The following is a 144,179-nucleotide window of genomic DNA, read 5'->3' as shown; positions in this document are numbered from 1 at the left end:
ATACAATCATTATAAAAGGTTGGTTTAAAAATTCTATAAGTGTCATTGTCAAATCTTCTTGCAAATCACTTCTTTCTTCTGTATAGTAAATCAACAGTGCAACTAATATTTTTATGTATGTGTATATATTTGCATACATACACAGCAGTTTAGAACATCTCACAATTATATATTCACAATTTAAAATATCTTTCTGAATTCTGATAACAGCAGCAATTAAAATAAACTTATCTCCTTTTATCTCCAACTAAGAGATAGGAAAATCTGCTACTTTATGCTGTTTTGGAAGATTCTGAGATTTGAGGAAAAATTGTATTTGCGGTGAAGTATGAAAAATCATAAAGCTTTAAAAATACCTAATAATAAAATATTATTTCAAATACCTCTCCTAGAACAAATGAACAAATTTGTGCTAAAAATTTAAACTCATTGAAAGTACACTGGTTATATATTTTTTAATCTGAAGGAAAAGTTTCATATATTTAAGTTTCTAGATTGTGTGAAAAGTCAGGTATAGATTTCTAAGGCCAGACTTCATAAAATGGCTTTGTAATGATGGTGCATTTTCCCATAAGTACCCTGTTTAAAAAAACCGACACTGAAACTTGTGATTGTTACTGCAAGTCATGACAGAACCCCTTGGTACTGACATTCTAAAAGATTAGGAAGACTATACATATCTTCTAAACGTCCATTTCTGGGAACAGAAAAAAAACTATTTTATTCTCTCCTCATTTGTTACCTCCTCTTCCCATTCATTTTGCACCAAAGTTAAGCTTTCTTAAAGTGCAGTGACTGCAAGGAAACAGAAACTGCAGAGTGCTTAATATACACAGCAATTTAAAAAAGGTCTCCTGTAATTTTTGCCATCTGCAAATGATTAACAACTTAAATGTTTATGAAAATCTCATAAATTTAATTCAGTTTTGTTATACAATCAATGGGTGGAGGTAGTCCAAAACCCCATATTAACAGTTCCCAAACTACCTTGGTTCACTTAACACATTGTGAAAAATTTGTTTTATTAAACTAATGTACTTGCCTTGTGTCTATCACCCCTTAATTGAAACATGCCTGCACAAGTGCCATAAACATAAAACACTTCATTATGAATGAGACTGGCACTGTCTGGATTATGAGGCTGCCTTATGCTATGCAGAGGAGAGTTCTGACCTTAGGTCTCCTACATTCAGGTTGCAGGTTTATTCACTGGGCTTTACATAAATATGAGTGGCTTGCTATGAATTTTTAAAGACTTGAGTCCTCCCAAGATTTCCTGAAACACAAAATGAAGGTGCTTAGACTCTGGAGACTTCCAGTTACACTCAGTGGCAGCAAAAATGAGGCATTTGATTTTTACTATACACTTGGCTATTTTGTCATATCTACAGACAAGAATGGAAAACAGCTGCAGCAGTCATTGTAACAGAAACCATTTCAGTTGTGTTTCTACTCTTCTGCTATATTATTATAGATGCAAAACCCCTCATTTCTGGAGATGTACTTGAGAACTGAGGACACTAAATTTTCAGTGAAATAAAACCTTTTCTTTTCATATTGTATTATCCATTATTCTTTGTTGCCCTCCTTTCTTTTTTAATCCTCAAGCTTTTCCATGCAATAATTAGTAACGAACAACCAGATTCTAAAAGGCTGAAAGTCCCCCGGACATTTCTAGTTTCATTCACTTTTTAAATGTCAGAAGCCACATAATGATATTTTCATGCAGGTGGGTGGAATCTTGTGAATAATGGAGTTTTTTCAAGTTATAGATTAATGCATATTGACATTACAATGTACATTACATATATAATTAGAGGGAAAAAAAAGTAGTTATAACAGTAGGCAGTAATGTCTACTTCTGTAAAAAGGATTCTTTTGGAACAATTCCAAAGAGAACTGAATTAATATCGAAACCATGCATTATACACTTATGTTCAAAACTTTAATTCTGGAAGCCTTAGAGATGTCTGAATTAACAGTTCCTCAGCTTTTTGACATGCCAGTCATTTAATGTTCTCCTGTACTCTACTGAGGCTGTCCAGCATCTAGCTCATGTTTAAGCATGGCAGGTATCCAATCCCTGAAACTGGAGGGAGTCACCCAAATAGATATACTTTGGGAAGACAAAATGGATCTACTTTCTAAAGAAATCAATGAAGTTTGCTTTTAAACTGTATCTGGGCAAGAACAGTAGTGCCTCTTTCCCTTGGCATGCTAATAAATGAAACACTCTTGAACTGGAAGTCTATACATCTCTCGTATTGCCTGTAACTGCCTCAGTAAGCAGTTGGAGCAGGCACAGGACTTAACTAAACATAGCAGTTAACACAAGCTGGATGGTGGTTATGTTCAGCTCTAGTCAGTACAGCCTTCCCTAATCACCAGGTTATGGTTTATTTTAAACTGAGAGACATGACCCATGTTTCTGGCTGTTCCTCTATACACACACATTTCTTTGGAATAGACATACTAATTTAACATAACCATTATCCTTCTTACCGGGAGGAGGGTGAAGTTCTGTTATAGGATCTCCAACAGTTTACTTGAGGCCAAGATTTCTGAGTGTCCCTACTGTCTAACAGTAGCAGGTCCTGGGTTGATCTACTCTAAGGGAACCCGGAGCCTTTCTAGCATTTGGCAAAGGAAGCCCACAAGCTAGACAGTCCACTCTGTGGAGGACTCTGCCTTAAGTCTCCTAAATCCACCAACTTATATTCCACAGTCATATGTGACAACTTAACCCACCACACCACCTGGCAACCCTCATTGTCCTGTGCCCTACATATGACATGCCTCTGCAGGGCCTTCACTGCATAGGCACACAGCATTTCATTTAGAACAATGCAATCACAATGATGAGAGATGACAATTAATGTGAACACATCAGCCAGCCAGCAGACAACACTGAATAACTAATAAACTTTCACTTTTCCCTCCACGTGGATGTGGTTTTCTCAGCAGAAGTCTGAGATCAGTACCAGCATGCATCTACAGAATACAAGTGTACTGATGACCTGGGAGAGAAGAAGATGAAAAAGACAAGCGCTGTCTGCCCATGTAGGTCCTTTATGTTTGTAACCTACACTGTAAATAAAATAATTGTTCTTTCCCAATAGTTTGCTCTTGTATACAATCACAGAATCTCAGAACAGCTGAGGCTGCAAGGGATCTCTGAGGTAACCTTGTCCAAATCCCTACTCAAGCAGCACGACCTAGAGCTGGTTGCCCAGGACCATGTCCAGATGGCTTTTGAATATCTTCAAGACTCCACAACCTCCCTGGGCAACCTGCACCAGAGCTCAGTCACCCTCAGAGTAAAAAAGTGTTTCCTGATGTTCAGGTGGAACCTCCTGCATTTCATTTGGTGTCCATTGTCTCTTGTCCTGCTACTGGTCACCACTGAGAAGAGCTTGGCTCTGTCCTCTTTGCACCCTCCCTTCAGTTACTTATATACTTAATAAGATTCCCCCCAGAGCAGATTCTTCTCTGGGCTAAATAGTCCTAGCTTTCTCAGCCTTTCCTCATAGCAGAGATAGAATCATATAATCATTAAGGCTGGAAAAGACCTCCAAGATCATCAAGTCCAACCGTCACGCTCCAGTCCATTAATCATCTTCATGGACATTCACTGGACTCACTCCAGTGTCTCTTGTACTGGGGAGCTCAGCACTGGCCACCGCACTCCAGGTGTGGCCTTGCCAGTGCTGAACAGAGAAGAAAGTTCACCTCCCTCAACTTGCTGACAATACTCCTAACGCAGCCCAGGATACCATTAAACCTTCTTTGCTGCAAGGGCACATTCCTGGCTCCTGTTCAAATGGTGTCCACCGGGACCCCCAGCTCCTTTGCTGCAAAGCTGCTTTCCATCTCAGTGGTCCCCAACATATACTGGTGCATGATGTTGTTCCTTCTCGAGTGCAGGAATTTGAACTTCCCCTTGATGAACTTCACAACTTTCCTGTTGGCCCATTTCTATAGCCTGTTGAGGTCCCTTTGGATGGCAGCATGGCCCTCTGGCATACCAGTGCTCCTCCAAGGCTGGCATCATCTGCAGACTTGCTGAGGATACACTCTGTCACATCATTCAGATCACTAACGAAAATGTTGAACAGGACCGGAGCCAGTATTGACCAGTGGAGTACTCTGCTAGTTACTGGCCTGCCACTAGACTTTGTGATACTGATCACCACCCTCTGGTCCTGGTCGTTCAGGCAGCTTTCAACCCAACTCACTGTCTGCTTATCCAGTCCATACACCAACAGCTTCTCTATGAGGATATTATTGGAGACAGTGTTGGAAGCCTTACTGAAGTTTAGGTAGACAACATCCACTGCTCCCCCCATCTACCAAGCCCTCACAATCCTTAACATGTATTTTAAAAACTACCTCTTTTCAACTTATATTTAATTATTTCTTTCTTTATTCAATGGAAAGCAACCGAATTTGCTGTGTGCTTTGGAATCTAGCTGCACATGCAAGCAACTCCTGTCTTCCAACTGCAGGAGTAAAACCACAGATCAGTAAGCAGCAGACACTACCAACCTGAAGGAAGAAATCATGTATTTCTTCTTTAGATTAGTCTCTCAGTGTACCCAGTGTTTCAGATCTGTTTTAAAGCACCTGACTTCTCCGGGTACCATTTCTGGAACCTTTGTGCCTATCTCAGAAGCCCAGACTTCACATTAGGAATCACGTAAAGATAAAGAACACCACGAGGCTTAAGAAGTTTGCAGAGATTTGAAAATTGGTAGTAGAGTTTTCTATTAATAGCCTTCCTCCCAGTTTTACTTCTGTTTCTATATTTTATTGACCTTTCTGCTCTTTTATTCTTTCCCAAAGCAGCAATTTCATCTGCCCAACACAAAACATGGGGTTTTCTGATGAGAATTTAGTGGTTTTCCATCTTTCTTATATTCCTATAGGGCAGTACAGGTTTTTCATGTATCCTGTCACAAACATCAGTCATTTATGTTTCCAACACTGGCTAAATACATCCATGTTGCATTTACCTTTAAATATGTGAGAAATTCTACTGATTTTGATGGGAGTTAAACAATTCATTGAACTGGATCTTAATTTTAAATTTTGAGTTGTGAACTGTCACATTCTACTGAACTAAACAACAGATTTTCAAAAAATATTTTTGCATTATTTTCTGACAGACTTGAGTTAATTAATAAAGCCTAAGTCCTAGCAGGGCTTACTTTCATGCACATTTTCATACAAATAGGGTGAGTTCAGTGTAAGTTTCAAGAAAACCTGCAAGGTTAGACATGGCCATAACTTTCAAAATAACTGATAATTTTTGATATTTTAATTATTAAAAGTATCATCTTCAGAGACTAAGTGATCAGCACTTCCAGGAAGCCAAGCCTTCTTATAGTGCCTCAGTACGGATGCCAAAATAACAATGACTAAAATGCTTCGTATTACAATATTGATAAAGAGATTATATAAACCACAAACTTCTTCCAAACATGGACTCAGGAATATCTGGCACATAGAGCTGGGTCATTGTATGAAAAATTGTACACAGAAAGAAATGAGTGAGAATTCTACAACAGACGCATAATCTTCAGGAATAGAAAGCAGTGAGTATTAAAAGCTATGGAAGGAAATGATACCAAAAGTAGTAAGGATTAACAATTCTCAAATGAGGTTCAGGCACAACCAGAATGATTAACTAATCCGACAATTTGTACAATTATTTTAATTAGAGGGTGACATCATTCTGAGAACATCTGAAGAAGAGGCAGTTTTTATTTTACTGACATTTTCTGGCTTTCGGATCACAAGTTAATCTAGCTGAGTTAAATAAAACATTCAGAATGATGTTTACTCTAGCCCACATATTAAAAAAAAAATGAAGAAACTTCTAAAATCACCAAATCCAGCCTCCAGCTCTGGCACACATTGGATTACATTATAATTTTCATCAACTTATAAAGCCTGTATGTCAATACAAAATATACTTTATCACTACTCTAATTAGAAAATTTGTCCAGAACCCGAGAGCTCCAGAGGTTGGAACATTCAGAATGACAGTTAAATATTGGTATGTTTAAAATGGTTCCTCTGCAGTGGAGATTCTCTCAAAACAGCTGTGCTAAGTACACTGAAAGACCTGGCCCTAATGCAATCAGGAAGCCATCAGTCCTCTGCACTATTTCTCTAAATACAGGAAGGTTCCTTCAGCTTCCTACAAATATGAAGGCACCTGACTTGAGATCTGAGGACTGATGTCTTCAGGCCATGTCCATAACTGTCACTCTCCATAACCTACCCTGCCACCTAGTGATGCCACATACACACAGCTTCAGTATTCAAACAATACCTTGCTTTCAAAATAAATAAAACGCTGGCATGCAATCCAAATTTAATCATATTTGCCTTTTCTTCTATACTAAAATGTAGCATGCTGAATCAAGACAATACTGATGACCAAATAAAACAGAATTAAAACCCCATCATCTTAATGGCACATTATTGAATCCCCATTGGTCTTCTCCATTCACCCTCTGCATTCTTATATATTTAATGTACTAATAGTCACAAAAATATTATAACCTGTTACAAAATTTCATTTAAGTTAGAGTGAGACAATTTAATAGGGTTTTTTTAAGCAAACTGAATTTATTTCCCATGAAACATCAGGTACCTATAGCTGTCATAAAATACTATTACTCTCTCACCTTCCTGGTAAATATTTTAGTTTTAGAATTTGTCATTCTAAGCTATGACAAATTTGTAGGACAACTACCTTGTGGAAACTGAAAAGAAAAACCCATACTGTGTAAATACGTGTGCGGTTTACATCATGCTGCAGGTGTCTCCACTAAGAATGGTATGCGTGGTTCAAGTATGACAGGAAAGAGTCCACGCATGTTCACATGGCTGTGCCTCCAGAGAGCTTGCTGTTCACGGCTACGCTACTAATACAAGCTCTCGCCTAGTTTTTTTTGCTTTATTCTCTAACAATATTCAGGCAGCCTTCTGCAGACAGCCAAGCCTTCTGCTAAACTCCTCCAAATCAACACAACCCTAACTTTTCCTATGGACGCTCTTCTAGAGATAAGAATAATTAAAGCACTAAAGAAAAAAGTGGTTGCACAACGGTCACCAAAATAAAAAGTCTGGATGTCCAGATCTTCCAAGTTCCATTTTGGTAACTTAAAGATGATTTATAACCTGTATTTATACCAGGCCTAAAAAGGGTTAATCATTTCCTCACTATCCACCTTGAACTAGTGAAACTAAGTTTTTTTGAGAGCTTTGATGATATCATTTCCTTTATAGGACTCTAGTCTTAAATTCTAAGCGGTGAGGTTAGATCCAAACTTTTTGGATTACTTTTCCTGAGCAGCAGGAAATGACTTTCTTTCAGGTGTAGCTTTCACTTTCTGCAGACACGCTTTATACAGTAAGGTGTGCCTTTTAAAAAAATCTAGTTCACACCCACAGTAAAAAAAAAAAAAGGGTCAGGGTGGAGCAGAAACACCTCTCCCACACACATCAATCCCAAACAGAACGGGATCTTCTGGAACAAGGAATTTTTACAGTTACACAGCGATCCTGCCAGTATTCAGTTACCTCACTTTGAGAACACTAGCTCTGTTTCCTCTGGCAAACCAGCAGAAAGGGGCCAAAATACAACTGAAACTGTGGTTCTCATGTTCAATAAATATTAATTCTTTTAAATGCCTTTTTGTTTGTTTGATTGTTTGTAAATGTTTTCACTAGAAACAGAGCAGAGCAAAAGCTTTACAGCATCTTGTAAAAGGAAAACCACAAGAGAGGGAGAAAATGTTAAAGTAAAAAAACAAAAGCATTTCAGATGCCTAGCTCGGGTCAGTCACAGAGTTCCAGTGTGCAAAAGGAAATGACAACTTTATCCTGAAGTGTGAAGCCTAATGTTGAAAGCTAAGCAGGGTGGAAAAAATGAAGGGGCATATTTTCAAATACAGACATCTGTCAGTCATCTTTCAGACCAAGAAAAGTCTATCACACTAACAACAAAAAAGTAGTATTTTGCTTTTCTCACTAAGATAGTCTAAATTTACAGAGAAATACATTTAAAAAAAAAATCTGTCATTGAAAGACTTTTAGGTTCAAATAAGATTATTTACACAGCTAGAAAAAATGTGACCTTTCATTTTCTCATTTTCTTGTGGTTTTTTTTTCTTCATAAGAACATATTTGAATTCCTATGCCAGATAAATGATTACAAACATTCACAGAGGTGAACAGCAGGCTCACAATACGGTTATTTCATCGGACTTCTGAGAAAGAACCTCAATTAGCCAACATAACATAAAGAAACATCTTTTGAAAGCTGACTGGTTTTAGCTGCAGCCCCACTGAACTCCTTGCTTGAATACACCCTTCAAAGTAGTCCAACTGAATTTTATTGTAGGTACAGTAAAATAACAGAAACAATAGTTATTATTTAGTCACAAGATACTACACATCAATCATTGTGCATCTTCTATCCCGTAGACTTCATCTCTCAAGAAGCCACAATGGGTAAAGGAATAAATGAGAAGAGAAAGACAAGGAGTGCAGGCAATTTTCATGCAACTGTTCTCCTCCTCCAAAATGCCTATGGGAAGTCCATTGAAGATGTACTATATAACCTATATTTTCCAATTTTTACTGCTGTTGAATGAAAAGCAAACCTGAGACTAAATATCACATGAAAAATCTAGGGTACCACTGTTTAAAGATATTTGCATTAACATACATAACATGCACATTAGAACCCGAAACAGCATGGTTCCCTATACACAGAGCAATTTATATTTAGCACCATGCAGTCTATTTAAAGCATTTTACAAAGTTACTCAGTTCAAAGGGAAACAAATATTTTCAATCTCACAAACAGGATCCACCATTTTAGAATCTCAGAACTGCTTCTTTATACGGTTGTTCATTGAAACTGAGTATCCAACGAGTAAGAAACTTTCTGCACTGAATGCTAAGAAAGGAACAGTGAAGTTTGCACACAACTTCAGTGGTCTAAAATTCCATTCTTGAAATTTAATCACTAAATTATCACCTTTCTTATTTTTTGTTAGGCACTGAAAAGTCAACACATCTGAATATAATTAATCCCTTAGATTCAGGTCCACATCTGTAGCATCAAGTTAGGCAGCCAGGTAGCTCACACTGAAAGGTGTGATCACACTAAAATGGGAAATCAAGTCAAAAAACGTTCCAGCTTCCAACACTATACTGTTCCTGATGTCCTCTTTGTCCCATTACCACTGCTCTCTATTCAGCCCTGACATAGCATTATGCTGACAGCAGTACCCTGGATTTTACCTTCCCTAGCGGCTGCATGTATCTTGTGGTAGATATTTAAGTCCTGTATCCAGAAGCTACTGCTGAAAAGATGTTCATGAAACATCTCCAAAACAAGATAAAATGAGGCCTGTCCTATCACACCCATCTAGCTACTTATTCTTAGAAAAGTGGCAAAAATTGCCCTTAATTCCAGATGTTAAGTTTCTTATTACAATTCCTGTAGAGTTATGATTAGCATATAGAGAACAGACATCTACTAGCATTACTAAAGTAAAATTATTAAAGATGGGGAGGTATTTTGTCAAGGGACAAACTGAAAAAATCCTACAGATGAAAGATACAAATATCTTAATGAGCTTTTCAGAAATTTGATGTTAGATATCTAAGGACTTTTAAAACTATAAGCCAATACATCTTAAAAAAAAAAAATCTTTAAAAATCTGGTGCGAAATTCCTTCTCTCTGCAAGTAATGCAGTGCTTAACAGACAAACTGTCACAGAGAAACTTTAGGCAGTTAGATGAAGGGGCTCAGAGAGATACAAAATAGCAAGAACAGTACATGTGGATTCTAGAGCTGCTTTGAGTTTTAATGGGATTTAACAGCCCCCAGGAGAAAATTTAATGAAAATATAATATTATTATTAAGACATTTTCTAATTTAGTAGGGATTAGCTCTCTTGGCAATTAATTCTCTTCAGCACCTTTGAATACTCCAACCTACAGTCTATGAAAAACTTCTGCTGATTACTTCATAGAACTTGGTGTAACTAGGGGAGGTAACGTGTGTATATTAAGTACATACAGACATACATATGTGTATATATACATACACGTAAACATACACATACACACATTTACATATGTATGTACATGTGTGTGATGCACATATATGTACGCACATATGTATCTGTATTTTGCATTTGAAAGTAAATATAATACCTATAGAATGATAAAGTTAGATGTTCACACAGAATGAGTACAGTTGAACTTTTTTACTGTTCTGTTCAATATTACTTATGCAAGCATAAATCACATGGAGCAAGCACTATGAAATTGTACATTCATAATGTAAATACAGAAGACAATATTTGTTTATATTGAAGAACAGAGACTTTATTGCCTGTATGTGAAAATTTACAAACTGTTAACTATAATGGTGATGTAAAATCAAGTAAAATAAACATTAACATTTTGTTCTACAGACTTCAGCCATCTAGTTCCTGTCTGTTTAAATTAAAACTTTAAAATGTGGCCTCCCTGCCACCCACATATAACCTCTCCATTGCCTGGAAATCAGCATACCTGAAGAGACGGAATACTGAAAGAAGGAAGTTTCACTCTGCATCAGCTGCTGAGAGGAGGTGGTCAGGGATTTGTAATAGTGGGAGAAAAGCATTTAAAAGGGACTGAGATAGCTGACAGTATGGTGCCCCAGGAGCCCTACCGAAGCGCACAATCAGGAGCTGAATATAATCCACAAGGTAGGTTTCTTTGATTTTATTGCTGATTTTTCTAGATGAGATTAACTTACTCATTTATTTTTTCCTTTTTCCTTTACTAGTGTAATAACAAATGACTTTCATGAAAATCAAATCTGACTAAAGTATAACCTCACATTTAGAAGCAATTGCTTTAAATCATGTTATGAGTTACAGGTAACAAAGTTACAGGTGTTATCACAGAACAAACTGCTGGAGAAATAAAAATAAATCTATTTTTTAATTCATTATTTAGTAGGCAATAGTTTACATTTAGTCAAATTTACTATAGCAAATAATGCCAGTTTTCTAGATACTATATGTGTTTATCTATGTAGAAAGAGTGGGAAAATAAGTATTCCAGAACATCAGAATTGGATTTTTAAAAAACACATACAACCATTTACTTATTATATGAATAATACAAAAAAGATTTTCTTGCACTTTTTTTTTCTTTCTCTTTATATTTTGGATAAACATATTTAACTTTCAAATGTTCCACCATAAAATCTCAACTCATTAGGTCTATTAATCACAGCACATCAGTAAATACAGAGTAAAAGTGAACAAGCAGCAGCAAACGATCAACGGTGCTTGTGTGACTTTACAAAAATGTAAAACAGTCCTGATTCTATTAAGCCTTCTGTCTTCTTCTTATTGTTCCAGAACTACACAATGTATTGCCCCGGGGGCTGCTTTTTCCTCTTAACTGTCTGCCTTATTGCTACATCCCTTGGTAATCACCAAAGCAACAGTGATCACTGCTTTCAAGGCGTGCAGTGGAGTGAGCTTTTAAAGCAGATTGAGAAACTGGTAAGTCAACGTGAAAAATATTGTCACAATCTATAGACGTTGTTTTCAATCTTTCTTCAGTTTAGATGTCAAAAATTCTCAAATGCCTAGTAATTGCCTGCTTACATTTTCTTTTACGTTATAAAAACATGATGAGCCAGACGTCCATTCTCTACAAAGCCAAGAATCTTAGATTTTTTAATTCAAACTCATCCTGTTGAATATATGACATTTGTGTGTCTTCCCAAGAAGAGCTCCATGTCCTCCACACAGAAGTCACATTTTAGAGTACACAGTCATCTGTGATTCCTGCTAATTGGCATCAACTGAAACCGTAACACCACAAATTACTTTACCATGCCATAATGCTACTCAAAGAAAAGGGCACCCACAGTCACAAAGTTTTTGGTACAAATACTCTCTGAAGGTGTTTTTGGAAATCAGCCATATGGAAAGCATGCCTGCTTCCCCAATTTGGTTTTGTTGAGGCCTGCCCTTTCCTCAACACCATACAGACTGAGCTCCCTGGAACATTTATGAAAAGGTGAAACAGGTAAACAAGCAGCTGTTTCTTCCATTTTAAATAGGCTTGGGAACATATAAGCAAATGAAACTTCTTCACACAACCTCATGAGATATGTAGTGTTCTCTATTGATGTAGTCATTCACAGACTCCACTGTTAAGAGACCAACTGAATAGTGAACTCTTCTATTAATTGTTTCCATAATAAATCTGGTTTTTACAAATGCTTAAAATTTCTACTTCAATGTTTTCTTTAAGAACAAAAGAGGCTTTTCTCTGGAGTGTGAGGAAGTGAGCAACGAAGATTTATGTTTCCCTGAGCAGATGCTAAAAGCAGTAAGTAGAAAAAGATACATACTTGACATTACCTCGTTGTTACAGCTCTACCTCACACAGCATATGCACCTTGTCATGAGACTTTTATATTAGAATTACGACTTACTAAATTACTGGCTTAAATAATAAATCTGACTTTTCAGTCCAAATTCTTTTCTCTGAGAGGCTCCTCACAGAAATTGCCTTTTTTTTTGCTTTTCCTATTATTTAAGTTGTGATATCAGTTTTATAAGAAAAGGGTTATATTCGCTTTTGTTAGTCCTGTTGTTTAAAGTGGAAAATTAGCTAGAATCAGCCTGGTAGCCTGGAAACTACCAGAACCACATGCCAACTTCAGGTTCAGTCAGAAGCAGTCCCCATAAAAGTAGAGCAGGGGTAATTTTCTGTACTATTCAGTACATGCATGCACTTTACGTGCACAGTTCACTTTCAGTCTAGGTCTGCAGTGCCACAAAATAAGAAAGTACTGGGTTGAGAGTGTGCTGCTGCACGGAAGCAATTAATTCAGCCCACGTCCAGCTCATCTCTTCAATGGAGCTTCTCAAATGCAACCAGGGAACAAAAGGGAGAGACACCATTATCAACCTCTCTTGTATTTCCATCTTCTCTGAGACAGGGGGAGCTCCCCTTCGTCAGATATGTACTGTGCTGGTGAGGAAAGAGTTGCACTTTCTTAGTCTGTTGTCTTGGGTCTGAATACAAAAGATCTGCTTTTGACTCTTGCCCTCTTATTGACTATTCCTTGTACATCGTATATATCCAAGAATATCAATGCAGTCCAAAAATGCAAGATATATTTACATTACAAAATAGGGGTCCACCTTATGAAAGCAAAAATTGCAACTGGAAAATGCACATACAATTCCTGATTTTCAAATAAATACCACCCTTGCAATGAATATTACTCTATAATTTTTATACTAAAAAACTCAGAAGAGCACAAGAAAGTGGTGAAAATTGTTTAAGAACATACGATAACTGGACTCAGGCAGTTGAAAAATGTACCATTAACTGAAACCTACGTGTAAACTTCAGAAACCAAATTTGTCTGTATTTGTTTTTTTTCATCACAGGTTAAATATGATAATGCAGCTATTGTTCACATAGTGCATGAAATTGCTGAGTTTTTCAAAAGAGCAGATACACCTTTTCAAAATAAGAATACTTTTCTAAGAGGAATGTATGAAGCTCATGCTCAGCTCAATGCTTGTGTAAGTTTGTTTTTTTTTTTACACTTTATGATATTCAAGTCAGGTATTCATGGTGAATAAAACTGATAATATGTATTCATGGTGAATAAAACTGGTAATATGTATGCTGAAAGTACAACAGAAAAATTTAAAGATCATATTTTCAAATAATGGCACCTAAAACATCTGTATGCAAATGACAGGCATTTGTCAGGACTTTCACTGACCTGTATGACACAGGCAGTTTTAAATTCACACATATATATTTGTGGGCCTGTTTTGAGATGTGATGCCTAAAAATGTGGCTAACCCAGTATTCAACTTGCTTCTCCTTAAAGAGTGCACTAGTTCTGCACAGAAGTACTTACTATTCTCACTAAATATTAATTTCATGTGCTTTTCTTCAACCACTTCTGACTTCTGTCAAGACAAGCTAACATAAAGAATTACATGCAAATTGTATGCAAAACACTTCAGGAAAATATTTAGATCTGCATTCAGCCTATTACAGTTGAATAAACCACTTCAACGTGTGCACAAATAGTTCATTCAGTTGGGGTCAGCTTAAGAACTATTTACAGAGGACAAAGCCTCATCTTTACTACAGTTTGCCTTGCAACTAATGCATATGCCAGGCACCAGATTTGTTAACAAACTTGCAGGAGAACAAACCTCAGCATACAAATGTAGACCCTAATACACCCTTCTGCGCTGTTGCAGAGGGAACCCACTGCACTTTTCTGCACGAGAGGGTCCCAGTCCTAGACATGTGCCTGAGCACAGAAACACTGAACTCCAAAACCACACTGCTGCTTCTGATCAGGCAGACCCCAGGACAAGATGTGCACAGCCAAGGATAATAACTAGTCCTTTTTTAAGCACATTATTATTTTTTTTAATGAACACAATAGGTACGTCCATAACATTGTACATCAAATGACCACCAGTTACTCTGAAATCAGTTTCCTTCAAAGATGGTATACATAAACAAAACCAGTATTGTCACAGAATAAAAAAATCCATATACCCCTTACCTTGCTTTGAACACTGATATATTCATTTCCTGATCTCTGTAGACACAGCACGTGTGTGCTACACTACCTTTAACATTAACACAGTCAGCAGGCTTGCATATGACAGAGGCATTACAGTGCTCTCAGTCATGACCGTGACTATCAGAGGGTACTGTTTTACTGAGTCATGTTGAACTTCTTTACTTCTCACTGTTCAAACTAACAGTTTCTTTTCCATTAAAATAACAGCTCAAGTCCAGACTTAGCATTATCCATGAATCCACAGTGAAAGGCTGCTTCAAGAAAATGGATCAATTTGTGGCCAGAGTAAGTAGACTGTTTCTTTACTTCCAGCTCACTTTCAGAAATTTTAAAGATGTAGAAGAGCTTCTTATACAAGCAGTCCCAGTGCTGCTCAAAATTGTACGCATCTGTGGGATTGTGCCACATTACCAGGCATTATAGCTTTCCACTCACACAAAATCTTTTGCCCACATCCATTTCAAGGTCGATGTGTCATCACAGGCTTTTAAAAAACATTTCATTTTAATTCAGCACCAAAATCCAGAGCAGTCTGTGCCTTTTTAAAAACACTTTACATCACATGGGTCAAGATTAGCCATACATTTGACAACACCTATTTCACCTGGAAAAGCAATGATCATTTTACATACCAAAGAACATTTGAATCTTAACTAGACTTCCTAAAATTATTTTTTCTTTATCTTTTTGAATAAATTATTACATGTTTGTTCTCATTTCACATTTTGCTTGACATAATATTGGATGACATTTTTAACAAAACAGCTAATAAACACTTCTTAATAATCTTTTCTTCACAGCCAAATGATCACTGCACTTGGCAAGAGATCCATGCACAATCCAGAGAGATACTTCAAAGAATTGAAAACTACTCTTTCAAGAGAAGAGCAAAGCATTAGCAAAGTCAGTTTCCATCAAATACTTTTAGGATCTACTATCATGTCAGGATAAACGATCCTATTTTTCTAAAAATTAGAGGAAGTAGTATACACATAGTTCCTATTTAAAACTATAAATTGTTTAACTTATTTTTGCCAAGATATTTTTTCTAAATGACTATATTAACTTCAGCCTTACTAAAAAGGATGCAAAAGAACATGTAAATATGTGTTTGTTTTACTACAAAAAAAAAAAGGACCATTTTTCATAAAAGAGATATCATAGATACAGCTCTCCAAATATCGTGTTTAGGCTAAAAAGTGAGCCTATCAGTTACATGACATAGCAGTACACTCATCAAGTTGTGGGAATATGAGTCTATGAGTGCCTAATGCTTTTCCAACACACATCTCATACCACACATTGCCACTGCTGCACTTTTACCACTGCAGTTACAAGGCTATCTAGCCATTCATGTGTGAAAAGATATGCCTTTTTCCACAATGCCATGCTGCCAGGCTTCCACAACCATTCATGAAGAATTCTGAGATTTCAGTTTGATCATCCAGATGTAAACTATATATATATATGTGTGTGTGTGTATATATATATGTATATATGTAAGCAACAATAAAGCAGCCAACCAAAACCCTCTGCATTCTGTTATGCAGACAAGACCCTAAACAGCAAAACCCCTTTAAATGCTCACATGGTATCTAATAGGCACTGGCAGCACTGCATATGGGCACATTTTTCCAAAGAGCTCACTGTTTATTTGAAAGCCTGTAAAACAAGATAACATCTATGAAGCTGACAGTTTTGGCGAAGAGAAATGAGGGGTAGTGTGAATGAACAGTGTTTTGTAACATCTTTCAGCAGTGAGATAAGCCTTATTACTGTGGTTCCAGATTTCCAGGCACTGATTTTCAACTGGCCTCTTCAGAGCAATACAGATGTTAAAACAAATCAGGAGACTTTGCAAAAGAGTCTAATATTCATACTTAATTCAGATTGCATGAGGATAAAAAGAGTAAAAATATTTGTAATATCTATCTATCTCATTTCCTTACCATTTTTTAATTATTTTTTTTTTTTATAAATCTGGTTCAAGACTTCACAAGCAGCCTAGCACCTCACTTCAGTATGACTTTCCCACAGCTCTCCTTTCAAAAATGGTTTGGGAAAAAAAACTTTATCTTTACAAAGGAAAATGAGAGTAACCAGGTAATCAATATTAACCCTTCTAGATCTACTGCTTCATCACCCAAGTTTAAGAACAAACACTGTTTTGATGTTTTGATCACCTTTGATGACATATTCCTTACGCTGCCTTATTCATGCATGATCTGAATCGGAAGCCGTTCACTCAGCTGGGACCTGTGTCACAGATCGGTGTGCAAAAAAAGTGCAGACAGTGTTCCAGCAGAAAAAACAACCCTTTGAACTCACACAGCAATCAATACAAGAATCACACTTCTTCAATGACTAAATTTAACTAAGACAAATAAAAAAAATAAAATAATGAACAAAATTCCCACATCTTTGAACTGAGGAAGTGCTTTTGCATCTACTGCATTCTAAGGGAGATGTTGATATACATTACAGTAGTTTAGATGTGGATCCAGTCTTTCCATCATAAAAGGCACATTGACAGTGTAAGCACATTATATACACTGGTGGCATTAAATATCTAAAAATAAAAATTAAAATTGTCTTACTCTTACCTTTCCAATGTATTCCCTTGAATATATTCAACAATATGAACATTGATTCATTCCTTAACACATAGATATTTGTAAACTGAGTCAGGGGAGGATTATTATGCTAATACATCTGTCTGAATATTTATTTTAACAACAGTCATAACCTATTTTAATCAGATTAGTAAGGACACCAATTATTTTAAATATTCAATTAAGAAAATATAAGCACTCAAAAACAACTTTGCAAAAATAAAGGAGCAAAGAGATGCACTGCGCTTTAAAGTCTCAGCTAATGAATCATTTGATTAAAGTATCATTTTTACAATATCTATCTCAATCTCCTACCACACAGGAAGATATACTAGGATTAGGAAATCTTTAGGCATCTAGCAGTGCATTTCAAGCAGGAGCCAAAGACAGACACTTTAATTCCTGCTGGAAAAGTTGGCAATTTCTAAGCTTCTTAGATGCCCAATGAATAAAACAACCTGTGTTCTCTTCATAGGAACATATTTTTCTGTGTATTTGCAGACATGCGGACAAGTTAAAGCAATAGATGAAACTAAGAAGTCTCTATCTTCTCTCAGGGGCAAAACAATCACAAACAGTGGCCACAATACACTGAGTATGCCAGATACGAACAGCTTGGACTAGTAGGTATAAGGCTTCCATTAAGGACCATTCTGAGGACATCTCTCTACAGCACAGGGTAGTACAAAAACAGCTGAGCTAGCTTTAAAACATTTGGCCATAACATGATAAAAACTCAGGCTAGAGATAATAGTATCAGTTCTTCACCTAGGCAGCGAAGACCAGATTAACCGCTATCCTGATTTTATACAGCAAAAATGCATCTTGAGTCAAAAAATACCAATGCAGAACTCACTATCATGAGTGGTTTAATTTTTTTTCTGAAAAACAGCATTAGAATGGCTAAAGATTTTTATGTTTTGGTAAAAGACAAAAGTTATTCAGCATCTTCTAAAACACTAACTGTATACTGAGAAGAAAAGGGGGAGGTAGGAGGAGAAAGATTTTTAAAAGGAAGAGAAATAAAAATATGAAAGAATGATCATGTTAAACAGCCTATGATTTGTCTCAGAAAGCTGTAGATACAGGATAAAATATATGTTGTCCTATTTAACATATTTTTTACAAAGTATTTCAGGATATAAATAAAGCAAACAGACCATATACACTATGAAACAGTGCTTTTGGAACAGATTAGATTTATTTTTTCCTCCATTTGAAGTCACAAGTATGCACAGGCTTAAAAATACTGTTTTCTATCACAACAATTTGCTTGAAGAACACATTTCAAGGGACAACACTGAGTCAGAGGTGGTATTAAATAGCATTTTTAATTCTCTATGGAACAGACAAGAGAGCTGTCAACTCTTTCCAATACACATGTAGCTCCATGATGACTTTGAAGATTTGTATTCCTGCATTCTTATTTTTGCAGGCTTTTTCCACTGTCATGCCATGTAATTTGATCTTAAATTCATCCTCATTCTATATCAGATATCCAAAACCACAGTAAAAGTGCAACCTTCTTATAGCCTGAACTAATTAATTTAATGAAGCACATTACATCATAGGGTTTGTCATTGAGATTCAGTGTGTATATTTTAATGTATCTAATAGGCTAACAGCTTGCAGCTGTCCTTGACCCAGCTATTACTCAGGAGAAAGGGACCTGGTGGCACACAGGAACGGCAAGAATAGCAGGGACAAGTGAAAATTGAGACATTTATGTTATTAGCATATGACAAACAAAATATACACTAGGCACTTAAACTTTGAAGTTTTCAAACATTCCTTTTGCACAGAGGCATCTCAAGAGGGACGTGGAAGAACAGCATGAGCCAAAGTCAGGAACAGGAGACTTTTTCCTACTGGAGATATTATCCAGCTATAGCACTGAGCTGTTTAGGTGACATTAGGAAAATAGCAGTGTATCAGCTTTTTAACATGAGCTTAGAGCTGAAAACAAGCAGAAATGAGCAGCATACAGAGTTTCTATAGTTTAAGCACCTATGTGGTGCTACAAACATTCTGAGTTAACCACAGCATCAGAAGAAAGAAGCCTTGCATTGCCATTTTATGTGATCTTCACACTGAGACATACTCACAAGAGAAAAAAAAATTTGGCATAGCAAGGACTGTCACAAACCAGGGAAGCTATTTGCAGCTAATAAGAAAAAAAATAGGTGCTCTGAATTATACTTCAGAGAATCCTCCTTCTCCCCTGATCATAACAGCTTGCTATTTAGCTTAAGGAGCTTAAGCTTGTATGTGTCAGATTCCACACTGTGCTTTCAAAACTCTAATACTCTATGGTGCTTTGATGAAGGGATAATTTTGTATTGTTTTATTGGACTTTGTTAACCATACACTCTTCATGTGAGACAACCTTACTGCTGTAATCATCCTAAACCAAAGTGTTTAGTTTAATTTAGATAATTCTAAAAGATATTAAGGATTTTGTAACACACATTTTGCTCCTTCCAATGTACCTTTACTACTTCACTCACTGTGATACTACAACATTACTAAATTTCCACTTCTTTAAACACCACTCAAGTTCAGTGCAAGTTAATAGCCCCATTGTCTGTAGCTAATTTGGAATATCAAAGCGTTTCTTTCCAATGGAAACTGTTCACAGACAGTGCTGTTTCTGGCAAACTGAACAGCAGTTCTGCAATAAAGAGGCTGTGCTTTATAGTGAATGCTCTTTCCTGTCTGGTTGTGTTTTTATGTTCCTATCCCATCTTTCTTCCTGCTTCACATGCATTTTCCCTGCATATACCAGAACTGCATATCCAAAAACACCCAGAAAAGTCTAGCTCAGATACCCAATCCTCTTCCAAGTAAGGCTTTTCTTGCAGCATAGAGTCTTGAAAAAAATTCTATCATGAGTGCTCTGTAAGACAGTCTCATCAGAAATACTGAGTTTACCTGGAACCCCAGCTTTCCCCTCTGAAATGTGGGGGGGTCTAATACAGAAGACCACTTTCGGCATTTGTCCAGCACAGCAGATTCCAGATTCTTTCTGGACTCAGCCTTGACACTATCATGGAAATAGAATACAGGGCTCTCCATGTCCACACTGCTAAAATTACAAAGATAAGACTTTCCTCTCTTTTGTCATGGAGTTGTTAACGTTGTTGGATATTTAACCAGTGTCCATGTTTTTGTTTTGTGGATCATTGCTGCCTCTTAAGAATCAGTACAGATAATCCAGGTACAATTGCTAGTGAATATTATACACTGCAGATAAATAATAGAAATGCTAATTATTTACACTCCTATAAGCAACAGCCTGTCCTTTAATTTCTAGTAGGTCCTATGAAAGTGAAGAAAAGTTTAACTGTTCAATGTGTTTGTTTTATGCATAAGCAAACTTAGTATCAAAATGCGAATTATTCATAAAAACAAAACACTGTACCACTTTAATTTTTACTGAACTGTCAAATAAATTTTCTTCTAAACTCTTAAGTCCTTGAAAGAGGGACTTTCTTCTCAGGGACTGGCTGCGGATCAGCCATCAGGTGGTGAGAAAAATTGTCTTGTATATAGTTTGTTTTGCTTATTCATTATTATAATTACTATTATTAGTAGTATTATTATTATTTCCTTTGTTGCCTTGTTAAACTGTCTTTACATCAGCCCACGAATTTTCCCTTTTGTCCATTTCTCCACCCCATCCCACTGCGTGGAAGGGGAGTGGTGAGTGAGCAGCTGTCTAGTGCTTAGCTGCCAGCTGCTGAGTTAAACTACGACAAAGAGAAAACCAAAAGCAACTTTTATTTTTAAGTACAATACCTGCATGGAAATATTATTTCAAGTTAAGTTGGAAACTATTTCAAGCCCATCTGCTACACCATAAAGCTGTAACATACAGAAATTTTAGAACATGTTTGTGCATGTCATGGATTATTACTGGAAAGAGCAATCACAACCAGAACAGAGAAGGCAAAGCAAATAAAACTTGACAATGTGATACTATTATCCTAATTCCATGTTTACATTTATAACTTATAAAGGAAGTAGTGTACTTTTTGTAACATTTCATGTACAATCAGCACTACCAATGAACAAGGTGAGTTGAAAACGAACCTATCTTGGAATGATTTCACAGGGTTAAGAACACAGATGGTGGTCCAAAATTCTGACACAAAAATTCTACAACAGTGGTGGCCAAATATACTAGAAATAGTGCTTAAAATGTTTAAGTAGTCTTCAGTGAAAGAGGAATGAAGACTGAAGCCAGCTGTATCTTTTATATGAATAGAAATGATTTCATAGCCTTAGATTCAAGAAGAAATAAGCATCAGTAACACAGAACCTAAATTTACATATTGAAGTCACTTTCAAAAAAAAAAAAAAAAAAGAGACCAGCATCCCTAACTTAGTACTGGTACCAACGCTGTTACTATTCACACACATCTCAAAGTAACAGTAACCGTGGGGATGAAAGATTACTATCAGTCAGTTTTAACAGTTATGCTTGTTAATGAAATACTAAGTTACTAGAAAATAAAGTATCAAAAATAATTTTGTACTGTGGCATCTGATAGGTGACCTAGCCAACCGTTTCCTCCTGAGCCTTCTATGATCTTATTAAACTGCACTTCCATTGTACATGGCATAGAGAAAAACGAAATAAGAAATATTTTACAACTTCCAAGTAACTGCCTGTTATCTCATGCAAATGAAGTTTAACTTGAAGCCCTAACTCACACTGGAGTGGAGCTTGCACTGCAAACATGACTATGCCAACTCATTACAAGGCTGGAACGGTTGTAAAACTGAATTAGCTTGATTACAAATGACCAGAGTACAAATCTCCCCCCATATGCCCTCTTGCTGTGATCCTTGTTCTGGGCACGTGCTGAGCTGCCTCGCCTTCCAACACCCATGTTATGTCTTTCCTATTAAAATTATGCTGTGTCCAAATGTTTGCCGACTGACGGCTGCTCGAGGGTACCGTGAAGGCACTACTGCTCACACCTACCCTACAAGTTATCTTCAGTTTCATTTTCACTTCTGCCCTGACTCTTTAGCAATATCCTATCACTTGATCACATCATCTACAGCAGCATGGACTGTGGCCTTTTGCAGCACGCACGGCTTTCAGGGGAGTTCTGGCCCTAACAATTACAAAGACAATGATGGCAATTTCAGTTATTTTGGCCTCTCCATGCTTCTAACGATTCTTTACCCTGGACATCTAGGTACCCCCCTGGGTTTGATTCTCTTTGAACTATCAGCTGCTCTGTGTTTCCTCATTAATCACAATCTGGCACTGACTCACACTATTCGCCCTGTCAGATGCACAGTAAGAGTTTCCTCTCAGCACACATAGTTTCTAAAACTGCACTGGATCTTTCTTACAACAAAAAGATTTTTAGAGCAGCTGCAACTCAGCTGGCAGTCCAACAACGCGTGTAACCTCCTTCACATGTTTTTAGGCTGTAACTGTGTCCTGGGTTCAGCTGGTATAGGGTTAATAGTCAAAAGAAGCCAGCTGGGCTGACCCAAACCAGCCAAACGGGATGCTCGATACCATGTGACATCATGCTCAGGATTTAAGTGGGGACCTGGCTGAAGGAATGGGATTTTGCTAGTCAGGAGCAAGCTGAGCATCAGGCAGTGAGAACACTGCATGCTGTATATTCTTTTTATCAGTATTATTGTGGTTATTTTCTTCTGCCTTTGCTGTTCTGTTAAACTGTTTTTATCACAACACACGAGTTTTGCCTTTTCCTTCTGCTTCTCCTCCCCTTTCCATCGGGGATGGGGGGAGGAGTGAGAGAGTGACTACGTGGTTTTTTTGTTGCCCACTGAAGTTAGACCACACCAAACTGACACTCTTCCTTTCATGCAATACACTATTCCATGCCTCAAAGTATTGTCACATCCTATACCGGGACACAAGGGAAGAGGTCAGTCAGATGGACCTTCCAATTCCCTGGGAAAAAAAGTTGAAGGTAGCTGCACCATAACATTTGTAAAAGCAATGTTGTGAGACCTGTGCCAACCTTCCCTCATCAGAAAAAAATTAAAAAAGAAATCAGAGGTTCACTACCCCAAATCTGTGACACTAGTAGGGGAGCAATCTCCTTCTGTGTTGTCCTAGAGGAGACTTCTCTATGCTACGGGGTTGCAGCACAGGACATGTTCCATGGCACTAGACACTACTGTTAAGTAAAGCTATTAGAACTGTGTTTCCAACTTTTACAGGCACAAAGTAGTACTTAATGACCTTATGTATAGGACTGGGGACTTTACGTATTTGCTTCTGACAGTAAATTTCTATTTAAGTTTTTCTATGAAAGCATTGAGTCCAGTAACAGCTACAGACTGAAGTCCAGTGAAACAATAATAAAAGAAAACTATTTTCAGAAGGAAAGTACAAAATTGAGTAAAATTTACAATTATAGAATCACAGAATCATAGAACGGTCTAGGTTGGAAGGGACCTTAAAGATCATCTAGTTCCAACCCCCCTGCCATAGGCAGGGACAATTTCCACTAGACCAGGTTGCTCGAAGCCCCATCCAACCCGGCCTGAAACACTGCCAGGGCAGAGGCATCCACAACTTCTCCGGGCAACCTATTCCAGTGCCTCACCACCCTCATAGCGAACAAGGTTGAAAGGTACCTCAGAGGACCTAAATTCAACCTCCCGCTCAAAGCAGGGTCAACACTGAATTAGGGGCTTTGTCCAGTCAGGTCTTGAAAACTTCAAAGGTAGAAGCTGTAAGAAAAGTGAATATTCCTCACAGCAGTTCACATTCTTCTGTGATTCTTGATAAATTATTTTTATTGGTGGCAATATGAATGTTAAGAAGGCATTAAAATGTTTTCCCTAGCAGACATTATCTCTGCTCTCTGTTCCTGTCTTACTTACCCTTCTGTGATTAATTTTGTCCTCTGCTTATTGAACTTTCAGTAGTCCACCCTAGTCTGGCCCTACACACTAGAAACTATCAGCATTTCATAAGGCTGTCACTTGCTTTATTTATGTGGTACATGCGTGATCCTCAAGCACTTGTGGATCCCAAGACAAGGACAATGGCATTGTAGCAGAATTCTTTTGGGGATGGTATGGGAATTCCTCTCCCTCTCAGTCACCTAACAAAAAGGAAGCACTTTGCCACAAATGTCCGGTTTGGGCTTGGTGAGCATCACCTTGGGCCACTAAAATGAAATGAAGCTTCACAGCACCAATCTTGACCTCATGGAGAAATCAGACTGGCTATGGACAAGTGTATCAGGGAGCAAGACTAGAAGATCTAGACCACAGATTCCCAGAAGTAGCTAAAATACTATTAACTCTTCGCAGGGCTCATCCTGCCCTGGAATTCAGCTGATCCCCTTCTAGCCCACCACACATTATTTCCCAAATGCTCAATGACCTCTTCTACTCCTGTCTACTGCTTTAGAATTCATTCCAGCATGTCGCAAAACTGAGCTAGCTGCTGCTGTGAGCAAACTTGTCTTTTTGGTTTTGATAGTAAAATCTAATTTGATGAAGTTCTGAACTCACAAAAGCAATAACGAAGAGTAAATACCACGACAGAAAACCTCTTACATCATGTTAATCAATTAGTTAATTTTTCATCTATATAAAATACTTGTTTTCTTTTGTGGTGAGAATGATTTTCTTTTTAATGCCTCCAGTGAGCTGTTCTTGTTGCACCTGTTCTTTCAGCAGTTGTTTACTTTTTTTTTTTTAAAAAGAAACTATTTAATACACAATATTCATATTTTAAAGACAAGATATTGCAACAGGCATTCAGTCTCAGCAACAAATAGAGGCATTCAACATCAAAGAAACATGGCCTTTTGGGAAGGGAAATGCTGAGCCTGAGATAATTGACTGTAAACATTAAACATGCCGCACCTACCTCTGATCACAACAATCACCATTCAATGTATTCACAACATACTGCTTATTTTCACATAATGATCCCAATGCTATTACTCAAACATATCATATAAGAACTTTGGTCACTTGCATAAAAAATGAACGAAATAAACTTTTTCTCTACTAGAATTCTAAGGAATTCCAAGGAATTATAATGTAAGTACAGAAAAAAAAAATCGGTATGTAAGAAGCCAGATATTTAATACGCTCTTAGTACTAGCACATACTCTTAAATACTACACTCCATATAAGTTAATAATATTATCAACTCTGTAAATAAAAGCAAAAACAATGTGGTTTTTTTCTCAGCCCTGTTCCATAGTTTAAATATGTTACTTAAATTGTCTGCTATGCCTTTCAAAGTATTTCTAAACTGTAGGTTCTCATATATGCAATATGGATTTTGTTTGAGTTTGCGGGTTTTTTTTGTGCTACAGAATAAGACTTTTTCTGCTGTCATTTTGAGCAAATGATGCATAGAAATGCATTTTTACATGAAATCAACATCAAATACATCTGTGCTAACTCTTTAAATTTTGCAGACCAGGAGAAATGAGAAGATGTTATTACTTCCCTTCAAAGGACGAAAACAGACCACACTGCATAAAGCATCCAGACTGGCTTCTTGCAAATGAAAATGACTCCGCTAGTCATTTAAGGCTTTTTTTTTTTTTACTCCACAAATGGAAACATTCCATATTTTTCATCATCAGTTATGACCTCAATGTCATAAAAAAACACTTGGAATCAAGAATACGAAATTTATACAAGTTAACTACTACACTAAAACTATCAACAGGAGTGAAAAAACTCCTGACATTCTTCTCTTCATTGTTAAGAAGGAAGGAAGAAAAAGATGGGAAGGAAGTTGCAAGTAGTGAAAGCAAGGTGAAGCAAAGGAAAATACAAAATAAAAATACAAAAAATACAAAAATAAAGAAAAGGAAGGCTGGCGTGGGGAAGAGAGAGAGTGAGAGAGCAAGCGCATGCTAGGAAATAACAGCCATCTACCGACCAGCAAACAATGTAAGTAAAAATACTAATGTCCATTTGAAGAAACAATCCTTGCTGTTATATATAATCCATGGCACTGTAACAGAATAAAACAACAACAGAAAAATCAAAGTTAAAGACTGCGTCTTGAAGTGCAAATTATTTGGACCAAATACCTAACTTTATTACTTTCTCCAAGTACTCGTAATCTCTCTCAGAAACTGCTGGCTGCTAACACACAAGCTCTAATGACAGCCCCACTATCTGCTTTACTGCCAAAATTGCTTTTCTAGTCTCCTCAGTCCTGCAGAAAGACAGCTTTGTGGCACTGCACTGCCCAGATAGTTTGTGGAGGAGACAAAGGCGGCCTGCACCTTCTGGAATACATTCCATTTTGGCCAGTTTTGCTCTCCCTCCATCTCACAATCCCCCAAATTAATGTTTCCTTTAGGTTCAGGCATTTTGAATACCAAATTCTCTTTCAATCCAATAGTAAGACACCACAATGAATAACAAGAGCCTTTGTAGTGATGTAGAAGGAAAAGGGTTAAAAGTCACTCGAGATTCCGCATTAAGCAACTACGTAGGCTTGTGTAACTGATTGAGGAGTACCTGACCTTGGCTGAGTTGAAGCTCTGAAGAACACCACAGAAAGCACCAAGATAAGAAAGGCTGTAAATTTCTGCCTTGCTGCTTAGATATGTGTACATGAATTCAGAATAAAGTTGGGATACGACTGTATCCTATAGTTACCTTAGGTTAATTATAATACTAAAAATCACACCCCTAGGAGGACACTTTACAGGTAAATGTAAGACCACCCTAGTATAATGACCTGGACCATCTGCCTCTGGGCAGAGAGGAACCTGATGAGGTTTAACAAGGGCAAGTGCAGGGTCCTGCACCTGGGGAGGAACAATCTCATGCACCAGTACAGGCTTGGGGTGGACCTGCTGGAGAGCAGCTCTGCGGAGAGGGACCTGGGTATCCTGGTGGACGACAGGTTAACCATGAGCCAGCAGTGTGCCCTGGCTGCCAAGAAAGCCAATGGGATCCTGGGGTGCATCAAGAAGAGTGTGGCCAGCAGGACAAGGGAGGTTCTCCTTCCCCTCTACACTGCCCTGGTGAGGCCTCATCTGGAGTACTCTGTCCAGTTCTGGGCTCCCCACTTCAAGAAAGATGAAGAGCTACTGGAGAGAGTCCAGCGGAGGGCTACAAGGATGGTGAGGGGACTGGAGCATCTCCCCTACGAGGAGAGGTTGAGGTAACTGGGCTTGTTCAGCCTGAAGAAGAGAAGGCTGCGAGGGGACCTTATAAATGCCTACAAATATCTGAAGGGTGGGTGTCAGGAGGATGGGGCCAAGCTCTTTTCAGCGGTGCCCAGTGACAGGACAAGGGGCAATGGGCACAAACTGAGGCACAGGAAGTTCCGTCTGAACATGAGGAAGAACTTCTTCCCTCTGAGGGTGACGGAGCACTGGAACAGGCTGCCCAGGGAGGTTGTGGAGTCTCCTTCTCTGGAGATATTCAAGACCCGCCTGGACAAGATCCTGTGCTGCCTACTGTAGGTGACCCTGCTTCGGCAGGGGGGTTGGACTAGATGACCCACAGAGGTCCCTTCCAACCCCTACTATTCTGTGATTCTGTGACCAAAACTGGGACATGTGTGAACAAGTCTTTGTACAAGTGGCCAACCATCTGCTTTAGTGTGATTTCTTCATTACTGTTTTGTATAAAAGACCCTTTAAGTTTCTGAGAGGTGTGCTGGCTGTCATTAAATGCCAGGCACCCTACTTTGCAGACTAGCAATAAAGACAAATATCTCATCTCAGTGTGTTGATTGGCGTCCTGCACACTGGTTGAAGCATCCTGATTTAGGGACAACAGAAGGACAAGGGTCATAGCAGCTACAATAAAAAATCCAGTCATGTATCATCCCATCTATCTGAGCAATCTATTGCTAATGGCTGCCTGAAGTCTTCACAACCACCTAGAGTGTTTTAAGCATTGCTGGAGCTTCCATTTTCAGGCAAGCCACAAAACTGCAAAGAAAATATGCATAGCCTCTATTGTAAAGAGTGAAATTTATTCTCAAAGGGAAGAGAATCCCATGAGAAATATGTATCAAATCTATTGTTTATCAGTACTAATAAAATTAAATACTATAACATGCAAAAACATACAGTAAGTAGGAAGTTGAGTATTTACAATGTAACAGACAACAAGTTCACTTGTTTAATGTATTATAAGATATGTAAAGATTGCAAATCATAAACCACAGTTTCAACTAGTTTCACTTCAGATAAACTAAAATTCTGTGGTATCATGGGAACTGCTGCATATTTGAGGTAACTTCTGCTTATACAAATCATGTCAGTAACTGTGTAATTACATTTATATTACCTTAATTATACTGTCCTGTTAATTCCGGGTCATAAAATCCAAGTCTTTGCGGAAGGGAACAACCATTGTGATGTCTGTAGAACATCAGAACTTACATTTAAAACTGAAGTTACACTTACCAAATCAATTGGATTAGATTAGTTCATTACTAATGGTATCATTTCTTAGAGTACAATTATGGGCACATGATTTGAAGCAGCAAAACATTTCTGTGTTCTTTTGGTTGTTTTTCTTTTCCACATCAAAATGATTTCCAAGGTCATAAAATAGGTGAAGAGGTTACTCTTTCCTTCAGCAACCCTAACTTACACAAGTCATATAAATTCTTCTTTATCCCTCCTAGTTCTTCCTGAATTTTTTCTCTTGCAGTTATTTCCATCAATTCTGCTTAGGGAAGAAGTCAGAGACAGCTTCAGGCCAAATCGTCCATTTGGCCCCAATCCACATAAGCACTTAGCTGATGCGTCCTGTATTCACCCCTTTTCAGAAACAAAAGCCTAAGCATTACTCCAGCCAAAGTCTGCTGAGGAATCTGATATAACAAATCTTTAGAGAACTCCTTAAAATCATCCACTGTTCAACAGAAGTTACCTCCACGTAAAATTCCAGAGTGCTCACCTTTTATATAATGTAGCCTAACAACTACAGCATATGACCAGAAAGTGACGCTCCTGAAATCAGTTTTGCTGAAGTACACTGAAGTCTTCCTCTGCAATCTGCCTTATCAGCCAGGAGGGCACCTTTCTGGATAAGGACCCTTCCAACTCTCCTGCTGAAACTGTTACAAGGATTCACTAATCCAGAAGTACTGTATAAAGGATAACACCATCTAATGAACAAGTAATTAGGGCACTCATCTATAAGAAAGAAGTTCTGCATTCTAGCCAATGTTCTAAGGTTATTGTTCATATCTTTATCTTGAGCATTAAACAAACGCGTAATTCACATCACATAAATAGTAAGAATTCTCAATATCTTCAGATCATTTGCACTCCTCAAGAGAAAGTTGCAGAAGTAACACAGTCTGAGAATACCACAGTTAGTCTGTATCCTTTCAATGCAGACTGTGAAGCTGTATACATGACCCTACCCATTTCCCAAACAGGCATACACACCTTTTGTGGCTCACAGTACAGCAAGCTTACAAACCACCCTGTGGCGCCAAATGATGGCTCACTGTTGAAGTTTTCTAGGTGAGAATGAAAGGCTTACGTATTCTTCTTCCCCAAACAAGGAGAAATAACTTAGTCAATTGTCTGATTCATTAACTGTTTAATTAGCACAATGTTTCCTTTTAATGAAGTGTCTCAGGCAGTTTTTTCCTGTTCCTGAGTTTTTTAAACATCTGAGCAATTATGATACATGTATGACTAGCATGGCTCAATTAATCAAAACCTAGTGTATCTGACAACATACATTTCACAATAACACAAATCCTCTTTGATCTGCAATATTTTTGGGTGGTGCTTAGCTCAGTCAAGAATTTTCCTACCCAATAAAACAAGAAAAGCATACTTTTAACTTAAGAAGTGGACTCCAGGCCATGTAAAACCACAGAAAGACACATTTTTAGGGGCTTAGAACTTGTTTTATTCAAGAATCAAAGTCTGAAAGTTAGATAACCTAGAAATGCATAACACATTAATAATATTTGCTTGATGGTGGGACTGAACGGTGAATTTAGCAACTGGCAGCAGGAGGAAGAACACCACAGTGCTACATCCTGAGCATAAATTAGAAATTTTACTACACATCATTTAAGAAAAGACACATGAATTTACCATGGGAGAAATAACTATTAAGCCTAAAGACCACACTGACACATTTTCCATACAACTATTTATAGAACATTTTCCACAGAAACCTGGAAGGTTCAAAGCTAGTAAGAGCTGAACAATATTTCTTGGTTTTGAAGTTATATGACAACATTCACAGACAAAATATTTTTGCTAAGAATTCATGTGCTACTGCTTAATCATGATTTACACTCAGATTCTGAGATAAACAAAAACACTGTGGAGGAAATAACTTCTAGAAAAGTACTGCTCAATCATTGCCCTTTTTTTTTAATAAAGAACAGTTATAGTTAAGTAAATTTAGGGATTAGATTTGTGCCTTTTTTTTTATATACATGGCCTGAGTCAAGTACCATTAAAAAGTCTTGCCATTTGATTTTAGTGGGAATTTCATTAATGTCTTAGATTAGTATGTAAACTCTCAACTAAACGGTCAGGTACAGCAAATGCAAAGCAACAGTCACCTGACATTCAAGAAAAAGTTGTAGCTGATGTTCAGTAAATTATTTTCTTTCATGATGAGCACGGTGATGTTTTACATTACCATCCCTTGCTGAAAATAATAAAACATCCAGTATAGTTGACATTTTTTTCCCCCTCTCCCACTTCTTACGCTGGCTTGGGCAGTGTGAATGGCTTACACTTGCTATAGTACATTAGTAACTATTTTTGTCCCTGTGTAAAATGGGCATATTCAGAGACCAGTGATGCAACTCCCTTTCTTTTAAAAGCGGATATTACAGTGACTCAGGATACTATCTATCTTTACAGTGAAAATTATTTTGATGCATTTTATATGACTTCTGGGAAGTAACAGATAAATATTTTGATTACCCTTTCCATAATGTCGGTATTGGTCAGAGTTTTAAGCAAATACCTCTCCAAGGCTGCGTTAATTGCTGCTCTCTCCCTAACAAAATCAGAATCAACTAGAGATAAACCCAAGAAAAATACATTAGAAAATATTGCTTGAATATTTATTAAAAAACTTACCTATTCTGGATATGAACATGTCCCCTTCTCAAATCTGTATTAGCTTTCCACTGCCCTCATCTCCCTTCCTTCCTCATCCAACCCTAATAGCAAGTCCCTCTTCAAATCCCTTGGAGATTTTCCTGTATCTGTTGTCTCATATTAGTTCTAGATATCCTCTCATTTACCCCCTATTTCTACCACAAAAAAAGTGCTTTGTGTACGTTAGTGTCACTAATACGGTCATTACGCAAGAGAGAAATGAAAAAAACCCCACAGAATCGAGCCCCTGTACTGCAGAGTTTATACTGTTAGAATGACACAATTGAAGGGTGAAAACCAACAGGAAAGAGACTAAGGAGTACAAGTGCTTATATGCAACATGTAGCGCCAGGGAATACTGTAGTATTAATGGAAGAAAGCAGTCAGTCCTCTAAAAGAAATCACTGTCACTATCTTCCCAGAAATGATATCTCCATGGCTGCTTCTTTCCTTCTCTTCATGCTGATCTGTGCTTTCCATGACTAGCTTGTTTCAGTTCAAAATGCTGGTGTTTCTGTAAATTCTGTAAATCCTTCTTTGTTCTCTGTTCTCTATTTTTTTAATAATATTAAAAAGTTGGATACACAAAAGTTAATTATCTTTATGATTCATAAGTCTCAAAAAAATGACAGCTGGGCAGAAGAGACAGCTCCTATAAGCGCCTCAGACTAACCTGAAGCACGGGCTCACGTACCACTAGACACCAGAGAATCCACATATGAAAGAACGGTCCAGCTGTAGAAAATAGTTTCAGTTTTCTGGAAATCCATTCATTCATCTCTGTTACTCATGCAATCATCTTGCTTTTTTGGGACATGACTTGTTCTTCCTAGTTTAACTTAATTACAAGGGAAGATATTGTGCCGAATGAAGTACTGGATGCATCTGTGACATTACATCCATAATATGACCCATTTTATAGTTCAAAGGCAGCATGTGTAATGATACTGGCACAGTAGCAATCCAAAGTATTTTTAAAGGGTCAGGATTTCTTAGGCAGTGATAAGATTTAAAGACAGGCAGATAGGCTTGATCTACATGGCACAGGGAATAAACAGGCAAAGGGAAAAGGATGCAGCAGAGCATCTGCAATGGTCAATATCAGGGAATAGTCAAAACCCACCTGTCCTCTCCCTGCCCCCTGTAAACTGATTCTATTTAGTATTACAGTAAGAGGGCCATTAGAGTGCCTAATGTAGTGTGCAAATTACCTGCTTTTATTCAGATATGCAGTTTCTATATTATCAGCTTGCATACCTCAAAAGAGCCTATTCTCTTAATGTCAGTATGATTTATACACAAGTACCTAGCTGAATTGCAACTATATCCCACAAGGTTAAGTAAGACTGTTTCCCCCAACAATCTTCAATACCTAAGCCAAGAAGTCACTCCTTTTAAAATTACAGGCAATTGTATTGCTGGAAGATATTTAAGTACATCAAGACAGCCTCAGGAACAAACAGTTCCACATCCTTTCCTCTCCTCCCACCTCTGCTTTAATGACTTGACACAGACAAAATACAATCCTTTCCTGAGAGCAATTCTGAAGAACAATGAGTAGCTATAATAAATGAAGAGAACAGTGAAATCATTGGCAGCTTCCTAATTATACAAGGGTGAAAAAAATGCCTAAGTTCATTATGTACCATAAGGCAACTGGAGAAAAAAACAGTTTCAGAAAAAAGGCCCTTAGCATCAAGGCTGTGTTTGGAAGCAAGAGGGACAAGTCTCTACTTCCAGACAAAGTGTGAATGCTTCGGCTACAGTGAATAAAACAGACTAGGCCAATTCTAAAGAACAGCTAAGTATCTGCACCAAACCAAACAGAACCAATGCGAAGCTTCCTCAAAGCACTACTCAGAGTAGTTGTAACTGTTTATACTATCCAAAGACCCTCCTATTGATGTTACAGGCTTCATATTAAACCCCGAATCACTCAAAGACCTTAATTTGGCTTTTGCAGGGCTACTTTCAAGAAACTAATGTGATTCCAATTCAAACAAGAACCCTTTGAACAAAGTGGGACTTTATGGGGGTTTATATATTTCTATAACAAAAGTTCACCTTTATTATAATCTATGACTCAGAGCTCTCTTCAGATTCAGGACAGAATACAGTAAATTCCCTGTAGAATCACTATTGTTCATGGTATGCAAACAATTTGGCAATGTGTCTTTTTCGTTGTCAAATCATACACTCATTTTAACCTCTGAGTAGATTTGCAGACATGAGCTACCCACATACTAGGTACAGATATCTTTTTGCAGGTATGGTTTCTTCAAACATTTGTCGATGAGTAATTTTGAATGAACTACTCAAATGACTGTACTTCTGCATGTGTCTAAGTTGACAGGATGCGCACATGTATTTTTTACAACGCGAGTTAAGTCCAAGACACGATGAAGATATTGAATAAAAACAGTAATTATTACAGCAATTAAAATATAAAACTTGAGTCAGCGTTTTGCTGCTGTTCCTGACTCTTCCTACTTGCTTTATAATTTTGGGCAAGTAACTTAGCCCCTGAGTCTGCAAACCCTTTTACTTATGCTAAGTACAACAAAGAACTGTATACCGGATAACGCAGCTTTATTTACCTGACTTAACAAAATCAGGGTCTAAGCTGTTTCTGTGACTACACATATTGTTAGTATCAACAGAATTGTTCTGTTGTACTCCAATGCGGCATTATAATACAGCAAGTTTAAGAGAGTGCTTCTCTACCAGTACTAAGCACTCCTCAAAAGAAAGCATCAGTGCACATTGGAAGAACAAAAGGGAAGGCAGAAAGACTGGGATTGCTCCCTAGCGTAATTTCTGTCAGCAACTTTACCTCTGTTGCACCCTTAAACTCGACCTTTGTCTCCACGTTGCAAAACTTACAGGAAGCACCGTCCCTTTTCCTGCGCCTGAACACCTGCCGCGGTTTCCGGATGCCATGCCACAGCGGCAAGGCACACCTGAGAAGGGACGAGAGAGGCAAAACGGGAATGAACGGAGCTCTAGGTGTTTGGGCTTCCCTGCCTGACAAAGCAGCCGCGGACCAGACCTCGCGCCGCAAACCCCGCCAGACGACGGCGGAAGCGGCTCCCCCGCTCACTCCGCGTTCCCCGCTCCCTGGGGCGAGCCGTCCGAGCAACGGCGGACCGCGAGGGCAGGCCGAGCCGCCCCACCGGCGCCGAGCGCCGAGGAGCCGACGCGCTGGCGGCCCATCTCCCACTCGAGCCGCCGGCAGAGACGGGTGGGCGCTCCCACCCGCGCAGCCCCCGCCGCCCGCCGGGCCTGCGGCAGGGCTCACACGGGCCGGGCGCTCCCCACCGCCGCAAGGCACACCGAGTCACCCCGGAAAGCCCAGCCTCGCAGCGCGGCGCCCTGACGGCCGCCCCGGCGGGGCTCCGGCCGCTGGAGAGCTCCCGTGGAAGGGGCTGCCAGGGGAACCCGGTCCTGCGGCCCCACAGACGCGGCGGGGACTCAGCCGCTACTGAGGAGGGGATGAGCTAGCCCCGGCCGGCGGCGGCCTCGCCCGCTCCCGCCGCCTCGCGCCACCTGCCAGCTCGCTCCGAGCGCAACCGCCCCGCCCCACCCGCAACGGCCGCCGCTCGAGGCGGCAGCTCGCCCTCTCATTGGTCCCCTGGCCCGCCCGTCAGCCGCCGCTCCCGAAGGGGCGTTGGAGGGCGGTGCGGCGCCGCGCAGGGCTGTCAGCGGGAGCGGGAGAGGAAGAGGCGGGCGGGCGGCCGCGATGTGAGCGCTGCATCTCTCCTCACCTTTTTTTTTTATTTTTTTTTCCTTTCCCAGGCTTTCCCCCACAGCCGCCTCCTCCCCTCTCTTTTTTCTACAGAAGTACACCCGTCTGCAAACACACACCTACACCGGGTTTTTTCGGGTTGTTTTTCCGCAGAGGCCACGTACTCGCTCCGGCGGAGCGCGCACCTCGGGTAGCAGGGCAGAGCCCCGCGGCCAGGGGCTTCCTCAGCGACCGCGCCCCGTCTCGACAGCCGGAGCCGCCCCCGCCGCGCCATGGATCACCAGCCGAAGTTCTTCGAGAACCTGTCGGGCACCGGGAAGGCCATCGGCGTGCTGACCAGCGGCGGCGATGCCCAAGGTAGCTGCTCACGCCGCTCTCTCCGGGAGCGAGGGGAGGAGGAGGGGAAGGAGATGGGGGGGGGGGGGGGGGGGGGGACGGAGGGTGAAGTTGGGGAGCCCCTCGGGGGACGGCGTGAGGGAGGCGGGAGGGCGAAGGGCCCCCCCAGGCAGGCAGGGCGCCCATGCGGGAGGCCGGGGAAGGAGGCGGTGGGTGTAGCAGCGCCTGCGAGAAGGGCGTGGAGAGCGTGGGCTGCCTGCGGGAAGCCGCGCCTGCAGGGGCACCCGGCGGCGGCGGGGAGAGAGGGCGCTGGAGGAACGGGGCGCTCCGGATGGCCGTCGTTCTCGGGCTCCTCTTCCCGTGTTGGCCTGCGAGCTCTCTGACTAAGACCATTTAAAACATGAAGATCGTTTTTTCGCGACCTGGACGCCTGCGATGCAAACATCCCCTCATCCTTCCTCCTCCCTCCCTTTCTCATTTCCTCAGAGCCTGCCTTGGCGGGGAGGAGGCTGATAAACGCTCCGACAACTCTTGCTGCCGAAACGCCCTCACCCCTGGGGAGCTGGTGGGGAGAGGGGCGTGAGGCGGGGGAGCGGGGAGGCCGTGCTGCCCTGCAGGGCGGGCGGGAGGCCGGCTGCGCTGCTGGGGCTCTGCCCGCCCTCGCCCCGTCTGCTCCCACTTCGTGCTGGCACCGGGAGTTGTGTTCTGTGCTCCTGCCCGGGAGTTGGAGCGCTCGGATGGTAGTTGGCTCTCTAGCCCCGTAGGAGTGCGTTGGAAACGTGTTTCACCTCCTAAAATCTCTGAAGTGTAGAGGGAGTCCTCGCTACAGGAGAGGGCGAACAAAAGACCTGTAGACATGAAGAAGGGAGGGAAAGAAGAGAGACTTGATCGCAGTACCCTTAGTCATGAAGGCTTGATTTCCTACGCTTTCGTTTCCCCTTTTCTAACAGAAAATCTCCTTTACATTAGCAGTTGGAAGTTTCAGTTAATTAAGTTTTCAACTGTGCAATGCTCGGTGCTATTTGAGAGGACTGTTGCTCTGCCTTTGCCAGAGGAGTTCAGTGATCCTCGCTGTTAGCTCCCTCCCTTCAATTACGTTTTTTCTTCCCCCCCCCGGGGAGTGTCTCTCGGGGGGAGCCTCTCTCTCCTCGGTGCGCGGGCCCGGCAGTTTGAGGGCCGTTTCCCCCGGTTCTAGGCCGGCGGCCGCGGCCGGGGCGGTCTCCCCGCTTCCCCGGGACGCGAGGGGCCGCCGGCCCTCCCGGCGCGCGCCCACGAGGCGGCTGCTCGCGCGGAGCCGCGTCCCGGCGCTCCCCCCCAGCCGCCGGTGCGTACGTGATCTGCGGCGAGTCGCTGCGGATGCCGCCTCCTTGCGTCACCGCGGCCGGGAGAAGCATCCTCCCTCCCTGCCTCCCTCCGTCTGCCCGCAGCAATAACGGGCACCCCCCGCCCGGGCTTGCCTGGGACCGTCCGAAACCCCTTCTGGTCAGGGGCGGAAGGGATGTGCCGCCGATCGCAGAGGAGGATGTTGCAGTTCCGGAGAAAATGCAAGCTGATGCCCGCAAATGGCTTCTCCCTCGCCCCTCGGTGGGGTTATGCTTGTTAAAGTTTTACCCGCAGTTTGCTCTCAATGTCATGAATTCCACTGCTAAATGGTTCTAGGAGGGACTGTGAATCGAGGCATCGCTGTTTTAATAGTCTGGTTGAATCGCCATTTTAATTTTAAAGTGTGACAGGGCATGGCCTGAAGCAGCAGCATGTTCGTCAAGAGGCTGAGTCCTGCTGCTTGCTTCCGCGTGGCTGGAGATTATATAATGCCGCAGCAGATGTATCGCTTTATAAAAAGTATTAATCTGCACTGGCCACTGTGTGAATTAAAGCATTTAATTGACTTGCAGAATCCATGGGTAACATCTAGACTTTATTATCTGGCAGATTGCAACTGGAGCATATTTACATGGAGGGATAAAAAGTAACTGTCTGTGAAAGTTGCTGTCTGAAGAGCAAGCTTGTCACAAAGACCAAACAAATTGAACTGGATGCTTTCCAAGTTGTTTTGTAGGCAGCATTGTCCTAACTTAGAAGAACAGGAAAAAAACAAAGAAAAATTAACATTTCAGAACTTGATCATTTCAACTGAATCACACAACACGGCTGAAGTTCGTAACCCTTACTGTCTTGGTAACAGTATAGACTTGTAAAATATGCAAACTCAAGTCTGTTTGCATGCTAGGTTAGGAGTTAGAGAACAGACAGAATGAGTCATGCCCTGTCAAGGTCATTTGCCCTCTGTAGGAGAGGCAAATTCGCCCTCTGTGTGAGAGAAATGAAGTTGTGAAGTATAAGCAGAAGGAAATATGCTGCTGTTAATGCAGAGTTGATTGAAAATAGATGTTCAAGCAAACTGTAGATGAGGCAAAACTGCTAACTCTGAAGTAGGCAACAAAAAGTACTAAGGTAAAAAAAAGAACAGTTCCAGTCTCCTGTTTTGGTTGTTTTTTAGATTTGTTAGACACTAGAAATCTATGTGTAATGCAGACTACACTCAAAGGAAATTGAGTGGAAAGAACATCCATTAGTGTTGCAGTAAACATGTAATCTTCATATCAGTAGGTGCCTTGATTTACATTGGGCTATAAATCTTAGCCTAGAACAAAATATATTTGAAATTATTTTAAAATAGAAGTTACTGCCTTTGCCATTATTGTACTTTTTAAAAATTTAGAAGTAGCATTACATAAATTATACAAGCCTTTCCATTGATAGGGCACATCAAATTTTAAATTACTTCTCCACATTTGTGGTATTTCCTTGCAAGGTTTTTTTGTTTGTCCTTTTTACTACCTGGTATATGACATTGTGGAACCATTAGTTTAGTTTAGTCACCATATTTTAAACACAGGTATATTCTTTTGTTTGGTGCAGTTAGAGAATTCATCGATGATTTATTACACAGGAAAAAGATTTGTATTTTGTACACTTAACATATGTAAGTACTAAACTTGACAGTCCGTCACTTTAGCTAGCCAGCTGTTAAATTGTGAACTAAAACAAGTACTTTCTATCATAAATACAAGTACCTTGAGAGGCAAAATAAGTTTTGACAACTGATTCTCAAAATTTAATTGTTAATTCAATTTCTGAACTATTTCTAAATTGTAGTGGTTGCAGCTCAGAAAGGTGGACTAATAAATAGATTTCAAGGCATGCTTCTGTCTTCACTTTGTGGGACTCTTTGGCTGTGGTCTGCTTCAGGTCATGAAGTACACTGGTTGTATTTTTATGTGGGTTACCAGTGGCTGCCACAGACAATTTTGAACACTGTAGGTCACGTATGTTCGTTCAACCTCCAATCAGACTTCTTATTCTAGGACCGTGATAGGTTGGGCACAGCAGCAGGAGCAATGTCATGTGAAAGCTTCTGGAAGGAGACGATTGTGTACTGTTGGGAAATTATGTGTTTGTGGCTACTTCAAGCTGTTGCCCGATTTACTGGCTCAGGATTATTGTCTTTGAATGTGACCGCGTTATTTTTGAGACAAACTCAAAGATTTACTGTTGTTGAAGACAGCAGAAGTAAGGGACTTATGGATTACATGGAAACGGTCTGGAATGTCATAGACCATGACTGCTGAAGTAAAGATCTACATATCTCTATGTTAGAAGCATTACAGGCTTCACAACATTTCAAGGCATATTTAGTATAGTAATGTAGATGTACTGCTCTTGTCCTGGTAAGTTACATTGGAAGAAGAAATGTTGCCACTGAACAAATAAAAAAAACAAGTCCACTCGTTCAGCAAATATTTGGCTTAGAAACAGCTAAAAGAACCCTATAGCCTCTTGGATTTCAGAGCTTTGGAATACCACAGTGCTTGACTGTGAAAGCAAAGTTCTACGTTCTACAGGGGTTGGAAGGGACCTCTATGAGTCATCTAGTCCAACCCCCCTGCTGAAGCAGGGTCACCTACAGCAGGCTGCACAGGGCCTTGTCCAGGTGGGTCTTGAATATCTCCAGAGAAGGAGACTCCACAGCCTCCCTGGGCAGCCTGTTTCACGGCTCCGTCACCCTCAGAGTGAAGAAGTTCTTCCTCATGTTCAGGTGGAACTTCCTATGCTTCAGTTTGTGCCCGTTGCCCCTTGTCCTATTGCTGGGCACCACTGAAAAGAGTTTGACCCCATCCTCCTGACACCCACCCGTGAGATATTTATGGGCATTTATCAGGTCCCCTCTCAGCCTTCTCTTCTTCAGGCTTAACAAGCCCAGCTCCCTCAGCCTTTCCTCATAGGAGAGATGCTCCAGTCCCCTCACTATCCTCGTAGCTCTCCGCTGGACTCTCTCCAAGAGAGACATATTTAATATGTCTCAAGACATATTTAATATTGTAGTGCAGATGTACTGATTTTGTCCTGGTAACATATGATGGAAAAAGAAATTTAGCCACTGAACAAACAAGACAAAAAATAAAACCAAACCCACCAAAAGACAGCAAACCAGAACAACCCACACTCCTTTTATATCATCCAAATTACAGTGTTTATTTCTTAGCACCTATGTAAATTGAAGATAGTCACAAGGAATTTTTGAATGCTAGCCCTCCAGAAAGGAACCTTCTCCAGCAAATAATAATCATAGAATCATAGAATGGTTTGGGTTGGAAGGGACCTTAAAGATCATCTAGTTCCAGCCCCCCTGCCGTGGGCAGAGACACCTTTCACTAGAGCAGGTTGCTCAAAGCCCCATCCAACCTGGCCTGGGGGCCAACACTGCCAGCGCAGGGGCATCCACAGCTTCTCCGGACAACCTGACAACCTGTGCCAGTGCCTCACCACCCTCAGAGTAAAGAATTTCTTCCTTAATGTCTAACCTAAATGTACCCTCTTTCAGTTTAAAGGCATTACGCCTTGTCCTATCACTACATGCCCTTGTCAAAAGCCCCTCTCCAGCTTTCTTGTAGTCCCCTTTCAGGTACTGGAATGCTGCTGTAATCTGTGTGTATATAGACATATATATAAATTGTGTATATATGCCCATATTTATAATATTATAAATATAATTTGTATGTAAAATTAAGGAATGTACTCATTAATGGATGAGTGCAACTGTTTAAAGGCATTTAATATTTTGGAGGAACTGCTTCTATAATTAGTGGATTGTATGATTGAAACTAGTTTTTTTAAATTTTGATGGAGGACGTGTATGTAGTCTAGATGGTATTCTACTGTGTACATTTGTGCAGTAAAATGTTCTGATATAATACAGTGTTACTGTTTAGAAAAATTGTATAGTGTTTTTTTTCAGGTATCTAGAATAATTATTGTGATTATATGCAATAAAATCTGTTGTGCAATTAGAAGTAAATGGAACACACAAGTTGTTTTCTCAATGATTTGTTCGGTTCTTGTATTTGATGGTTTCTTCTCATCTTTCCTTTTGATGATTGTAGGCTCTTACACCATTACCGATAAATGCATTTGCATACTTGAATGAACTCTTTCTGTTTGGTAACGTTTAGACATTGTCCTTAGCGTCTGTGTTTTGCTCTGTAGTCTTTTAAGTCTGAATCTTTATTCAGGGTAGCACTTAGGCATATGCGCTAAATTATTAAGCATTCGTTAAAGCCAATGTTTATCTGTAAAACTGGTAGTATTTAAGTGTTTCTTGATGCTTGTCCAGGATGTATAGTTTTGATTTTTCTTTCATATGGTTAGTATTACAGTTCTTTATTTAAAGGGCTTTCTACCCGACAGAAGTTAGGAAAACTTGGCTTAAACACCAAATAGTGTTTTCATTTTACTCAAACTCCTCTGTTGTAGTGGTGCATATGTACATGGAACAGGATGTAGGCACAGAAGAGGAATATTATTTGTGGGAAGGGAGCGTCTTTAAAATAATTCAAAGATTTCTGTAGTACTGTTTGTAATCCTGCTATTAATTATTGCTTTCAAAGACAATGGAATAGACAATATCAAGACGGATAGTAAATTATCAACTCAAATTAATTTCAGACATTATGTAAGGCCATGTAAGTAGTTGCGAATTACTTCACTGAATCCAAAAGAGCAAAAGAAATCTTTTCCTCTGTCAAAGGCTTTAATGCAAATGCAAGTGATAATTCAGAAAGATTTTAAATAATTCTTATGTTATAAAAAAATACTGGTTTTACCCACGGCTTTCTTTTGAAGCTGCTATTCTAATCCTATATGTTATCAGGCTATATTTGTTATTCAGAACTAAATCCCTGGTTAACTGAGTAAATCTCTTTTTCAGCAATAAGCATATAATTACATTTCATAGTCATGGTAATTCACAAATGCTGTTCTAAGACTCCACAAATAATCAAATACAGCAACATTTTGTTAGACAAGTTCTACAGAGACTTCGTGAAATTCTCTGTATTTACATACTTGAATCACTGCAAGCAATGTATTCAGGTTTAGACAGCCAACAGGTAAAAGTCTAAAGCTTCAGTGTTTGAACTGTATTTTGTACGTATCAAATTGTAACATTCTTCGGTCATCAGCTCTTCTGAAATGGAAGCCCCTTCTTTAGGAGCTTGCCAACAGACATTGAAGTCCTTTTCCTGTATAGAGACATAAAATACGCATTGCCAAATAATAGTAAAATGTATGTTGCATAAACTTGTAATGTTACAGTGGTGGTACTGAGGAGATGCTTTCTCTCTGTAATATGTAGGGTGTTTTTCCTGGGCTTTTGCCCTTTCTTGCAGCAGGTAAATTAGGAATTTTAGCAGTTTTTCCTGTAAGATGTGGAAACTGGAAAGTAGTTGCTAGGAAAGTATGTGGCTGTTTTATTAATATATTCAAATGGAAAGAATTAATGGATTTGTCATTTTGAGAAATAAATGCTTAGTTTTACTCAGTTTTAGAAGAAGTATGAACATTAAGCCAAAGCAACGTTTGTAGGCTAATTTACACATGACAAAGATGTGGCAGATCTAGAGATTTTTTAAGGAGAACAGAGTAACTACGCTTCTTTAAAATACACGGATTAAGAGACGTGCATGCTAAAGATAAAAGCTAGGATACATGACCAGTAAAGCAGAAACATGAGTAAGAAGCATATAAAAGACAAGTAGGTATCTTTGGTGATGTGAATGTTTATGTTTAATGTCTTCCTATTTTATTAAATATTTACCTTTGCTGACAAAACTATTCTGCTTTAGCCCGTCTGGATCACAGATGCTTTTTCTTTATTACAATTGTATTGATGCCGTCAAAAGCCGGAATTGAAGACTCAATAGTCGGCAGACTATTAAGCAGGTATTCTTTATTGTGGCGCCGGGCACATGGGGGATCTCTCCTCCAAATGTGTGCACCGAAGAGACACAGTTACTAGGTATTTATGCTATGTTAACATACATATTAATTACATTTCCAAGAAATGTTTATCATAGTAATGGCTTTTCTGAGAATTCATTAATATATGGTAATGTCCGTCGCACATGTTTCTTTGGCGTCTCTCGGCGGGCATTTGCTATCATCTGAATTGCATTGTAATATAAGTTCTCTCTCCAAGCGTTTACTAAAAAGCCTAGGTTTAACAAAGTTACCGCCGCAATCATAGTTTCAAACTGCCAGCCTTTTGGACCATCCATCCTAGTTTTAGGAGCCTTCTTCACTCAGGAATAATGGATCCAGGCCGGTTGTTCTCCAATCTTGATTGCAGTGAAGGTGGTCAGCAATACCTGGTAAGGTCCATTCCACCTCTCTCTCAGTGGATCACCTGAAAAATTCTCTTTAACATAAACCCAATCTCCAGGGCTAAACGGATGGATCGAGTGATCTACCCCTTTAGCCCTGATACCCAAAACATTTTTACTAATTTTTTCTAATTGTTTTCCCAAGGATATAGGATAATTCTGTAGATACTGATTTCCCAACTGGTTCAAATCTTCCGCCTGATATTTAGCCTGATATGGTCTCCCATATACTATCTCAAAAGGGCTCAAATTTTCTTTGGCCCTAGGTTTTACACGTATCCGAAGTAGTGCAATAGGCAATGCTTGGTACTAATATAGATTCACTTCTTGGCATATTTTTGCTATCTGTTGTTTTATCATGTGGTTCATCTTTTCTACTTGCCCACTGGCTTGTGGTCTGTAGGGTGTATGTAACTGCCAATTGATTCCTAACAGTTTGCTGACCTGTTGCACTACTTCTGCACAAAAATGCGTCCCCCTATCTGAGGAGATAATTGTCGGTACCCCAAATCGATGTATTATTTCATTTAATAATACCTTAGTTACTTCCCTTGCTTTATTTGTTCTACAAGGGAATGCTTCTGGCCAACCTGAAAAGGTATCCGTGAGTATTAATAAGTACCTTTACCCTCCTTTTCTTGGAAGTTCAGAGAAATCAGTTTGCCAATGTTCTCCCGGTATACTTCCCTTCCCAATACTTCCTAATTGTATCTGGTTACCTGTATTTGGGTTATTTTTAAACATGTTTCACATTGTTGGGTTACTTGTCGGACTGTAGTATACAAATTGTTCCCTATTAATTTCTGATTTAAAAATTTATACAGGGAGTCTGCTCCCCAGTGTGTCCTATTGTGTTCTTCTTTAACCACCCCCCATATCTGTTTAGCAGGGATTATAATTCTGCCATCACTTAAGTAGGCCCACCCCTGGGATGGAATTTGTCCTCCTAATCCCTCTAGTAATTCTTCATCATCTTTAGAATACTCAACATTTTCTTGGTCACTCAGGTTTCTATTTCTGTTATCTGGAATTAAGACTAAAATCTCTTGCATTCTTTCTGCTGCCTGTTTAGCTTCATAGCCAGCCAACCTGTTACCTCTTTCCTGGTCAGTGTTACCCTTCAGGTGTCCTCGGCAGTGCACGATGGCAACTCTTGTTGGTAGCTGAATGGCTTCTAATAGTCGAAGGATTTCATCAGCATATTTAATCTGCTTCCCTTGAGCAGTTAGTAGTCCTCGCCCCTTCCAAATTGTCGCATGAGTGTGGACAACTCCAAAGGCATATTTGGAATCTGTCCATATATTTATCTTTTTCCTTTTGTTAACTCCAGAGCCCTAGTTAGGGCAATAATTTCAGCCTTTTGAGCTGATGTTCCAGCAGGTAGTGATTGAGACTAAACTGCTTCGTCTGCTGTTGTCACCGCATACCTGGCCTTTCGAATACCTTGTCCGACAATGCTGCTTCCATCTGTGAACCAGGAGTCCTGTGCATCTTCCAGGGGTTCCTCTTTCAAATCTGGTCTGCTGGAGTACACAGCCTCTATGGTTTCTAAGCAATCATGTACCAATGGTTCAGAGATTGATCCGCTGAGAAAAGAAGCTGGGTTCGTAATATTAGTTACTACAATATTAATATTCTCTGATTCAATTAGAATGGCCTGATATCTTGGAAATTGGGATGGGGAAAGCCAGTAGTTCCCTTTTTGTTGCAGTAGAGCTGATACACTGTGTGAGATCGGTACTGTGATCTTTTGGTCCAAGGTGAATTTTCAGGCTTCCTGAATAGTCAAGACCACGGCCGCCACAGCTTGCAGACATCCTGGCCATCCTTTGCTTACTCCATCCAGCTGTTTAGAAGAAAACAGCCAGAAGCATTTAGTAACATCAGGCAGGCCCAGAGCCGGGGCCTTCATTAGATCTTGCTTAAGTGTCTGAAATGCGTTTTGAGCTTCTTTGGACCAGATCAGTCAGGTGGGGTTGTTTTTCAAAAGTTCACATAAGGGTCTCACTATTATTCCGTAATTATAAATTCATAACCAGCACCAACCTGTCAGTCCCAGTAAGGTCCTGAGCTCTTTTACCGTCTGACGGAGGGGAGTCCTGCAGATGGCTTCATTCTGTTCTGTTCCTAGTTCTCTTTGTCCAGACAGCTTGCATCCAAGGTAGGTTACCCGTTGCCGCACCATCTGAGTTTTCTGTTGAGAGACTTGATACCCATTTAATCTCAAAAACTTTAACAAACTGATAGTCTACTGTATACAGTCAGGTTTTGTTTCAGTTGCTACTAATGTCATCTACATGCTGTAAAAGGGTTCCATGTCTGGAGGGAGGGTTCCATGCTTCAAGTTCTCGTGCTAGTTGATTTCCAAAGATCTTTGGGCTGTTCTTAAAACCTTGGGGTAACACTGTCCAGGCAAGCTGGGTTTTTTCTACCCGTGGTAGGATTTTCCCACTCAAATGTAAATAAATTCAGACTTTCTTTGGCTAAAGGCAGACAGAAGAATGCATCATTTAAATCCAATACCGTAAACCATACTTGCTTCCACATGGTGTACGTCCCTAACAATCTTATTCACTTCTCTTAAATCCTGTACTATCCATACTATCCAATAAGTTCCATCTGATTTTTGCTTTTTTTTTTTTGTTTTGTTTTTACTGGTAACACAGGAGTATTGTATTCTGATTCACACTCCACTAGTAGTCCATACTGTAAAAAGTTACCTTGTTTCCCCTCTTTTTCATTTCGTTTTTCTGTTGCTTAAGAGCTTTGCTTTTTTTTTTTCCTTCATTTAGAGCAGCAGCTAGCAAAGCAGCTTGTAACTTGATACCTCTCTGTTCTAATCACTTTACACAAGCCTTTGTAAAATCCAGAGGGGTTTTCCTTTGTTTTTTTTTTTCTTTTCAATACCTCGTTAAACTTTTCATGTCCTGTACTTTTTAATTGTCCACAAAACCGCATCAATTCTAACAACATATCATAATTCAATTAATTGTTTCCTTGTGAGGGGATCACCTCCCTCCGAAGCTCATGTTACAATAAAATAACTTCTCAACTTCTCCACCAATCGGTTAACACAACACACACACACACACAGACACACACACACACACACACAAAATCTAGAAGCTATCTTTTAAAATCCTTCTATTTACAAACTGTATCACCTAAGTACAACGATATATACAGGCAAACCACTTCAGTTAACATGTTTATATACATAGAGCTCTTGCAAAACAATATATACAGTATATTGAGTACATACACCAAAACCAGAATCCCTAAATGATCAATCAATGCCAAATAACTAGAGAACTTGTAACCCCACAATATATACCAACTTGTAAGTATTTTAAAACCAATCCCCAAATTCCCAACTCAATTCCTAAATCATGCCGATTTTCTTTAAGCAAACCAAACCCCATACATTATTAAGATGTTGTCAAGTGAGGAGTCTCCCCCTACTTTTCCCAATGTTGCCGTCTAGATCCTGGGAGAGACTCTCAAAATCCCCCCCACGGGAAGACCCTGCACTGATACTTAAGAAATCATAAACCATGGCCCCGATGAATCAGAGTTTAAATACAACAGTCCCAAGTCAAAAACCGGAAATCGGCAGAACATACTAAACGTACGTGGTGGTTTTTTTTCTTTTTTTTTTCCTTCACCATTTTTTTCCCTTTTTTTTCTTTTTCTTTTTTTTTTTTTTTTTTTTTTTGACTTATTTGTCTTTCACACAGAGGCTTCATACACAGTCACACAAGCTTTCCAATGTGCTAGAGTACATCCTAAGGGGCTTTTCTTTAAAATACCACTGCTTTGCTGTCCCCCATTTTACTTTGTTGATTCTGTACTTCTGTTAGTCTTTATCTTAACAATTTTAATCTGTCGTCCCCTTCTGTCCCGCTCTGACCACGTTCCAAAAATGTCACAATTAATATTCTGGTCAGGAGAAAAGAGGTTCACCGTGCAAGGTTTTTTTTTTGGTTTGGTTTTTTTTTTTTTTTTTTGGTTTTTACGATGCCTGATGGGTATGTTAACAAGCCAGTATCCGAGATATCCGATATCTGAGTTCAATACCAACAAATCCGTATCGCCACGAGTACAACTTAAGCGGGTTTCCTAAGCGTACCGTACCGAATGTACGTTATTACAGAAGTACAAAAATTAACCCGTGCCTGCACCAACGCACGACTACCAAAAGCACGTTACTACAGAAGTGCAAAGCTTAAACCGTGCCTGCACCAACGCACAACTACCAAAAGTACGTTATTACAGAAGTACAAAGCTTAACCCATGCTTGTACCAACGCACAATTACCAAAAGCACATTATTACAGAAGTGCAAAGCTTAACCCGTGCCTGCACCAACGCACAACTAACTACCAAAAGCACGTTATTACAGAAGTGCAGAGCTTAATCCATGCATGTACCAACGCACAACTGACTACCAAAAGCACGTTATTACAGAAGTACAAACTTAACCCGTGCCTGCACCAACGTACCAAGACGTACACCCTCAGGCACTAGTAGCCTGGTGTACAGCGCTCAGTGTAGGACGTCTCCTACGACTTACGAGAACTCTCCAAATGACCGGTCTCACATACCAAAACAGAGAAAGAAAGGAAAAAAAAAAAGAATACCTTTACTCGTTTAGATGGTCCTTGTCTGCTCCCGCAGTGATCCCAGTGAGGCGAGGAGTCCCTCTGGGAAATCCCGGGGGTACCCTAGGGAGTCCTGTTCTCAACGGGTCCTGCAGCCGAGCAGAGTGGGTCCCATCTGGGGTGCCAGAAATGATGCCGTCAAAAGCCGGAATTGAAGACTCAATAGTCGGCAGACTATTAAGCAGGTATTCTTTATTGCGGCGCCGGGCACACGGGGGAACTCTCCTCCAAAGGTGTGCACCGAAGAGACACAGTTACTAGGTATTTATGCTATGTTAACATACATATTAATTACATTTCCAAGAAAAGTTTATCATAGTAATGGCTTTTCCGAGAATTCATTAATATATGGTAATGTCCGTCGCACATGTTTGTTTGGTGTCTCTCGGCAGGGGTCTTCAGATTATTCTGCAGCCTCCTTGTCTCTGTAGTTTGCATACCTGTTCTCCCAAGGCCCAGGCGCCTAAAGGGATTATTCAGGAGTCCCTTGTCTTGCAACCGTCCGAATTATTCACAAAGAACCAAGACTTGTTTCTGACCACCTGAAGTGATAACATCCCCTACATGTTACATTTGTTACATTTACAGTTATCAGTATACTTTGCATAGAGAGACTACTGCTGAGTGAGACACCAGAGTCTTTATAACTGAATATATATATTAGATACCTGGAACAGTGTTTCTTCTCAGGTGCCGAACGGGAGAGGTGACAGAGTGGAACCTCAAGAACAGAAGGTTCTTAAAGGGCAGTTCTAAGTAGTCCTCACCCAGTGAGGATGAACTTTTTCCCTTCAGAAAATGAACCATTTACCTGCTCTTCTAGAATTCTGCAGCTAAATGGATAATATAAAAAGTTGTTCTTATGTCTAAAAAGAAACTCTCCGCAAACAAACCCAAATGAACAACGACAACACCCGCCTCCCCTTCCGCCCAAAAAAACCCCAATCCCAGACTACCAAAAACCTCCCTACCAACCAAGAACAACAAAATAAAACCTCCCATGTAACATGTTGTGGGTTAATAGAAGCAAGCTGTGGACTTTGATGAAAGGAGTAGCTTGAGTTGTATCTTCCTCGTTTGGGGAAAATGGCAGTGCTGTGAAGAACTGTCAGGTTTATAAACTTAAGGGCCTTTGTCTCTGCTTTCCAGGGGACATTGTGTGTAGGTGGGGTGTTCGTTTTGTTACGAGAACTGTTTCACTGAGGAGATAACTTTGCTCTGTGTAGTAGATGTGTTTTAATCTGAGATTTAGTATGCTAGCTTTCTTTTCAGTACAGCCTGTCAGATGAGATTCTCTGCTTTTCTTAGGCATCATCCAGTTCATCGTGCGGAGCTGTGCTTTTAGCTCTCTTGGCATTTGAGAACTTTTTCCAGCTCTGCCACAAGGCTGACTCTGGCTGAGAGAATTCTTGCTGTTATTTCTTAATGTAGACTTGATGTGAAAAAACTGTTACTCGTGATTTTAATCTTAAGGCTAAGTGACATCTATACAAACAACAAAGCAACTTTTGGTTTTGGCAAACTTAATTTTTTGTTTCGCATTGGGCAACTACAGGGACTTTCTGGTATGTTCCTAAGTAACAGATGCTGTAGAAAACCTCAGTCTCATTCTTTATTCGGACAGGTAAGATTTTCTAGCTCGGTATTTTTTCCGGTAATGGTGGATGGTGTAGGAACAGATCTTTATGGTTTACTGTGTTATGAGTTTATATATTCTAGTTACCAACTTTTTGTATCTCCAGATAGATGAACACTTAACATCTGTGTCGAACAGCAAAGCTGAGCTACTACTTTGCTATTTTGGTATTAAGTGCAACAGATTTGGAGAAGTGGTGCCCAGTCTTTTAGATTGTCATGTTTTGTGCATCCCTTTTCAACTGATGTGCTAAGGCTATTTCTTTCAGCGTAGCCTAACTACTTCTGTCCTCGTGGTTTGCATAATCTCTTGTGTCTATTTACATGGTATGGAAGCAATTAATTTATTACTTTTGGGAACCTCCTGAATAATGAGTAAGGTAACACAATATCTGAAGGGACTGGTTATAACAGAAGTTTCTTTGACCCATGTAGGGGGGCCAGTGGAACTTTCACTATTGCTCAGGAGGTTAAGTGGCTGACTTGGACTTCAATTGAAGATTTTACAGCAGTATAATTTGTCAGATATCTGTGAGCAGGGAATTCTAATGTGAGCTTGCAATTACAGAATCACAGAATCACAGAATGGTAGGGGTTGGAAGGGACCTCTGTGGGTCATCTAGTCCAACCCCCCTGCCGAAGCAGGGTCACCTACAGCAGGCTGCACAGGACCTTGTCCAGGCGGGTCTTGAATATCTCCAGAGAAGGAGACTCCACAGCCTCCCTGGGCAGCCTGTTACAGTGCTCTGTCACCCTCAGAGGGAAGAAGTTCTTCCTCATGTTCAGACGGAACTTCCTATGCTTCAAGTTTGTGCCCATTGTCCCTTGTCCTGTCACTGGGCACCACTGAACAGAGTTTGGCCCCATCCTCCTGACACCCACCCTTGAAATATTTATAAGCATTTATTAGGTCCCCTCTCAGCCTTCTCTTCTTCAGGCTAAACAAGCCCACCTCCCTCAGCCTTTCCTTGTAGGACAGATGCTCCAGTCCCCTCACCATCCTCGTAGCCCTCCGCTGGACTCTCTCCAGTAGTTCCTCATCTTTCTTGAAGTGGGGAGCCCAGAACTGGACAGAGTACTCCAGATGGGGCCTCACTAGGGCAGTGTAGAGAGGAACGAGAACCTCCCTCGACCTACTGGCCACACTCCTCTTGATGCACCCCAGGATCCCATTAGCTTTCTTGGCAGCCAGGGCACACTGCTGGCTCACGGTTAACCTGTCGTCCACTAGCACTGCCAGGTCCCTCTCCACAGAGCTGCTCCCCAGCAGGTCCGCCCCAAGCCTGTATTGGTGCATGGGGTTGTTCCTCCCCAAATGCAGGACCCTGCACTTGCCCTTCTTGAATTTCATCAGGTTCCTCCTCTCTGCCCAACTCTCCAGCCTGTCCAGGTCTTGCTGAACGGCAGCACAGCCTGCTGGTGTTTCCACTACTCCTCCCAGTTAATTCTGGGAAGCTGAGTGGCATTTAGGCATTTTTCTGTCAAATGAGTCCATGCAGCATTTCTTGTGTTAATTTACTGCTACTTCTTTCTTTTAAAGTGGCACCTGTTAATGTCAGGAGCTTTGGCTGTGCTCCCCACAAAATATGTGTATACACCTGTGTTACTTTGGAAAGCTCAGGAAAAAGAACTGTTACAATATAATTTATACTTTGAAGAAGATAAGTTTTAACTGGCTGAATGTTTTACATTTCAGATAGAAAACTAATCATTATTGTGAAATGAATTTACTTTCTGTTTCTGGTTTATTAGCTTACTTTTACAATGCTGTTTTACAATCAGCAGGAATTTAATCTCAGATTAACACACATACTGATATCCACATAATTATTGTAACAAAGCAAATAGTTCTGCGCCCTTCATATCCATGGACTGATTGCACTGTCATTAAGCAAATTTCTTTATATGTTGAATGGGGTCTTTCTTTAGCAATGAATTAATGTTTCCTTTTTTTTTAAAGACAGTGAAAATGTATAGTATACAAAAAATATCGGATAACCTATAACAATGTAATTTTGCTTTTTCTTCTCAGGTATGAATGCTGCTGTGCGTGCAGTGGTACGCATGGGAATCTATGTAAAAGCCAAGGTGTATTTTGTTTATGAGGTTAGTTTTTATTTTATTCATTCTGTATTTGTCTTCTGATTATACTTGAGTTTTTGTGGAAAGCATGTGGAGAGTGAATAGTATGAACTAAAAAATGTTGTAGATGTCATTCCCTTGTATTATATCAATACTTTATTTCATATTTTTTATTTTTGCAGAAAGTACTTTTTACAAGGTATATGCTCAAACTATTTAATTTAAAAGTAATTTTTTTTAATATGGGGAATTCTTCATGTGCCACCAGAAGCTTGAAAATACTGAGAAAACCAGAGGTGGTTGTCACCCAGCAGCGAGCTATGTATTTGTGTTCCTGTTAGATGTTTGGCCCCAAATATTGTACTTTATACTTTCCTAAGCCTAGTTAAACTATTAATTCTTACCCTTTGACTCCCCCTCAGTCCATTTTCCTAGAGTATGATAAGGATGTGCCATAACCCTCATTTCACAGATTACACAACTTGTTTTTAAGTACTGTCAGGCTGGTGCCATCTTTCCTGACTTATAGGTAGAAATTTGTAACTGCAAAAACTCCAACCAGCAAAAAAAAGGACCCCATGAAAAAAAACTGTGCCATCAGTATCGTGTCCAGACATCAGAATTTTGTGGTTGAAGTTTATGACTGCATGTGTATGAAGATTGTTAAGTTCAACAATTATTTGATATGAAAAAATGACGAGACAAGTTTAATGTAAATGCCAAAATAATACTATCTGTGTATGTCTTACTGGAAGACTAAGTTAGTTAGACTTCCACCTGAAGGACACATTCAGTTTTTATAAAATTTCTGAGTTAAACAGCACAGTAAATATATTTAGCAAGAAGTCATTCTGTTAGCAGTGGAATTCCTGTACAACTCTTTAGAATTTGGAGGTGGTTATGAATCATAATCTGATGTGGGGCAAAACTTGGTAGGTAATATTCCTGGCAAAATGTAATTTTAATGTTTAATACAAAAATATGGAGTACCAGAATTAATGGAAGTGCTAGGAAAGTACTTTGAGTTTAGTTTTGCTCATGCAAAATATGCAATTTAGCTTTGAAGGGTAGCTATTTATCCATTTTCTTTCTGTGTCTGCTTATTCTTATAGTTCATTTACTGAAGAGATGCGAAGTATATTGAAATGCAAATAAGCAGAGCACTGTGCTTCTAAATTCTTTTGTACTACAGTTCTACAGCAAGTAGCTCTGAATACTTAGTGTGTGCTAATTACGTGGCCAATTCTAGAATTCCTTCAATGTTCAGTTGTTTTGTAGGCTTGCTGAAATGGGTCAGATACTTTGTGCAAATAAGGAGGTTTTTTGGCTGTCTTTAAAGGCCAGAACTTGGATTTTTTTTTTTTAATTATGTTTGACTTAATTACCATCTTTGTAGTTCATCTTATCGTATGTTTACTTTTATCTCTTTAAAAAACTGTTTTGTATCACGAGTGTATTCAATGAGAAATTTCCAAAATTTGGAAAATTTGGAAATTTCTGTTGTTTTTCTGACCTCAGAAAAATTGCACTATTCAAGTTATTATGTTCCTCTGTTAATTGCTAGAGTTTGCCAGTGTGAAGTCACAGATATTTCTGAATGAAAATTAATTGTGAAAATCAAGTCAGTGTTGGAGTTTTGAGTTTCCATTATATGTTGTCATTCTATCTTCATTGTAGCAGTGTAGGCTGGGAGAAGAATGCACATTTCAGTGTAAGTATGGGAAATAGCTCTGAGAGAGATCTTTGCTTCTAGATTAGTCCATTCAGTTCGATGTTTCAGGAAGTACTGAATACTAAGCTTTTTTCCTCTCTGACTGTGTGTTAATTAAAATATGAAGTCAGTTTTCTTTCACAATGCATAGGAGTATTTCAGAGAAATATTCTGTTGCAAGCTTTGAAATGAAACAGCTGTTTAATTTCAGCACTTTGAAAAAGGAAACAGATGCAGGTGACAAGAGTAGTGGAAGAAAGCTTTCATCCCAGGATCCTGTTAGCTTTCTGCCAAGAAAGCTAACGGGATCCTGCGATGCAACAAGAGGAGTGTGGCCAGTAGGTCGAGGGAAGTTCTCCTTCCCCTCTACGCTGCCCTAGTGAGGCCCCATCTGGAGTACTCTGTCCAGTTCTGGGCTCTCCAGTTCAAGAAAGATGAGGAGCTACTGGAGAGAGTCCAGCGGAGGGCTACGAGGATGGTGAGGGCCTGGAGCATCTCTCCTACGAGGAGAGGCTGAGGGAGCTGGGCTTGTTTAGCCTGGAGAAGGCTGAGAGGGGACCTAATAAATGCTTATAAATATTTCAAGGGTGGGTGTCAAGAGGATGGGGCCAGACTCTTTTCAGTGGTGCCCAGTGACAGGACAAGGGGCAACGGGCACGAAATAAGCATAGGAAGTTCCGTCTGAACATGAGGAAGAACTTCTTCCCTCTGAGGCTGATGGAGCCCTGGAACAGGCTGCCCAGGGAGGCTGTGGAGTCTCCTTCTCTGGAGATATTCAAGACCCGCCTGGACGAGGTCCTATGCAGCCTGCTGTAGGTGACCCTGCTTTGGCAGGGGGGTTGGACTATATGTCCCACAGAGGTCCCTTCCAACCCTGAACATTCAGTGTGATTCTGTGTGTGAAGGTAAAAATCTCAGGGTAAGACTTGTCACTAATGATTTCTATTTTAAGCCTTTGCATGATATATACAGAGGAGACGTATTTTTTGTATATACTTGGTGTTATTTTATGTAATACTTTCAATAAGGTCCTTCTATATTGCAGTTTATCAAATGTAGACTTCAGTGTGTTAACCAGTATGAATTGTATATTTGAAGCTGCTCTGAAAAAGTGAAGAAAAAAGCTGAAGTGGCAATATTCAAAAGATGAAGAAGGTTTCCTTAATTGGAGCCAAAAATGGAGTTAAAGGTCTCAGCCTTTTCAAGCCTACTTTGCTCTAACTGTCGTATGCTCTTTTTCTCCTGTAAATCTCTCTGGCATAAGAACTTTTTTTGCACTGCAAGATCACCTGTCTGCTACAGCTGTGGCCAAAACTAGCTCCATATTCTAAGTAAAACAATAACTCTGTTTTCCTTTTGTTTCCTAACTCCATTTTGCTTCATTTTGTGATCAGAGAGATATTGCCAAGATACATACATAAAAATCGGCAATGAACTAGATATAAATAATTTTGTAACCTTTTTTTAAGTTGTGTTTACCAAAGCCCAAAGAAAGAAACTGTTAGATGTTGGAATTCATGGGCTATTTGGACATACTTTGGTTCCCCAAAGCAAAAAAACAACCACTCGTGAAAAGTAAAACTATGGAATAGTTTATATAAAAACTATTATTTGTTATATTTATATATAATTTATATAGTTTACATAAACACTATCATTTTATAGCTATAAAATAATAAATAATCCTTTGTCTCTTAATTTACTGAAAATAGCACATTTGAAAATTTTGCTATTAATCTGTGGAAACAATGCTTACTCTATACACTTGCCCTAGTTTCATATTTTATTCATGTTAACATCTTTTGGTATTTAATTTTAGTATATTAACAGTCTGTAGTCACCCTCACTGACTAGCATCACATTGTTCTTCAAATCTACCCCAATCAGAATTATAATTTGAACACCCATGACTTACTTCACTTATACGGTGAAAATCTAGGAGACAGAAGTACATAGAGAAGTATCAGGCTGCTCTAGGAGGCTAGTTCAGATTTTTTCACTGGTCAGAATGATTTCAGTTGGTGAGGTTTTGTTTTGTTTTTTTAATTGAGAATGAGAAGAAAGAGTGATGCCTCTCATTAATGGCAACTCATTTTAGAAACTGAGGTCTTAAATTTTTATACAAATAACCTGCCCTTTTTCCAGCATTGAAGCACATAGTTCCCAGTGGATGCGTGCTCTTACTACTAAGCTGTGGAACTTTTAGATTCTTCATCTTGATTAAGAGTCTTTCTCAAGAGGCCAGCATTGGAAATGCAATGGTACGGCAGTCACGGATTTTTGTGAGGAAAACTTCGTGTCTTTTATGTGGTGGTTTGTGCACTCAGCGGTGCTAGTATTTTACGTTGTTGAGCAATAGCTGAAAAAGCTCAGTAAGTAAACTTCAATAACTGTTAAAGCCCAAAGTCTCACATGTAACATATCAGAAGATGAGTTGTCTTTTTAGTGTTAAGACTGGAAGCAAGGTTTGCTGTCTCTGCTGCTCTCTCCAGGAGTTACAATGTATATATGTGTATATGTACCCTGTGAACATATGACTCACAGAGGTTTCCTGTTGTTCATCATTGAATATTCAGATTTTGGGTAGAGGAAGGAGTAAGCATAAAATAGGGTTGATTTTTAAGTATAGTGCTTGTTGTATTTTTGGCAGTTTATTTTCTTCCATTCTTGCCCCATAGTTTTAGTATTTTAGTAGCCAAGTTGCTATTTTTAAAATTCAGATAAATTTTTTATTTTTTTAAATGTAAATTGGCAGGTTCCTACTGGCTTTTTATTATGGTCTGTGTTCACATCTTTCAGTAATTTTCAGTAATCAGACAACTGTGACAGCGTTGAACTATTTGATAAAATATTTCAAGTTAAATTCTGCCTTTGAAGTGGATTGCCCAGTCCCCAAGTTAGCATCAGTGTTTAAATAACTAAAATGCTAATTGGAAATAATTATAATTATTCATACTTCAATTATAATTAATCATCTTTTTTTTCACATGCAGTTTTTCTAGAAAGCTGTTTTAATACTATGGCTTTAGTGTCTCTTAGTGGTATGGAAGAACAGGGTGGAAATTCTAGTACACTGTTCAGAGCTAGCTTACATACACTACTTGGCAAGCAGAACTGAGTTAAGAAAAGCTGATGTGGCAGTTAAAACGGATCAAGCCTGCTCCAAAAGCTCCCTGTCCTTATGTTGTAGTGGGAGGCATTGCTAACACAGCCCCTGTTCTCGCTTATCTACACAGAGAAAGTAGAACTGATGCGGACTCCTGACCAGAATGCAGGAGTTCTTTCTACTTTAAAGATGCGTGGTGCACGAGTCAGTCATAGCTCATCCATAGCCTAGATATAAGGTGTTTCAAATCTTACAGACAATTTCAAATGGCAGTTTATCCTTTTGCTTTTCCCTGTGTTTTAGATTTGTTAATAAAGTATGATTTGGGAATTTTTATCCATGAGTCTCATGATATGTGTATAATTATGTACATATTTACTGTATATAATACTTCATTGGGTGCACTTTCTTTATTTTGCCTCTCAAGTAAAAATGGAAAGTGAATGATTGGAGCAAATTTGTGAACTGTATATATTTTTGTCAGCTTGTAGTGCAGCTTACTGTAGTCAGTGTTATAAAGTGAGTTAGGATGCAACATCACACTATTTTTTCAGGATTTGTTGCCTATGAATCTTTGTATTATTGTAGTTGCCAATAGGAACACTGATAGGAAAAATTTTCAGTCCATTACTGAGTGATATAAGGAACATCGGATTCTTCGCTTTAAAAAAAACAGATCTGCAAACCTATGATAAGTACACTTGCTAATGTATTATCCTTCATTAAGCTCATTTGGATCTGCTGGAATGTTTCTGTCTGAAGATCTTTGCACTATATCTGAGCAATAATTTTTTTTTTTTTTAAGTTGATATATAGATGAAGCATTATTTCTTTCCCAACTTGCTCTAATTTCAAAGGAATTCTGCAAATAAAGTCTTAGCTTGAAGTCATTATATGTATACATTAGTATACAAGACATTATGTGTATACATTAGATACATATCAAAGTTATCTGGAGGGTGTACAAAATATTGAAAAGATCTGTTGAGTGACAGAAATTAGAGACATAGGTCATTCTCCTTCTAGCTGTTTCTTTATGATGACTTGATCATCTTATATGTAAATTTATTAGTCAGGTCTCACTGGGCAATAACTTTTACGCTTTCCCCTTGGAATCTGTACTAGAATCTTAGAAAGCTTATTTTAAGTAACTCGTGCTTTTGCTGAGTCCAGGTTATCTTTATATTCTTATCGTATCATGCTGGTGAGGGACTCCAAGTAAGATACAGTATTCATATAAAATGTATGACTTTTTAAGTCAGTGAAGGCTTAGTGCATTTCCAAGTTACTGCTTACTGCATAAAATCTTCATATACTCTGGATCATACCAAAGTAAGTGTCTCAGGTTTATACTGTCAGTTTTACTGTCTTCTAAACTCCCTTCTATTTCTAGTTCCAGCTTATTTATTACTGAGAACCCTGGAATTTAATACGTACAGTCTTGCAAGAACTGCATACAAAAGAAAGGTTAACTGATTATCCCTCAGCATCATTATCCATATGTACACATAATTTAAAAATGGAGACATAAACATTGTCATGTTTTTTTTTGTTTAGTGTTTTTTGTTTGTTAGTTTTCTTTAACCTAGTGTGGTTTTTTTCTCTTTGGATTTAAATAAGTGTTGAAAAGTTGAATGGTAGCTCCAGTTTTATTCTGGTATTTGTATCAGTTAGGTTTTTCCAGGTTAGAAGTTTGCTGTGTTTTCTTTTTTTTTTTTTTTCTTAACCAGCATTCACAATATCACCTAATGGAAAAGAATCAGTAATTGTCACTATCTTTCTGCTCGTATTTATGCAGAGAGTTAATAAAGCCAGGCATAACAAAACCCATCAGCTGCTCACTGGATAGTTTTCCTTCTTTCAGCTAAGTGTAGCTCTTTCTGTATTACAGCATGCATTGGTTTCTGAAGACCATTTGAATTAAGATACTAAGGACTTCTTAGATTCATCACTAAAAATTGTACTTTTCTACTAAATTTCTTTCATCTATTTATTGTGTAATTGCCTCCAAAAAAGAATAAAGGTTACATGATCTGATTTCTTCTTCAATTATGAAAACTTTTGCATTGTTAATCTTTAGATTGTTTTGCTTATAACTACCTTGGGGTAAAAAGTGTACAAAGTGTTATAGAGGTAGGCCTTTTTTCTAAGATCATGACCTCAGGCTGAGCTTGTGTTTTTAGGAAGCACATTTTATAAGGCTTTTCAACGTTCTTCCATCTTTGTAGTTTTTTTAAAATAAATGAATATTTATTAATAAGAAAGGAGAAATACATCACCGTTCTAGTTTATAAGCTGTGTAATCTGTGTGAAGTATTACTTTATCTTGAAGTTGTCTTTGGAACTGGTCTTTTAAAAAAAGGGTTTGTTTGGCATTTTTTACCTCTAATATGATACATGTTTGAATGTTGTTTCATTTAAATTGAGTACTTTTTTAATTCAGTGGTTTTAGTTGCATTAAAATATACAAGGTGAGCGTTACTGCAGAGGAAATGTTACACAGTTTTTCACATCAGACTTTTGAAATACTTTTTCTCTTTCAGGGTTACCAGGGAATGGTTGATGGAGGTGATAATATTGTAGAGGTGTCATGGGAAAGTGTTTCAAGTATCCTGCAAGTGGTAAGTGTTAGGGCATGGGGGTGGGACCGAAACCCTCTTTAAACAGAGAACCAAAATTCTAGATTCAGGCAGACGACTGTAACCATGACTTTGAATTCTGTGATGACTGAGTGACATCACATAGAACTTTTAGCAGAGCTTGATTTCTGCAGTATCGATGTTTTACACTTCCTAAAGATCTCTCTGTCGTTTTGTATTTGGTGCACAGAAATAAGCTTGAAAACCTTTGTCCTAGATTTTCAACATTACATGTCATTAGCCTCCTCAAGCCATATTGCCAAGCCTACATTTAATAAAAAGGGCATTATAGGACAAAAATATCAAACAACTGTGTTTTACAAGTCAAGTGTTTTCTTACGAAACGCTATTGGCTTCCTATGTAAGTGGATTTAGAATTATAGTAATGGGTGTAATTACAGTACAGCTCTCCAGAGCTCAGATAATACCAGTGACTTTGTCTGTACTTTTTTTATTACATTGTTCTGCAAGGTGGCCATTTGGGTCTCCTTACACTTTTCCTCAGCATGGCAATGTTGTTACCTCTTCCAGAGCAGATGCTATATTTGGCGAAGAGGCCTTACTGCTTGACAAGCTTTCTGAAAACTACTTGCGGGTGAAGTGTGGTTTTCTTTGGAGCTTTGTAAAGCTTTCTGTAATAAACATAGAGCAGTTAGCAGAGCAAAAAATAGATGATTTTTTTTTTCAAACAAATACCCTGGAATACTGTGAAGTAATTTGTCCACGTATGTTTGGTTTTTTGGTTGTTATTTTTAGTCCCCTGTCTATCTTATAAAATCTGTAATCATAGATTCGTAGAATATCTCATGTTGGAAGAGACTCAAATCCCTGCTCCTCGCAGGGCTACCTGAAACTAAACTATATGACTAAGGGCGTCATCCAGATGCATCTTATTTTATTAAGAGAAAATGGAGATGTCATGGCCAAGCCACACAAGAGCGTAGGCAGGAACAGGATGTAGCATCCTGTACCTGTGTATAGCATACATACTATAAGAAAAATGCCTTTCTGAGCTTGATTGCTAGGAATTCAACAGACCAACAGTGAAGCTGAGGATGCATCTTAAAGAACGTGTTTAGATGTTTTGATAAAAGATTTTAAAGTGCAACCTAGATTTTCTGTTTAATCAGAAGAAGTTGTAGTACATTGTTTAAAACACATACTCTTTTTTCCACTTAGAACTATGAGGTTTTTTAAGTATGAAAATACCTAGTTTAGATGTGGTTTTTAGTCCTGATTTTTATTTTTAGAACATCTCCATGTGTATACTTTAACTTTTTTGACTGAACTGCCTTTATTCCACTTTTTTTTTTTTGCTTCCACTAGCAGCTGTTGTGCATTATAACATACATGGTAAAAGAGTGCTTAGGACTGTCTTGAGAGCTGAAACAACTTTTGATAAGACGAATCGTATCAGTACAGCCTCTGCAGATTTGAAGCTCAAATTTGGATTGGCATGACTGATTTATTATAAGTTAAAGTGAAGGAAATGTTTGGGCAAAAGTGAAGTAATCATCTCCAGATTTGTTTGCAGGAAAAAAAAGTTTTTGCATTCTTAATTGATTTTACTTTTTACTGTGAGAATAAACAAGGCAAAATTTAGACTTTTCTTTCAACAAAATGCCCAGCAATTTTCAGTGACAAGGTGCTTCAGTCTTTGTTGAAAATAATTACTTCTATTTTTGGATGAAGCTCTTTAAATCTTATTAATAAATACAGCAGATAAATTAATAAAAAAGAAAATTTATCATTAGTCTGATCTATAAGGTACTAAATGTGGATGCAGTTCTCTAATTCTGTGGAATGACAACAAATGCTAATTTTGAGCTTTAGGGATATATCTTTTCTATTATTGGTTATATATGTCATGATATTAGGGGGAAAAATCTCATGCTTTGAAGGAAATCCATTTAAATTCTTTATTACTTATTCTCATATCACTTTTACTATTGTCATCACATATAAGTAACAATTAGATAATTAATTGGAATGCTACTGAAATTAATGCCAAATAATTTAACATTTTCCTTCAAGAGTAGCTCTTTATCAGTAATTTTTGAGTGTTTTTTCCCCTTTTCCCTTTTGTGTCTAATCTTTAGAGCATAATTTCCTGCAGGTTTGATAATTCTTTGATTTTAATTACTTTTTCCTCACTGTAAAATTAAAGATGGATGCTACAAAATAACTGTTCGTCTTTAATCCATTTTAAAAAATTACAGTAAAATATTGGATTATCAATTAAAACTGTTATACTTCCTTTTTCTAGGGTGGTACAGTTATTGGTAGCGCACGCTGCAAGTCCTTTCGTACTCGGGAGGGCCGCCTGCAGGCAGCCTACAACTTGGTTCAGAGAGGAATCACTAATCTTTGTGTGATTGGCGGAGATGGTAGCTTAACTGGTGCCAATCTGTTCCGTGAAGAATGGAGCGGACTTCTAGAAGAGCTGGCACAAAAAGGTAAGTTTGCTTTTAGACCCTCTAGACTTCTAGTCCAATCTCCAGGGAAGTTTTGTACCCTAACTATACATACATAAACTACATCCAGAGGATATTTCTTAAGTTCAAAAATTAAATGTCTACATTCCAGGAAATTAGATGATTCTTCATAAAGTAATAATTTTTTATTTCTGTACATCATCTCTTATATACCATAAAGGTTCAAAAAGGCCAAATAAGTTACTGAGCAACTGTCTGTGTGACATTGTGAGTCATTTTCAGGACCTGAACTTTGAACCTTCTGCTTGAAAAGCCCTTTGCCCTCAAATCCAGACTGAGATGGTAATTCCTTTCCTACAACAAGATACACACTTGGTTGTTATTAAATTATGATGCTTTCCTGCCTGTATGTCACTATTTGTTTGAGATCAGAACATTAAGTGACTGTTGCTAAAAGTGCATCCAGCCCAGTAGTTGTCTTTGATATTATCCAAGAGAATCTATAGGAAAGAGTAAAATAACAAAGCAAGCCTAAATAATGGTGTGTTGATGCAATATGATGTTCGTAATATATAAATACTCTGATAGGTTCCATCCATTTGTTCCTTCAGGACTTCCTGAACCAGATGCTCTCAGCAGTCCTTAATGAATTTCTTACAATCTCCTTGAACACATACAGATTTTTGCTGAAAACATTGTGTAGCAAGGAGTTCTACAGCTTCACTGAATGATGAAGACTGTGAAGAATCTGCTTCTGTTTGTTTTGATCCTTCTGGCTTCTAGTCTCATTTGCGTCCTATAATTTTTGTGTTAGAACAAACTGTGAATGATCAGTCCTGCTTCCTTGCTGCACGGCACCTGAGATTTTACAGCTGTCTTATTTTCCCTTCATCATCTCTTTTTCTAGATGGAAGAATCCTAGTTTGCTTAGTTGTTCCTTATATGTAAGTTCTATACCTTTGATCATCTTTGTTGCCCTTCTCTGAACCTTTTCCAGTTCTACCATGTCCTTTTTGAGGTGGGGAGGACCACAACTGCACCCTGTATTCCAGATGAGGGCAAACCGTGGATCTACACAGTAGTATAATGATCTTTGTTTTGTTCTCTATTATTTTCCTAATATTTTCTAATATTTTGATTTTTTTTTGACTGCTGTTGAGCATTGAATCTGATTTATTAATGAAAACAGCATTATAATATTATTATGCTGAAAATAGCATTATTTTGTTTGTGATGTTAGGGTACATTTTTCATGTGTATTAGTTTACAGTTATCTACAATGAATTCCATCTGATTCTTTACTGCTCACTGTGTCTGGCTAGTCTTCTTCATTTCTTCTCAGACACCCCGCACCTGTAGAACCCAAATAATTCAGTTTTGATCAGTAAACTTTTGCACCTTACCACTCATTCCTTTTTCTAGGTTATTGCTAAGTATGTTGAACAGCACAGATCTCTGTAGAACTCCATTTATCACTTTCCTCGGATACAAGAACTTGCATTTACTACTGCCCTCTGTTTTGTATTTTTTACCCTCTGTTTCACAACACGGCAAAAGTCTTCTGTCTTACGCTGTGGGTGCTTAGTTTCCTCAAAATCTTTTGGGGACAGACCTTGTCAATGACTTTTTGGAAATCCAGGTAGAATATGTCAACCAGCTGTCCCTTATTCATGTGATTATTAAATCACCTTTGAAACTCTAGAAAGGTTTGTAATGCATGGTATATATTCATAGAAAACATTTTGACTCTTCTTCAGAATACTGTACTTATCTTTATGGACATTAGTTACATTTTTCATTATGGTTTCTACTATTTTCCTTAGTATAGTCATTAAACACACCGATAGTTAGCATGTTAAAAATTTGGAATTACAATTACTACCATCACATGTACAGATACTAAGGTAGTTTTAGGCACTTAAGCAATTAAGGTATTTTGTCCTTGAGATTATTCAGAACTCTTGGATGATTCAGCATTTTCACTGATGTCTTGGGACACACTTAGGACTTAGAATAGGGGCTTTTCTATTCTATTTGTTTATTAATCATGAAATCAGAGCCTTTCAGTGTTGCAGAAGAGAAGTCTTCAAACATTTAATGCTGGTTTTTTAATGTTTATATATCCCCATAATCACATCCCATTCACATCCTTTTACTTCTTCATTGCATGTCGTACACTGAGACTATAATTTGACTGCTATTGTTTAAGTCCAAACCATCAATTTTAAGGTTGGTTGTACAACTTGATAATCTGTTGACACTTTGAAATAAACTGAAAAGCTCTTGTTTCCTTCCCTGCTGTAAGGAGTTCTATACGGGATTCTTTTGTTTTGTTATTTGATTGGCTTTTGTTTGTAGTTTTGACTAACCTTGTTACCTAAAGTATCTAAACGTAATTTAATGTTTGGATATGTTTAATTAACAAAATAAAGCACCCAAGCAATATGTCTAAATTTTGTTTTTTAAAAAAATCTTACAGCTCTTTTTCTGGATACTTCTTTACAGGAAAGATTGATGAAGAGGCTGTTAAGAGATATGCTTACCTTAACATTGTGGGAATGGTTGGATCCATAGACAATGACTTCTGTGGCACTGATATGACCATAGGTACTGACTCAGCCTTGCACAGAATCATTGAAGTCGTGGATGCCATCATGACCACTGCTCAAAGGTAAATTGTGCATGTTATATAAAACTATAACAAATACGCAGTTGTTCATGCTTCAAAACGTAAGTTTCCTATCGCCATACAATAGTGGGGGATAAAAGTTAATTTTAAATAGAAGTTAGGCAACTGGTATTTCTAATATTTCTAGAGTGGGAATAAAAACTCTTATTGGCTGCATCTTTCAAGTATCGCAGTTTCTTTTTTTCTTAGTAGCGGCTTTTCCATCATTCCTGTCATGGCAGCACTTCAAGCATGTGGTTGTAGAGGCTGCATCAGCTTTAGGGGCAGGCTTTGTTTTTTTAATATGTTTTTAGTCTTTCCCAGACATACTCTTCTACAGAAGATCCAAACATACCTTGAGTGGTACATAGTAGCAGCTGTTTGTATGTAAGCTTTCTCTAGGTAAAATTTAAGCAATTTTTTTTTTTTTTTATGCAGCTATATCATTTCAATTCTTAACTATGGGACGGCATCATTTACATTTCTAGTGAATGTTCACCTTTTCTGTCCTAACTGCCTTTTACTGTTTTAGGAGAAAGTAGTAGTGAAAATGAATTAGGGGTTGGAAGATATGTAATTTTAAATACATTGTTTAATATGGCCTTCTGTTTTGCTAATGAATTCGGTGTTTGTTAAGCAATGTAACTACAGACTATTTCCTGATATCAGGTTCTGTTTTCAAGAATTTGGACTGGATTTTTGAGTTGAGGTATTACAGTTAATTTGTTTTCTTATTTTTACAGCCATCAGAGGACATTTGTTCTGGAGGTTATGGGGAGACACTGTGGGTATGTATTGTCTTCAGCAGTTTGTGTCTAATACAGATATAATTATGTTAATTAATTATGTTAATAATTATATACAGATATAATAATTGTTTGTTATGTTTATTAGGTATCTAGCTCTTGTTAGTGCCTTAGCCTGTGGTGCAGATTGGGTATTTATTCCGGAATACCCCCCAGAAGAAGGATGGGAAGATTCAATGTGTGTTAAGCTTTCAGAGGTAATCTATTACTATGTTTGGGATTTCCTGACGTCTTTGCAGATGTTTGTTTGAAAACGGTGGTTTAAAAATGTGATTCAGGACTTTCAGCAAGTCTTTGCTTCGTGTGTCACAGATAGTGCTATTTGATCTTAAACAGTTCTTTTCCTGCATTCTGCAAATGTTTTGAAGAATTATATGATCTACTCTAGTGATTACATAAAACTGTTCCTATATAAGCAGTGTGGGTACCTTTCCTCATTACTTGGACATTTCACTTCATCAAAGAAAACACCTATATAAAGATAAAATGTTTGAGAACACTGAAGGGATCAAGTGTAAGAAATATTTCCTCAAATCCTAGCAGCTTAATGTAAAGCAATTGATTATAAAATGATGTTGTAAATTTATTTCATTTTTTATTATATAGATGTGTTTTTATTATAGAATCGTGCACGAAAGAAAAGGCTGAATATTATTATTGTAGCTGAAGGAGCTATTGATTGCCACAACAAACCTATAACGTCAGAGAAGGTTAAGGATGTAAGTGTCAACATCTTTATGATGCACTTTCTGTTTTGTTTGTAAGATAGAGCTTGTTATTAACGATAATATTTCTGTAGAATAAATAGGTGTAGCTTATCACAGTTAGCTGGTTGTGTTTTATATTTGTGCTTTATTATCTGAATCCATAGCCTGCTTAAGGAGGAATTATTTCGGTGGCTGTTAATTAGAACCTTTTCTCCATGTAAAATAAGACAACATCCAAAACACGTACTTCATGGGTGCCTTAATAGATAGTCTGAAATCAGCTTAAATTGGTAATTATATTTTGTATATTTCTTGTAAAATTTTAGTAGTGGTCTGTCTCACAGTGAAATAACACTGTCTAATTTGAACATACTTGTGACTTTTCTCGAAATGGTTGCTTTGCCAAGAATTTCATTGGTGTCTAAGATAAAGAAAAACCTTTAAGCTGAAATTGTTCTTTTCTTGGAAAGGATCCCTTAAGAAAAGAAGCTGAAAAATAGTCATTGGCAGGAAGGAGCTATGACACTTTCATTTTACCTGGGGTTATCTGTCCTGTGACTATGAAGTTTTGTTTTCTATGGCTGTCAGTTTGAGAGTAATCTTTGACTCTTAATTCAGGATTGCAGCTTTACGAAATAAAATTGAGCACCAAGTGGTGTTAAATATGCATACAGCAGAGAGCTATTATGCATATATGGAAGAAACATTACTTGCTTGCTACAAATTTCAGCCAGTTAAAACACTCAAAAACTATAAATACCAGAGATAGATAATTTTGTATGTAACTTCTAAATTTATTTTCTGCTTCATGGTATCCATTACTTATTCCTAACCTTACGTACTGACTGAAGATGTATTAATAAAACATGTCTTTCTGTGACTTTAGATTTGATATGTAATAGAGGAAATGGAAAGAAAGTCTGACTGAATAAGTTAGTTTTATTATTATAATTTTTACTAGAATTTTTAAAAGCCTTGTCAATTAATGTTGAAAGTCATCTTCACAAAAGTTTTACTCAGAATCTTTTGGGATGTGTAATCTCGCACATAGATGAAACATGGAGTGAATAAAACACTGTAACTGAACTTCTTTCAAGTATTCTAATTATAATGTTTAGACCTGTTTTTATAATGCTGAGGACTGTGCATAATGAAGCCATTATAACTGCAGTTTAAGCATTGCAATCTAAACCACTGGTTTGCCATTGTTACATAAATGTTCCTTTAGATTTGAAACCTGGAGTTTAGTTCTAGGTTAGGAATAAAGACTGGCTTAACTTTTGTAGTATTTTCATCATTGTTGACATACTAATGTATAGTAGATGTTGAATTTTATTATTCCAATAGCACAGAAAGCAGAGTAATGCTAACATATGCATATATAAAATAATGATTATAATAAACCACTATATTTTGAAATTCTGTGCAGCTTGTGGTTCAGCGGCTCGGTTTTGACACTCGAGTAACTATCTTGGGTCATGTGCAAAGAGGTGGAACCCCTTCAGCTTTTGACAGAATTTTGGTGAGTCAACCTAAAATGATTACTCATGGCACCACATGGTACAACTACATTTTGATTATTTATTTGGGAGTGGGGTAGTTCTTTAGCCAATTAACCTGACAGATCCAATTATCATCCCAAATTAGCTGTCTGAATAGCTCAAATTCAGAATAGTGAAGCATGTCGTGTAAAGGAATCTGTATTACGATTAAAAAGCGAAGCTGCAAGAACGATCTTCCATACTTAAGGGTATCAAACAGCCTGCAACATTTTCACCTACCAAGGTTTCAGCTTGATTTACAGAGAAATTATGACCATTTCTGTGACTGGAAGCCTTTTACTTTTAAATGCTTGCTTGAGCACTCAAACATTATCTATTTTCAGGCAAGTCGTATGGGTGTGGAAGCTGTACTTGCCCTTTTAGAAGCTACTCCAGCTACCCCTGCCTGTGTTGTGTCACTGTCTGGAAACCAGGCTGTCCGTCTGCCTTTGATGGAGTGTGTGCAGATGGTGAGTTTCTGGCAAAAAGCCCATTTATAGTTACTCATTAACTACAACAGACTGCTGTGTACAATAATTGTCTGTGGTCATTGAAACACTGATGGGAATCTGTGCAGCAGTTTTCCACATTTGGGAATAATGTGTTCTCTATGTGTTATCACTTATTTGCAAACTACCAACAAACAAGAAATGTATATACTTTTAATTTGCTTTAAAATTTCATCTCAGATCTTCTCTTCTTATTGCTACAACAAATTCTTCAGATGCTTGCATCCATTTACACATCATGCACAGCAGTTGAGTTTCTGCACTAAAACTCTTCAGCTTAAACTGGAAAAAGAAAACGTAAAATTCATTTCTTTCCCAGGAAGTCTTTAGGTGTCTGCTTCTACTTTGTTTTTCTGTCCACTGTAAGTTATACTATGAGGAGAGGTAGCTCATAAGTGAATGAAATGTCAGAATTTCTTTTTTCACTCTGGAGAGCTATTACAGAATTATCTATTTATTGGAATATATCAAATAATCATCTTTCTGTGTTTTTTAAACATACTGAGTAATTAAATTGTTTTTTCAAGACTCAAGAAGTCCAGAAAGCCATGGATGAGGGAAGATTTGTTGAGGCTGTGAGGCTTCGTGGAACGTATGTCCAGTAACTTGTATCAATTTAGTTGCTCTATAAAAGCTGAATTGCTTTGCTGTTCTGCTGGCACTTGACATTTTATTTTAAATGATTTAATATCCATATGGTTTTATGTACTTGAGAATAGAGCAGACAGAAGAAGAGTTGCTTAAATAGGATAATTGAAATTCTTATCTGTATGAAAACATGCAAAACAAGGAAAACTGTAGCTCAGTACTGTGTCAGGCTAGTGACTGATACTGGGATAACTAGTGAGGAAGAAAAGAGCTTCTGTGTTGTATGAGCTGACTGGTAGCAACCCTGTGTTTCTTTATTCAAGATTTTGAGGCCAATCCTATGAGCTTGTTTGTAAGTAGCTGGTAGTTTTCCAACAGTGATGTTGTGGGGAGGCATTCTGCACTCTTACATGTCAACACAGCATTTTCTGTTTCAAATCACTTGATAACAAAATGCTTTATCACCAATCTATAGAACTTCCTTGCCAGCTATATAGTTATTTTATGTTTTCTCACTGTTGTCTTACAGGATTGAATATTTTCCAGTTTTTATCGTGTTTTGCATTTGTAATAACTTTGGTGTTGATATTACATACCTGTTTTTAAAAGTTTGTGAAAAATGTGTTTCTTTAAAATAACTATGAGTTGAAAATTTTATTACTTTATTTATCCTACTTCATTTATCTTACTTTATTTATCTCACTGCATTTGTCTTACTTTATTTAGGAGCTTTGAAAACAACCTTAACACCTACAAATTACTGTCACACAAAAAACCAGATGCCGAGCTTCCAAAGGTAAAAGTTTTTTCTGAGTGTGCAATGCATGTCTACTTTTGAGGTATCTTTGCAAATAGTGTTGTTCTTCTCTCCCACTCATCTCGCCTTAAGACTCTCTTCAAACCTATGCCATAACATACTTTCTAAAACTAGTTAAATATTAATGGCAGAAAGATGCTTACAACACACAACTTTATTCTAATAATAACTAAGATTTTTAAAAAATTAAATACTATTCAAACTAGAAAACTTCCTGTAGACAGCTTCTTTCTATCTTGAATATATGTCTGGTCTCAGTTTGTATAGGGTCTGGTCCTAACAGCTACTGTTAAAGCTCTCTGTTCCTTAACATGGAGAGAAGAAAAGATGATGTAATAGTGATTAAGAGTGAAAAAAACTCAGGATGACGAAGGAGGATTCAATATAGAAGAATTCTGGCCCTTCCTTTTGAAGGGCAAAACCACTCAAGAACGGGGCAAGTCCAGGAATGCAAGGAATGGAATAATGAAGACAGATGCATCACATTCGCGTGGTCTAATAAGTCACCATGCGTTGTACAGCAGTGGACATTTAGTTTTTCTTTTCTTTCTAGTTTATAAGTTGTGCATAAGAAGATACTTGGGTTTATTAGGAAGCAGACATTAAACATTGTGTACAAACAAATTTCAGACAGGGTTTTTTTGTTTTTATTAATTGTTTACTGAATAATTTTGGTTTTGACCATAGTTGGTGACTATGGCACCTCACTGATTAATTCCTTTATTAATTGTGGTTTGTGGTGATTTGTTACCGTATTTGCATGATTATGTCACTGTTATGTTTGTTGGGTTTTTTTTATTCCAATTAAATATTTGAGTAATGATTAATAGTATATTCCCAATATTATTAAGGAGAAAAATTGCATTGAAATTCATTTGAATAGCTGATATCTGTTCAGAAATTCTACAGATAGCAAGTAACATCGTCACACCTAGCCATTTTAGTTGACAAAGATTAGTGTGTAATATGTCATGGAAAACTTCACACAGTAAAGGAAACTTGGTTACAAATGAAAAATCATAGCAGAGTCTTTCAAGGAAATTACAATAAAATAACTCTAGTTTAAATTACACTTTTGCCTAAACATATGTAAAAGTAAGTATGTAGACCAAAGTTATTTCAAATATATCTGCCAAAACAGTAACTTTTTAAAAAAGTAAGGACCTAAGTTTGACCTTCAAGAGATCAAAGAATTCAGGATTTTTTTGCTGGATATTCAATATTTGCTTTGCCAGATCAGGTGTGTGTGTGCTTGTTAGTGTTTATATACCGGTGCAAATTTAGGACTGTTCACACTGGACTTCCATATTTTGTTTTAAAGTAGTTTTTCCATATCTTTTTGTGATGGATGATGTTAGAAGGAAATGTAGGCCACTTGTAATTAGTAACTGCTTGGATCTGATGGCACTAACCAAATCTGTGTGCTTCAGTAAAAGGGGTTGTATGGGAATTAAAAAGCAGATGAAGTGTGCGTGTCAGAGGAATTGAGGAAAAGGCTAAGCTGATCAGATCTCCAGAGCCTACTGAATGCTCTGCTTCAGCGGTGTTGCTGCACACAGACATTTTGCTGCTTGTTTCCTTTGTGTATTTCTACAGTCCTTTGATTGTGCCAGAGCTAAAAAAGAAACCACATACATTCTGGTTTAGGTCTTTTTTTTTTGTTTTTTTTTTTTTTTTTAATTGGAAGAGATTCCATGATCACTAGCTGACAACTGTTTTGCTTTTTCTTTTGTATTCCCATCTTCCAGTATAAAGCTAGTAACTTCTAGCACTTCTGCAGTACCAGATTGTTACAATGTTGTCAAGTTGGTAGTTATAAACAATTTAAGGCCATCCAGCTGACCTAAAGCATGACGAATTTTGGGGTATAAGTTTTATTGCACTTGATTACATAGTTTGCTTTCATTTGAATTTTGTTTGCTAAATTCATTCAGAGTGATTAAACTTTCCCAAAGGTCTGGCATGTAAATTTTTGATTCTTTACTTAAATTTTACTCTTGGTATTAATTTCAAAGCTGTAAAACAAAGTTGATAAATTGCAGTGCCTTCTTCATTTTTTGGTAATGGTTTATATTTGTCTGTTTTAAATCAACACTTAGTGAAACCGTACTGATTTATACTAGCTGACCATTTCTTAATCACAGTAGCCTGTGATTTATCTGGAAATAAGCCATCCATTTCAAGGAAAACTTCATGCACAGAACATCTGCATTTCATGCTTTGCAGTTAAAATTTCATCCAAAGATAGTTACCAACATATTACACAAAGTGACACTCATGATTTGTTTACCCTTACAGTGTGCATCTATGAGTAATTTTTCTGTTCTTCCTGCATACCAATATTTAGCAACTGTGTGTGATGGAGAAATTAACCGTGGTGTAGAAATTAAAGTGCTTATCAGATTTTGTTTTTCTCTTGCAGACTAATTTTAATGTAGCAGTTTTAAATGTTGGTGCCCCTGCAGCTGGAATGAATGCTGCAGTGAGGGCTGCAGTGAGAGTTGGCATAACTGAAGGACATAAAATGTTTGCTGTCATTGATGGATTTGAAGGTTTTGCTAGAGGGAAGGTCAGTATTACATGCGTGGATTACATAGTAGTATGTACCCCATCCCACACCACCACCTTTGTTTATGTTCTTAGAAGGTATGTTCTGTCATAACTGTTGTGGGAGCTGATTCTGTAAGTTCTTTTATTTCAAAAAGATGTATAAAACCCAAATTGTAACTGTATTTCTCAACTAAGTCTATAGATTTGTTTATCTTAAGTATTGCTAATCACATGCTGCAGAGCTGCAAAATTGGTTCAGATGAATTCTACCTTCAAATTTTGTCAGTGTTTAGCATGTGGTAGGTTTGCCACAGAATAACAGAAAATTCGCTGATTCTGTGTGATGAGTTGTTGCATCTGTGTTCCTTTGCTGTAAGAAACTTTGCAGTGGTACTTGTTGAGGGAAGAAGCCTCCTCCTCCAAGGTGACTTAGAGTCTTCTGTTCATCTGTTTTAAATGTTGAGCATCAGTTGGTATGCTGAGGAGAAACTGGATACAGGGCTTATGATTTCTATGCCTAGCTGGAGCCATGGGTCCCAAAACTAATTTCAAAGACCTAGTTTTAGATTTTTATTTTGCATTCAGTAGGAGAGGATGTGAAAGTAGAATGATGATGTGAAACAAGGAGGCAGGTTTCATCATGATCTGGAGGAAGAAAGAAGAAATAGACAGAATGGAAAGGGACTGGTAAGAATTCAAGAGAAGTTAAGTTAACCTCCTGATGCTGTTTTCTTTCTTTGCCAAGTTCATTTTTGGTGCTGTCTGTGCCAAACAACTTGTTCCAACAGCTTTATATTAAGTAGTACCTGGTGTGTGCTGCATGTCAAGAGAAGTAATTGGATAATCGCTTAAAAGAATCTCCTTTTTAACTTTTATTTAAAGATAAAGGAAATCAGCTGGGGAGATGTTGGAGGCTGGACAGGTCAAGGAGGATCGATCCTTGGTACAAAACGGTAACAACAATATTTTGCCAATTGATATAATGAATTCTAGTATTTTGTGTAATCAGTGTATGATTCCATGCTCTTTTCCTTCCACAGAATGTTTTAAGTCCTCATTTTTATTTTTTTTTTTTAAATAATCGTTATGTTCCAACATGGGTGTCTTTATTGTATTGTACCAGCTCTGAAGAGGGAACGAAAATGGAGTCAAGACCTCAACTTAAAAATTTCCTGGCATCCTTACACTTAAAAGGATTGCAAACCAGTAGCTTCTTAATAGTTGACATGATTCCTTACTGGTTGTCAGGAAGAATTATTCATATGGATAAATATTAAAAATGAAAAATATTGCATTGCCTGCTTAGTTCACTGTTTCAGCTTAGTAATTAGTTCATTTTGCTGCAGAGTCTATAAATTTTTTTTATTTTTCTTTTGATTTAATAATTTTTAGTACTCTTCCTGCAAAATATTTGGAGAAGATTGCTGACCAGATGCGTACTAACAACATTAACGCCCTTATGGTTATTGGTGGATTTGAGGTACACTGAAACGTCTAATTATGTCTAAGTAGAGTAGAATTCCTAACAAAAGGAATAGACTATTTTAATTTTTACCCAATCTTCATGTAAAGTGCATTTGGTTATAACTGTATTCAATACACAACACAAATAATGTTTTAGGATCAGAAGTATTGTCAGTCATTGATTCTGTGGAAAGTTGATATTCAAGACAGTGACTAGTAACTGCAAAACAGGATGTGCTAACTGGATAAATAAGGTGAGATAGCATGATAGTATTTTTGTATTAAAAAAAAAAATTAATGACTTCAATAGTGCAAGTTCCAGTCTATACTGTATCAATACTTGGAACATACTTCCAGAAGTTCTTAACCTTTAGTAGTAATTGCACTGTGATCCCTTACTTAAGCCAGTCTTTCTCACACAGTGCATGTCAAAATCTGTAATTGATCTAGAGAAATATATTTCTTTTTCCATTTTTCATGTTTGTTTCATTTTGCCAAAATGATAAATTTTTGAGCTCTAGATTCAGGAAAGTATTTTGCCAGGTCTTCCCAGAGAACAACGTGCTTATTGGTAGAGAATGAATCATCCATTTTTTCCAATCTGTTAAATATGGCCCTAGTACAGGAATATTAAGATTTTAAATGAGGGGTAACAGAACCTGAAGATCGGGGAACTAGTTTGCAGTATGTTTGTGCTGTACAAGGCACTTAGTATGTGTAAATTATATATTCCCTTGAAAATGACTGTTCTATTTATTTTTTGTTTTCAAATGTATACCTGTTTTTACTGCTTTCTTGTTTTTGTGTGTGTTAGCTTTTAGCGATTCCTTAATGCTGTGACTTGCTGAAGTGTGCTGTGGTAGAAATGGCTCCCCCTGTGGCCCTTTCCATTTTATCATTCCAATTTTGCCCTTACTTTATTCATCCTAATTTTTCACCTAATGCCTGTGCCCAACAGGCATACCTCGGACTTCTGGAATTGTCAGCTGCCCGAGAGAAATATGATGAATTCTGTGTTCCAATGGTTATGGTTCCTGCAACTGTATCCAACAATGTACCGGGTTCAGATTTCAGCATTGGTGCAGATACTGCTCTGAACACTATCACTGATGTAAGTCTATTCTGGTGTGTGCGCTTACTAACAAAACAGTTCTGGTTAAAACTGACTAAATTGGCTAGAACTGGATATTTTTATAGACCAGAACTTTGGAAATGTAATTTGTAAAATGACAGTTACTTGATACAGCCACATTCAACATACCCATTTAAAAGCCAGAGGTTTAGGATCCTAAATGCTTCTATTAGGTTTCCTCTGAAACTACATTGAGCTGTAAATTTGTAAACTGCAAAATAAGAAAGTATATATCTATCATATATGGAAGAAACAAACCTAAAACTAAGACTTGATGATCATTTGATGCACTGTTAGAGGAAAAAAATCCCCGTTATAGGCAGGGTATCAGCATACCTGGCTATAACAAGCACTGAGTGAGTATTGTTCTGTTCAGAAAGAGGTCCTTATTTATGCAACATCTTTATTCCTCTAATAGAGAATGTAAGAAAGATCCATATTTCTCTAATAATAGGAGTTATGTGTATTCTACTAATAACATATTTAACAAAAAGAGTCGAGACATATTATTTTTTTCTTAAATCAAGTCCAGTAATACCACATAAATTAAAATTTGTTTGATTAATACTAAACTCATTTGGACAAAAAGCATTGTCAAACAGCATACAAATTAAACTGTCAGACATGTACATTTACAGTTCATCTGAATCTCCTAAGAAGCATTAATCCATCACACCTCTGCGAAGAAGAGCAATTCTGTTTCTGTATATTCTGACCTAATTTTGTCTCTGAAACAATAGCAGTAACATTATACTTTCTTCCATTTTTTTTTCTTTTCAGCATAATCTGCAGACACATACGTATTGCAAATATGGTTGCAGAGTGTCCGTAGTTTGTTTAAACCACAGCAAAGACCTGATAAAGCATTTGTCATCAAAACTGAACTTACATTTTCACTTATAAAGAAGAAGCAGAATTATTTCATAACTTAGTGAATGACAATGAGTTACCACAGTATGTTCCAAGTTCCACTTTCTGATTTTTGTCTTCAGCCATGTTGGAGCCAGAATATAGAATTTTTCACTTGAGCATTATTGAGCTACATTTTTAAAAGTGAAGAATAACAAGCATAGTGCTCATGTAAAGCGGGAAAGGAATTTCAATTGCTTTTGAAAATTAAATGTCGGTTTTTCTATCACTTACATGTATTTGAAGATTTTAATCATGATATTATTATTTTCAGATATTTGAAGGATTCCTCAAATGCTATCAACTTCAAAAGCACTAACATAATTTTCACCTGTTTTGTTTTTTGGTTTTGATTTGGTTTTTTGTTGTTTTTTTTTTTACCATGCCAACATTACTATTTTTATCTTCAGCAAAATAAACCCTTCAGTTAGGAAATTTCAGTTTCCTTAACTATTTACTTGAACAAGACTGTAAGCAAGCTAAAATATATCTTGAAAGTATTCTTTATAGACAACTTAGGATACAAATGTTGATGTTGTTTCCAGTTCTGGTAAATAAAAATATCTCTCCAAAATGATTGATCACAAATTAAGGTGAGTAAAATGATTGTGCATAACACCTACTTTTCTGCTTTTCTTTCCTTCATAAGCTTTGTTTACCTAACTGACTTCTTTTTATAGGTTATTTCACGTAGAGGGGATATATCATAGTCAGTCAGTCTCTCTCCCCTTGTTGCTGTGTTTTGCTTTGTATTTAGGTTTCTAGATATCATCCACCTTCATCAGATAATAAAACATCAGTATCTCCATATTTTCGATGCAGTAGTTGAAAACTTCTCAAAGTGATATTTTTTTTACTCACAGTTTTGGTCTTGGTTTTGTATTTTATTTTGCCTAGATTTTTCTGTGAAATAAATACGAAATGTAATGGCTTTGCAAGATTTAGATTCAATCCAATGGAAAATTAAATTATGTTCTTTTGAGAAGGAGCAGACTTTTGTGTTGGGGAAACATTTCTGCTTGGTATCTTTTCAGTTTTCTGCTCTGATTGTTTGAACAGGATTCACTGAAACTGATAATGAAAAATGTATCCTTTCATTCCTGTGTCAAATGTTCAGATCAGCTTCAACAGTGATGATGTCCCCCATTAAATGTGACTGATAGGCTCAGTACAAGTCATACAACTGACCGTGGTAAACGAATGTAGCAGATGGGCATGAATGTCCATTCTGTCTAGTTTATAGCATTTTTATTCCTATTGCCACTATTAGGTCAATAAATGCATAATAGTTTTCAGTACTCTTAGATTCGTACCTCTCATGAACACCAAAATGTAATCACTCTTAGTTGTTCTGTGGTACTGTTCTTACTTGTATGTTCTTGACAACTTTTAGTAAGGTAAGTACATTTCTGCTGGGTAATGAGGCCTCGTTTAGTGTTTGGCATTACTAGACACTTGTCAGTGTTAGGTTGTTTGAAACTTGTCGAGGCATGTAAATGGTACCTTGAGACATGTGCAGATAAAATATATTAAGATGCTGCATTTAAAAAGAAAAACAATAAAAACCAGACCAACAGATACATAATTTCTGAACAAGAGATTAGGCAAGAGTATGTTTTTCCCTAAGTCATAGATGGTGGATGGTACGTTTCTCAATAATTAGAATTTAGATTCTGTAACAGATTCTGTGACCCTCTTGAAATGTTCCATTTTTTCCATTTTTGTTTTAAAATACAGGCTTGTAATCAGTTGAATAGTAGAATTTGGTTTCTTTCAATATGCTGTATTTTTCACTTCAATTTTCAGAATATTAGTGAGAATAATTGTCAATAAGAACTCCAATATAAAATTCCTTGGGGAAAACTGGATGTTGCTGTACCTGAAAAGGATATGCTTAAGGCTTGTATATGTAGATATACAAAATAATTGTTTAGGATTGCAGGGTAAGGACATGAACTTTGAGTTTTCTGTGAATCAGTAAAATAACTACCATAATATAAATACCTATAATCTCAGCTTAATGTTGCTAATCCAGTGAAATTAATAGAATATTATTTCAGATAGCAGACATCTGGAATGTGATGACAAAGAAGTGTTGGTTTTTTTCCTACATAACCATGAAGGATAGAAATTTCTTTTTAAATGAAAGTTGAATTATTTAATATTGATCAAAAACAGGCGTTAGCAATGTATTTTGCAGATGGAAATAAAAAAAGTAGAAACCTACTCTGTAATTAAGCAGAATGAATAAAATTTAGACTGTTTCAGCTACAGAGCATGGAAAGACAGTGGAAATGATGAAAATTTTATTTGAAAACTAAACCTACTAATGGGCTAGAGGATACTGATAAAAAGAGGAATAAACCAGAACAAGGTATGGAAGAATATTTATTTGATTTAGGAGTTGTAGAGGTAAATGGGGAAATGAAAAGAAAAAGGCATCAGCTAGAGATTGAGAAAAACAGAACCTGAAAAAGGAGGAGGCTAAAACTCGCGAATGTTCCTTTGACAGTCTGCCTTTTCCTTTCATCAAAGTGGAGGTACAGATTGATCAGTTGGTTTTGTGAGAAAAAGAATAGCAAACAGCCACTGAGGAGCGAAGAAAGCTACAGTTATATTGCCTTATTGCATTCTCCATGCATTTCCCTTGAAAAACAGACTTCTGTACCCTCCCAGTGCTGGTATTAGCATATGTGGCTCCATATTAATGTGAACTAGGAAGCTGAAAATCAGCCTGGCCAAGCTGGCTAACCAATTTTCATCCACTTCAGTCCTAGCAACAGCTGGATGTGGAGCTAGGACAGTAAATCCATCCCTTTCAATGGCTATTTGCATTTAGGTCAACATAAAGTCAACAAAACACAGTCTTTGCTTGACTGCATGTATTTTTATAAAGCATCCTTGGTTATGGCAATAACCTTTCTAGCAACACAAATATAGTAAAAATGTGTGAAATTATTAAATCATTTTATTGACATAGTACAGTATCCCTCTATGATCTTACTGTAGTACTTATTTAAAAAAAATAGTTATAAAGCAGTTATGAAAACCACCGATCACTTGCTTGCCCTTTATAATTAAGTGACTCTTTAGTGAAAGCATTTTCATATTTTGCTGCAGTGATGCGAAGATGTTGCATATAATCGTCTAATGCTCATGCTTGGTGAAGGTACAGTCTTTGGATATGTTTGCTGAAATCACTTGCATCAAATAAAATGGCAGTATTTAATGCAAGTAAAACATATCTTAACTGCATCTTAACAGATCATAAATGCAGACTAACCAATTGTGTTAGTTATTGCTCTAAATCTCCCTTCAACTTGGTTTCCCAAAAGTCTCAATATAAAATTTTTTTAGAGAAACTTATGTTTTGCCGATCTCCAGGAAGCAAAGTTGTTTTGTGAAACCACTGTGACTAAGTGTATGTCTTTATTTTTCAGTAGAAATAAAAATTAAGAGCAGCCTGACTGAGCTGAGTTGGGCTAGGCAACTACTGAAATTTTGTCAGTGAAGTCTTATTCACTCAATTAAAAAAAAAAAAAAAATCCGTTTGTTGCTCTTCTGGCAATAATGCTTCTCAGAGCTACAGGTCTGAAAGTGCAGTCTTTTAGACTGTGTTTCACACTTAAACTGGAAATGCATCCTAGCACTGAGATTAACTGAATGTTACTTTTATGAAATACGTAAGCAGAGACAGACTTTAGAAAGTCAGTTTGCACTTATGCACCTACTGCCATGTGTCCTGTCCACTCGCTGAACAGGATCTGCTCTATCTAGGACAAAAACCTAGAGAGCAGAACTCTCACAGGTGAACTTTTTACCTCATCATTTTCTCCTAAGTTATTGCTTAACTGAGTCACTGTAGAGATATTTGTGGAGATAACTTGGTGGCTGTCTAATTTTGATCTGCAATAGTTTGCTTCTCTGAACTGATTTGAGAAATTGAAAACCTGAGACTTCTGTGAACATCAGTCCTTTCTGGGAAAAAGAGATAAAGAAAAACATAATGTGCTATGTAATCAGGCTTTCTTGTGGAGAGTCATTACATAGGCAGTTTGAAAAATTGCCACACATCATGAGAGAGGATGATTAGTTCAGAAATAATTGGAATAATGTAACTAAAAAATACATTTACTGACTTAAAACAGCTGCAAAATCTTAACCTTTAAGTATTATTTTGACATCTATTAGGAGCACCTAATCCTTTTCATATGATGAATTATTTTGTAGTGTTTGGAATCTTCCCAAGGACCTACAGCTGCTTTTCAAAGAATCCTTGAACTATACTTGCAAAGGTTATTAACTCATCCATGTGCACATGTTCCTGGATTTTTCTGGGCCTGTGTCCAGTCTGTGTGCATAGAGGAAGATGTGTGATATTGATAGAATCTTGAAAGGCATAGGCAAAACTTTTTGTCTTTTTTTCTTGGTGGAAATAGGTGTGTGTCTTGACTTTATAGAATAACATAGTTTTTTAAAAAGCATCTTTCTTTAAGCATTTCCTTCAAGTTGTAGGTGTTCTACTAGTTAACTTTCTGAACTCCTTAACATGTATCAGACTTTGTTCTTGAAGTGGTTTCTTGTGGAACGATTTCTAGTCTACCTTTATGCTGTCTTTTTCTGCTCAACTGCTTCAGATCCCTATGCTGTGCGCACTACACGTTCACTCTATATTAACTTCCACTAATCTTCATTTCCTCAAAGAGCATTGTGCCAATGCAACCCCAGTGCACTGTTGTGGTATGTACAGGATATCCCTCCCAAAATAATCTCACCAATTGTATTTACTTGAGCCAATTGACAGCCAAATTTACCATCACATGCAAGGAGTCATTAGCCGAGCAGTCCAAAGACAAGGAATGTATCACTCATACTTGTACCACTGCTTCAGGCCTATGAAAGTTGTCTGCAGCTACATGAGGCACGTTCCCGCTTTGAGGAGTTTTGCGTACCTGTCTGTGTGTTGCCTGCTACTATTAGCAACAATGTGCCAGGCACAGACCTTAGCATTGGTGCTGACACTGCCTTGAATGCTATTGTGGAGGTAAGACTGCCTATCTTTTAGAAGTTAAGACGATAAAATGCATAAGATGAGGATACCTAAAGACCTTGAAATGTCTAGTTTTGTAAAATAATTCAGTTACTGTATTTTTTTATTGTTTATAATTAAGAAGTTTTCCAAGATTGATGAAAGATTAACCTAATACAAATTAATTGTGTTGTGTGTTTAAATTTTGAGGACTCTGTCATCCAAGACTGCTGCATTAGTGCTGAGAGCATTTGTTTTTACTAAGAGTAAAATATTTTGCTTGCTTTGATTTGTTTTTTTTTTTTATCTTACATAGCTCCTCAGCTTTACTTAGGTGAAAGAAGAAAGCACATGTTTTATAAATAAATGCCACGTTTATTGCATGGGGTAACGACTGAGCTCAGTGCAGTAGAGCATTTTAAGTACATGACACACTAAACACGTGAATAATCCCATAGACTGCATTAGGCTTAACATATATTAAGTGCATATAAATACATGCATAATATAAGCAGTTAAACCTGTCACTGATGCTAACTAAGCAGTTTGAGGCCAGAACTTGCTATGAATGAGTTTTCCATTTCAGTCAGAAAAATCAGTTTTCTAGTTTTAGTCTGCCATAGCTTTTTCCCTTGAGGGCAGCTGCTATATGAACTCTTTACCTTCTGTATTACCCTGTTGAGTCTGCTGGAGCAGCAGAAAAGGGAACTGAGTTGAGGTCTAACGCAAGCAAATGAGTAAACCTCTGAACAGCTCTGGGCTTTAACAAACCCCTTATTATTGATTCGTATCACTGATTATGAAGTAATTGGCCAAGAAGGTCAGAATAGAGATCCAGGGGATGGAGAAATGCAGGTTTATTGTCCTGCTCTGATACAAAGTTATTTATAGAGAGTGAAAAAGCTCCAGTAGATAATTGAAGGACCTGTGTCAGAATACACTATGGACAGGTCTTTGGGAGATGCAATACAGGAACCCTGAGGTGAAGACAACCTAAGGTGTAGTGTGGGTAAATTGTAGCTATACATTCATAGACAGGACACAGCTAGTTTTACCACTCCATTAGCTGCTTCCACCTTATCTACTTCTATAAAAGTTAGTCTAAGTCTGCTAATTATGACTGATAATCACTTCTAACAGTGATGCACCAGTAAAAGTGAAAGCACAATGGGAAAACAATGATCGTATATATTGCTGCTTCCTCTTATTTCACTGTTTTTATTATTGATTTTAATTGCAATTTGTACAGCTTTCAGTAATGGTCTCAGTAAAAAAATAAAAACGGTTGTATCTTTTGAATTTCGTTGTGGTTAGAATGTTTAGGCTAAAAATAGAACACTTGATTTGGTGAAGTTTTGAATATCAGATTTTTCACAAAGCTGGCTCAGTTCATATGAAAGCTCAACTAGCAATGGAATTCCAAAGAGTACTCCAAAATGAGTCGCCATGCCTCCATGTTTAAAACTTCTGAAACCTGCATTGGACATTTGAGCCCTTTCCTTTCTAGCCTATGGAGTACTACATGAAGTAATGATTCTTTAAAATCCATCTGCGCCATTTTTTTATTTGGGTATTTCTGTCACAGTCATTCTGAGAGAGCAAGAAGAGTAGAAAGTTTCTACTGTGTCTTTTGTATAGTCAAGGATAGGAATCCTTCTAAATAAGTCTGAAGTGGATAATCCCAAAAGCAACTAACAATTTACATCTTTGCTTAGCAGAAAATTGCATTCTACTACCAGCAGCTGGAAAACTTTAGAAAGCTTGGCATTTACAGATGTTTTAAGTGTCTCAAAATGATGGAAGTCTTCACATGTGTATTTATTTTTTCAGTGTCTAAAACCAAGATTTTTTGTATCCTAAGCACATAGTATCCATCCAGTTCCCAGCAGCTTCCTTCAAATCAGTTAAAATTGTTTCAGTGCTGCATCTGCCGCTGTTAAAAGTAATGATGATTTTTATAAATTTGTTACTGTTTAGCATATGCCAGTATTGTGCAACAATTCTTATGAAACCACATCTGGAAGGAGAAAGTAAAGTGCTTGCGGACATTGTAAAATCCAAGACAGGTAGAAGACAGTGTCAGTTTGAAAAAACAATGAAGTTCAATGTAGTCTTTTGTGATGTAGTTTGGTAGGAGGATACTTTCCGCTTAGGATAACGGAATGTCAAGCCATATTCTGAATAAATTCATATGAATTCTGCACTTCTGTGTGTACATATGTGTATGTATGTATACACATACCATGCACATATGCAAATATATTAATAAATATAGATTAAATGTATATTTTGGTAGCTGGACCTAAATAAATGCATACACTGTGTTCAGTCCTTCAGTGTGTTAAACCTTATGATGTTAGAAGTTCTAGTCTTCATTTTAAGTTTTCTCACATATTAATTTGTTATTTTTTCTGTGGTCTTTTTGGTACATTTTTAAAGACTGTATTGCTCACAGTCTTAATTTCAATTTGAAGTATTATTTTCAGTTAGCTGAATGAAGGTTCTGGTTGTAAATGTATGTGAAGCAGAAATACCTCAAATATTAGAGTATCTGCAGTTACTTATTCAGAAAATCAGTAAGGCATAGGATTTTTTAACATTATCGTAATTCAGGTTTCAAGATGATGAACTTCCCAAGTACTTCTATTTCTCATCTTTACTAAACAGAACTGGTGTAGGGACAGTACATCAGCTGTGCAAAATTATTGTCACCCAGCCTCATATAAACTGTTTATTTATTTTTAAAACAAAAAAGGAAATAGTACCTTTTTCTTTCTCTTACTTGCTTTCTGAAAGGAAGATACATTACCTGATGACTTTAAAATTACTCTGAAGGGTAGAAAAACTCGTTCTAGGAAGTGAGAGTTTCTCAAATAGCTTTTTGAGTATTATTAAAACCTGGAGATGCATAGTAACCTAGTTTGTTCGTTTTCCAAAGTTTCCTAGGTCTTACCACAGTGGCAGTTTTCTGTGCTATTTTCTAAGTTTCTTAGGCAGCTCTAATAAATGTTGGTGTTAATTGGTGGCATGTAAGCAACAGATCTCTTTATAGAGAACATTTCTTATGCTGGTCAGAGTAAGATACAAGTGGAGATTGCAGTCTTTTTATAGTAAGTGTGTGTACTTCTTAATAAACCAAAAGCATTAAAAAAGCGCACTCGAGTAGTGCTTGAAAGAATTATGTTTACGTGGATATTATTACTGGAAAGGCAATACACGCTCAGGACTTAAATATAAGAAACTGCAACGCTTAAGTGTGGCTGGGAATACAGTGAATTTTAAAATAAATTCTAAGAAGAAATAAACTTTCAGTAACGAATAGCGATAAAGCAAAGAAAAGAAACTTATTCATACCAGAGTTGATTAGAAAGATACTTTATATCTATTTGTATCTCTGTTAGAAAACTACCACAACTTTTAATTCCGTGCACAAACCAAAATTAATTCTTGTTTTAGTAATTGCAAGAAGCAAATAAATAAGAGTTGATAGTAACAAGATATTTTAACTGTGGTGTTCAATGTATGATTTGTAAGACTTGGTAAATATTATAGTTGAATGGGTTATGATATGTTGGAATTTTTAAGGGTGTATTTTTTATAAATTCCTTAAACTCTTTTACCAATAAGTGACATAAAATTGCATAACATGTAAAAACATAGAAAAAGATACTTTTTTTTATTTAAACTTACAATATCTTGTATTTGATTAGACGTGTGATCGCATCAAACAGTCGGCCAGTGGTACCAAGCGTCGTGTATTCATCATTGAGACCATGGGTGGTTACTGTGGTTATCTGGCTAATATGGGGGCCCTTGCGGCAGGAGCTGATGCTGCTTATATCTTTGAAGAACAGTTTGATATTCGAGAGCTCCAGGTATACATCATCAGAAATGTTATCCTCACTAAGTATATCCTAAAACTGCTGTACATATATAGTATAATGTATATATTTGAAGTAGATGGCTCATGTTACAAAAACTCAGATGTTTAGATTGTATCTAAAAGCTACATTTGTCAGTAGCACTTTAATATAAATCCAGTTCTTATGCCATATTATGTAAAGGAACATATAACCAGTTATTCTTGCCATCAGATTCAGTTAGCTGACATAATTATTGTACTACTCATTAAACACTACTAGGTGAGTTGTTTCACTTTTGCTCTTCTAACTGAAATGCAAATTACATGTAAATGAACAGACCTGGGCAGTTTCAAAAGAAAAACAAAAATAGGGAAAACAAAGAAATACCTTTTCCACTGTGTTAGATGACTGTTCATGTCAGGAGTTGAACAGTATGCAAGGTGTATTAGATACTGACTTGGATACCAAAACTATTCAGAGCATGTTTGGAGGTGTTACTAAACCAAAGATCTCGAGCTTTAAGGATTTCAGGTTAGGGTGTAAGCTGATACGGAACTTATCTACTATGAGGATTTTAAACTTCTGATGTAGCTGGTGCTGCCTGCAGTTGTAGACCAATACGAAGCTAAACACAGGAATTTCTTGAAAGGAAGAGAGGTGTGAAATGAATTTGAATTCCTCCTCACTTATTTCTCAGGGACATGTACTCTTCATGTCATGTATGGGAGTACCAGCACAGCAGTATATCACTGAATCCATAACGGGACTTTTGCAAGGACCGGGAGTAAGGGCAAGATACAATCTTTTGTGGCAATTTCTGTACTTTTATGTATATTGAAGTTATCCAGCTTGGTGCTGTACCAGTATAGCATACCAAAACCCAACTTTGTGTTGCTATTAAAATCAGTTATTTGTGATGTGGAGGAGTTAGTTTTAACCCAGGATGAATAGCCATACACAGTATGTCATCCTGGATCTTGAAAAAACTGCTGATTATTTGAATTTGCACATAACACTTGATGAGGAATACTTTACAGAAGTACTCATGAAGTTGTTTCAGAGTTCTGTATGGCTTGTTAAAAACACTTCTGTTGCTTCTAGGCTAATGTGGAACACTTGACTGAAAAAATGAAAACCAGTATCCAGCGTGGTCTAGTGCTGAGGTAAGCAAAAGTAGTTTTAATAGACTGCATCAATGATGCTGAGTGCTTCCAGCCAAGCAGGCTGTTTGGCCACTGGCAAAGACACTCTATGTTCCTTGATTATTCCTTTAGCATGAGATTTCTATTAAAGCTGCAGCTCCAAAAGGCAAGTCTGGGAGCTCTCTGGATGTTTAAGTCCAAAGCTTTCTTTCTATGTAAATACATTTACTCTACAACCTAATATTTTATCCTGTTTTCAGCCTATTGTCTCATTGGCTTTGTCTTTTATCATAGATTCTTTCTTAGTAAAGGTATTGTGAAAACTAGCATACATGTAATATGGCCTTTACTATAAAAATCCTACTTACATTTTAGGAGATAACATAGAATAAAATATTTTTCAAAAATCAAAACATTTATTTTGATTAGCATGTTTTAAAATTATACCTTCTTAGGCAGCATGACTCGGGCTGTAGCTTCTTTCTTTCCTGAGCATTTATTTTCAGTATGCCGAATAGCAAAGGGCTGAAAAATGAAGACTACAAAAATTTGTATGAGGATATCATAGTTGTTCAGGTTCTACTAGTTATATGACTAGGGTGAAAAAATATCCTGTGTTTACAGTATTGGTAAGGAACACCCTAAGGTGCTATTCATTAGCCGTGCTTTTATAAAAGGCAAAATGATGACATTGGATGTCGATGACTTTTTGGTTCAATGCAGTTTTTCCTCTCTATAAAGAAACTGTCAAACCTAAAATGATATTTTTCACTACCTTATTCAACAATGGATTCCAAGTGACCTGCCAGTGATGCTAGTGTAGTAAAAATAACACAGACTTCAAAATCGTGAGCATGCTACATGAAAATGAACGTATGTGATTAGATGACAATATCTAAGCCCTTATTACTGGTATCAAGAAAAAGGGAAAACATTTGTCATTCAGTATCTGTAAAGACATCCACTACTTAACAGTAAATTTGCTAACTATATCTGGCCTTACAGAAATGAGAACTGCAATGAGAACTACACAACTGACTTTATTTATCAGCTGTATTCTGAAGAAGGAAAAGGAGTGTTTGACTGTCGAAAAAATGTATTGGGCCACATGCAGCAGGTAAAAATGACCTTAAAATTACAGAGAAGCTTAACATTGTATGAACAAAGACTATACACTATTCAAGCCTCTCAAGCAAGTCTGACTCAGGATTAAAGAAAAAAAAGTGTATGGATTTTTATTTGTAGGTAGCACAGAAGTTTTTGTTAGCATTATATTTTATTGCAATTCCTTCTTAAAAATATAGGACAAAAACACGTTAGATTCTTAATCATTTTCATTTCTATTAATCTCTGGTCTATATTAATAAACAATTATACCTTATTAAAATGGATAATATAGCTGTCTTATTATTATTGTAATACATCCTTAGAACACATTTATCTTCCCATCTATAGTGTATCTGGCTTCTGAACCCTGGAAAAGTGAAGATTTTGTTGTCTGAAAAGCAGATTCTTTATCTGCTGTGCAATAAGCCAATCCTCACACACTCAGGAGAGATACAGTTTTATTCAGGCCTGGGTGCTCGGTGGATTTTCTACAAGCACCCCCAATGCTGGCTTCTTCGTTATGTTTATAGATTGAATTCATGAATATTCTGTGTAATACATATTTGTTCTAATCTGCGTGAGTTGCATAATGATGTGGCATCATTCTTCGTGGCTCCTTTTCAGACCCTTCCGTGCATGTCTTCCTTCTTTTGAGGGTCTCTGATGTTCCTTGGTGGTCTTGCTGGATGAAGTATCCTAACTCCTTTTATCCACATATAGTCACATGTCACCTAAGGACAACTTAAAGCTACTTACTTCTGCCAATTTTCCTTTGTTTCCTCCAGGAGGAGGATTTGTCTTTGATTAAACAAATAGTGTAGATGGCCAAGGTATTCTGTCTTTAAGCTTAGGTTAAACGTTAACATAATTCTTGTCATGCACTACAAAAAAAATACTTGATCAAAGGGACACTAATTAAACACAAACAATACCCCTTCTTTCCAAGAGAAGAGCTGTTCTATTACAATTTCACTAAGAACATTTGTATATATGGATTGTTCCTGTAGAAGAGATGGTAGTGAGCTACTCCTTGTGGTCTTTGTACCTTGCATCTCTCTGTCTCACTGTACTGTCTGTTAGTGGGCAAAGAGTAAGTTTCTGATGTGGCTGCACTAATCGCAAAGACTGAGGTAGAGTAAAAAATGTACGTAGAGCCAAATTTCTCAAGTAGTAGTAGTGAAATGACTGTCTCTCCTTTCAAGTCAATTCAATTTGTATGTATATTCCCCTTACTGTTATGTTTCCAGATTATTCAGTGCTGAGGTTGGCACTTCCTGTGTAAAATTTGGCAAAATTTATTTTGAAGGTCAAGACCACCATTAGTCAGGCAATCTTTTTGGAACTATGTGACATGATTTCAGTCCCATCTGCTGCATTGAAAATGGACAGAAAAGTAATTCTTTATGTAGTATAGACAGAGGGTTTAAAAACCAAAACAGAACTATATGAAGGCTGCTGTAATATTTGGAATGAATGCAGCTAACAAAAAAAAAAAAAAAAAGCAATTACTAGTGTAGGAAGTCCTAATGCAGTTGTTTCATCCTAGTATTGTATAGATGGCATTACGGCCGTCCTCATTCTAGCTGCAGCAGAGCTCTGCTTCCTGGACTACCTCAATTAGGGTCAGCGCTTCGGTTTTGGAGGCTCCTTCTGACACCTCTCCTTCACCAGTTTCCTGGTTTATATCATGCTGAAACCAGGTTGCCAGTGGCAGTGCGATACCTAGGTAGTGCTCAATGGTTGGCATTAAGGGGAAGTGGAAAACGATGCCCTCCACTTATCTAAGTGAAAAGTATTATTGATTCTGTGCGAATTCTATGGATGCTTAACACAAATTTTAAATGTTTTAGCTTAACTGGTGCGGAGGGGTTTTGTTTTGTCTGTTTGTTTTTCTAATTGGAGGAAATGGAAATAAGAGGTAGATCAGGCCATTAACAGAGATGATAGGTAAAATAAAAAGACACAAATACTGGCTGGGTAACTAAACTAACCCACTTAAATTTTCACACAGGGTGGTGCACCTTCGCCATTTGATAGAAACTTTGGGACAAAAATTTCTGCAAAAGCTATGCAGTGGATCTCCAGAAAACTGAAAGAAACGTACAGAAAAGGTGCAGAAATATTTGGTGCTGTCTCTTGTTACTGTCTTTGATTAGCTATCAGTATATAAAACTACTCTACCATGCAAACATATGAATGTATATTAGTTTGTTAGTCAACATACTACTTTCCTTCTTGATTATGTTTTTATTACTCAGTAGTGCCTTGCTGTGCTTCCTGCTGTCAGATTTCCCCTCAAGTGAGGTCAATAACTCAGATAGCTGTTTTCTTATCTTTTTAAAAAAATGCTAGTGTGATTGCAGTTTTTCATGCATGAAGGAATTGATGGTTATATAGTTATATCTGTTCTTCCTTTTTGTTTCATGGTTGCTACATGGGAGACAGAAGAAGGTAATACGTCTTCTTTGGGAATTTTTGTAAAGCATCATTTACTAAAATCTAATTTAAAATTGTATGTTAAAATTCAGTCTTATTGTCATTTAATTACGCTATATTTTCACTGCTAATCACCAAAGCTAAATTTGAAAACTGATGATCTCCTAACCCTATTAAAGTACTAATTGATGTTTTATTATTACATTAAATATTCAGTAACTGGAATTAAGCTACTGTAAGCTTCCTGCTCAGTTTAATTACAGAAAAAGCGTATTTGTCCGTACAAGTGTGAGTAAGAAAGATCCTGAATTATTTCATTCTTTTTAGGAAAAGTATTTGCCAATACCGATGACTCAGTTTGTTTGCTGGGAATGCGTAGACGCAACCTTGTTTTCCAACCAGTGGCTGAGCTTAAAACTGAAACAGACTTTGTGTACGTATATGCTGCTTGCATTTTAAACACCTCAACACAGGCTTCCTTTCACCACATCAAACGAGTGACTTCTCCACCGTGCTGACGCATAGCATTTGCCAACTGTTTTACTCCACTTCTGTCTTTGGCCTGCATTCAGCCAGTAATTCACTTTGACTGTTCACTCTTTTTTTCTAACAACTCCTTTCCCACTTTCTCTTTACTCTCCTTATACTTGGAAGTACCTCGTTATAAATTCGGGGAGTCCACTTCAATGTCCTTTTAAATAAATTTCTCATAATTGTCTTTTCTCTAATGCCTAGAATTACTTTACTTTTTGGTACAGTTTAGTAGGGCAGCATTTTTGTGCCAAATTTGGCATTATGCTTACCTGTAAAGAACATCTTCCTGTAAAATCTATTAATTCCTTCAATATTCTGTTCTTATTTCTCTCCATTTTGGGTTAGTGTCTACATCCCACCATAAATGTCAATATCTGATCCTACTTGTAAGGAAGGCCATTACTATCAGTATTGTAAAATGCCTTTATAATGCGCTGAGTAAATTGCCTTCTCTCTTTTTCCCCACCACACCTCTCGCACAGACACAGAATTCCCAAGGAGCAATGGTGGCTGAAGCTGCGACCACTGATGAAAATCCTGGCCAAGTACAAGACTAGTTACGATGTTTCAGATTCAGGCCAGCTGGAGCACGTTGCTATGCGCAGCCCAAAGGAAGCAGAAACCGGGGCCATCTAAAGAGATCACTTTTAGATTGTTGTAATAGATGCACATTGTAACAATGCTTTAGAATCGTTACAGCTTTGTTTTGTAACACTTAAATTATTGTACCAGCACTTTATGTGAACCAAGACATTCAGATCTCGCACAGGTCTTGTCCTGTATTTGTGTTACATTTGAAACAAACCCTAGCATCTAATGGATAAGCACCGTTTACTGATACTACCCTTTAACAGGAAGTGCAACACGGTTCTATGCACTCTGTAAGTTACTCGTCTACTGCACTTTGTTTCAGAGTACTTACACCCCAAAAATAAAGTGTAGATGGCTAGCTTTGTGTTGAGTTACAGGATGTGCTTAATGTATCTGAAGTAAAATAAAGTACTGTTGCAACTATCACGAGTGACTTGCCAGAAATTGTACTCACCTGCTTTTAAACAGCTGCGGGAATAATGCTTCATGAAGGATTCTCTATGCACTCCAGTACAGGAAAAAAGCAACTGCCCTTTTCCTTCCCTAGCCATGCAGGAAGTAGTCACAGCAGGGCAAGCTCCTTTTTGTTGCTTCTTCAGGATTAGTCTAGAGCTTGGAATCCTTTCTCCTTGTACAGGGATGATAAAACTTTTTTTTTTGGGGGGGGGGGGTCAGGGTAGGGAAACCTTAATAACTTTAGGTTCAGAAGGGTAGAATCTGGTCCTTGCTTCATGTTTCTTTTCTCTCAGCTTCTTCACAACTAGTAAACAAAACCCCGTAATGATGAAAAAACTGTAAAATTGATTTTTGAAATTACACTGACCCTGTACTCGGCCTTGGTGAGGCTGCACCTCGAGCACTGTGTTCAGTTTTGGGCCCCTCACTACAAGGAGGACATTGAGGTTCTGGAGTGTGTCCAGAGCAGGGCAATGAGGCTGGTGAGGGGTCTAGAGAACAAGTCTTATGAGGAGTGGCTGAGGGAATTAGGGCTGTTCAGTCTGCAGAAGAGGAGGCTGAGGGGGACTTTATGGCTCTGTACTACTACCTGAAAGGAGGTTGTAGTGAGGCAGGTGTTGGTCTCTTCTCCCAGGTAACTAGCGATAGGATGAGAGGCAATGGCCTCAAATTGCGTCAAGGGAGATTTAGAGTAGATGTTAGGAAAAATTTCTTTCCTGAAAGAGTGGTCAGACATTGGAACAGGCTGCCCAGGGAGGTGGTTGAGTCCCCATCCCTGAGGGCGTTTAAAAAACGTGTAGATGTGGCATTTGGGGATATGGTTTAGTAGGCAGGGTGGTGTTGGGTTGACAGTTGGACTCAATGATCTTAGAGGTCTTTTCCAACCCATAATTCTATGACACAGCCAAAAATGTTTCCTCAGGCCAGCTTATCTGTTAACTGGAACTTGACAAAAAGTTAAATACTAGACAATGTCATATCGAAGTATGACTGAATGTTGCCCAAACTGGCAAGACAAGTTAAACTTAAAATACACCGTCCACTGACTGCACAGTGATTTGCCCACTACACTGCACTTCACTACAAACTCAGCTTGATGTGAAGTGCAATGTACTGTCACCACGCTCCTATACCTGCAGGTGGCTTATGCAAAGGAAGCCAGAATTATCACACCAAAGGATGAAATCTGTCAGTATAAGAAACATAGTTCTTTATATATCCAATGGCAGATATGATTTCAAACAAACACCACCTAAAACTCTAGAGTTTTACATATACAAAAATATTTAATTCATATAGTATTCATATGCAATTGGAGGAGTGAGTCTTCAGTAAAATACACAGGTCTGTCTTTGCCATCCAAAGCATATAATTCTTGCTCTCAAATACTGTATGGTTCAGAAATTTTTCACAGTTATTTGAAGGAGAACTGTTAACTGGTTTGTTGTGCACTGTTAAAATTTACTAAAAAACCTAATTATACAGTTACACAGATTAGCTTTTTTTGTATTAGCTTGGATGTTCAGCAACAATTCATCGTTTGACCCATGAGGGATCCTTGGCGATATCTGCATTTTCTGGGCCAAGTACAGCTTGACCACGTGTGCTCTTCCCAACTGCAAGATACCTGCAAGAAAAAAACAAACAAATGAGAAACTGCTGCGTTCAGTTATCTGCAGCTCTGCTATACAAGTTGAAAATACTCTCATCTTAGGAAAAAGTGCTGTTTGGTACACACCCACTGTTTGCTGTCACAGCATCTTTGGGATTTTGTGTTTTTTCCTCAGTCATCACAATGCAGCAGTCTCCCAAGGCACAGTCCTAACTACCCTCTCTCCTTAACCTCGTTATTGTTCAGTAGTGGAATTCTGAAGTCTAAAGCAGCACAAAATGTTTTGAGTCTAGAACCAGCTCCTATAGCCAGGAGCTGGGTGTCCGAGCGTACTCTTTCTCCAGACAGTTTCTGGACCCTTCACAAGTAAAACAGTCTCCCACAAAATCAGAACATAGCAGGAAGTTATGTCTGCTAAAATGCAATAAGCAGGATATAATTAACATCTCTTTCTAGGTTACAAAAGCAACGAGTGAAAGTAGTACGAAAGTCCAAGGGAAGAAATCCACAAACTTTATTAGGACAACTTTCACACACGGTTTTCTTCTTCAAATTATGTTTTTGTTCTATTTTTCAAATAAACATTTTCCTAAATTGAACACAGACTTACTTGTTTGATACATCAACCAGGTTATCACTGTTGACGGCAAAAAGCTGCTCTCTGTGTGACTGCTTCATTTCATCTGAAATCCCATGTAAGAAATGAGCCATTCCTGGGAAAAACACAAAACCACGCACAGCGTTGGTGTACTGGAACCTCAGGTACAACTAAGTGCATGAACGAGTGCAAACTAAGACAGCTACATGTGCTGGAAGGGAAGAGTAGAGACTACCATTAGGCCATTGTTCTGAGTATCTAACTGTAAATCAGGTATCAAATGTTGGAACTGGGTAAACTAATTTTTTGAGTTAGTAAGAGTTCCCCATTTAGGGAAAAAAATAATTCATATTTTATTCCAGCAAGTGATTTAGTTTGTCAAAAATCTAAACGTAATGGTGGCCCAGAAAACCTAAAACACCCTGACATGATTCATTCTAAAGAGTCTCCGTACTTGCCAACAACGTTTTAGCCAAACTGGATTTCAGGATGCCTCTACTTTTATTGTGGTTTATAACAACACACTCTTAAAATTTGCAATCAGTTGTAATAAATGTGCAATACAAAGGTTTCGTCACCTCGTTGTACTACACACAGAAATCTGCATACAAATGCTTTAATGCTTTTCACAGAATCACAGAATGGTAGGGGTTGGAAGGGACCTCTGTGGGTCATCTAGTCGAACCCCCCTGCCGAAGCAGGGTCACCTAGAGCAGGCTGCACAGGACCTTGTCCAGTCAGGTCTTGAGTATCTCCAGAGAAGACGACTCCACAACCTCCCTGGGCAGCCTGTTCCAGTGCTCCGTCACCCTCAGAGGGAAGAAGTTCTTCCTCATGTTCAGACGGAACTTCCTGTGCTTCAGTTTGTGCCCATTGCCCCTTGTTCTGTCGCTGGGCACCACTGAACAGAGTTTGGCCCCATCCTCCTGACACCCACCCTTGAAATATTTATAAGCATTTATTAGGTCCCCTCTCAGCCTTCTCCAGGCTGAACAAGACCAGGTCCCTCAGCCTTTCTTCGTAGGAAAGATGCTCCAGTCCCCTCACCATCCTCGTAGCCCTCCGCTGGACTCTCTCCAGTAGTTCCTCATCTTTCTTAAGGTGGGGAGCCCAGAACTGGACACAGTACTCCAGATGGGGCCTCACTAGGCAGAGCAGAGGGGGAGGAGAACCTCCCTCAACCTGCTGGCCACACTCTTCTTAATGCACCCCAGGATCCCATTGGCCTTCTTGGCAACCAGGGCCCACAATTGTTGGAATACTTGCCTATAGTATTTTAATACTAATATTAAAATTCATATTATAGGCCCGTGAACAACCAGAGAACTCCCAAATTATAATAGAAAAGCTTTTTGTCATGCATATGATCATTGGGAGGAGATCTGTCACGTAGTCCAAGCTCCTGCCCAAAGCAGGGCTGATTTCAAAGTCAAATAAGGTTGCTCCAGTCCTCATGCAGGGCCTAATGACCAAAGCAATAGCAGTAGAAAGGAGACGTGTCTCTCTCTGCAGCAGCTTCTGGGCCTGCTGAACAATGCTGTTCCATTTAGATGTGTCTTCAAATATCAAAGAAGGTGAATCATTAATCTCACAAATACCGCCATTCAATATGCACGCATTTCACTCACGTGCACCTAAAATTGATTACTACATTTTTTAATTGCCCAGACCAAAACCAAGTTCAGTCTGCTGAAAGCCCCATGTATTTTAAGTTTTCTTGTTTAGTAAGTTCATGTTAATACAAGTACATACTAAAATAACACTAATTTTAACCTTATTATTCCTTTATGTATAGGAAAGGAACGTATTCCAACTTAGCAAGTTTTGGACTGAAATTAACCTGAGAATGGGGGAGGGAGGGAAAAGCGAGCAAAGCAGAGCAACATGTGAGCAAACAGACAAGATGTGAAGATACTGCCACGCCATCATAAGTACGCAGATATGTAAAGAAGATAACACGCTCCACTGTAGCAGACAGACTTTTATGCTTTAACTTCTTCAAAAGAAGTATGTACAAAAGGTTACAGACATTCATAGCCAATATGTATACTTGTGTCAGTAATCCTTCAACTTTATTTGAAGCAGAAGACCAATATTTCTTTTTATGTGCCTGCATTTAATGCCCTATCCAAGCCTAAAGTTGTTTCTTTAATCTACCTCCATCTCCTAGCTGCATTCTCCTGACAGCAAGGGGCAGTATGAATACGAAAACTTCAGCAGAGACTGAATGCCTGTGGTCTTGCTGAAAGGGAGCAACAGGACTTGACTGCTTCGTTGAAACTGCAATTGTCTTACATCTCCAAGTACAAATCCTAGCATATGACACAGTTTAGCAAATTGTTTTCTTCCCTTTAAACTTAAATAAAAAAAAAATATTGGCAGCACTGGCTGGTAAGAATGTACCTTTATCTGAAGGAGCTATTGGTGCATCTACAGCAGCAAATACTGCTAGCTTAGCTTCATCAATATCTTGTTGTGTGAACTCTCCAGATTTGGCCCATTCGACTGCTTTCTCAAATGTTTTCAAGGTGGCTAATGAATTTGGGTCTCTTAGAAGAAAAAAAAAAGTAAAATTAATTACTGTAGTCTTACAAGATCATGTACTGGAATTGCTTTGTTCACTCTTCATTCATAGTTTACTATGCATCAGAAAACATACACATATGGGGATTAAACCAAATGATAAAATTTCTTTTTTGTTTACAAAAAAGAGGTTTTGGATTTTGTTTTTCTTTTTTAAGAAGACAGAAGCGTTACAAACCAGGGATATTTGAATTTTAGATACACAAATGCAGCAAGGTCATTTGCCTAAAAGTAGTTCCAAGGCAGTGTGTAGAGAACTGGTATTTTACAAGATGGTAAACCAGCACTGTTAACAATGTGCTATCAGGTTGGTGCAATAGCTTAGTAAGCACAACTGCCATTAACATCAACAATAGTAATATTTATGATGTGCCGTATCTTCTCTAAGTTGTGCTTCCTGCTACACCTGTTCCTGCTCTCTGTAAAACAGGTGCAACAGGTTAACAACTACTGAAATACTAACGAGGACAAGTCCTACCATGTTGCAGCTTCAGAGAAACGCAAAGCTGCTCAAATTTTAGCTAGGAATCCCGACCAAGTAGTGTGCTAGGCTGCCTTTGGACTATAAAGATGATTTAAGCCAGGACTCTAGCCACATGACATTTTTAGCGGGGATTATAACTAGTCTTTAATATCTCCAGTTCAAATTTCATCCAGAAGTGCTTTCGTAAGACCAATGCAAGGTAACTGTTATGGACTGGCAAAAAAGAGGGAAAGAAAAAAAAAAAAAAGCAATTCTAGCTCATCATAAGCAATGCTTTCTGCTGAATCTCTGAAATTCCAGCCAGTCACCAAAGGAAGCTGCGTATTTTCAAAACCAGAAGCTTTGGGAACACCATCATTCTGCTTTCTGATCTCAAATTCTGAATAGTTTTGAATTCCCTGTTTTAGGGTCTCCTCAACCCAGGAAGAAACAAGTGAAAGCCAGTTTTACATAAATCTGGTACCGCAACAGTAAACATCTAAGTACAGAGATGCAACAATGGTTGCTACCAGCAGAGATAAGTCAGGCTTTCCCAAGGACAGAAACCAGAGTAAGCAAGGAGGGGTTTATCCACAAAACTGATAGACCTTAAGCAACTAATCTGAACATCATCATCACTTTCTTGTGATTCAACATTCTTTTCATTTCACCTCATCCTGAGGAAGAGCTACAACTAAGTCAAAAAAGATACACGTAAGTGCAGTCAGCATTCTCCTCAGACATGAACAGGAAAGAATGAACCTACTGTTACCTGTAGGAGTAGAAAGTGAATACGCCATTGTGACTAAGTTTAGCACCTCCACCATATGCCCCTCCTTTCTCTCTGATTTCTCTATGTAGGAATTTAGCTGTCATCAGCTGCGCAAGAATTCGCAGGCTGTAATGAGAGAAATACCAACAGCAAAGATATTAAACAAACTGGACAGCAGTAATATTTGCCACCTCCTCTGAAGTTCTCTAAGAGCCTTATTTGCAATGCATTGCTTCTTGTAAGCTACAACAGTAACAGTAACAATACTCAATATGTAATAATACCTGCATAATATTACATCATCATAAAAGTAGCACTGCTTTGGAACATTCCTTAACTATTTCTATTTATTTCATTTCACTGAAATATGAAAGCAGCCTCCTAAACTTTGTTACATCCAATAGGATTGTCAAGTCAGACACATCCAAGTAGGCAGACCTGTTTATTTTGAAGTTAGGGAACAGTATTCCCTTACTACTTAATCTCAGCATTTACTAAAACAGGGCATTTCTGGACCTAGCCATGCAAAGATTGCTCCATAAAGAATTTGTGACAAATGCACTGCGAGGGATTTTCTATCGACACTCCATTTCCCATGATCACCCCAACACTTCCCATCTCGTTCTGTGCTACGCAAGATATCTAGAAGCTCCATGCTGATTCTGTTTCCCACCTCGCATAGTCTGCGGCTGTGTAGGGAACTGTTCGAATGCATTCCCCAACATAGTTCACTGGGAAGGGAAGCACAAAATGGGTCTTCATCTGGCATGGTTTAAAAGTAGGATCCTAAGAGAAAAATGCATTAGTGTCACAGTTAGCAGAGATGAGACAATTTATCCATTTGAGAACTCCAGCTTTCTTGAGAACTATGAAATTCTGCCAAACACACAGATGCACAAATGCTAAAGCTTCCACTTGACCCACACTGCAATCACTGACATTTCACTTGCCCCCGTATTAGCAGTCCAGTACACAGGACTGCCTTGGAAAACTAAAGCACATAGACACAGTACATCAGCTACCCATCCTTGCACACCAGCTTCTCAGTTGTGCAGGCCTTGTATTGTCACCAAAGAGTTTTGATGGCACGCTTCCCCTGCCGTGTCTTTACTTTGATTGAACCAGGTGTTCATAACTCTCCACTTCTACATCCACGTAAGCACTGGGTCACCACATTAAATTTTAGTCCATCTTCTCCATTTTAGATATTGAAATCAGATTCAGAAACTGAAACCCACAAAAAAACGCAAACTTATGAACAGCAGCAGCTATACGAATTTCTGCTCAAACATCCCCTGCAATAAACTCTATTCTTCCTTACACCCCCACTTTAAAACTTCCAGTCGTCTTCGTGTCTCCAGGCCTGTGCAGCGCTCGCTGCTTTGCCTCTCACACATACACCTGCTTGTGCTTACTTAAGCAAGAGCAGAGCCTTACACACCTTCAGTGGCTTTAATAGCCTCATTTCAATACTCCTGAGCCTTTCTTAACATCACAGACCTGTTCCCCAGTCCCTCGCACATCTCTGGCTGGTTGGGCCAAGCATAGCAGCGTACACATCGCTGGTCAGCAAGCAAAATCGTGGGCTGAGCCCTCCCTGCCTTCTTCTCAAAGGACAGCTCAGGGTATGCTAAGCTGTTTTTCTCTCCTGTAGCCAAATACAGTTTTTCATTTTTACTTGTCACTGAAGCTCTTCTGTCAGATGTCATTCGCATTCAAAATCATTTAGGGAGAAGAGGAAGGAAAGGAAGGGACTAACTGGGAGTGACACCACACCAGCCTTCGGTTCTAAAAGGAACTAGGTTAAAAATAAAATAAGCAGGACTTACAAGATATGGCGCAAGCAGGTATTTGCCTGCATGCACAGATGTGGAGTTAGCTAAACGATCTTCATACCAGAACCAAAGGGAAGAGAACAAAGGGAGTGATTAAGAAGTTTGAAGGCTAAACAAACAATCCAGTCAGCAGAACTGAAGGGCACGTTATGTGTGAATGGTGTTCTGCTAAACAGCAAGAGAATCTGTAACAGCTGCAGATGGACCGTTAGTATCAGTAACAGCCCTGTAATGACAATAAACCCAACCAATAACATACTTACATTAACTAGTTTCCTTGTGATCTGCAAACCAGTAAGCATTTTGCTTCCCACAGGTTTGACTTCTGAACATTTCTACAAGAGACCCAGCCCTTATATTAAAAGATGATTCAACAATTTAGACTAATAATACTATATATGCAACCCCTACCCTTCAAGCCTCTTTGAAACCACCATCAGTCTGTGTCTTCACAAACATAAGCAAGCTACTCAATTACTTCTTTATATATGAATTTCTAAGCAAATACCAAAGAAATTTCCTTTCAAGAGTAATTTTGCATTGAAAGACAGAGATTAAATGAGGCCCAGAAAGTTTCAGATCATCATTTCCCTCATGGGGAGGGAACTGGGAACTTATTCCAGCCTCGTCAGAAGTTAAGACAGATCTGCATACTGACAGAGCAGATCCTTTGTCAATGCTATTAAGCCAAGCACATTTTGTGCCAAACCTTCTGCACATCCAAATAACGAAACACATTCCTGTGCAACTGAGGAACTGCACATCACGCCCTATTCCCTTTTGGTCCATATTTCAAGTAAACCTCAGCTAAAATAGAAGTGACAGTTTTACGTGACAGAGGAAGGAATAATCTCTTTTTCCACATCCCACGCAAAAGCAGTAACCTCAGGGTAAAGCTTGACAGCTGATCTACAGGATTACTACTGTCTATTTTATTGAGGTGAAAACAGCCTCTGTGGCAAAACACAGAGCAGCTTATCACAGAGCTGACTCTTGCAAATTTCTTCAGACATCTTTGTATGAATGGACGTGGTGTTCAAGCTCAGACGATCTTCTTCTGATTGCAAAGTGCTCTTTACACAACACCAAATCCAACTGTGTTGCTCTAGTCACATATGAAGTATTTTCTTACCTCAATCACATGGGGACGAACAGGTTTTCTCTCTTTTTTACTTCTAGCTATGCCCTTTATAAATTTCTCTACTTCTTTAGATGCTTCTGATATCTGTTGAGGTGCTGCATTCACTGAACATCTGTTAAAAATATACATAAAGTTTTAAAATATGTTTTTCTGTTTCAGACAGTCCTTTCTAATTTGCACTACTTTGACTTCCTAAACATTTTCTATTAAATCATCAGAATGACAGATCTGTGGTCACTGATAATCACCATCACAGAAAAAAGCAAAATACTCATAACCCAGCATTTGATATGAAAAAAAAGTCCAATTGCTTTTTTTTGCTTGCTCAGACCTAAACTTCAGCAGCAGCTGTCAAATCACTTCTGTGCACAGGACAGGACTACATCAGTTTTGCAAAATATAAAAGTTTCACAAAAACTAATGTCCTCTGTATTCTCTCTTTACAGGCAGACCTATGCTGTTTTGAACAGTGTAGATATTTCCATAATTTTATTCATCATTTCAGGCTTTGCAAAACAAAACTTTGCAACTTATGTCACTTCAAATGGGCTTATTATTGGAAGTAACGCGTCTGACACTAAACACCCTAAAATGCCCTCCTACTTTTTCCAGTATATGCATAAAACAGGTTTCATAATGTTGCTATTTTCCTTTTAGGAGAAAAAAATCCAAAATAAACTGCACTCTGCTGTTACAATAGAATATAACAGGATTTGTCTCCTGGGCACCTTCGAGGAAAGGTGTGTCATTCACATACTTTTGGTACACCAGTTACATATTAAATTTGCCGTAAGTTTCTCATATCTGTTAAAAAATGAACAAAATAAGCCATAGCTGCCACTTTATAAGCAAGTAGAATTTAAACTTACAACTTTTTTGTAGTTTTTCCACAGACCTCCCGTTTCACAAAACCCCAGTACTCCACGGAGCACACTGAGAAATGCGCTTTCACAGCCCGCAGCCCCTCTTTAACCAAAATGCCCATTGGCTTTTTTATCTGGAACTCACCTGATGTTGTCACTACTTAATAAATACTTCTTCATGCGCGGCAGTTTGCGTAATATCGGTTTAACGTCAGACATTTCTGCTATTCTCTTCATCAACTTCACCTGTGTGGAAGGGAAGGCAGAAGGGTTACAGATTAAGCCAACTGAAAGAATTACCACAAATGAACACTGCAATTCCAAAGTCAAGGATTTGGGCTTTGCTGAAGGACGCCATTAGCTTTTCACCTGATCCATCCCACCAAACATTTCCTGCAGTTCTCCAGAAGGCGTGAGGTTTTTGCTGGCTCTGATAGAGGCATACAAATGCCCACAATCTGGAATCCCATTTGACAGCTCCTGGGCAGTCTTTTTAACCAGCACTCTGAAATGTTCTTCCTCCTCAAACCGGGGACTGAAAAATAAAAACAAAGTCTCTCGGTCTCACGCAAAAACATGCCAATGGAATTTATAATACTGAATCATTCCTCATCCCAGGTTCCACCAAGAGCTCTTAGACTGTTAGCTCTCCGTTTAATCCATTATGTAGTCATGCAAATGACGGACTACTTAGATTCAGATACTGGGACCTGTTCAGAGATAGAGTTGTAAGAAGAAATCATGAAGTATTATCTCCAAGAAGAAGGGAATGGTTGGGGGAAGAGACAAAACTCCAAAACACATGCAAAAACACAAACAAACGAAACCCAGTGTACCATACTTGTTAAATATTTCACTCCATAAGTGCATCATGTCTGGCAGATTTCTCTCCAAGCACAGAGATGAAAAGAGCACACCCTGAAGGAAAAAAGAAAAACAAAACACAAAAAACCCCTTCACACAAGACAACGACAGCAATGGCCTGACACACACGCAGTAACTTTTTATGCAAGTGATGCAACGATGCCAACCCAATGCTACACATCACAAAACCCCTTCAACGCAGGCTGAGATACTAAAATCAGAGCAGACATGAAGTGTGATTGTTCTGCACACAAAGCAAGCCTGTCAACTCCTTCTCAACAGTAAGCAACAGTTCAGAAAGAGTTCCTTATTTTTCCACAGAAGTACAAATAAAACTCTTCTGAGGATGCACATTTCTGCAAAGCAGTCTCCCTAATTCAGCTCCAGGATCCAAGGGGAGCAGACCCCAGCAAGTCTGAAATAGTCTTAAGAGATATTTCCAGGACTGTTACGCTCAATACTAAGATCTAATGATGTTGCAAACATTCCATGTTTCTGAACCACATTAACGGTGACATACACACGTTAACAGCAATCTGTATGTGTGACACTGTACCACTCTGTCCTCTACCCTCTGCTTCCAAATTTTTTGCAGCACTCAAAAATACGACAGATGCTAGTTTAAGCACTGCCTTAAAATGGATAGCCTCATCAAACACTCCCCTTAAAACAAAATACGAAGCTACTGTAATTGTCAAATTTATATCTCATGCAAAAAGGCACAAGTCCTTTTATACACTAAGTTTTCAATGTGCATTAGCTGACCCTGTACCCGGAAGCCTTGCCTGACCCTTAAATACAGAGCTGTTATTGCAAGAGTAAAGTCTTGAAATTTATGATTAATTTACCTGTTCATACACATCCAGGTGTGAATCATCTGGAATGATATGTGGGCTGACAGACATCCCACCTGTTTTCAGCTCTATTTGCTGGGCTTGTTCTCTGTAATCAAGGGCTCCACATCCCATCCTGCAAAAAACAATAGAGATTTATTTCCATCTTCAGCATCTGCCAAAACAAAGATCCATACCCCATTTGCAAAGGGGATAGTTTAGGCCAATACTCACTTAGCAGCTAAACAATTTTGAGCGTTATCAAGCAAACATAATACTTCACACCTTATAAAACAAAAAATAATACACCAAGCTTTTCAATTTAAGCATCCTGTTATTTTAAAGTGGTGTATTAACAAGTATGTTTTATGTACAGGCTTGCCACCAACATCCCTGTGGAACCACAGTAATAGTACATAAGCTGTTATCACCAATACAAAAACCAGATTTCTCCCAGCCCAGGCGACTTGTTCTGCCCTGTGCCACTCTTTCCTCTATGGTGGGCTCAGTGTTTCTGTAACCACACAGTGAAATTAGACAAAAAATACATCCACATAAAAACTTAACTTTCTGCTAGGCTATTTTTCATTTATATCAATTTTCCAATATGTTCATGGAATGCTTGTGCTGATGCTGGGGAACAAGGCAATGCACAGACTGATGGAGAAGGGGAAAAGAGTTGGCAACTCAGTGAGGATGAGGGAAGCCCACTGTTGCTGCAGGACACCAACTTACCAACAGTTCCCTTCTATAGTAAGAACAGTTGCTGAAGTTACTAAAAGCAGTATTACTTCAGTAAGCTCCATTACATCTTATTGCTTTAGCTTGTAAGAAAGTAAACCACTCACTTTGTGATGACATTGCAGAAGAGGGGCACGTATGGTTTGAGCTCCTCGGGAAGCGTGTTCAGGCTGGAAACAGCTCTGAAATAAACCACCCCATTGGTGGGCTGAGCACAGTACTGGACAGGAATTTCATCAGCTAGGGATGAGAAAACAAAAGCAACAAATAACCAACAGCTTCCTACTATAAACACATAAAAGCAAAACAATTTCTTACAAGAGTTTCATGTTAAGGGTTATTTTTTGTTGGCACTTCAGAACAACTTCTCGTTTAAACTTTACACGTTGCACGGAATGCTGGACTGAAGGATTTTTATTGTTTCTGTCCATGGTAAGGTAATGGATACCTGGACAACGTGACAAGAGAATTCTGTTGACAGAGGCCACATTTCAGAGGTAACATTCAAATAAAGGAACAGTAATTTGTTCTCCAACAACTGAAGAAGTTTTTCTCCCTTATCTTTTACCTTCATCACTTCAAAAGTTGAGGAAAGCAAGTTCCTGCACTGTATGTTCTCTTCTAAGCTAGGGCAACAGAATATACACATTAGAATTTTCACCAAACCAGGTCATTTTAGTATCAAAACTATACAGTACTTGACACTTGTTGGAAATTTTGGAAGGGAAGTGTCTGTTAGACACATACTACAGAGCACTATTACCTGCAAGGTTTTGACAGAACTGTAGTTTCCTATCAATCCATGCGGCAGCCACTGGCAAAGCAGGGAGAAACTTGCACTGAAGTTATGAAGAACGCTAATTTCCCCGCCCCCCCCCCCCCCCCCATGGCTCCTGTACATCATATTCTGCAAAAACTGGGTAGGGAGGGAGAGCAGTAAGGCAGGCTCGCCACACAAGCTGCCAGGAGCGCTGCACCCTGGATAAGCCTTTGGAAAGCTGGGGGATTGTTCAAGAGCAGCAGAGCATTGCACCCAGAGACTCTGACGGCGGAGCAGGGCAGGCGGCAGGGAGCTCCGTCACGAGCCAGAGCCCTGGGGAGCGCTGAGCACAGCCCTGCGTTGCCCCACAGGGGCGATGGCAAGAAGTGTCCCTGCAGAAGATCCACTGCAAACTGACTGCCACCCAGGTTGTGGGCTAGAGGAAACACACTGCAGCTATGGACAACAAACAGTGAGGACACGGGCTTGGTAAAGAGCAAAAAGGAGCAACGACTGGGCAAGCAGCTAGGTAACAATGCAATAGCAGTGCTCTTTTGAGGACAAAATGGTGGTTACACCAACCTGTGAGTGTTGTTTCCAGCACGGTGAATGGGATTTTGGGCTCAATGTCGTACACTTTTAGAGCTGGGAGACAAGAGGTGTCCTGAGGTTTGCTTTGAAGAGCAATTAATTCCAAACCTGGTAAGGAGAGCAGAATACCAGTTTGTCATTTTCAGCTTTTAGCGGAAGTGCTGCCAAAACCTACTGAGGTGTTGCAGATCAGAAAACCACAAGAGTCTGCAGTTTAGAATTTTCTGTCAACAGTTCTTTTAAATATTTCACTAAAACTAATGCTGCAGATTATCACATCGCAACAGCAAACAGAACACTACGACTGTGAATTCTCTTTCCAGTCCCCCCCTCACATCCTGTTTACAGTACCAAGCAATTTAAACCCTGAAGCAGTGACATGTACCAGCCTGTCCTGCCACCCCCAGCTCTGCGAAAACTAACCCAGGCAGCCCAGACCTTGCAGTTCAGAAGCTCCTTTCTGACCCATTTCCCCCAGTTCTTATTCTAAGTGCTCTGTCACTACACTGATGCAGCTAAGTTGCTGTGATTAATTTTACATTTCAGCCTCTTTCAGATTCTAGCTGGTCACCTCTAAGCACTCTCCAATTTATCTTTGTAAGTAAAAAGCCTCACCTGATTTTTTGCTCCCCTACACCCCAAAATTACCCCTACTACCAAAGCTTCAGAAGATGAACGCCACTTATTTGGAGGATTTCTGTGACTTGATCGCTGTTTTCACAAAACTAGATGACTGCCCAGGGTTTCCAAATTTTAGTTATTGCCCAGAATAAGTTAAACACAGCATTATTTTTATAGCTGCTTTTTTGTAAGTAGAAAAGATAAGAAATAAAATTACAAAACACAAGTTATATAGGAGCACGGAGCAGACCTCATATGCTCAAAAATAAACAGTTTCAAGGTAAATGGTAGAATTCATCTTGTATTTCATGCAAGTTAACATGGGAAAAAATAAGCAGATCAGTATTTTAAAACAGTTTCCTTTCTTCTGCCTTACTGGAGACATCAATCATTCTACCTTTGAGTGCTAAAACTAATGGGACAGACCAATCATACCTTTTAGTGTAAATACTACACTGCATAGCCTCATAACACATACACAAACTTCCAACCAAAAAAAAAAAATCACCCCTTTCAGAGCAAATGCTAGAGAATGCCTGTGAATTTAAGATATTCTACAGAACACCAGCTAAAAAACTGGCTGTGTTTTTAAGCAGTTACCCAAATAAAAACATGAAAAAGTGTGTTCACCTTTTTCGAAGATTTGGGTTTTTTCTTCTTCAGAAAGAGCATGGACCTTGTTTTCCAGCTTTTCTGCTTCCATTTTTGCTTGTTTATTATGATAGTCTTCCTCTGGACTCATTGACAGAGTCAACCTATGCGGATTATCCTGCAGAAATATATCGCAAAATAAGTGTTATTAATTTTGAGGGCAACTGCCCCCTGTTTTGCCTGAGATTACCGATTCATCAACAGTAGATAAAAGCAGTCAGCGCATCATTTGGCTTGTATATTATCAAAAGTATCACGCACAGGCAGTTTAAACTCTTCAATTCATAAAGAACAGTCTGCTGCAAGGGTGGGGAAGAGAGGCAGCTTAACGCAAGAACAAGCACGAACAACCATCTGTGAAATTTTAGTATAGAGTCAGAATCCTTTAACAGCACACAGTACTCATTAGTTTAATTAAATCAAGGTTAAACAACTGTACATAACGCTATACAGCAGTATGCCTCAAGTTTTATCTGGAGAATGTTCTAAGATGGGGAATCTGGTTAAATGCAGTAGGGTTTCATTAAACACCACTTTCAACCTGCCCACGCTTGAGTGCGTAAAGATCCCATATGATGTAAAATGTGCATGCCTTATCCTGCTCAGAAATGCTCTACATCAGTCTTGTTGTCAGAGAAATCCATGCATTATGCAAGTGATACAACCACTGTTGAATTTCTTTTTGTTTATACCGGACTGTGGAATTTTAATAACAAAATTACTCAATCAGTTTCTACTTTATATAATACTGGGAAGCTATTCAAAAAATAGTGACCTCAAAAATTGCCCATTTCAAAGTAGGAGTCAAACAGCAACATCTGTCACTGACATACACTGCCAATAATTTGGGAGAATGTAACCAGATTTTGTTTTATGAATTTATCTCTCACGTGCTTATGTGAAAAGACTATGGAAACTTGATTGACTACAGAGTTGAAGAATGACATACAAAATCAACCAGGCATAGCAAAATGGGCAAGATGAACAGCATTCCCTCCCTTGCTTGTAGCCTTCCTGCTTTATTAATCTCCAGGCACAACGCACAACAGTGCATAAAATTCTAGTATAAGAACATCCAGCTATTCTCAGGACTTCCTGCTGAGTCATGTTTTTGCCTTAGCCTCCTCAGCAAAACTCCACAGTAAAGGACATGTTCAAAAATATTTCTTCCCTACAAAAACCAAAACCTTAACAGCTCCCTGCTACTTCCAGGCACTAACAATCCCTTTAGGAAAACAGACTTCAGCTGATGCCACTGTCTCTTGTTGCCTTTGAGTATACAAGAACCACCATTTACTCACCATTAAAACAGGTTGGCAATTTTATAACAGATCTACCCTTCAAAACAGCGTGAACAATTTGATGAGAAAAAAACCCAAACAAAACCAAAAACCCACCAACAAAACAAATACCAAAAAAAAAAGGAACACAGAGCGAGGTTTGTAATTCTCTGTTGACATCTGACCTTCTCATTAGGAAACACCATGTGCCCTCCTACGGTATCAGGCATCACAGTTCAGTAAACTTCAGCATTTTATCAATGTTCTAATATGTGTGTTTCCAAATGTCCAACCAGACAATTCTTCCCATTTTGAAAATATTTCACTTCAGCCATTTAAAATTAACATGCTTCATTCAAAAGTGCTGCTGTTCAGCTACACCTAAAAATAGGCAGTACAGTTCTAAAAAATTAACCTTCCATTTAATCTTGAAGACAAAATTGTCCTTTAAAACTTATACTGCAGATATTCTTCCATAGGTTTTCCCACCTTAAAATATGTTTTAACTTTTTCCTGAAGAAATCTGGGATTTTCTTTAAGGCACTGCCTGAACCGAGAGACTTTATCTGCAATTTTCAGAAGTTCCACTGGATCCCCGTCTTGATTCCAGCAGGAGGCTATATACTGAATGGAAAAGAATAATTAGGTAAGCAGGACAGTCCATCTGCACTTCTATAACCAACAGCATCTGTGTTCCAAAACCACCTGATCATTTATATTTGAATAGCGGACATATAATGAGCAGTTCTAATATATTTGGAGGGGAAAAAAACAATGAAATCTTTGTTCATATCAAAGGCCTATTCCATCATCATCTGTCCCCCTGTACTCTCCATTCTCTCCTCTAATTTTATCCTACCAAACCATCTTTTTTTTTTCCTTTCTTTTTTTTTTTGCATAGGTGTGTATATCTGTATTGTAATATTCTTTCCTCCCCCCCATTCAGAATAAATTCATTTTTCAGCCCAAGAAAGAAGGAAAAAAGGAACAGGCGGTAGAGACAAAGTACTACATAAATACAACAATCTACCCAATCACTGTATCAGTCAGATGAAATGATTTATAATAAGATAACTCCAACATCTAACATAGATGGGACTTTGAAGAAAGAAGATATTAAATAACCAGAAATTTCCCCAGGATATTTCTTTTGGAAGGATTTTTATTCTAGTTTTATTCTCTAGTTTGAGACTACTGTTTGCTCAAGTCACTACTGAAAGTTCTTCAAATACATCACAGGGCAAAATATAAAAGTCTTCTCTTTTTCTATTCTGTGTGAATGGGAAAAAAACGAAACAAAGCAAAATAAAAAAATCCTAAGACATTTGAAAGAAAAAGCCCTTAAAAGCGTATAGGAAACAAATGCAGCAGAACTGTCAAAACTGCCTTCTCTTTTCTTCCCTCTAATTACAAGCAGGTATCACAGGCCTTCCACACTTTTTCAGTAATATCTATTGTTATCTATTCTGTGAAAATTCCCTAATGTGTTCTGAAGAACAGTATTCTTTTACAATATGCTCAAGCTAAACCTCTTGACATAAACGTAGTCACTTCTTATTTGAGGCTTCCATTGGGTCAGTACAACAACTCAGTGCTGGTTCTCAGTAAGCAATCTAGAAGTTTTAACCATATATTTAAGAGAGTTGCCCAAATGCCTCTTGAACACTGACAGGCTTCAGGCCACGACCACTTCCTTGGCATCACGATTTAACCCAGGCTGGCAGCTCAGCCCCACTGAGCCGCTCGCTCACTCCCCTCACAGTGGGATGGGGGGGAAAACTGGAAGGGTAAAAATGAGAAAACTCACAGGCTGAGATAAAGACAGTTTAGTAGGTAAAGCACAAGCTGTGCGCAAGCAGAGCAAAACAAGGAATTCATTCACTGCTTCCCACTGGCAGGCAGGTCCTCGGCCATCTCCAGGAAAGCTGGGCTCCACCATGCGTAAAGGTGACTTAGAAAGACAAACGCGGTAACTCTGAATGTCCCCACTTTCTCTTTCTTCCTCCAGCTGTTATTGCTGAGCGTGGCATCATACGGTATGAGGCGTCCCTTTGGTCAGCTGGAATCAGCTGTCCCGGCTGTGTCCCCTCCCAGCTTCTCATCCAACCCCAGCCTCCTCGCTGGCAGGGTGGTGTAAGAAGCACAAAAGGCCTTGACGCTGTGTAAGCACTGCTCACCAACAGCTAAAACATTTCTGCATTGTCAACACGATTTTCAGCACAAACTTAAAACATAGCCCCATACTAGCTACTATGAAGAAATTTAACTTTCTCCCAGCCAAAAGCAATAAACTTGTTCCAGCGCTTGACCACCCTCTCCATGAAGAGCTTCTTCCCAATATCCAATCTGCACTTCCCCAATGCAGCTTGAAGCCATTTGCTCATGTACTATTTATTACTGGACATGAGAAGAGAACAAACCCTCCTTCTCCACTCCCCATCATGAGAAGGTTGTAGACAGCAATGAAGTCACCCCTCATTCTCCTCTTTTCTAAGCTGAACAAACCTAGTATCCTCAGGAGCTCCTCGTGAGTCATGCCCTCTAGTCCCTTCAGCATCTTTGTTGCCCTCCTTTGGACATGTTGTAATATTTTTATGTCCATCTTCTGTTGTGGAGCCCAAAACTGCATACAGTAGTCGAAGTGAGGCTGCACCAATGCCGAGTGTAGTGGGGCAACTACTTCTTTCGACCTGTTAGCTATACTGTCCTTAATGCACACCAGGATATGGTTGGCCCTTTTTGGCTGTATGTGACTCATATTGAGTTTACCATCTACCAAAACCCCCAGACCGCTTCTGCAGGGCTGCATTCCAGCCTTGTCCCCCAAGCTATACATACATCCAGGATTATACCTTCCCAGATGCAGAATTCACATTTGTCCACGTTAAATTTCATACAGTTTGTGATTGCCCACTGCTCCAATCCATTAAGATCTCTCTGTAAGGCCTCTTTACCCTTGAGGGAATCAACAACTCCTCCTAATTTAGTATCATCAGCAAACGTACTTAGTGTGCACTCAGCTCCTGTGTCCGGGTCATTGACAAAAACATTGAAGAGAACTGGCCCTGGGGAACACAAGTGACTGGCCATCAGCCAGAAGTTACCCCATTTACTAAAACTCTGAGCCCCATCCTTCAGCCAATGGTTCACCCATCATATTGTGTTCTAAACAAATACATCACACCCTTCTAACTGTAAAGCTAGCGCAGCACTGGAATACAGTATGGAAGTTAGAGAATCCTTACCACGACACTTACAATTACACAGACTGTCATCTGTGACAACCAACACAGCTTCACAAAAGGCAAATCGTGCCTGACTAAGCTGGTGGCATTCTACAATGGAGCGACTGCACTGGTGGATAAGGGAAGAGAAACTGATGTCATCTATCTTAACTTCTGTAAGACCTTTGATGCAGTCCCACACAACATCGTTCTCTCCACACTGGAGAGGTACAGGTTTGATGCATGGACTATTTGATGGATGAGGAACTGGCTGCATGGTCACAAGCAAACACCTGCAATCAATGGCTCAACATCCAAACAAGGATCAGTAACAGGTAGTGTCTGTCCATCAGGGGTCCGTACTGGGACTGACACTGTTCAATACCTTTATTAATGACACAGACAGTGGGACTGAGTGCACCCTCAGCAAGTTTGCAAACGATACAAAGTTGAGCAGTGCAGCTGATACGCTTGAGGGAAGCGATGCCAACCAGAGGGACCTGGACAAGATTGACAACATGAACCTCAAGAAGTTCAACAAGGCCAAGTGCAAGGTGCACCTGTGCTGAGGCAACAACCAGTCATCAGTACAACTTGAGTGATGAATGGTTTGAAAGCAGCCCTGCAGAGAAGTCCTTGGAGATATTGGTAGACAAAAAGTTGGATATGAGGCTACAACGTGCACTTGCAACCCAGAAAGCAAATCATACCCCTGGCTGCATAAAAAGCAGCATGGCTAGCATGTTGAGGGAGGCGATTCTCCCTCTCCACTCCAGTCTTGTGAGAGTCCACCTGAAGTATGGTGGACCCCACTTCTTGTATGAAGAAAGGCTGTGACAGTGGGGGTTGTTCAGCCTGGAGAAGAGAAGGCTGTGGGGATATCTTATTTCAGCCTTCCAGTACTTAAAGGGGTCTTATAAGAAAGATGGGGACAAACTTTTTAGCAGGGCCTGTTGTGATAGGACAAGGGGTAATGGTTTTAAACTAAAAGATTTAGATTTAGAGCAGATTTAGGAAGGATTTTTTTTTTTTTTTTTTTTTTTTTTTAAACAGTGAGGGTGGTGAGACACTGGCACAGGTTGCCCAGAGAAGCTGTCGATGTCCCCTCCCTGGAAGTGTTCACAGCCAGGCTGGATGGGGCTTTGAGCAACCTGGTCTAGTAAAAGATGACCCTGCCCAAAGCAGGGAGGTTGGAACTAGACGAACTTTAAAGACCCCTTCCAATCAAAACCAAACCATTCTATGATTACTTTAGTCATATCTAGGGTCCCTTGCAGGCCCTTCTCAAGGCCAGCTTCTAAAAGATGACCTCAGGTGAATGAACTGAAACATAATCCCCCTCTATGGGTGAATTAACACCAAATGCTGCATGACTGGTCTTTAAAAGCAAGAATTGTTTCTGAACTTTCTATTCTCGAATTAAGTCCTAAGAGCTGAATTGACTTCAACACTTAAAAATATCGAAAAATAAAGTACAAGCATAAATATTTCATCAGACAGAATTACTCGCACAATCTGAAGACATGCTAGAAAGCATGGGCTATCAAAACCAGGCACATTTGCCAGATCCTACTAGGCAACATGACAGGCAATTAAATATCAATAATTTGTCTGTTGCACTGTATGACAATCTGATTTGAAACAACTCTTGGTTGTGCTCTCCTATTTACAAGTCTTGTGTTAATCCAGGCCTCTGCTTCTTTACCTAACTTTGTACACCAAAGGAATGAACTCTTGTTCATACTGATGAAGACACAACACTTGAGAAACAGAAAGCAAAAGAGCCACTAAGCAACTTAAGTTGCTGCAGAGCAGAAAAAAAAATGAGAATACTGGAGAACTAGTGGCAGCAGGAGGCCCTGATTTCCAAACTGACTGCAAATACTGCAGCTAATTCATTCCCAAATTTACGACTTGTAGACTTCTCAAAGACAGAACATTCTGCTGTGGAAAATGTCTTCCATAACAGCTTTGGTATCAAAATTTTATGTCAAGAATTGAAATAGTGTAAATTTTCACTTGTGAATCTTGAAATTAAATTACAGCAGTACAACGTCAAATTACATAGAAAAACATAGTCCTTCTATTTGACTTTTGAAAATACATAGGCATCTGTCCAAAACATAGTTCCAAGAGCCAGTATGGCATATGTCTCTTAACAGAAGCAATCAGTGCTACTGCAATCAAAGTTACTATTCAGGCAAAGACAACAGGCTCTCTGCCTGATTAAGTCATACAGTGTGGAGTCCAGTGATAGTTGGAATGCTACTGAAAAGAAGGAAGAAAGATGCACACGAGATGACAAAGGAAAATCCTTAAGTGAAAAATTGTACGTATCAAGAGCCTACAAAATGTATTTCATAGATATGTAGACAGTAGGTTTCTTATCCGCTCCGAAACAAATGCCACACATGGGCACACATACAGACTTACAGATATCAGGGCAAGTCCAAAACTTGTAGACTGATGCTTCAGCTGGATTTCAATTTTGTGAAGTAAAGCTTCAATCCTATCTTCCTCAAATCCTTTCCTTTGGGAAGGGGTGACAAAAGAAGGAAATCACACCATTAAGACTAATTACTTTAAGTGAAGTTACAAAAACAAATTGTAACATTGATAAAGGAAGCATTACAATATAACATCTTCCACACTGAATTAAAATTTATATGAAATAATCTTATCATGCCATGTCATTTATTGAAACTGCACTAATATCATTAAACTCCTGAAGATTATGCTGATGAATATGCTACAATAGAGGAAGTAGCAGATACAAGTTTTCAGAGTACTGAAGACTATTGATGCTTCTTTGTTGTATTTATTTTGTGTAACTAAATTTTTGAGGCATGTTATTATACGTATGCCTGTATCATTATAATAATACATAGGCGTATCTTGTTAATACCTAATTGTAAAAGACTGCATGAAACAACTAAGTCTTCTCAAAAATTTAGCAGTACTTACACAATAACTTCATCAACTGTTCTAGCAATTATCTGTTTCACAGTATCAATGTCTCTTTCAGCAATACCCTGTAGTCCCACACTGAAATAAGCTTCTCTTGTTGAGCCATTAAACCTAGGATGAAACATATTCAACTCAGTTACAAGTATTAGAACTTAAGCATTAAACCTGCCAGCAAAGGCAGAAGAAAGGGAAAACCACCCGTCATTTCCACATACATGGGATTTTAAAAGCCAGATAGAATGAAAAATATTTACCAACGAGGCAAGAACTGAACTTAAAAGCATTTTTTTGTTCAATATCAGTAGTAGTAGCACACTTAAGAAAACATATGACATATAATATTAGAGTAAGAAAAACAGTTACAGAAAAGCTGGTTTTCTCTGTTCATCTTCCCATTCACTTGTAAGTACTTTCAGGTAAAGAAGTCTCTTTTGTTAAAGGTGAAAGTTTTAGCTGCCTGTAACACCAAACACACACATCCACAGGTGAGTGGAATGGTACTTTTAAATGTGTACTTTTAAGGCAGTATTTGTAAAGTAACTGGTGAAGGTTAAGTGCTCCATGTTTGTTGCAATTATTTTCATTGGTACTTTAAAAAAAAAAATTAAAGATAATTTTGTCCAAGCTGTCAGGTAGAGTTAACCATAAAAATGCATCATTAGAGAGAAAAATTGAGACTTGCAGAAATACTGAACACCTAGCAGTTCAAAGCAAAGCCAACAAACAAAAAGCAATAGGTGCTCATCAACTCTAGACATCCACTATTCCATGTCTAAAAACCACACAAGGGACTGAATGGCAGACTCAGGTGTTGAACTCTGGAATCCTGATCTCTAGACGCAAACTTATTATTCTAGATTGATTCATCAGCACAGTCACTAAGGCAAATTAAAAGCCAACTCACTGTATGGTTCACCACCTTATTAACACAGTCAATAGGCAGATGGTAAAACATACAACTCGATCACTGCATCAGTGTCTAAAGAAGGATTTCTACTGCCATGCCCTGTGATACTAAGATGTCTGCATGGCACTGGCATGCATGACACAGGACTTGCAGGAAGCCCGTGACTTCACATAGAGACAGTTCAAGACAGGCAGAGTACCCCAAGGCATTAAAATCACAGATGAGTATATTAAGGTTTCTGACTCAAAGATCTGAGACAGTCAGTGGAGACAAAGGCATGATTTTTGTCATCCTGAAGTCTAAAATCAGTCAGATGAATCATGGCCTGAAAGTGCTTCTTTCTCTCTTATAACAAAGGCAAACTACGATGAGCAGCTCAGCCTATAGTTAGGTGCAGAGAATCCACCCAACCCTCAGTGTGCAGTGCAGAGCGAGCTCAGAAGACTGGCTGCAAAAGCTCCAGTTTGAATAATCAACTGAGCAGACATACCCTTTTGTACAAAGACAACGGCAAGTTAATGGCACCTAACTGCATAAAAGCACGTTTGTGCCAAACCTACCTACTACTAAATCACAGAATTAAATCAAAAAAGCAGAGGTAACACAGTACAGAAAAGAGCTAGCAAACTCTTCTGAGTAATACTAACAATAAATGGCCAATACAAAAACCCCAGGTAAATTGGGGCACGGAAGGTATGCCATGTCTTTATCTACCCATTTCTCTTGTTGATAAGCCTTAAACAGCACAACTTTGTTTAAACTAACATAGCTTCTATGAAGTTATTTTGACAAGCCAAAAATCACACTTGAGAATGCTGTATACTGTTCGTCAGTAGAAATTCAAGATATTTTAATGTTAACATAAGATTTTTCTGGTATAAATTACCTGTATGAGAGATGACTTCTCCCATCTTAATATTGGTTTGTAACTTTACTACTATTGCTTACAGGGAAGAAATGTAAATTGCAACACTTACCCAACATCAGGAGAAAAATCTGTACCAACACCAGACTCAATTAAGGCTTTGTAAAAAGGAGAATTTGGCCCATCAACCAACAGTGAAGACAACAGGCTTAGTGTGAACGTTTCAAAAGTGTCTGTAATACTGAAAAGAATTTAACAGTTCTTAAAAACCACCCAGCTACAAATATGTGACACTCAACATCACTGAGTTCATTTCAGAAGAATTACTGCTACAAAACAAAGCAGAGGGCAAAGGAAAAATAATTGCCAGTTATGAACACTGCACCAACCCTCAGGAAACCAATGGGAGTTCTGAGTCTTTCACTTATAATTAGCAGTAAAGCAAGTGAAATTAAGCTGCAAGTGTAAAGTCCGTAGTAGGGTCATACAGAAAAGCTTGCACATGGCAGAGAAATGAAAGACAGGAAGCCAGCATTCCCAAAAGTCTAACCCACTGAACAGCTCTTATGTACTTATGTATGACTTCTGTCTACCTGATAAAGACAAGAAATATTCTGCTTGTCACTTAAGCTTTCATTTACCAAAGCAGGCTTTGTCTAGCTTTCCCATAGCACTATTTAACTTAAAGATGACATTTACAGAGAGGGATTGGGGGGCATGAAATACACCTGTGTCTTGCTTGAAGTTCTAAAATGCACCTTTGATACAGAATTTAATTTTGATACTTACTCTGTCAATAAGTAGCTGATGCTGACAGTTGTCTGCTTGGAAGGATCGGCAGCAAATGAGTCTAAGCCACATGTTACACTGTGTTCTCTCTGTAAAGTATAATAGATACGATTGATGCAGACTAATATCAGAGCAGAAGTTACAAATAAAAAAATGACTGGGTGCATGTTCACAGTGTCTTCCTTCCAAGATCTCAAATAATGTTACAGATATTCACAAGTTCAATACTCATAAGTAAATACACAAACACAGGGTATAGTGAAAAATATGAGTCATATCTCAATTTTTACAAGTGGAGAAACAGAACAGCTGAAAAAGAAAGACAATCTGATCATAATTCACTTTCTGAGTTAGGTTTCAAAGAAATGCTTAAGCTTCTGAACAAGCCAAGGAGCAAAAGCGGCGGGGAGCCGCTTGGGGTAGAAAATGGAAAAGTGTATTTTTGACACCAGTGTTTGGAAGTTTAGGTATCATTACAGAGCATATTTCATGACACTTAAATGTCAGCATTTGTGTAAGTAGCTTGCATAAATAGCTCTAAAAGCTTTGTATTAATAAACGTCTCAATGCTCCAAACGCTGAGGGACTTGGAAACAAGAAAACAAACAACTGCACGCAATCATCACATTACTGAAGCTCAAAAGTAAATGAAGTTTTTCCCTCATTTTAACAAAAATAGGAATATTTCAGCTCATTTACACACAAACACACTTCTAAACAAACAAAATAACTCCAGCAAGCTGGGCTAAAACATTCACCTGTTGTGTTCAGTTTCTGCAACTCCAAGACTGGATGTGCACTGTTTCTCTTTGGTTTTTTTGATTTTTTTAAAATTTTTTTTTTACTTACAGGCTTTTCCCAGAGTTTCTGTTTGGGGATGTCCGTATTTGATTCAATTCTTTCAAATTTTATCAATGCTTCCTCGTGTATTTGTTTCAAATGTTGTTCCAGTGGAAAATTACCATAAGTGAAAAATCTGCATTTCAAATGAAAGACAGGGATTAAGCATCAGAATTTGCAAGAAATTTACAGGTAACAGCTTTTATTATGTTCTGAATTTCATGTGATTTCCAGTGATTCAGTTACATCTAGAAAGGAACATGCTTTGTAACACCCCTAGGTTAAAGGCCTACTGGTTTACCACACACAAACTCCCTGGATCTACTGGTAAAATCACACATTTTTCAGCTTCTGTTTTGTGCTTTGGAGTCCACAAAAAAACAGAATTTGTTTCGTTGCAGCAATAGTTTCAAGAAAAAAAATTATTAGCAATTGAAGCTCGAATTCCAGTGCTCTAAAGTTTCAGAAGATAAAAATCTTACGGTCCTCACACACAACATGTAAAATACGATGATCTCAACTGATCTGTAAAACACGGCTGGGTTCTGAGGGTCAGTCTACCAAAGCACACTCCCACACCTACAAAAAAGTCATTGCTGACTTCCACTGGATTAAACATGAGGATGAAAAATGTTTCAGGTAAATGTTATTCCCCGATGAAAATCTAAACACAGGTACAACAGCATACTTGGGATGACAAGACAAAGGATGGTAAATTCACTACCGTGACATGAGTTCATGTTCCGTAAGTAAATTAACCAGATTAACAGATTGACCACAAAATCAGTTTAGAAGAAACAATGATACTATAGATTTCCCTCCACATCACCTTCAAATTGTCAAGCCAGCTTTTAGCTTAAAGATCTTACCAGTACCAACAGAATTAGTAACCAACTCAAATCCATTATGTAGAACCTGATACAGTAGTGTGTGATGCAGGAGCAAATAAACAGCCGTTCATGTGTAACTTTTTATAACTTTTAATGTGTATTGACTTCAAGGAGGATAGGAACCTCTACACTCATCTGCATTATTTGTATCGTAACTCCCTAACATTACTGCCAAATACTAGTATGTTCCACTTTCCCCCAACCCATGAGAGTTCAAGATTAATCATCTGTAAACAAAAATCCACAAAACAAATCCCCATAATTAAGGAGGCAGATGTACTCTAGAAACTCTCTTTCAGTAGCTCCTGCTTCCAATTCACCCTTTACTTCTCTCTTCAGAGCAAATTCCTTCCTTCAACGCTGTCCTAACTGCTGGAGGGCACAGGTTATCTAAGTTGCTGGCCATATGCATGGAAACACTGTGTCGCTGGTTTTCCCTCACAGAAATATGAACAGAGTGCCAACGCACTACATAAACTAGTAAGGTAGCCACAAATTTCAGATACCTGGAATTGCTTGGATGATAATGTGTGGCATGGAACTGTTTAAGCTGCTCCCATGTGAGATCAGGAATACATAATGGATCTCCACCAGATACTACACCATAAGTGTGATCAGGAAGGATTTTATTCTGCAGGTGCTGTGCAAATATCCTCTCATTGTCTGTCTTAAGAAGAAAACATCACATTTCAGTAAATGTCATCAAAACACATTTTAAAAACAAAAGGTGCTCAATAGTAAGATCTCAGAGCTCTAAGTTACACAAGAGCTGCTCCTCACATAAGCGATTTGTTATGTAGTCCCATGTACTTCGATAAAACTAGCTACGATATCATGTCAATTTAAAAGAAAATTCTACAATAAAATCCATTAGCAAGGTGTTCTTTTATACGTAAACAAACTTTCAACATGCTAACTTGAAGAATAACCATGTAACAGATCGTTGACTTTACTGAGGACTTCATTTCACAAAGGAGGAACAGAAATCTCTGGTGCAATAAAGCCAGTGATAACCTGCAGCTTATGCCACTTCACCACAATTAAGATCTTAAAACAAAAATTCACAAAACTTACAAATGCCCCTTTCATTTCATTAAAAACAACTCCTTTGAAGACCAGAGGTGTCTGAGGATCAGCTGGGTTCTCATGTTCTAACCTCCAACCTTCCTGCCTGAAAAAATTAATAACAGGAAGCATTTGGAGTTTGATTGGTTTGGCTTTGTTTTGTTTTTTTTTAATTTAAGGTTTGCATACATCTCAACCTGTCCACATCTTACCAGAAATCTAGTTGACGCAAACACGGAAAGAAAGCTGCATCCAAGTACACTGACATGAGATTCTGAAAATCCTTGGGATTTTGTGTTGAAAATGGATAGAGCGTGTAATCACTAGCTGCATATAAATAAACACAAAAAGATCAGAATTTCAGAAAGTTTGAGATGCTTTTTTCCCTAATTTATATTTAATCTCTCATCTCTATAAATAACTGGAAGAGAAGAAACATATAACGTATTTTTGCTGAGGAATATATGTAAGTTCAATTCTGCACTTATTTTACCATGAAAACTTTGCTTTTGAAATATATATAATTAAATGCATTGTTGTATACTATACAGATCCAGCTCTATTCGGACTTTGTAACTGTCAAATGAACAAGATCTATTTTGTTGCCTTGCCTTGTTAGTTTTTTAATCTCTCACTCACAACATTCACACTTAATAATAATGGCTCTCCAAAGGGAAATTAAAGAGAGCCAACAGACAGCTCTACTGCAATAAAACCCCATGCATTTTAAGCAGTATTATTTACTTTGGGCTCACCTGTGAATGCATTCATGAAAGTGGACAGTGACCTGTTCAACATTTTAAAGAATGGATCTCTGCAAGGATACTTTTGAGAACCACACAACACAGTGTGCTCAAGGATATGTGGGACCCCAGTGCTGTCCATTGGAGTGGTTCGGAACTGTATGCTACAAGACAGAGAATGCAGAGAGGAACACAGTTATTTGTGATGAGAAGTCCACCACCTTCTACCTGCAGCTGAGATTTATGGGAACATTACCACTGTCTAGTACCTAACAGCATACAGCAGGATGCAGCTGTTGAGTTCTTAAGGCTCTTTAGTGCTCAGCCACATCTTCTAGCGGGTCTCCAACCTCTGCACTTCCATTTCTGAAGGCGGGACAGAAGTTTTCAGCACATAACTAAACACATTTCATTTTTAGCCAAAAAGCTCAGAAAGAGCTTCATGGAAGGTTATGGTTAAAATAATTTGTTTATACCTTACAACTATAAGGTAGTTGTAAGAGTCCGGACAATATGAGGTTAAATGCCTCAAACATTCGCCTAAGGTGCTAATGTGCAGAACAAAGCCTGTGAGTGTCAGATACAGGAGCGCACTTAGCACTTATCTTGTGCTGATAAGCACTGGACCTGAGCAAAGGGCCTGCTCATCCTGGTGCCTGGCAGTCTGGCACGAAATCACCCAAGTGACACCTGGAGTGAGGGAAGGAGGGACCCTCACAGCCCAGTGCTACTCTGGTAAAGCTAAGCAGACCACTTCCAATTGCCTCCATACCCAGCTCCCTTTTTACACGTAACAAGCGAAGAGTCCTGCACCTGGAAGAGGTCGAACAGAGGTAACTGTGGCAGTGGGAGATCGAGACCACCGACTCAATTCAAGACTGAAAAGATTTGCCCTCCCACACCTATGAGAAGCATGTGTGCTAATTCACATGGAAAGCGAGGCTAACTTAGCCTATAACAGAAAAGGCAGTTATCACCAACTAATTAATTAGCATGAGAAGTGAGAAACTCAGCTAAAGGGAGGAGGCTAGCTGTCTACAAAAACTGGAAAACTCCCTGTAAAGACCGTGAGCCCCTGAAACTGGACTCCCCCTGTGCTGGCCAGATAAACGCTGGACCCAGGACTAGTGATGTCTTTATTTCTCCCTCTTCCTCTTCTCCTCTCTATCTTTTCTTTTCTGTCCCCCCTACACTCCTTTTCCCTTCCTTTGAAACTATAAAAGCAAGGCTTATCATAATTGTACCACTATAGTTTTCTTGTTATAATCGTGCCTCAGTAGTCTGTCACAATTATGCCACAACAAGTTTATTTATCATAATTGTGATAAAAATTGTGAAGAGATACAGGATCTCTAGTGTTGTTTCACCTTAATCCAACCAAGGGGATCGGCAAATCTGAGTCACTCTTGTTAATGAAGTGATTGGGATGTGACAGTAATTTATTGGAAAGTCCAGTGTTCAGCTCACCAATGCAGAAGAGATTATAATAAATTTTAAGTAGTTTAGTGGAGAGCCACAAAAAAGGTCAGGGGTTGCCTGTGAAAAGAGGCTGAGGGAATTATGCCTATTTAGCCTGGAGAAGGAGAGGCATCAAGGGGACTCAACACCTGCCTTCCAATACCTACAAGGAGGTTATGATAAAGACAGGTTCTCTGCATAGACATGCATGACAGAAGGCCAAGAGACAATGTTCATAAATTGAAGCAAGGGAGGTTCCAACTTAATGTTCAAGAAAAAAAAAAAAACAAAAACACACCTTACAGACACTCATACATTGGGAACAGGCTGCCAACAGAGGTTGTAGAATCTCAGTCTTTGGAAATTTTCACCTGGATAAAAGTCTGAGGAACCTCATCTGAATTAAGTGCACATCTCATTTTGAGCAGCAGACTGAACAACAGACCTCATGACAGCTGTTCCAACCAGAAAAACTCTAAGGAAGTACTATCGTCTCTGTTGTCACAGATAAACCCAGTTACATTATCTGGATTACAATTTAGAAAGCACATGGAGCTGCTGAGATGGAATGTGCTACAATTATGCATATTAATAGCATGCATATATGCATATTGTTTTACCTGAACAGATTATTGGAGTCCTCCCGAGCCACATGTAAATACCTGGCTCCTGTACCATCATGACTAAGCTTCACTGCAGTCAGGAACAGCTCAGGAACAGCTGTCACCTGCATCAGAAGAAAACATCTGTGTCACAGTGTAACTGCAAGCAGGTCAGATAAATCACGGATGATATAACATTGATCAGTTTGTCAGTCCTGTATGTAATACTGCCATATACAGTATTAAATAAATACTTTCTTACTATGGTTTGTGGGGGAGAGAGAGGGAGGGGAGAAGTAGTACGCAAATGGAAAAAAAAACACTACAATATACTACAAGAATTATACTCTTCTGGTATAGACACCAAGACCAGAACAACTCGATCAGAAAGACAAAGAAAAGGCATCTATTCAAACGCCAGCATGGCAGCAAACGCAGCAAAAGAAAGATCACGGACCCCAGTTCTACGACTAGCTCTGTCACTAGCAGTCCCTTTTGCGAATTACCTTCACTTGCTGCTTCTGCTTTTTTTTTAAAATAGTAAAAAGAAATTCCACGTAATATTTCCATCGCAGGTTCTTAACAAAGGCCTTAAAAGCAGCTTAGGAGATAAAATATTACTTGAATGTCTTTCATAAAACAGCACGCAGTGAAGTTCGGCCACCTGTCACGGCTTGTAGACCACACCAGACGCCCGACACCCGCAGCCGACACGCAGACTCCCGGCCCGCGCCGTTCACCCCAGCGGAGCGAGCTCCGGTAGGAACCCGCGTTACCGTTACCCGAGGCCCCTGGGGGGACAGCTACAGCTCCCTGCCGCTCCGCCTTCCAGCCGGCCCCCAGGCACCCGCGCAGATGGCCGCCGCGGGGAGACGTACCCGCACCGACGCGGAGGCACGGCGGCGCGGGGCGATGCTCACCTGCTCCACAGTGAAGCCGTGGATGCGCTCGCCGACCCGGTACCGCAGCGCTCTGCTTTCGGCGGGAACGCTCTCCCACCGCCACCACCCCCGACGCGGCGACCTGGAACGACACCGCCCGCTGAGCCCAGCGCGGCCCGGCCACCGCGGCGGGGGAACCGGGGGGAGACGAGGAGGGCGCAGCCACCCGGCCCCCGGCCAGGGGCTGCCCGTCGGGAGCGGGGCCTGCCGGTCCCCGTCCTTCGGAGCCCGCCCAGGCCAGCGGCGGGGCCCGGCGCAGCGGAGGGCGGGCCGCCTTCCCGGCAGAGGGGCCGGGTCCGGGCAAGGCGGGGAAAGGACTGGCAGGACCCCCGCCCGCCCCCCGCAGCTGCCCCCCCCCCCCCCCCCCCGTCCTCACCGGCCGCGGCTCAGCAGCCCCCCGGCCGCCCGGTAGCGGCTCCACATGGCTCGGCGCCTCGGCAGCGGGACGGGACGGGACGGGACGGGACGCACGGCCGGGCCGGCGCAGGCGCCACGGCCCCGTCCGCATTGGCGGCGGCGGGAGGCTCCGCCCCCCCCCGCCGGCGGCCCGCCCCGCGCTGCGGCGGCCGAGGGGGGCTGCGGGGCCGCGGCGGGGTCGGGCGGCGTTGCCCCAGGCCGGGCGGGGCCGCGGCGCAGCCCGGCTGCCGAGCACCGGGGGACGGTGGGGGGTGCTCGGCCCCCGGCAGGGAGTGGCCTGGGGGGCGGCGGGCCCCAAGTGGGACGGGGAAGGGGGACACCCCACAACCCCGGAACATTCGCGGCTTGGGGAGGGCTGACCTGGGGGGAGGGGATGTGTGGGAAGTGTCTTTGCCCGTTCAGGAAGTTCCCAAGAAAAGAAAAAACTGTGATGGCTGTAAAGGGAGTGACCTTTACGTAGAGCCTGTTGTTTGTTTTTGTAATTAAAAAACCCCACACCGTCCGAGGTAAGCGTGTTTCAAGGGCTGTGCCTCTCCCTGCCCGTGTCTTGCCAAATACGTAATATTTTTATGCAAGGAATTTTTGAGGAAAGCGAGCAAAGTAAGCAGGGGTGAGTGGGAAACCAAACCAGGCTTTAACCCTGCCCCGTGTCTGTGTGCGGAGCCTTTACCTCCGGCGCAGGGCCCTTCGCAGCGGGGCGGCCGCGCGGTTGGGATCAGCTGGCAGAGCCGTGGGTGTGCTCCTCCCAGGCGCTGTCGTGACAGGGACCTCAGTCACGATTTGCGGGACGTCGTCGTACCCACCAGGAGAGTGCTGGTACGTGCCTAGGCTAAGCTCTTTATTTGCAAAGTAGTACCATTTTTAGATACTAACTTCATTTCACGTTTATGAGGCTTCCCAGAAGAGCAGCATCTGCGAAGTATGGCCACCCGATCGCTGATCCTCCCCATTCCTGAGCCGCACGGAGCGGTTATCTGTTTAGACATAAGAGGCCTGATGCCGAAAGTGGAGACTACGTGGGATTTTAAACAAAAGCACGTCCTACGCCGCTTGTCTTCAGTTCTTTGGCTGTGATGTTAGCTGAAAAAAAGTGGAATTTGAAGTATCCTGGGAATTTTTGTCTCTACCATCTCTGACCTCTTCCTCCTCTTCACTGTCTGGCATGCCATAGTCTGCCTCTCCCTGCTGCCTGTGATCAGCCCCGCTCGGGATTTTATCCTCCTGGTGTGACTCGGCCCTCCGGCTGCCCCTCTGCCCTCCCGGCCGCTGCAGCCGGGCGCTCTGCCCTGGAGCACACACATCCTCCACGCTGGCTGCAAGGCTCCTGATCGCTCCAACGCCTTGCATTTCCTCTGTTTCTCTCATTTGTTTTTTCCGTGTAGTTTTGCCATTTCATTAATTTTTAAATTAAATAAAAAAGCCAATAACTTACTGTAGTTGAGATCGGGATGTTGTGCATTAACCTATGTAACCTGTCATCTATCTTAATTGCACAGCTTCCTCATTCTTTTTTAAGGCTAGTAGAAAAATCCAGTAACTCTCTTGTAAAGCTTAGATGCTGCGTACTAGCAAATGCAATTTATTTGCTCCCTGTTTTCGTTATGTCTGATTTCCTCCCTTTCTTCTACCATTTCACCTCCTGTGTTTGTCCTTTTTTTCTGTATTTGTTTCAGATTAGATTCAAGTCACACCACGCTGATAGGAGCTGCTTCCAGGGTACGCTTCCTTTCAGTATATTTCCAGAAGCTGTATGTTTCTAACACCATGGAGAAACAGTCCTGATGGGAACTTGACATTTTTTTCAAGCTAAAACCAAACAATGACATAATCATGTAATGAACAGTGTTCTCAAAAGAATAAACAAATGAAAAGAAGTACTTCTGAGACTCGCATAGAGTGAGTTTATGCTGCATGGTGCAATTTTCAAATCTCTCTAGGTATTTTCATATGCTTATGGTTTATAGGTAGTCACAACAAGATTAACTTGCAGCAAGTTTTATTCTAAAAGACTGTGCTGTTTTTTTCTGTTGACTGTTCAGTTCCCTGGTTTTGCTAACAGTTTCCTAATTTGACCATAAACTACTGTCTCTTTTACAGATTACTTGTCATCAATATTTAGTTTGCTTCATGGTTTATAACATTTGTCTTAATGGAATATCAGGCTGGCATTCTGCTGCAGACATTTATTTATTTTTACTTGATGTTTATAGCGGAAGGATGATTTGCTGGCTGTCTTTTCATATCACTGACATAGCGTTTGACAGGCAACCTTTCACAATCTTAACCAATCTGAGTGGGCAGAGTTTCAAAATATATCAAAGACAATTCCTAAACTTAAATTTAATCACAAAATGGAGGTCTTTATATTGCCCCTCAGACAACTTCAAAATATTTTTTCTTTCTTCTGCTATTGTCTTTGATGTATTTTTTACATCAGTGCTTTTATTCTAGGAAGTGGAACAGAAACTGATCTGTTAGACTTTTTTCTTCTTCATTTTCTCACTGTCTAAGATTACTGCTGCACTGGTAGTGTAAGAGATTCTTCGTGAATGTGCAGGCAGCACATGCATATATATACACACATATATTTTTGTAAACATGACTTTTGCATTTAAGAAAAGGAGAATTCACAAAAACTTCACTGCTATGTAAAAGCATAGCAGGTATAAAATGAGCTTAGTCGACTTGTCAAAACTGTTTGGATTACAGAATCACAGAATCACAGAATGTTCGGGGTTGAAAGGGACCTCTGTGGGTCGTCTAGTCCAACCCCCCTGCCAAAGCAGGGTCACCTACAGCAGGCTGCACAGGACCACGTCCAGGTGGGTCTTGAATATCTCCAGAGAAGGAGACTCCACAACCTCCCTGGGCAGCCTGTTCCAGTGCCCCGTCACCCTCAGAGTGGAGAAGTTCTTTCATTACCATGACCAGATTTTGTTTTCAGTTATTTAGTGATAAATTCTGTGTAACTGCAGTTACTTCAAAGAGCTTTTCCACTGGTGAAAACGAGATGACAATTTAATCCGCAGTGTTTGACTGGAGAGATACTTTTACTTAGTGTTATTTTCCTTCAAAAGATTTTGGTTTTGATCACAAGTTTTTCTAAATTAAATATTTGGGCTAAAGGTTCCTATGCCTGCATAAGCTCTTTCTTTAAAAAAGTTTGACTAAAACTGTTCAGGAATGAAAATGCTATTTAGTGTTTAACTGAGAAGTGTCATTCTTTATCCTCTGGAGCAGAGGTTGGTCCCTCCCACTTGTCAAGTGCGTCTTTTCTTATCTTCATGGACAATAAGGCCCAAATTCTGCGAAGTTAAAATCTCTGAAAAATGCTTTGTAGATGCTTATTACAGCTGGGTAACTGTATTTTCTATGGTGTCCCTTACCAAGCATGCTTGGATCTCAGCATTTCTCCCTGCATGGAGCCTGGACTGCACCTGTGCCTTTCTTCTAGGGTTTTTTTGGGATGAAAGTTAATGAAACTTACTTCCTCTGTGTCTGCTTCACCCTCCCAGGGCAGAGACCGGTGGTTTTCTGCACAGCCCTGTTCTACTCGTTGTCAAAAGCAACATAAAACTCCTTATGAAAGTCAGCAATAGTAAAAGGGAAAAAGGCTATGCTGAAGGTCTACTGAAAGAGAGAAATTTAAAGAGGATACCATTGGTAAGTCAGAAATTGTGCTTTCTCAGTGGACAAAATCACAAGGAGACTCTCTGCCTGTGAACCCTTTTCTGAAGGCCATGAGTAAAGACTCTGTGAAGGGAGTACCTAACAGTGGTGTGGCAGCTGGTGAGTTGAGAAGAATGAACTTTTGCATCCCAGATACTGGCTTTGCTCTTCCCCAGTTCCCTGCGATCACCACTCATCATCTTCCCTGGAGAGCGGCTGGTGAGAATAGGTCTTTGAGAGGACATGAGCACAACCCCAGCTTCAGCTCTATCTTGAACATCACCAAACCCTACTGGTACCCTTTTCTATTGTATCAATTTTGTTTCCAAAATTATTTATTCGCATTCCTGTTTGTAAGTGTGTGCTCTTCAATAACAAAACATTAGCAAGCTGAGGGTTTTGCACCTCAGGTGTCAGTCAACATTCAACAGGGCACTGAAATTAGTATTTTACAAAGCCACGTGAAGAGAAAAGTTTGCCAGGCCTCAGCACACCTCCTAATTTACTCTGTCCATGTTTTCTTGCAGACAAGATTGCAGGTAAGGGCAGAGACAGAAGCTGATCGTTATGCTGCTGCTGTTTTTCTGCTTCCTTCCTACCTTCACAAACATCTGTTTAGCCTGAAACTAAGACTCGGGGGTATCCCAGAAATTGTCTGGCCATTAGCAGGACTCCTCTCAGTGGCAGGTGGAGGATTATTGAACGCATACACAGTAGTGTGAAAGAGATGGAAATGTTCCCCCTGAAGATTTTACAGCAGAGAATGGAAACAGGGGCAATGTTCAGTGGGGTGATTTTTGGACAATTTCTCTCAAAAAGGTCCCACAAGGTCTCCACTGGGCTGCGTGACCCGTGCAGGACTGAGGCTGCCACGTGCTGACCCTGCTTTGTATTGTCCTGTCGGAGGACGGGATACCTCCATTGCTACAGTGCTAGGAGAAAGGTTGTTCCCAATCAATGGTTTGAGCAAAGGAGAAAAGGGAAATCGTGTGTCTTGCTAAAAGCCTGGGGTGATGTAGCGTGTCAGAAGTGCTTCTGTGACTTTGGATTATCTTAATCAAACTGAAATACCTGGTTATAATGAAGATGAAGACCCTGCTTAATAGTTTACATTTCAAATTATTTTAGTACTCTCATTCACATCTTTTCCTACATCTTTATTAAAAGATTTCAATATTTTGATTGCCTCCCCTACTATCATTGTGAGGAATTCAGGGAGAGGAAGGTGGAGGGGAGATAGGGCTTGTATCAAGGTTGACAAAAATTATGTGGTTCTGTTATACTGTGCAAACGTGTAAGTGAGAAAAGCTAAAGTCTCATCAGTATTGTTTGTAGGTAACAGGATATTACAAAAGATTATCATTAACTGAAAAATGTTGCTATAGAATATCACAAACGTAGGAGTGGGAAGTTGGTCAACACCTCAGTTTCTCAGGGGTGAAGCAGAACTTCATGCACAACTTGTGTGGTGCCTCAAAATTAGAATTTAATGCTACATAGAAACCCCGTAGGAGTCGCATGTTAACAATGACAGCTGAAAGAGTATGAATCTCAGGGATGACAAAAACAGTGAATTAGCAAAGTGGCAGTGTTTTATTCCATAAAGTGTGGCTTAAAAATTTATAACTTACATATTTTCTAAGGTGATTCTGCTGGATTCCTTTGCTGGTTGCTTATAATGCCCAGAAATATTCAGCTTCATGGCTTACATATTCCTATCGGTCTTTTTATTCATCTTTTTACAAACACTTTGGGAATATCTCCACTTTAACCATTAGTAATGTTACTTGCTGTAGGAAGGCAGCCATAGCATAGGTAGTCATGAATTACATCAGAGTCCATTATTGCCGATAGAAGAAAAACAAAAGCCTCACTACTAAGAAATTCTGCACTTGTCTCAGACATAAAGTGTAGTCCACAACACCAAGAAGAGGACAAACAAGTAGAAAACTCTGCCATCCCCTCTGTTCATGATACTGCAGACTGATCCACACTTTATGAATCTTCTTTTAGCCTTGGTTAGGTTATATTTCATTTCTTATCTCCTTTGTTGCACCAGGGTGAGACAAGGCAGAACAGAGATCAATGCTGTGCAGATGTGGTCTTTCACAGGGCTCTAACGAGGTACCTCAGTCTTACTCCTCTCACCCTGTTGACAGAGAGCCTGTATTAAGTCCTTAACAGCGTAGATACACATATAGCACAGATACAGTCCAAAGCGCACTCTTTGTGTGGGGGAAGAATGACGTCTGCATAAAGGACTTGTGGAGTCTATGTGGAGTTAAAGATTTCATGTAAGTGAGCTCACTGCCCATATCTGCAAAACCACATGCTAGATCCTGTGGAGCTGCAGTAACTGAAAAAACATGAAAGTTATGCCTCAGTTTAGTACAAGTGAAATGTATTTTGAGAAGAGATGGGATCTAGTCTGTGTCTGATGCTGTCTGGAATACTTAGAAAATCGGTCTGTATCTGTTTAAGTTTCAACCACCACATGCTAGAAAGAATTGTTTCTTGTTATCTCATACTTTTCATTTTGGGGGGAGGAGGGAAGGAAGAGAAAAAATATTTAACCCTACAATTTCTTGCATTTTTTTACATACTTAAGTGCCAGGGTAGCAGGGCATCCCCATGATGAAAAACATCCTCCAACTGCAAAGCCAGAGATGGTTCATAAGAGTTAAGGTCTACACTTGGCCCTTTGTCTCCTCTGGTCCCTACGCGGCCCTAAGACGTAGCTGAGGGGAGGGGAGTTTCAGTTTAAATCACCTAAAGTAGTGAGGGAGCTGTAATACAGCTTGCTAGGGCAGCGATTTTATGATAGGAAACTGTGCAGCATCCCCCCGTGTGTGGGAAAAGGGCCTTGAAGAAATCTGAGGGTACAAAGCCCCGGGATTTAGTCGGAGGGTAGTGTAAGATGGTGGCAGCCTAACCCAGTGGTCTTGGTCTAAGTGCCTTTTAGAAGAGGTCTTTGAGCAAACTGTCTCCATAATCTTACCAGATTTTGTTTCAGGACTAGGTCATTCACTCCAAAAGAGAGCTTGAGAGTGAATTAATGTTTGTATGATCTGAATCACCAGGGGATGGTGTAGCCAGGGTCTGTACTCCAATAGCCAGAGGAGCAATTCTTTACTAATCTTCCACTTTCCTATATAAATGCTTGTTCGAACGCTTAGTGTACTCAGCTGGATGTATTCTAACATGCTGAAGCAGCAGTGACAGTAAAATGCTGTATTTGCATCTGTGACTGCTTTAGGTATTGGAAGTTTGTTATGTGAACAGGTAGGTATTTAGACAAGTTATTCAATCACCAGCAGGTATAACCAAATATTCTTTCTTGTTGGCTACATCCATTACATGGAAGTAAAGGAAATCCCCATTTTCTGTCCCCAAATTACAGTGCCCTCAGGAGCCTCTTATCCTTACCGTTATTTTGCATTGCCTGTGCCAGCAGTGTAAAGTCGTATGGTGTAGCTAATTTGGAGTGATGCACAGACAGATTGCTCAGCAAACTGATTGTATAATGGATGGGCTCTTCCTGCTTTTCCCTCATCTGAGCACTTAAGTTTATCTGCTGCTCATCTGTCTCTTTTAACAAAACACGGAATTTAATATCCCTGAGACTTCTGTGCTCATCGGGTTCCTTTGCAATTAGTCAGTTGGTGGAGGACAGGGGAACTCAATGATAGACAGGAAAAGCATGAGCTGCAAGTCTAATTTTCTTAGAAAACCAAGATGTACAAATGATATCAAGTTAAAGTAATCAAAACATTATCCAGTTCACTGACTGTTTCTGAAAAGAGCACAGCAGTGTTATATTTTAAGTTGTACTTGATTTTAGATTTTGTACTGGCTCTTCCACAGTTGTTTAAAATGCAGTACAAAATGCAACTTGACTTACACTTTATTATTACAAGCAAATAGTAAGCAGAAACCATCTGTATCTTCCACTGTTAATGTCTACATGGTGCTGCAGTTGGCCAACTCTTATAATCACATTCTAGACATGAGACACAATTGTAAGTCCTGTTAAATGTCTGCATTTCATGCCATAAATTGAAGTTAAACTTTAAAAAGCAGGTCGTTCTGAAGAATCAGTCAAAACATTTCAGAAATGTTGAAGGCTGTGCATAATTTTTTTAACTTGCTCAACAAACTTGCTTTTAGTTAATCTTGAAGTCTCAAGGGTCAAAAACAATGCCTGCTAACTTACATATGGTGTAGTCAGTCATACTGAAGTAAATAGCATTTAATGAAGCAAACGTCAGTGAAGTGTTGCACCATGTCTTTTGTTCTTTCAGGTGCTTTCTACTTACCTGTGTCTGTAGTGACAGCCGCCTGGAAGAGGACGTGTGCCAGTGCCACCACCACCACCGCTCTGCGCTCACAGAAGAGCAGAGAAGCATGCCTGCTGCCGGGCAGCTGCCGCTTGTGGGACCCTTGCCGTTCGGCCAGGGTACACGCCGCTTTCACTCTGTGCTTTCTGCTCTGTGTCACTGGGAGAACTGCCTGAGTAAGGCTGCAGAACTGAGACAGGATTTTTGTCACACACATTTTACTTTTACTTCCAGTTTTCATGACATGTGTCTCACCTTTGAATAATCCATAAAGTCTTCAAATGGGCAATGTGACCTAATCTGCTGAATTATCTCATGCTTTGTCAGATGTAAAATCTTATCCAAAGTGAATGAAATAAGACGGTTTGAAGTTTTGAAAAGATGGCTTTGGAATGTATGAACATATTTGTTTCATCTTCCACATGTAACCCAAATAAAGAGCCCATTATGATGTACTCCACATAGTATACAGTTCATTATGTTCAGCAACATGTCTCTCCTTTCTTGTATTAAAGCAAAATATTCTCTTTCATCTCTGTTCCTGATAAAGACCTGCCACCTTTTGCTGCTGAATAATTGAAGGCAACCTACTACAGAAGCTTAGTGTTGGATGGCTGCCTGCACCAATAATATGGAAGAGAATCGAGTTATTATTTTCGATGGCTTTAGTAGTTATTAAAAATGAAGACTGTATGTCATGACTCTAGGAATCTTTTAACTCTGCCACTAACTGACAAAAGGGAAAGCTGGGCTTGCTAAGGTCAATGGTGACTTCTGTTTCACTATAATCTCAACTTCAGTCATCAAGTCCTTCAGTTTCACAGTTTCTCAAAGAAGTAATGAGTTAAGATTATTACCTACTTTACAGATCAGTTACTAGAGTTACGTTAATTAATCAGTAGGACTCCAGAACAATATTTGTTTCTTTGACAGAATCACGTAGCACCTATGCCTTGACATATATGGGTGAAACTTCTTCTGGACTTCCTGTAAAATTGGCACACTTTTTACAGATAGGCAAATTTATATATATATATTTAAAATTCAAAAATGTGTTTTAGTACTTCATTATTAATTTCAAAACAAATTAATTTTCAGAAATGTTTATTTTCCATAGATGGTTTTTCTGAACAAATGGATCTAGTTTGAACAAAGACTTCTCAGTCACCTTTGTATCAGTTTTATACATTTTGACAATTCTTTTAAGTTAGTTTTCTTGGCAGCATGAAAGCTAGTTCAGAGGTGAAACTTTCACAAGACCAGCAATTTCTCTAAAGCTTACATTTTGACCAAAATCATAGCAAAACCAGTGTAAAAAGAACTCATGAAATTAGAATTATATCTTCAGTCTCCTGCCTTGTTAAAAAACAAACAAACAAACAAACAAATAAACAGTATTTCAGTATGGCTGGCATCTATACATATGTGGAATATGTATGTCACTCAGCTTTTTATCTGTTTGAAAGATTATTTCACGTCTTTCACAAATACATGGAGAATGAAGAAAATAAAAAAAAAAAAATCGCTGATCAAATCAACGACCACTCTGCAAACAGGATCAGCACAGCAAGGTTCTGTATGCAGGCTTGTCCTTTCATTTTATCAGAGGAGATGATACCCAGAACTGGACTGCACTGTGACTATGGGATGCATAGTCACAAACAGAAAAATTCCAGCACGTGGTTGTGAGGCTATGACAAAAAAGAATTAAAAAGATATTGGAACTGTCTAATTAAAAATGTGTAGCTATGAAGTGTGTAGCTAGATTACTGTGTCCAGTTCTGGGCTCCCCAGTTCAAGAAGGATGAAGAGCTACTGGAGAGAGTCCAGCGGAGGGCTACAAGGATGGTGAGGGGACTGGAGCATCTGCACTACGAGGAGAGGTTGAGGGAACTGGGCTTGTTCAGCCTGAAGAAGAGAAGGCTGCGAGGGGAACTTATAAATGCCTACAAATATCTGAAGGGTGGGTGTCAGGAGGATGGGGCCAAGCTCTTTTCAGTGGTGCCCAGTGACAGGACAAGGGGCAATGGGCACAAACTGAGGCACAGGAAGTTCCGTCTGAACATGAGGAGGAACTTCTTCCCTCTGAGGGTGACGGAGCACTGGAACAGGCTGCCCAGGGAGGTTGTGGAGTCTCCTTCTCTGGAGATATTCAAGACCCGCCTGGACAAGATCCTGTGCAGCCTACTGTAGGTGACCCTGCTTCGGCAGGGGGGTTGGACTAGATGACCCACAGAGGTCCCTTCCAACCCCTACTATTCTGTGATTCTGTGATTCTGTGAACATTGAATCCTTGAAGCCGCCAATGCTTCCTGTCAATAAAATATGTATATTTTTGATTTCGCCCATGCTATATACTTCATATTTCTTTACTTAGCAAATCTGAAAGAAGCATTCTGTTTCTGGAGCATGAAATACCATTTTCCAATTCGCCCTTTCAAATGAATACCTAATAAAAAAGTTAAGGCCAAGCAGCATGTAAGTGACAGAATACTCTATCCCTAGAGCAACAGCTGAGCATAAAAGTGAACATGATAATAACTTTGACTTACTCAACTCTTAAACATAACTTAGGGTGCAATTGCATTTGAATGAGACAATGTCTAACCTTGACATACAGAAGTGCTGCTGTGGGCCAAAGCTTTTGCCCTCTTGCAGTTTGTGTGCCATTATTATGATAAGCTTTTCTATTGTGACAACTCAAGCATATGCAGTTTGCCATTCAAAACAGAACCAACAAAGCTTTCAATAAATGGAATAATGCATAACCTGGATGTCAGATACAAAATCAGTCATCAAAAAAATCACCGTACATGCAAAAATCATTGAATGTACATGCCCCAGGCCTGCTTACAGATACCTTTCTTTCAGTAGCTATGGATAATAGAGCTCACCAAACACACATTTTACCTTCAGATAACTGTGTATGGCTAAGATAAAATATTTACCTGTGGGCCATGTAATGTATCAAGCTCCCATGTATATATCACACCTGTGCAAACAATTTTAATAAAATACAAAGCATGCAAATACATCCAGTTTGAGATTATAGATTTGGCTGTCCTAATTTTGGCCCCACACCTTTGTCTGGTACGTCGACAGTTTTCAGAGGGAGGCTTGGTGTAATTAAATCACAGGAAGGGCTGCATTTATTTCCAAAACTGGACAGTTACATTTTCTGACCCAGATTAACACATTGTTCAAAATAGAAGATATTCACTCCAGCTAGGAAATCAAATACATTTTCATTTTCAGAAATAACAATTTTACACAAATAGACTTTGGAATAGTATCTCATGGGTAAGCTTGTTTTGAGAGAAGATTAATTGGAGAATTACATAATGTTGTTAGTAAGCAATTAAAATTCAACTGAGCCTTAAAATTTGCACCTCAGGGAACCCTGGTCAAATTTGCACATATTTCAAAAATAGAAGTACAAACTGCTTCCAAGGTGCCATTACATGCCATGCATATTTAAGAGTTTTCTCTTAAATGATCCATTTAGCCTTGCTTAAAGGATCTTGGGAATACTGTTTTAGATTACTGACTTCAGAACTGTCAAAAAATGCTTTGTCCTCCACAACCAGACTTAGGTTTTATTATACTCAATGCATTCCTCAGACGGCAATTTTTGTTCTCTTCACACTTATTAATGGCTCTGTTTTTAGGGAACTGATATTGGCAGTGGAGAATTTTAGGTCATCATAATGGCAAGTGTTGGATTAGCAGAAAATTAAAAGATTCCCCCACCCTCCACACCTTTTGAGACTGTGGAGGAGGTAGAAGGAAAACAACAGAAAGCTGGTGGAGACTTGAGCTGCCATGGGGAAGTTAAAGCTGGCTGGGGAAGGAGTGAGAGAAGAAGCAAGCTGAGGCTATGCCATGAGAAAGGGTGATAACATCAGTTTTAAGTGAGGTTGAGGAGCATGGCTGAGTTGTTGCTCAAGAAATGTCATTGGAAAGTGACACCTGCTCTGATTTGTTCCAGTAAAGTCACAATCTGCAAGTTTATAGCTCCAGAAACTTCTGAATCACCTTCCAGATAGCTTTAGCGTTTAGACCAATAGTAGTTTTTCGTATGACAGCTTCTGGGAAAGCGCATGGTGTTTAGCCACCTCCTCTCTCTGCCTTCTCCGCAGCCCAGGGAGCGAAGCAGGGCTGATGCCAGGGAGGAGGAAGGGCTGCAGAGGGATTTTCGTAGCTGGAACCGCTTCGCAGCATCCACGAGCTGCGATAAAGGATCTGTGAGTCTGCAAGAGCGAGAGCTGGCTTCTGGCCGCTAATCCTCTAGAGGGCGAGTGCTCCCTGTTGTATTCTAACACCCCCTCGGAGCACGGTTTTGTCCTGTGTTAGGGCACTGCTGCTACCTCTGTCTCATTTAAAACTGATGTTGTCACCTCTTCTTATGGCAAAGCCTCAGCTTAACCCTTGCTTTCTTGCCGTTCACGCTGCTGGTTTTAGCTTTGTTCCTTTTACCCCTCAGATCGCCTTACTGATTGTGCCTCCGGCCAAAAGGAGCGTCCTGCTGACACAGTTGGCAGTGCGGCAAGTCGAGCACTCATTACATGGGTGGGATTATAGTCTAAAGCTAAAATCTGACACTGCTGGAAAATTATAAAGCTCCTCCACTGCTATTCACTGTATTCTCTGAAAACTGGGTGCAGTTATTGCATGTGAAATTTACACTTTGCTTTCTACACAATGTGTGTTGAGATGTGGATTTCCACTGCAAACGTGCAAAATTCATGTTATGTGGTCTAGGCTAGGTTTTTATTGTTTACCTTTCTACAAAACTGGCCATGCCATGACAGAGCTTTGAAATGAGATTATATCAACTTGAAACTGAAAGCAAAGTCTGGTGGGTTTGGGAATGGAGCCAAAAAACTGTACTTTAAAGTGCCACAAATCTTTGTGCTTTGAAAAATCAAGCTGAAGATATTTCAAGATAGGAACAAAAATGCGTAGTCTTTTTCCTAAAACAGAAATAACAATATCTCCTTTTTCATACCACAGTGAAGATAAGGCCATGTTTGTGTGATCCAAGCCAACGCTGTGTTTCAAATTCCTCTGCTAGCTTCAAGTAGTCCGGTATGGCTAAACAGCACAGTGCGTTCCCATGCGGAGATACTTGTCTGAGTTACAGAAACGGTGTGATTCTCATACCGTGGCAAAAACATCTCGCTAAGACAAGATGTAATGCGACGCTGATGCATTTATAATGCTTCTAGTTTTGTGACTAACTCATCCAGCACTCCACTGCTTGGTGCAGACATACCTAGAGTTAATGAATATTTGTGAAAAACTGAGCTGTGACTATGAAGAGTAGCATGCAAAGGCCCATGAAGAGATGAAGCATCCTATGTACCCTTATGGCTTTAAACGGCACACAGTAAATAAAATGACAATGCTGAGTGTCCGGAGGATTACTAGCAATACCAGTTTACTGTGTACTATCCATTCTTGGCACTAAACAACACTGTGGAAAAGATAGTATGTGATCAAAGACAGTATTCATTAATTAACAATTAGCTAACAGTCTTCAGTCTCATATTTTGTGTATGCTTGATTTTGTATACTAGTTAAAAATCTCTTAACTTAGTTTTGTGAAATATCACGCAAAGATAGTTATCTAGTGAGTATTTTGCTAAAGGAGACAGGACCTACGAGAAATGCCCTGCTGCGCAGTCTGGGAAAGAGGTAATTCAGAAGGAAAATGACTGGATTATGAAGAAACAACCTGAAGAGTCAAAGCCAAGACTGTGCATGCTCTGTAAAGCTTCCTAGCTGTTACAGATCTGAAGGGAACAACAAACCAGAAGAGAGTGGAGGACTCTCATCTTCAGATGTAAGAAAACATAGTTCATGCGCTCTCTGATCAATGAATACTGCCCAGTGCAAAAAAATCAGTCTTGAATTGAAACTGTTCCTGTCTGCCAAGGGAGAGGGCATCATGTTGTTGAGTTGGCAGCTAACTTTAACAAATAGATTGTAGGAGTCTCTGTATGCAATATTTTCTTAAAGAGCTGGAACATTGTGGTTGAAAGGAATGAATGTTTCTGCCCTTTGCACCCTTCAACAGAAGGAAGCACTGACTGTCCTATGAGCCAACAGCCAGCTAGGTTTTCCCATGTCCATTCAAGCTCTTGCACATCTGCACAGAGTAAGAAGTTATAATTTACAGCTAAATATATATACGCATGTAAACTGTGTATGTATTAATTGTAGTTGTGTTTAAAGGCCATGATTAAAGATCAAAATCTTCTTGCCTGAAGGACTTCACATGAAAATGAAAGGACAGTCTTTGTCCCCAGACTGGCCAAGTGAAACCCAGTTAAAATATTTCACCATCATGAACTATAAGTATGATTAAGCAATGCCTTGAAATAAACATAATGAAAATATTATCCATCATTTTCAATTGTGGTTTTCCAATTAAATCAGGGCATAACCTATTTGACAATTAGTATGCAATGATGTCTGTCCCTAGTGGTAAATAAATACCAGTTTGACTTTGGTATGATGAAAGCTTTTATTTTTTTGCTGTCGAGTCACGCACGTGTTTGGAACCAGGCTGGTACCAAATGCATCCAACTGGAATATATATCCCACTCACTGAATGGAAATCCAGTGTGGGGTGTTTTCTGTGGGCGAAGTGCTCTACAAAGGAAAAGGAGAAGGGGCCAATATTGTAAGGGATTTTAAGCTGCGCAGAAAATACTCCATGTGTTAGCAACTGAAATCGCAAGGCAGAGTGCTGGGTGACACAGGGTGGCAGCACAGATCAGCAATACTGGCTTCTGCCCATTGAAAGGATAATAAAACCCCTTATCCTCCTGGCAGAAATTTGTGATTATTATTGAGACTGTTTTGTTCAAGCCTTATTGTCACCATATTATCATTTTCCTTAAAGGTCGTTCACCTTAAATTGGATTGAAGTCAAGCTAAGTTCCTATGTCTCGGTTTAGCTCCAAATGAAATCATTAGTGGAAAGAAACAAACTCTAAAGGATGCTTGTTTTGTAGTGGGTAAAGTTGGATGTCCCAGGCAAAATCCTGACACTGCTGAAAGCAAACGAATGGTTTGTTACTGGCTTTAATGGGACCTGGATTTCACAGAATCACAGAATCACAGAATAGTAGGGGTTGGAAGGGACCTCTGTGGGTCATCTAGTCCAACCCTCCTGCCGAAGCAGGGTCATCTACAGCAGGCTGCACAGGACCGCGTCCAGGTGGGTCTTGAATATCTCCAGAGAAGGAGACTCCACAGCCTCCCTGGGCAGCCTGTTCCAGTGCTCCGTCACCCTCAGAGGGAAGAAGTTCTTCCTCATGTTCAGACGGAACTTCCTGTGCCTCAGTTTGTGCCCATTGCCCCTTGTCCTGTCGCTGGGCACCACTGAAAAGAGCTTGGCCCCATCCTCCTGACACCCACCCTTCAGATATTTGTAGGCATTTATAGGGTCCCCTCGCAGCCTTCTCTTCTTCAGGCTGAACAAGCCCAGTTCCCTCAACCTCTCCTCGTAGGGGAGATGCTCCAGTCCCCTCACCATCCTTGTAGCCCTCCGCTGGACTCTCTCCAGTAGCTCTTCATCTTTCTTGAAGTGGGGAGCCCAGAACTGGACACAGTACTCCGGATGAGGCCTCACCAGGGCAGTGTAGAGGGGAAGGAGAACCTCCCTCGTCCTGCTGGCCACACTCTTCTTGATGCACCCCAGGATCCCATTGGCTTTCTTGGCAGTCAGGGCACACTGCTGGCTCATGGTTAATCTGTAGTTCACCAGGACGCCCAGGTCCCTCTCCGCAGAGATGCTTTCCAGCAGGTCCACCCCAAGCCTGTACTGGTGCAAGAGGTTGTTCCTCCCCAGGTGCAGGACCCTGCATTTGCCTTTGTTGAACCTCATCAGGTTCCTCTCTGCCCAGCTTTCCAGCCTATCCAGGTCACACTGAATGGCAGCACAGCCTTCTGGTGTATCTACCACACCTCCCAGTTTGGTGTCATCAGCAAACTTGCTGAGGGTACATTCTAACTCTTCATCCAGGTCGTTGATGAAGAAGTTAAACAAGACTGGGCCCAGTACTGACCCCTGGGGGACACCACTAGTTACCGGCCTCCAACTAGACTCAGCGCCGCTGATGACAACCCTCTGAGTTCTGCCATTCAGCCAGTTCTCTATGCACTTCACCGACCACTCATCCAGCCCACACTTCCTGAGCTTCCCTAGGAGGATATCATGGGAGATGGTGTCGAAAGCCTTGCTGAAGTCAAGGTAGACAACATCCACAGCTCTCCCTTTGTCTACCCAGCCAGTCATGTCATCGTAGAAAGCTATCAGATTGGTCAGGCATGATTTCCCCTTGGTGAATCCATGCTGACTACTCCTGATAACCTTCTTTTCTTCCACTTGCTTCATGATGGCCTCCAGGAGAAGCTGCTCCATCACCTTTCCCGGGATGGAGGTGAGGCTGACCGGCCTGTAGTTCCCTGGGTCCTCCTTCTTGCCCTTTTTGAAGATTGGAGTGACACTGGCCTTTCTCCAGTCCTCGGGCACCTCTCCTGTCCTCCAGGACCTCTCAAAGATGATGGAGAGTGGCTCAGCAATGACATATGCCAGCTACCTCAGCACTCGTGGGTGCATTCCATCGGGGCCCATGGATTTGTGGGTGTCCAGATCACTTAGGCGATCCCTCACACAGTCCTCCTCGACCAAGAGAAAGTCGTCCTCTTTGTAGGCTTCTTCTCTTACCTCCAGGGCCTGGGATTCCTGAGGGCCAGTCTTAGCACTGAAGACTGAAGCAAAGAAGGCATTCAGTAGCTCTGCCTTCTCCACATCCTCCGTCACCAGGACACCCGCCTCATTCAGCAGTGGCCCCACGTTGTCCCTAGCCTTCCTTTTGCTGCTGATGTATTTGAAGAAGCCCTTCTTGTTGTTTTTGACATCCCTTGCCAGCTTCAATTCCAGGTGAGCCTTGGCCTTCCTCGTCTCATCCCTGCATGCTCTCACCACGTTTCTGTACTCTTCCCAAGTGGCCTGTCCCTCTTTCCACATTCCATGGACCTTTCTCTTCCACCTGATCTCTGCTAGAAGCTCCTAATGCTAGGCTAGGATTTTCAGGAGACCAAAGGACAGTAAGATCCAGGCGTTTAAGTAATTTGGTCACTCAGGTTTGAAGACAGTGTTAGAAGAGTGATGTAACTGGTTTGAAGATCCTAATCCCAAATCCACATTCAGTCACTTGCCTAATTGACCTGGTTCATAGGGGGTCTTACGTATTTGCACTCCCTGTTGATTTAATGCAAATGTGTTGAGGCAGTGTCTAACATTACCTTTAGGCAAAATTATTACTGGAATTTCTGTACTTCAAAGGGTTTCAGTTTGCAAATTTAATACATTGTTTTAATCATCTTGTATTCCTGTTGAGTAATGATATCCACAAGGTGAAATTAGGCTATCATTTCCAGCAGAAGTAAACTTAATATTTATTTTTCCACAGCTAGTCTGCAGAAATTCGGGTTAATTTCTGTATTCATATCAGCTGCCTTGTGCGTCTGGGTTTCCATCATACAAAGGCTTATGCAGCTTCTTTACTTTGAGTATGCCAGTTTTTCCATTACAGTCACGTGAAATTACTTCCATGTTTAAAGTACATTTTAGCAAGATCAAGGACTTTAGGTAATAGACTGTGAGATAGTGCACATTCTTTAAATTCTGTGACTCCATGGGGTATAATAAATGAATAATGACCTTGTATTTTCATGTCACAATATCAGCATTGCTTTAATATAATCCATTGTATTTATTTTCTCAAGAACAAAAATCTCATTTAATAGTAATCTTGAAAAGAAGGAAAATGGGTTTTTCTTTCTTTTGCTTAGTCATTTGTTCTTCTTTTATGTGCATTCAGCTCTTGTCCATCCTGAAAGACTCTATGGTAACTGGAGATACAATGAAATTATGACATCTCAAGAGAAAAGAGGCTGAAATCTGAACAAATGAGAGAAGAAAGGATTTTTAGCCACTGTTCATAACTCGTTTCACTCATTTTGACTGACATCTACTGAGCTGCAGTGTCTACTAAACATTATATGAGAAAATACGTTTTATTGTCTTGATAGAGCTAACACTGAAAATAGGTGCTTTTTTATACATTTATGACTTGTCTTTTGAATTAAAAAAACCAAAACACTTCACCCATCCTTTAAATGCTGCAGTGAAGATAAAGGTCAAGTGTTTTATCTACATGTAAAGATGATTACAATAATCTCCTTACACATTCCCTTCAAAAAGCTGACTTTTCAGTGCCCTCCATATCTTTCTTGCAGTCCTTCTTTGCTTCTGGACATCCTTGCTTCATTCCCATTTACTGGGAATGGGTATAAGCACACAGCTTTGGTCCAAATGACTGCACATTGCACCCACTATCCTTAGATACAGTCAAGATAATAAACAAAAACAAGTTAGCTATAAGCAAGAAGAATTCTGCAATGAGTTGAGGCAATGTGTGTCAATGTCGAAAGGAGGAAGGACATTTGCACAGCATACATTATGCAGCTCTAAACACTTCCTTGAATACGCATTCTGAGCACGCAGTCCTTATGAGAGAGGTTGCAAGGGGATTTTTAATTCTTATTCCTCAGGGCTCTATCCTGCAATGTGGTGTTGAAAGGCTGCAACTCCTTCTGAAATCATGAAAGTGGTGGCAAAATATTAGCTGGTTTAAATTGTCATAGATCCATTGAAGTCTTTCTCCTTATTTCAGTGACAGTTTACACCAGCAAAAATCCTAGTGATTAGGAGGAAGAACTTAACAATTCCAGAAGTTGTTTAGCCCTTTACAGGATCAGATCAGCAGACATCAACAGCACCATGAAACATATTCCCAAGGGACAGCTGGGATTTCATACATCTTGAGCATATGTAGGAATTCTGGTGCTAAGAAAGCAAGCTGCATAAATCAAAGTGGGAGAAAAGCCTGAGCAGTGACTACTTTGTTAGTAATAATAACATGGCGTGTAATATTTGAAGGTCTAATCCTGTCCTATTCTGATGTTGTCAGATTAGACAGTAAATGAGTTTTAAAAATAGCCAAGAATGCTACAGATAGTTACAATCAAATTGTCCTCAGTATTTTTCTTTAAAGAATGTTTAATCATTAAAAAATTACCCAAAATAGGTCCAGCTATATTGCCTCACCTGCAAGTACAAGTACCCAAAGTGATCCCAACAGCACATCGAAACACTGACAATTTTTATGGAGAAGTGAGGTATAATGAATAATCTGACAAATGTAACTATTATGGTTTGAGCACACCACCAAAATAGCTCCCTGCCTTCTGGAAAGTAACAGTACGTTTTAGAATAGCCCAGACTCAATTCATATTGATCCACATAAAGAATAATGACCAAACACAGTCTTTCAGTAGAATTAATCCAATCTCTTTCCTACTTCCCTTGTTGAACCCTCAAGAGAGAATTATAGATTTCTAATACTGTTACTTTCGTTCACTTACTATGTGGCAATGACCTACTTTCTGTTTAACACAGTGAGCATAGGACTCTGAATGTACGAACATACAGCATTAGGCTTATGCATATAGTGTTGCGATTGTCAGAGATAAAACCTGACATCCAATAAATCTTTGATCTTGAAAGGAAATTGTGCTTATTTGCATCTAAGTACTTGCAAGCAATTGCAGGTAATCCAAATGGAGAATCAAAGCCAGAGAAGCTTTTTGTGGGTAATTCATGTTTAAAAATTCTAGGCAAAAAGCAGTTTGGATTTGATTTGCTCAGAGAAGCATGGGCAGTGAATTTGTACAAGTTTACAAGAGCAGCTTCTTTCCAACTCCCTGTGACCTTGCCTTTGGTCATTGCAAAAGAAATGCTAATTAATGGAGCATAAAGTGGTATTTATTTGTTCCTTGTAAGTCTCTTACATGAGAAGGATGAAGCCTGGAGGGGATGTTGATATCGGTTATTATAAAAAGCAAATAACATGTCTCCTCAAATGTTACAGTCTTGCACATGTACTGGAAAGAATGGAAAGCCAGGTAATGAATAACAGAAGGGTTTGGCTCAAAGGCTTGTGGACTGCAATGTAAACATCACACCTCAGAATTACAGGCACATAAGCAACATGGTTGACACATAGCGTGCTGGGCTTTAAGTCATGACTGCTTTCATACTGGACAAAGTTCTGATAGTCCTGCATGTTTTTATGCCAAGCAGAAAATCGGTTTGCTAGAAATGTTGAAAATTATGTGATCCCACTGTCAATGAGTGACGACCTTCGTGTGAAGGCAGGAAGGATCAAAAAATAAAAAAAGGATTTCTGAGATTTGAAAATTTGGCTTGAATACAAGAAAATTTCAGGTGCAAAAATTCTCTGCAAATAGAATTTTCACTGGATGACTTTTTTAAAATGACATTCGGGCTATTTATAGGAAGGTCATTTTAAAACAAAAGTCAGTATTTTGCTCAGAAGCACTGGACAATACTTTGTGACACGCATAGGACTTTCTTTCAATTTTCTTCTAGTTCAGATTCCTCAAGTCCTCTTCTGAATGCAGACTGTGGCACATACAGTTTTCAATTAAATTCATATTGCAAGGCAGGTTTTAATATTTTTCTTTTCGGTCAGCATTCCTCCAGTGTCTTCTTAAGTTTTCTGATGAAGCTGGGTGTTGCTCACTATAGATAAAGTTATCAGGCTGGCTCTAGGTGAGTAGTTAAGACCTATTTACATGAGGACATTTAACCAAAGATAGAGTTTAGCTACTTGTCCTAGTTTTCTACTACTATAAGCTTGTGAATCATGGCTGCTCAACAGTGGATGTACATAAAAAATTTATAAATCAGAAGTTCCATTATTTTCTACTGTAATTGTTTGAGAAATGTAAATTGTTTTCATCTACACAAAAAGAAAGGAACTATGAAATTGAAAAAAATCACTGTTTTTTATATAGCCTGTGATAAAGTTAACATATCAATAAAAACTAACATTTTCCCAATTTCTGGAATCTTTTAAAAACTAATTTTATTTTCTTTAAATTACTCCCTTTCTCATGTCTAACAAAAATGAAGTTTTCTCTTGAAAATGAAAAGACCTCCGTAATAAATGAAAAAGAATACTGCCAAAAGATATTTTTGGTGACAGATTCTTAGACCTACTTTTAAAGTGCATATATGACAAAACATTTTTAAATACCTCTGTAGCTGCTGCTTGCCCGGTATTATTTGACAACTAAGTCTTTTACAATGCATCAAAGAACATGATCACTAGTCATTACTGACATGCCAAGTTTCAAATACAAGTTTATCTGGCTTTGGAGTGATCTCTTTGGGGGAAAAGTCCTCATATCACTGTTTTTCACAGTTCAGAAGTGTGGGTTTTCACCTTCTCATAATTCAAAATACCTAACCAACTTTACTCACTCTGTAAAAGTTAATTAGCAGCTATTATAACATTCCTTTTACTTTCTGACAAGCTGTATGTATATAATTATAGTTTTACATCCTTTCATTCAGCATGTTGCATCATCCGAACCTGCATGGTAAATGAGAATTATTGTCTCTGTGTTTTCTAGCGATATTAATGTTCAAAGTCACAGCAAAATGTCCTTCATATAAAGAAGTTTAATCCTAGAGTAATTAGGTGGTTCTTTCATCTTCACTCACAAGACAGAAAAGGGAAAAAAGAATCCAAACCACTAAAAACATACAGTCGTTGAATACATCTTTCCATGATGACTGTAAGCGAACAGATAGACCGCAAGGTTTTTAAAACAGTCAAAAGAAATCCTTTCATGTGGTCTGGATTTCAGAAAATATGTTTAAAAATATGTCATGTATGAAATGAATAATGTTGGAAGTAAGACTGCTACATTCTAGCAGCGTTGTTCATAGTGCTTTCTAGGTTGATTGAAAACAATCAGCT

The 144,179-nt window shown here is 39.1% G+C and overlaps 2 protein-coding genes and 1 long non-coding RNA gene across 11 annotated transcripts; 2 read left to right on the top strand and 1 right to left on the bottom strand.

Annotated features, from left to right (window-relative positions):
• Positions 1 to 35,059: 35,059 nt before the first annotated feature.
• On the top strand, positions 35,060 to 90,299 carry PFKP (phosphofructokinase, platelet). Of its 6 annotated transcripts, XM_075419716.1 has the most exons (24): positions 35,155 to 35,509; positions 51,537 to 51,610; positions 58,947 to 59,024; positions 61,309 to 61,498; positions 63,983 to 64,148; positions 64,889 to 64,933; positions 65,040 to 65,148; positions 65,575 to 65,670; positions 67,088 to 67,180; positions 67,544 to 67,669; positions 68,236 to 68,300; positions 69,023 to 69,092; positions 71,536 to 71,682; positions 72,546 to 72,616; positions 73,056 to 73,143; positions 74,086 to 74,238; positions 80,060 to 80,212; positions 83,908 to 84,072; positions 85,162 to 85,223; positions 86,208 to 86,319; positions 88,321 to 88,420; positions 88,755 to 88,760; positions 89,073 to 89,178; positions 89,762 to 90,299. In XM_075419716.1, the coding sequence occupies exons 1-24, from the start codon at positions 35,425 to 35,427 to the stop codon at positions 89,913 to 89,915; spliced, it is 2,514 nt and encodes an 837-aa protein (XP_075275831.1). In that variant the 5' UTR covers positions 35,155 to 35,424; the 3' UTR covers positions 89,916 to 90,299. The 6 variants fall into 6 exon arrangements, with proteins under 6 accessions (XP_075275829.1, XP_075275828.1, XP_075275831.1 ...); XM_075419718.1 differs by lacking the exon at positions 74,086 to 74,238; XM_075419717.1 differs by lacking the exon at positions 80,060 to 80,212.
• Positions 90,300 to 91,592: 1,293 nt separating this feature from the next.
• Positions 91,593 to 122,295, bottom strand: PITRM1 (pitrilysin metallopeptidase 1). 3 transcript variants are annotated; one of them, XM_075419711.1, is made up of 27 exons: positions 122,202 to 122,295; positions 121,805 to 121,907; positions 120,903 to 121,009; positions 118,837 to 118,988; positions 118,294 to 118,408; positions 118,091 to 118,187; positions 117,523 to 117,683; positions 116,136 to 116,262; positions 115,287 to 115,375; positions 114,610 to 114,738; positions 112,723 to 112,836; positions 112,192 to 112,288; positions 107,024 to 107,158; positions 105,234 to 105,372; positions 103,974 to 104,090; positions 102,739 to 102,871; positions 101,906 to 102,026; positions 101,035 to 101,111; positions 100,563 to 100,728; positions 100,339 to 100,439; positions 99,322 to 99,442; positions 98,453 to 98,524; positions 97,028 to 97,140; positions 96,355 to 96,480; positions 94,940 to 95,085; positions 92,549 to 92,651; positions 91,593 to 91,953 (listed from the first exon to the last, which is right to left on the bottom strand). In XM_075419711.1, exons 1-27 carry the CDS (start codon positions 122,246 to 122,248, stop codon positions 91,860 to 91,862), a joined length of 3,102 nt encoding a protein of 1,033 aa, XP_075275826.1. In that variant the 5' UTR covers positions 122,249 to 122,295; the 3' UTR covers positions 91,593 to 91,859. The 3 variants fall into 3 exon arrangements, 2 of the variants coding, with proteins under 2 accessions (XP_075275826.1, XP_075275827.1); XM_075419712.1 differs by lacking the exon at positions 98,453 to 98,524; XR_012763809.1 differs by lacking the exons at positions 94,940 to 95,085; positions 96,355 to 96,480; positions 97,028 to 97,140; positions 98,453 to 98,524 and having other exon boundaries at positions 91,863 to 91,953.
• A 281-nt stretch (positions 122,296 to 122,576) lies between these two features.
• On the top strand, positions 122,577 to 130,685 carry LOC142361064 (uncharacterized). 2 transcript variants are annotated; one of them, XR_012763598.1, is made up of 4 exons: positions 122,577 to 123,058; positions 123,135 to 124,138; positions 125,758 to 125,905; positions 130,213 to 130,685. It is a non-coding gene; the product is annotated as an uncharacterized LOC142361064 (long non-coding RNA). The 2 variants fall into 2 exon arrangements; XR_012763599.1 differs by having other exon boundaries at positions 125,758 to 126,206.
• The last annotated feature ends 13,494 nt before the right edge of the window (positions 130,686 to 144,179 follow it).

This window comes from Opisthocomus hoazin, chromosome 4 (assembly GCF_030867145.1).
Source record: "Opisthocomus hoazin isolate bOpiHoa1 chromosome 4, bOpiHoa1.hap1, whole genome shotgun sequence".
Classification (NCBI taxonomy): domain Eukaryota; kingdom Metazoa; phylum Chordata; class Aves; order Opisthocomiformes; family Opisthocomidae; genus Opisthocomus; species Opisthocomus hoazin.
Note: the sequence above shows the minus strand (reverse complement) of the source record. Positions and strands in the feature narration are given on the sequence as shown.

What these genes read in the sequence shown, in the direction of transcription:
- PFKP (XM_075419716.1), top strand. Translation starts at nt 35,425, where the DNA reads ATGGATCACCAGCCGAAGTTCTTCGAGAACCTGTCGGGCACCGGGAAG. An exon ending in TGTGTGTTAAGCTTTCAGAG is followed by an intron (nt 65,149 to 65,574) that starts GTAATCTATTAC and finishes TTTTTATTATAG; the next exon opens with AATCGTGCACGAAAGAAAAG. An exon ending in TGATGGAGTGTGTGCAGATG is followed by an intron (nt 67,670 to 68,235) that starts GTGAGTTTCTGG and finishes TGTTTTTTCAAG; the next exon opens with ACTCAAGAAGTCCAGAAAGC.
- PITRM1 (XM_075419711.1), bottom strand. Translation starts at nt 122,248, where the DNA reads ATGTGGAGCCGCTACCGGGCGGCCGGGGGGCTGCTGAGCCGCGGCCG. An exon ending in TATCATCCAAGCAATTCCAG is followed by an intron (nt 116,263 to 117,522) that starts GTATCTGAAATT and finishes TTTGAAATGCAG; the next exon opens with ATTTTTCACTTATGGTAATT. An exon ending in ACAGCCGCAGACTATGCGAG is followed by an intron (nt 96,481 to 97,027) that starts GTGGGAAACAGA and finishes CTCTCATTACAG; the next exon opens with CCTGCGAATTCTTGCGCAGC.